This window comes from Pseudopodoces humilis, chromosome 1 (assembly GCF_049639895.1).
Source record: "Pseudopodoces humilis isolate 2021_Gansu_Grassland_sample_001 chromosome 1, ASM4963989v1, whole genome shotgun sequence".
Taxonomy (NCBI): domain Eukaryota; kingdom Metazoa; phylum Chordata; class Aves; order Passeriformes; family Paridae; genus Pseudopodoces; species Pseudopodoces humilis.
The window spans coordinates 134,309,544-134,453,722 of NC_142200.1; the positions used below are offsets into that span (position 1 = coordinate 134,309,544).

Below are 144,179 nucleotides of genomic sequence, written 5' to 3' on the forward strand. Positions count from 1 at the left end.
CCACAGTATAAAGCTATTAGAGAGTATTCAAAGGAGAGCCATGGTGAAGGGTCTGTAGGGGAAGCTTTATGAGGAATGGCTGAGATCCCTTGGTCTGTTCAGCCTGGAGATGAGGAGACTGAGGGGAGACCTCATTGTGGTCTTCAGCTTCCTCACAAGGAGAAGAGGAGGGCCAGACACTCATCTCTTCACTCTTGTGACCAGTGACAAAATGTGAGGGAGTGGCCTGAAGCTGAGTCAGGGGAGGCTTAGGTTGGACATCAGGAAACGTTCTTCACCCAGAGGGTGGCTGAGCACTGGAACAGCTCCCCAGGAAGTGGTCACACCACCAGCCTGACAGAGTTGCAGAAGTCTTTGGACGTTGCTCTCAGGCCCATGGTGTGATAGTTAGAGTGCCCTGTGCAGGGCCAGAAGTTGGACTCAATAATCCTAATAGCTCTCTTCCAACGCAGCATATTCTATGATTCTGTGATTCTATGTTCTCATCCCTCACATCCCTGCAATATCTTAATCTTTTTGTAAAGCCTTGTCATTTCAACAAGGTCTACTTCCATGAGTATACCCCTCATTGCTTTTTGCTGCAACATGCATATCAAAGCCGGACAGCTAACAGAACACTGTACTTGCTTTTAGCCTTCCTCCTATACACACAATTGCATGGAGAGAAACAATCATCTAAGGTGTCTACTTCTATAGAAGCCTGTACAGCCAGCTAGTACACAGAAAGCTTTAAGCTATGTTAATGTCTCTGACAGTCTTCAGGACATGGTTATTACAATGGAAAATCAAAATATACTAAATTAGTACCAGAGTGAAATACTGTTTTTTGTCCATGGTCTGATAATATTTTATTTCACTAAAAAAAAAAAATAAAATAAAATAACAAAACCACACCAAAGATTAAGCCAAATTCACCCAGTAGCTCAGTGGATCTCAACTTCAAACTTACAATCACTGGTGTTCTACTGAGGTAGCATATGGCCCATAGCTTTAATCTTGTTTGGTATTAGCAGTTAGCTAATACAATTCTCCATATGAAAATATTTTGCTTACATTAATACAAATATGTTAAGTAAAGAGAAAGACAAATGGTGATGCAAGTAAGTTAGCAGAATTTGGTAAAAATATTAAGCAGAACATTTGTTCCTCAGATTTGGACAGTGATAACTTACCACATTTATGAATAACTCTTTACATTTTTTATCACTTTCTGCCCCAGCAGCTAAATTAGTTTTACAACTATTAATTGAATTGTCTAACTTCACTATGCACTGGGTGATAGAAAGGATTATTAGCTCTACTTTACAGATAAGGAAACTGAGACAGGGAGAGGAAACAATTAACTGGAGATCACACAGGGAATCAGTCAGATAAATCCCAGATCTCTCCATCCAATGCATTAAGCACCGAACATTGCTACTTCTCTGCACAAACAGCCATCAGAAATGAGACACATTTCAAAGAGAAACAATTAAAGCAACATTTCATCAAAGATAAAAGCTTCTGAGATTCATCCTATGCTGGTGATCCCAAATGTTGTTCTCTTTTGTCTCCGTCACATTGTTATAAGTGCAGCTAATCCCCTCCTTCCTAGCTTCCTGCACCATCAGGCCAGGATGTGCAGCACATGCACTCCCATCTCTCCCGTAGCCCCCCTGCAAATATCTGCCCTACCTACATACTGCACACTGCTGTGTATGCACATAAACACTATTTCTGCTGTACAAAAGCTGTTTCCAAGTACAAAAGCTGATCATTCCTTAGCACTCTGGTACATTAAACACGTCCACCTCTCCAAAAAGACAGTCTCTATACAGACAGGACATTTTTTTTATTAAGATATTAACGGGCAAGTTTAAAGGCAAGTTGTGCCAGTTTAAATTCTCGGAGAGGCTGAGGAGTGAGGGGTAACAAACAAACAAGCAAATAAATAACAATATACCTTATATGTCAGAGATTTGCTTGGCCTGACCTCACTCACACTCTGGGTGTCCAGGAGGGCTCTGGCATTGTGCAGCACTTGACAATTTCAGCTATCACTACTCTGAATAAGGTACTTGATTAAATTAATTAAAGTGGTGTTTATTAGCTGACAGACATTAATAAGCAAGCTGGTTAAACACTTGCCACAATGTATCAATCAACAGATTAGAATTTTCTTTGTTTACTGTAAGACTACATGTCTTTGTTATAATTACCTTAGTACTTAGGTCTAATCATGAAATTCCATAAATCAACAGATATGTTGCCATTAATTTACACAGGAAAAACACCTGGACCTCTATAAAAACTATTTATAAAGCACTGTATGTAAGCAAATCAGGTGTCTATATGGTTATGCTTTTGAAGAACTTTAGTTTCTGGCTTTAGCATTTCTATGCATACTCTTCTCCCAAATTAATACTTGTACAAAAATTCTTTGCTCCATTTCCAACAGAGTGAATGCGGTATAATGACTTTCTTTTAATGGGTCAGGTCTACACCACTAAAGAAGAAAACAGAATTATTACATAGCAAACATTAGGGCAGGTATGTAGATTTATATCAAATAAAACAAAATACTTCAAGAGATAGAATTAAGTATTCAAAAAATCTTGTTTGAGCTACAGCATTTTTGAAAACCATACTTAAGTTATGTTGTGCAAGGTTGTAAAATAAAGCTTCCAAATAGCAGCACTGATCAAAAATCATTGTGTTTTTAAAAGAGTTCTTAATGACTGCTAATTTAGTGTGGAAATAGCCTTCTAAAATGTTCAAAATTAAATAAAAGTATGTTTGTCTGGATTGGTTTCAGTGGGATCACTGGGAATATGATCTGATGAACAACTTTCTTAGTACTTGAATATTAAGCTTCAAAAAACTATCTGGAAATAAATAAAGAAAATGCAATTAGATAAAATTAGAATGACTTACTAATCCTTACTGACACTACAGCAGTTGTCTTTGCCTGTCGCTTCCCATAATTATAAATAGTTTTCTACTGGATTGTTCTAATGTCTCATACAAGGCCCAGAACATGAACACATTCTTATTTACCTATGACATTACTTAGCTAAAAAGTATAATGCATTGCATTTCAATATTTGGTCTAGATACATTAAAAAGTCTTTATTTTGCTTGTGAGGTGAGTATTACACTTATTGACTCATAATTATTCGTGGAACTGGTCATATTTTGTTGGAACAAACTATATGATGTGTAAAGAATGTGAGATGAATACTTAAAGCCAAAGTGAGTGTGGTTTATAATAAGACTTTTTCAGTCTATCTAAGAAAAAGAATTTGTACTTAAAGACTTTAAAGACCTTTGTCTTCTTCATAACAGCTATAATAGTCCTTATACTCAAAGCCACCTGTTTAGATTTCAGCTGTAGGCCATTACACACCTGTGACCTTCTCCCACCAGGAGGCACTGACGCTGTTCTTTCAGGGTAGAAGGGGCTCAGAAACCCAGGAAGTTCTTCTACTTCCAGTTACTGTACAGAGGGAAAAATTCATGGTGTATGATCTCATTAAATGCCTAGGACATTTAGTGTCAAGGCACTGGCTTGTCACGTCTGGACACAGATTAATTTTCAAACCCATCTTCAGAAATCCTTCTCATCCTTGCCTCCCAAGTCCCAGTACAGAGGCTTTGTCTGCTTCAGTTCCATTTTAGATGCCAAGAAGAATTGATTGTTCTGCCACAAAATCCAGGCTACAACTGCATCTCTTTTACTGCTGTGTTTTGAGGCATTTCAATTACTGCACACTGGTGCAGTTGACAGAACAGTGTTTACACTACCTCGGTTTCCTTTCTGGGATGTCTAACCTGATGGTGGTGCCCCATATGGCCACCAGTTTCACTTCAGCCCTGATGGGGACACTTGTAACAGTTCTTGCTGCTCCAGAGCACGATGACATTGCAGTGAGTCAGTTCCATCACAAGTGTGTGTTTGAAGCAGATCTGGCTGCCCCACTCTTTGACTGCACTACAGAGGAGTCTCAGAGAGACTAAATTGGATTCCTTGTAGGTGAAACTAAACTAGAGCATGTACCTCAGTTTCACCTAGGGCACTGTAGCTATTAATGGGCATTCAGTGTATAAGATCAGATGAGATCGAATTTGAAATACACTCTCTGAAACACATAGACTGTGGTCCTCAGCACCAGCTACCTCCCTCTGCAGGCCTACTCTTCCTGCAGCACACAATCTGCTAACCTAAACACAGCCTCAGAGTTTCAAATCATCATGTGTGGTCATGATGACTGTGGGGGTTTGGCAGTCCAACTTAAACTGCTGCACAGTAAAACCCCTGGTCTGCACATCATGTAGATGTACAGGCCTCAGAACTGTTCAACTCTTCTTTTTATTGCACCAAATTATTCGATGTGGACATCATAGAGAGCTCTTTGCCATTAGGCAGTAGCCTCTGTCATGCCAACCAGAGGACAGGTATTTTAGACCTGTGAAAAAAATATATGCAGTTTTATTACAATTTTTACAACTGAAAACTTACGCTTATCTCTCTGTTGCTTTAACTGTATGGCACTACTGACAGTAAGGCTGCAAGTAGGGAGAGGTGGGAGACCTGCCATCATAGAGACCTGAAACGGGTTGACTAGACTGGTTTTCATATCTCTGCTTAGTTAAGACTAAAATTCCATCATGCAGCTTTTACTGATGGTTTATTTAAATCCTGCAAATGTAGTTTTATTTTATTAATGTACTGTATATCAGATTAAATTTTGCATTTTTTTTTTTTTTACTTTGTATAAAAAAGAATTAAGTATTTAAGAATTAAAAGTAGGAATCATTGAAATATAAATAAATACATAAGTGAAGTCAAATCCACCATAATTCTGCTGGTCTGATTCTGACTTTATGCTAGCATTAATCAGAACTAAAACAACTGAAAAAAAATTCAGAGTGGTGTACTTCCAGAGCTGGTACTAGTGCACAGAATCACAGAATCAGAAGGTTGTCATCTAGCAACACAGCAACTTCTGCTGTTGCAGATTGCAAATACTAAACTAAGAAGGAAATCATGATGAAGCCTAAAATTAATCTGATGCAAAGCTCAAGAGAGATGCTCCATGATATTTGTCAAAAGGGAACATGAAAGATTCAACCAAGTATTATTGGTCAGTATTTAAAAAGTGGAAATGAAGGTTTCCACATACCTCTGACTTCTGCCCTGTGATTTCAGTCTGCAATAGAAACAATTTACAATAGAAAATAAATTCTGACAGAACTACAGACAAAGACCAAGGCTGCTTTTGATTAAGTTACATCAGGGACCTGCACCATCTGTTTTGTATTGAAAAAGAATAATATTTTAAGGCACATTTATTTCAACATACTGAGCATCTTAAGAGTTCACATAGTCCTTTAAAATATATATTGAAAATGAAGTCCAACAGTGGAAACTGAATGTCCTCAGCACCTTTCAAGAGACATTCAACAATATCAGAATAGCACTGTAAATGGAAAACAAGCCTAATATATATGATTATTTCCTGAATCCTTTAAAAATAAACACCATTAGGTATACTGTGCTACTTATATATTTTACATTCATATCCTGTAAGTTACAAAGAATAATCTCCAGTCATAATATTTACAGATAAAGTTGTTATACCACTATATGGAGAACTTTATAAAACAAAATGGACCTACTGAATTTTCATACACTAAACTTCAGATAAACTGGATTTAAAATACATAGGGATTTTTATTTTTTCACTGGATATGAAATTCACTGTTTTTGGTTTGTATAACTTTTCTCTTATTATTCCGATTTCACAATGTCCCTGCATTGTATGCCTTGGTGAATTCCCTAACTTCAGATTTTGTTAGCAAAAAAAAATAATTTATGAACCACCACATATTATCCTTGAGCACTGCAGTTACAGATTCCTTTATACAATTTAGGCAACTCACCCATGCTAGGACAACTCTCTGCTGTCTTTTCAAATGAGTTATCCAACATCATGATAGATATCAAAAGGCCCTAATGAGATCTGGGGTTTTTTTAATGATTCTCAGAAACTGGAGTTGCAAAGACCACTTCCCTGAAGCTTCCCTGTTTCCAGGCTCTGGCTGTCAGTGCAGCAGCAGTGCTGATGCTGTAGGGGCTGCATGAGCAGCAGCACGGCCACCTGGCTCACAGAATGGAGTGGGTCCCTCTGTTTGACATTCATGTCCAGTTTTGGCAACCGCAGTACAAGAACAGCACAAGCATACTGGACCAAGTCCTGCAGACAGACACCACGATGTTTAAGGGACCAGAAACACAACATGCAAGAAGATGCTGAGGTATCTGCATTTTTTTCAGTCTTGAGGAGAGATGACTAAGTGGGAATCCTGTTTCTGCTTTCAACTACCTAACTGGGTTTACAGGAAAGATGAAACCAGACTCTTCTCAGAGCTGAACAAGGAAAAGGCGACAGTCAGGTTGCAATAAAGGGAATTATCAGTTTATACAGAAAAAAATTCCTCTGGTAGAGTACTAAAGGACAGGAACAGGTTGCACAGAAAGAGCAGGAGTCCATCCTTGAAGATACCCAGACTTCAGCAGGACTATCCACTGCAACTTGAAAGCTGATTCTTCTTTGAGCAAGGGGCTGTATGTGGTGACCTCCAGTAGTCCTCTCCAACTAAATTCTAAGCCTATGTGCATGGTTTGCTACTCCTACCACAGTAATACATCTCATATCTAGCTTCTATATCTGCATCTATACACTAAATCTGTCATCTAGATCCTCATAATCCTGCATCCTGATTAATTCAAAACTGCTGCTTTCAGGCCATCTGTTATACATATTCCTTCCTTCTCCCCCTCCATTGAGTATAGACAAGATACAGTGGTTATGATATTCCCTAACCACAACTCTGACATTACTGCATTTTTGTGTCTTATCACAGCACTGCTTATCTCCCCCCACAGCACAGGAGATTTTCTTGCCCATTTGTCAGATTCTGCCACTGGGTTCTGCCTGTGCTGGCAAATCTACATGGCAAATCGTAGGCTGTGACCAGTCCACTGAACTGGTGCATGAATGCCTTCCAGCCTTCCACATTCTTCTGCACAGAGTTCAATTACTGTGATTTTTTGGAGAAGCTGCCAGATGATGCGTAACTAGAAGGGTTGCAGTGTTTGCCAGTATCTTTCTTTAAAATGATGTGATACAGATCAGAAGATTAGGGAATATGCAGAATGTGCTATGTTAGAAATTAAATTCAATTAAATAATTACATGGGTCTAGATAACAATATAAATAATCACAGCAGTTTTTCAAAATATATGAGTTCCCACAGATATGGGTCCTGTTTGGCAAGAGTCTAGGTAACAACAATAAAAATACTGCAAAGGCTCTTAATTAATCTAACTTAATTTTCAGTCCAGTATTATTTAGACATTTTGATGGCTGTGTTTTTGGAGAAGACTGTAGGATGTTGTGCTCTATATAAATACATAATTCTGCAAAATAAAGTCCATCACAAAGGTCTGATCCACATACTTGTACATAGGCTCCTGGTGATCTCTGAGATGTCTTAGTTTCTTGCAAACCCACCATAGCCTCTGTCTGGGTACTATAGAGAGAGAACTAATCATACACTACATTTGGCAGCTACCTGAGGATTCCTGAGATCCTCTGGGATGTCTGAAAAGATATGGAGTACCTTCAAGTAAAGGTAACTAAATTGGAGGCCCTAGTCCCCAGTTTGTATGCAACTTGTAAAATAATAGAATAACAAAGGAAACAATTCTACAAAATACACTGAAATGATTAAAAAAAAATTGTAAGAACTCCAAAGGAAAAAAAAAAAATCACCATCAGGTATTCAGTTTCAAATGTTGGGTGTATCAGCACTTGGCATGCTGGAATGGAAAGTACTTCCAGTGCTGGTGAGTCTGGTCCCTGCCGTCATTGACACAACCCATAATCCTCTCCAGACCTACAAGTTTTGTCCTTGAGCACATATCACCTGCTCTGCCAACTAACAGCCAAAGCTGGTAATCAGTTATAAACCCTAGATATATGTGATACAAATAAGGGTTATATTTTCCTGGAAAGATCTACAATTTGATTGTTTCTCACACTCTTTCCTTTCTTTTGGAGTGTGTTTAGACCATGATTTTAAAGAACTGCCAAGATGGTTATCAAGCTGCAAGTTACGGAATACTTGTCTCCAACTATCTGGCTACAATGTTCTTAGAGAAAGTGGAAGTACTTGCTAGAAAACAGCCCAGCATTTTTCATGTCTTTAGGATAAAAACTACAAATAATGGTATCTCCTTTTGTACTGCCTTTGTCCATTTTGGACAGACAATCAGCTGTCTAAAAACTGATGTTTGGTTTATATTATTCCATATAAAAAGAGAAGAAATAAATTCAGGACAGATCAACACAGAAAAACAAAATCCTCATTTTCAAAATGGTCTGACAAACAAGCTTCAGTAAGGAAAGATTAATAATGCAACTAATAAATTAGGATTTTACCAAACTCTCTGCCTAATGGGAAGTTAGAAACGTTTGTGGCTGTACTTCAAACTACACAGTCAACAGAGCTCAAACCGGACTGGACAGTCCAGACTGAAGAGAGCACTGACTGGAACTGAGATGTGGATTTGATACTCTTCACAAAGGAAGGGAGCACTGATAACTTCCCATATTTTTGGTCATGTTTTTGCTTGAAACTCTTCACTGGAAAGTTCAAAATAATGTAGAGGAGGAGGATTACAAACAGCATTTCAAAAAATTAAAGGTAGTGTTCATCAAAACTATAGAAAGCCTTGTCCACTATGAGGTCCTAGACCATAAATAACTGCATGACTATGTGAATATAACTATGGGAAAAATCTTTAATAGTACTGTCTACACTGGTCAAAATATTTGCATAATAAATTCACCAAAATACTCCTGAATGCATCCACATAATCATTATTCAGCACAATATATTAATTACAGATTGAACTTTACAGCTATGACCAGTAACATAAAAGCATTCTGACATGAAGTGTAACCCCTCATTTTACTTATAGTAAAGGATTCTTTTCTGGATATAGGTAACTTGTTATAACAGTCTCTATCTTTTTTGGGGATATTATTAACATATTCTCTCCTTCCTTAGCAGAGAAATTGAAAATATCTGATGGTGTTAATTTTCTTGCTGTATGTTTCTTCTGGTATAATAAGCACAATGTGGCTACAGCCTTCTATCTCTTTTATCTAAAAGATGTGAGTGAATGTACAAGATGCTAGACTGTGGTAATCACTTCCATTACATAACTGAACTTAGACTTCAGACCTGCCAAGTATTTCACACTGCTTGCAGGGCTCCTGCAGTTGGCTCCTGCCTGGCCTTCTCTTGCAGCTGGGGATCCAACACACACGTGTATTCAGCACTTACACAGATCCTTTGATTGGCTACATGAGATCATGGAGCAAGAATGAAGCTGTCGCAAGCCCATGCCATCTTAATGGAGACCTTCTACTCACAGAGGTCCTGCTAGGGGATGTGCTCTCTGGGTGCATCCCACTTTTCCAGCTGCATGTTAGCCCATCACTCAGTGCTCCCTCTGTTCCCTGGCCTCACACAGCATTCTCACAGGTACTGAAATAAGTAGGACCGAAAGCACCGATATCTGATACCATGCAGTGCACAGAACATGCAGTTTATTATGAAGCAGACAGTGCAATAAATTCCTCTGTATTATACTTAGTAATGGTGTAATTTGTGTCATTCAGGAAAGTGATCTGGATAGTTTTGTAAAACCCCATGGCTTTGAATAAATCACTTCCTGAGTGAAGTATTTGACTGATGAGACACTAACTGTCCTACAGTGAGAGAATTATTCAGGCTGGGAAGATGACAGGTTCAGAGCCTGAAAAACAATAAGCCATAGAGAGGCTGGAAAGAACAACATGTACAAAAGACCAAAGGGCAATTGTCACTATCCCTGAGTAATGACCATAACAACAGGTGCTAAAACATACAATACAACTATGTAGTACTAGCCAATTTCTAAACTGGCAGAAAGCTCAATACCCAAGTGAAACCCTTTTATAAGCAAGAGAGTCTCATTAGCACAATGAAAAGGACAAATAAAAATTACTAGGTTTTGTCTGCAATATGCATTACAGTTGCCTGCAACGTGAAAGAGCTTACTGTTTTCTGCTTATATTTGATCTCCCTAAGCTATAGCTAATATAATGGTTGCCAAATGGAAAATAAGTAGAATTTGTTGTTAAAATTGTCTATGACCTTAAAATGGTTATATTTTTCCCCCATCTTTCTTTCCAATGAGATCCCTGTCTTACCAAATACAATATATAACTATTCCAATTTTCCTTCTCGAAGATGTTTATTCTTTCTTATCTAGCCTGCCTGTCATATCTTATTATAATTTACAGAAATCTGAAATACACTGTTCTGATAAACCTGTCAGAAAAATAATGGGAACACATATAGTTAATCATTGTGATAGGTTCTCCATATTATTCTGGGAAAGATAGAACTGAATATTATGAATAATGCTAAATGTAATTTATATGAATATATAAACTCTTACCAGTGGTTTCAATTTTCTAATAAGCTTGAAATTTATCAGATACTAAGTGCTAATAAGCATGGTTCATTATGATTTACTATCACAGATTTACTATTTGTGACAGTGAAGTAAGACAATAGACATAGACACAGAGTATTCTTGAAAACTTAAAAAAAGTTGTAGCTATCTATAAGTCTGCCTCATATAAAATACTTGTTCCAAAGGATGTCAGTATGTCTGTGTTGGTCGTCAGTAAATATGTTACTCTCAGCCTTTTTTTTTAATATAGCATGCAACCGGGCTGAGGTAGCTAGAGATAAGGATTGGCATCAAGCTGTCATTTGGGGAAATATTGCATCTAGATTCTTCAGGTCCAGTCAGGGAGACCTGAAGGGAGATTTATCTTCTCCCGTAAATTGCTAATGACTTCAACATTGAATTCACGAGTTCTGGGAACAGAAAATATAAACCCCAGAGAATGACTTTTTTTGTTTGAAAGGCACATTAGCTGTAATCCTAAGCATATGACCCTGCCCCCTGCACAAATACAGGAAAATCCAACAGAACAAGCAAAACCATCCTTTGATTTATTTCTCTGACTGCTCATGCTCTAGCTTTGTCATCAAGCAATCCATTTCAGCCTCCTCTGTGCACCTCACATCTCTTCTCATTTTGCTGTTTTTCACTACAGCTCTTCTTGCTGTTACTCCCTCCTAAGTCACACACAAATAGATTTAGTCATGAACATTTAATGGCAAAGGCCTTTGAAAATGATAGAACTAAATTCTTTTTGTCTAGTTGATAGCTTGCAGCACCAAACGAAACAGAATCATTAAACGGTTCAATGGACTAAGATCAAAGGGAAACACCTGTAAGCAAAATCCTCCATTATCCTTTCACTGTCAAAAGTAATTGTTGCTAATTGAACAAGTTTGTTTAATTGTAATATAGCTCAAGAGACCATATCCTGAGCTGCTGGAAACAGATCTGGTTCTGCTGAAGTCAGCTCTGCTAATCTATAGCAACAGAGGAACTGTCACAAGGAAACAGTTAACCCATTGCTTAACTGCATGGGCTGCATTTGCAACCAAAAATGTCTCAAAAGTTGGGCTGAACAAGAAAAAAAATGATTACATTAATCTTTGCCTAATTTGATGTGAGAAGCTATTTAATACACACTGGTATCAGTAGAATAAAAAATATCCAATAGAATTTTATGCAGGCCAAATTTTAGATATGCCAGCAGGTCTGCAAGCAGACATCAGCCATCATTTGGTAAATGCTTTTAAAATCTGATTTCTCTTTGCAAGCAAGCAAGCTTCTCTCCTACCTGCTCAGTTTAACACACTGCCACAATAAACCTGGAAGCAATGAAAAGTAGTGCTAGTGTACAGATTTAGAAGTTAAGAAAGCAAATAATCGTAAATCCAGCACATCTTCAAATCAGTCGTCTTTATAAAAAGAGCTCAAAAAACTTAAAAAAGGGGAATGCTTCTGAGTACCCTGGTTTGAGCGTGCTCAGCTTCATGTGTCTTGTGTCAGGAACTAAAACCCATGAACTCTCTGACTTGCATCCTTCCCCTTCTCACTCCTGCTTTAATTCTGCAAGACAGTTTCTGAATGTGAATGGTGTAAAGAACAAGATTCTGGGGTACCACAAAGACAGACCTTGTTCCATTGGGGTACACTAATCATAAGGAAGGCAACAAAACACAATTATATATCCAAAAGCCTTTTCCAATACCATTACTCTCTGCATTGGAAACCATATCTTCAAGACTGAACTTCCCAAGCTCTTCAGATAGTTTCTGCTCTGCTCTATAAATGAGCCATGTAAGGCAACTAACTTTGAATTATTGCTGTTCTGGACAACAGTGATTTTGCAAAACCACACAGCATTTAGCCCTAGTCCGATTTATGCACAGGAAAAGGTGCATTAATATGTATTTACTCAGAAATTAGGAATGGGCGAGTACAAAAACTGTAATTCTTCTTGAGTCAAAGGGAGTGCAAGACCCAATGACACCTAAATGAACACAGGAAAAGCAGAAGACAAAGGAGGGCTGTGTTACACGAAATGTTACTTAGTATATTATTCAATATCCTAAACTAAATGCAGCACTGAAACAATTCTGTGCAGAAATCCTACCAAAACTCCTAAATGCACCCTAACAAACACCTAAAATGACTGGGCTGACGACCAGTTCTTTAACATCCAGAAATATGGAGCATTTTGGTAGTCTGACAATATGCCAAGGTAATTTTCAACACAAATAATGCCAAACCAAGAACTGGATAGTAACCGACATGGGAAATGTGTGAAATTCAAATTAATTTTAAGTAGAAATAAGTCTCATTTATTTCCATGCAGTTCAAGGTCTCTGACTAAAGCACGGTTTATTTTGGTTTTTGTGCTCCACTTAGTCTAGCATTTTTAGGAGCAAAAATATAAGAAGATTGTGGCTGATAGATCTAAATGTATAACTAGATCCAACTGAAAATGTGAATAACACTATTCTGACAGTAAGGCCTGGCACTGCAACCAGGCCTCAGAGACAGCAGTGCTGGCTCCTTCCAAGTTACCATGGGTTTGTTAAGCAGTTGGCCAGCGAGATGCTGGATTCTCACGTCTGGTGTGAGTCTGGCAAAAGCAATCCAAAACAAGCATTTGTAGGGTGTGGGAACAAATAGGTGTGCTGAATCTTATGAAAGTTCCTCTAACAGACTGTGATGAGAAAAGGGAAGAAACAAGCTTGAAGATATTAAGATATTTCTAAATACATGTATCTGACTTTTTGCAATAGTAACAGGCTATTGATGTACTCTCACAATTTAACATCAGAAAGGACAACAGAGAGACATATCCTAGGTAAAAGTAAAGAATGTAATAAATAATAATTAAAAGTAATATATACACTGACAACTTAAAATATTTTAAATAATATTGGGTTCATTTCTGAACCCATTTTCTAGACATAAAGGGAATTTCCAGTTAAAAAAACCAAAACAACACAACGGGACTTTCATCCAAACTAGCGTCTTTCTCAGGAAAATTTATTTTTATGACTGATGTGCATAACCTCAAGCTTTAAAATGTTTGTTTCTTTTCTGTTTTCCAAACTAAAAAAAGCAAACCCTATACATGGAATTTTCTTCCTCTCAGCTGCAGCAATATTTTGCCTTAAGATTTTAAAAGTTGCACAGTAAGAAAAAGTGAAGTGCAGCTGTAATTGTGTACTTTGTGCTGTTTTTTGAGTTTGAGAGAGTTATGTAAATTACAGAGTAGATTAATAAGAGGAACTGAAGAAAAGTTAAAAAATTGCTCAATTTCCCCTATGAATCTGAAAGAAACAGGGAGAAAAAGAAAAGAGCCAAACCCTGAAATTCTGATATTCTATATCAATAATTATAAGAGCAAAGACTTTGATAAAAAATAATTTTTATTTTGAATGTTGCAGTATTGAATCAACTTAAAAATATTCATTAAACTATGTTCTATATTTTGTGACTCTAGCCTTCAAATGAAAGATAAGAACAGAGTTATCATTCCTTGCTGAAACATAGCCTTTGGCAAGGCTTCAGAGGATTGGTGCTGCTACAATAATGGAAACAATGCAGCACAATTTGTCCTGAGGACACCACAGAATATTTCTTCTTTGAAGAATGAAGCTGTACATTGAAATTTGAGCAAGAAAAGTCTTGGGTTTTTTAAACACAATCTGTATATTTCTTCATTGGCACAGGAGATTGTGGTCTCTGAGAACAGCTGATATCAAACAATCTGTCCATGATGACACCTAACAGTATCCCTGAGAAATGATTCAGTTTAGCCTTTAAAAGGATCTATGTCTTGGGAAAACAAGTTTAAAATATATTTGCTAAGAGATGTGAAAATATTTAGGCAGAATTATCTGATCTATGTTAGATATGAGGTCAAAATTTTCTTCAGTTTCTTCCCTTCCTTCAGTCATTCCTTGCAGTCATCCTGCAACATCTCTGATAATATCTACAGTTTTCAAATACCTCTTTAGATAAAAAACCATACTTATATATGTTCATTTATTTTAGTTGACAGTGGTCTCTGCTGACCTACATTTTTTTTAAAAACAAAAAATGTGACAGTTACGGTGATATAAAACACAATCTCATTTTCTTGGGATACATATGCCCAAAGAAACAAGTGTGCCACATATTGATTTCCCAGGTACTACTCAAGCATCCCCTTTCTGATTTTGTAATGTTTACATGCTGCAGCAACAATTTTTGAGGACCTTAATGAATTTAATCTCAAAACACTGTGTATGATGAGAACTTGAGAAGTCCCCAGTCTCATAGGCAGAAATTCACCCATAGAAATACAAAAGTATTTGGTAATTTCTGTTAAATAACTAAATTGGTTAGATTTTCTGCAGTTTATTCAGGATTACACAGAATGTGTCTGTATTGAGACTGCGGTCTCAACTCCTGCAGTGAAGTGAAAGCTTAAAGCTTTCACTGCTGAACCACCTGTCCCCTTCTGAGAGTCTCAAGCTATTAAGTACACACATACACAGGCACTGACATGATATACCATGACCAGCACTAGGTACAAGCTGTGGCTGCAGGTCATCAGTTTCTAAATGATAGTGCTACTATCCTTAGCTGGTTGCTAAAAGTGATAATTCATGAATTGCATTTTATTGTTTTATTGAAAAGAATACAACTACATTGGGGGAACATTTTTCAATACTCCTGTACCACACACTTGTTCTGGCAGAGTGCCTATGAAAATTGAAGACTTACAAATCTCACTTGCAAATCAAAAGAAGGAAAGGCTTGTTCTCCATTGTGATTTTTTTTCCCTCTAGAGAAAGAGGTCCATTTACATTGAGTATTTTAATGTGTGAAATAATACAGAAAACTGAAATGCCAAGATGATGTGTTGTAAATTCATCACTCCTTAAGCCAGCTGCTTCTTGTCAGAAAAGAAAAGTTCCTTTTAAGTGTCTTTTGAGACCGATATAAAACAAGTTATATGACAACACTGTCTGTACTGTATGTCATCAGGTATTTCTTAAAGCATAAATTATGAATTATATTTTTTTAAAAAAGAATTATTTCATACAAGAAATCCAGCAAATAGTAATTCTGCTTCTGATGTTTCAGGAAATAAGAAATTACTCCCCCAGTGGCACTTCCAGTAAAAGCAGAAAGATAATTTCCAACACTTCAACATGCAAATTTCCAACACTTAAATTCAACAAGTGCTTTGATTTGGCAGTAGCTTATTCATTTAAATCCCTTTTGAAATTAAGTATTTAAAATGTTTTAAAATGTTGTTCCCCAAAATTCTTTCAAATATGTTTCTAATTCCTACTTGATTTTTTTTTAAAAAAGCTTTAAATTAATAAAACTGATTGGTCTCTTCATAGGACAGCATACAAATTCTACAGTGGCTTTATCAACAGTTTAGTCACAAAATTTCATTAAAAGGTGTAGTTAATTAGTTCTTGTAGTTATAAGTCCTTTTTCACTTTATTAGGTACTGAGTCTCTAGGAAGTTATTTTATTTCATAATCTCCTATCCTTAATACAATATGTATTATTTTGGTTTGTATATTTTTTAGTGTTAGAATAAAATATATTTCAATTAAACATTGAGTTCAAGAAGTGTTTGGACAATGCTCTTAGGCCCATGTTGTTTTTCTTGGGGCTGTCTTGTGCAGGGCCAAGAGTTGAACTTAATGATCCTTGTGAATCCCTTCCAACTCAGAATATTCCGTTATTCTGTGGATTCTGTCATTTCTGACCATTTGTCTGTTGTGAATTTTCATGACATTTTGTAGCTGTTCTCATTTGTTCTCTCCCTTTGCTTCCTTATTAGTAAGCTGACACTGACACATTCAGAATATTTTCACAAAATTAAATTTAAAAATATTTTTCTTGATATATTTGTATAATTTTGCCGAAATACAGGTTAAAACGCTGCAATTCTGTGTCTGTATTTGATTGCCAGTTCTTATGGCAAATACAGATGAAAGTAAAGAGTCTTCATTCTGTCTCTGCAGGCTCGACTTTCTCCTGGTCATCTGCTGTAGTCCATCTTTCTTTCTGTTTCACAAAACAGACTCACACTCTCCACAAAATTTGTGAAAAGTCCTGGCTACAAGTCTGAGACTACCTATGTGTTTCCTACCTGTAGAAGACACTTTAGTCTTCAAGGACAACCGGGCCCATTGTTCCATATGAGTGTATTGAAATACAGGGTGAACACGTCCCTCTTCTTTCACATGGACTCTGCATCATTGTGTATCTTTTATGTGATCATTCATATGAAATAAGGAAAATATCTAACCAACCAGCAGTTGGCCAGAATTATGTTTGAAATAGCAGTAAGAACTACCATTGTTGATGACAAGAAAAAGACAAGCTTTCCCAGTAATGGATATTTTTGTGTTTGGGATAAGGAGATTCCAAGCAGCAACTAAATGGGGTGCTTGATCACCATATCTCCACACCCTCAGCAGGATGCAGGACAGAATTAGAAAAAGAGAAGTGAGAAAACAACAAATGGCTCAAGATAAAGACTGCTTAATAATAAAGAAAAAGTTTTAAAAAAACCCAATGATCTGCAAAGACTTAGCACCTCCCACCAGCAGGTAAGTGCCCAGCCAGTTCCAAGCAACAACTACTTTGAGACCACCCTCCAGCTTTATTGCTGAGCCTAATGTGATCAGGCGTAAAATCACCCTTCGGTCAGTCGGGGTCAGCTCTCCCAGCTGTGTTCCTGTCCCAAACTCCTGCCCACCCTCTGCCTACCCCTAGCAGGGCAGCGTGAGAAACAGAGGTAGCCTTGACAAGCGCTGCCTAGCAAGAGTGTTATTAACACAGTTCTGGTTACAAACCTACAACATGGCAACATACAAGCTGCAATGAAGAAAAGTATCTGCAGCCCAGACACACCCAGCACAGAGTTAAACCCAGATTTTTGCCTTTATATTTACATTAATCTCTTAAATTTATAGTACCTACCCATCACTGTGGTGTCTGACTGTTTAAAGTCCATGAAGAAGTTAGGGAAACTGGTGACTTTTTACCAAAAACTTTACCAAAAACTTTACCAAAAGTTTTGTCCTTCCTTTCCTGCCAAGGTGAGACTCTACTAACCATTGTAAACTTGAGAAATCCACTGGTCAGGCTTTATGGAAAGTCAGTCAGTCAGTCAGTCACAAAGTTTGTGAAAACAAACTGTGATTTCTTCTGTCTCCAGAGGTACCAATCAATATAAACTGTTCTTGACCTGTCATCGCAGTTGCTTTCCAGGGAAGATGATTAAAAATCTCCATGAATTTTCTATAGGAGTTATGATGTTAAAAATGGAGGGAGATGCCTTCACATGTGTCTTACCTGTGGCTGAAAATGACGCACTGGCTCTTCTGTTATGATGGTGTTCATTCGTTATAGTGTGAGGCCAGGACATGTTTCTGTCATGATCTCAACAGAATAATATGACTTATAAAAATAGAATTAAATTCATACTTGCAATGTAACATTGTGAGAAATCTGAGGAGATAGCAATGATATTTGTGATTAAAAGGAATCACAGGAGAGAGAAGATAGAAGCTGTTATTTCTTTACCTATTACCGCCTGACGTTGAGGCCCCAAAATGATTATATTTGCCTGTTTTCTGTTACTCCTGCATCTACTGATAGCAATTATGCTGCATTTCAAGTAGAAAATGTTATTTGATTTCAGAATTCAGTCTAGGGTTCCTTCCAAAACAGCCCTGGCTGGCAAAAGAGAACATTGGAATGAATTATTATTCAGATGCTAATACAATTCTCCACATGGCACCTCTTCCTCCATCACCAGCCCAGAGCTGAGAAGAGAGGAGGTCGCTCCTCGGGCCCTGGTGTGCCTCTGTGCTGATGTTCTGTGCACAGGGCTCTGACAGAGGTTTGCCTGCGCTGTGGAGAGGCATAGGAGAGGTTGTATCCATTTTACCCATTTCTCCTGAAAACTGTTGGCTTCCACTTTTTCGTTGTTGTTTTGTTTGGGTTTTTTGTTTTGTTGGGTTGTTTTTGTTTGTTTTTTTCCCCATTAATGCTCTGAAAATAGTGAAACAGGATTGAGAAAAATCACAAAAGGAAGGTGTGAACATTGCAAGTTGCAATTTTCAGACGGACTGTACGCTTTTGTTAATTTTCAGAAATTGTGTCTTTGGGTGAGGAAGTAGCTTTTTCCTTTAGTCTGCAGAGGTAACTGATTCCTTTTCCCGTCATTATTACCCAGGGCCCATCAACATTAACCACTTGAAGTTTCCCTCAAAGCAGCGTCACCAGCACTTCTGGAGTCGGGATGCACTGTGAAGAAATGGATTATACGCATGTGTCACGGCGAAACGCTTCCCCGAAGACTTCTGGGAATTCACATGAAACGCTCGAAGCCGTTGCCCAGGGACAACTGGGAGAGGGGAGGGAAGGAGGCGCGGGGGCGGCGGGCGCGGCCTCCCTCAGGCGCGGCCTCCCTCAGGCGCGGCCGCCCCCGCCCCCCGGCAACGGCGAAGCAGCGGCGCGGGCGGCGCTGCGCGATCGCCCCCGGGCGGCGCGGGGGCTGCGCTCCGCCTGCTGCGCGGCAAGGGCGGGGGCGACGGCGGATCTGAGGGAAACTGGGCCCGGGGCAGTGAGCACAAATCGCCGGGTACGGCCCCCGGGTCGCGGCGGTGCCGGGGCGGCATCGGCGGTATCGGGCGGGTGGTGCGTTAGCGGCCGGAGCCCTCAGGCCGTGCCCCGGCTCCCGGTGGGTCTGGCTCCTCGGCGCTTGTCAGCGAACTGAGGGCCACGTGTCTGTAGACTTTCAAAGTAAGTTAAGGTTTTAAAAGAATGTTTTTTTTAGCTGTATCGTCCTTCCACATGCCAGAAGAGAACTTACAGAAAGCATGGAGCAAGACTATTTACGATAGCATGTAGTGACAGGAGCAGGGGGAATGGGTTTCAATTGAAAGAGAGTAGGTTTAGATTAGATATTGGGGAAAAAAAAATTTTACTGTGAGGGTGGTGAGGCACTAGCACAAGTTGCCCAGGGAAGTTGTGGATGCCCCATCCCTGGAGGTGTTCAAGGCCAGTTTGGATGGAGCTCTGAGAAATCTCGTCTAGTTGAAAGTATGGTCTGCCCACGGCAGCGGGGTTGGAGCTAGATGATCTTCAAGATCACCTTCCAACCATCATTCTAAGGTTCTATATTTTTAAAGGCATACCTTGAAGATTCCTCCAACCACAACCAAAAAGCCCACTAAAAACCTACTGTCTGTGTGGTATGGGTAGCTACCCCTTTAAGAAGAGCAGTGACAATCGCAAGATTTATATTAAAATTGTGTGTTTAGTAACAGCTGAAGTGTATCACTGTGAACTTAAATAAAATTTAAACCCAGACAGAGAATATCCTGCACTGAAGGGCTCCTCACACTATTTCATACTATAAACTGAGAGTTTAGGAATTGGTGTCAGCAATGGGTGAACATATTCAGCAGATAACTGTACCAGTATTTTTAGATGTAAACTGGGAAACAAGAAACTGCAGTAAGGAAAGAACTGCCATAAGGAAACTTAGATGGTAGAGAAAAAAGAATTTTATTTAAAAATCTAGATAGATAATATGGAAAAAGAAAAAAAAAGTTCACTTTGTTGAGATGTGGAATTTTTGTGTGACAGTAACATGAAAGGTATGAAATCTAAAATTCTATGGATTGGAGATAAGAATAAGAAGAAATCCAACTGGGCACAGAAGTTTTTTTCTGAAAGAACATTAACTAGTGATTAGGCTTTTAGGGGGAAAACCTTACCTTATTTATTAATATTTCATGGGTTTTGGGACTTTTGTAGACAGGAATTTCAAAGCAAAGTATAGATCAGCTGGTAGAGAAGCACTGTCTGTAGTACAGAACTCTTAAAATCTTTTTGGTTATCTGAAATTTTCATCTATAAGAGATAGTCTGATACTTATGCAAAGTAAAGCCTTCTGCTTGCTATTGTTCATTGACAGTGAGCAAGATCACTTTCACATTTATTGATGGAAGCAACATTTCTTTTTTTTAACTTCCTTTTACTTCTGTGATTTTTATCATGTTGCCATTTTCTGATTGTCTGATATTCCTCTAACACAATGAATGCCAACCTGGGCTTATTTGTCCACTGGTGTCCTTACGTTTGCAAATCTGCTACCTGCATATTTGTCTTAAACAGCAACAAATGTATTTTTTTTTTTTTTTCTGTTAGCATAATAAAACCTGGTAAATGAGTAGTTAAAATTAAACAATAGGCTACCCTTGCAGACATAATCATCAAAATCATGAATGTGATAGTAACACATCTGAGATATTTCCCGTGTTGAAAAAAGAAGAATGAATATAACTTTGTACAATACAGGAGAGGCTTCATCTGGGATGTTCAGCAGAGGTCATCCATGTTTTCAAAAGGATTTAAAAAACGCTTATGAGGATAATCTTTCTGAGGCAAAAATTCAGAAAAGGAAACAGCCAATATATTTCTTTGAAGAGAAAATTATTAATAGAAGCAGTTTTCATATTCTTATATTCTTACGGGGTCTTGGAAAAGTTAGGGCTAAACTTAGAGTTTATCTCATTTCCTGGGGTTCTACTTATGTTGTGGTGTTCTTTACTCATAATTCATGTGTGTGTGTTTTGTGGTTGCTGTCTTTTTTTGAAATTGAGTCCCCTTTACAGCCTGCAGAAACTCTTTTGTTGCCTTTGCTATGTTGCATCACAGCTGTTTTTCAGAACCTATTTATACTGTTCAAAATAACTTCATTTCTGAAAAATACGTCATACTTTTCAACTATACTTTAGTTAGCCAGACGGTGACATATGGCCATGTCTTCTTGCTCTTTTGCTAGTATATGCATAAACTACATATTTACAGTGGTAAACTTTTTTACCAAGAAAGGAAAGAACAAAGGATTTCAGTATGTGCAGTGTGAGAAATTCTTTGATTGAGGTCGCAGTTTTGCATCCTTACAATAGACAGAGACTATTATATATGTAATATAAATATATATGAAAAACATATTATTACAGATAATATATTATATATATATATCATGAATTGAAATAGATATGAGGCTAAACATTCATTTTGTGTTCCATTTAGGATTTTTATTTGTTAAAAGCCTGACTATTCTATAAAATTTTACTATAAGATATAATAATTATAATGTTTTACAATTTTTATTGAAACATTGTTCAATGAATAACATGTTTCTTTCTAAAGCAATCTGAACACTTCAGTCAACAGCATGTGTCTTCAGAAAGTTTGCAAGTCCCCTTTTTTGAACATCTTTTTATGTAGATAAGTCTTTAAACATTCTGGTTGCATTTAGATACATATTTCTGTAGTTATTTAAATTAAAAGAGGCCCTGCAGAAAGATTGTGACTACTTAGAGGACTGGGTAATTAGCAGACATGTGAAATTTAACAAGGTCAAGTGTCAGGGATGGGACAACCCTGGATGTATGCACAGGAAGGGACCTGGGGGTCCTGCTCCATGGCAAGTTGCACATGAGCCAGCAGTGCCCTGGCAGCCAGGAGGGCCAGCCCTGTCCTGGGGGGAGTACCAGGCACAGCATGGCCAGCCAGGCAAGGGAGGGGATTGTCCTGCTCTGCTCTGAGCTGGGACGGCCTTACCTCGAGTGCTGGGAGCCGTTCTGGGTGCTACAATATAAAAAAGACATTAAACTGTTAATGTCCAAAGGAGGGCCCTGAGGATGGTGAAGGGTCTGGAGTGGAAGCCATGTGAGAAGCAGCTGAGGTCACTGCTCTAGTTCAGCCTGAAGGAGACCAAGAGAAATACCACCCCAACCACCCCCGCCACGGAGAAGTGGAGGGTCAGACACTGATCTCTTCTCTGTGCTGACCAGTGACAGGACCTGAGGAAATGGTATCAAGGCATGTCAAGGAAGACTTAGACTGGATATTAGGAAAAGTTTTGTCACCCAGAGGGTGGTCGGGCACTGGAACAGCTCCCCAGGGAAGTGGTCACAGCACCAAGCCTGATAGAGTTCAAGAAGCACTTGGACAACACTCTCAGGCACAGGATGCAACTTTTGGGGATGGTCCTGTGCAGGGCCAAGAGTTGGACTGAATGATCCTGATGGGTCCCTTCCAACTCAGAATATTCTGTGAGTCTATGTGGGAAATAAGGAATCATTTTCTGGAGGAAAGTAGAATTCTTTAGGCTGACAAATTGAAAACTGAGAGGGATATGTTTGTTTACCTTCAGATAGAGGAAGGGCATGATCAGAGGGCTGGAACACCTGTCCTATGCAATTAGGCTGAGAGAGTTGGTGGTTTTCAGCCTGGAGAAGAGAAGACTCTGGGGAGACCATAGGGCACTTTCCTGTACTTAAAATGGGCCCACAAGAGAGCTGGAGAGGGACTTTTTATGAGGGCATGTAGGGATAGGGCATGGGGGGAATGGCTTTAAACTAGAAAAGGATTTATGTTAGACAGTCACTCAGAGAGTGGTGAGGCATTGGAAGAAGTTGTGGATCCATCACTGGAAGTGTTCAAGGCCTGGTTGGATGGGGGTTTGAGCAGCTTTGTCTAGTGGAAGGTGTCCTTGCCCCTGGCAGTGGGGTTGGAATTAGATGATCTTTAAGGGCCCTTCCAACCAAACCATTCTAGGATTCTAAACGTACTCTGATTCTATATATGTAAATATATGTGGAATTTATGTACTATACAGCATGTATAAAATATAGTAAATATATGTTGTATAGTATAAATATGTGCTATAAAGAGTGTTTTCATACATGCCAGCAAAGAAAGTAATTTAACTAATTGAAAAACTTTTTTTTAAACAACTTTTTAATGAGAGAGGTGAGAAAAAATATCTGTGGTTTTTAAGATATATGCGATAGGTGGGATTAACATGATGCAGTGGCTGTGATGGGGAGGGGGATAAATCCCCTTGTTCAGAATGTCCCTTTCCCTCTATGTACCTGTGAAACTGACAGGAGGAAGCATTCATTTTAATTCATGTAGATTTTCACAGCTGGCTACAATCTTAGGACTGTCTTTAATTTTTTACTAGTACTTCTTCCTAAGTCAGACCATCTCTGCCTTCTGAATGGGAAGTGTCCTGCTATTATAGCTCAGATAATGGTTGTGTAATTACTATCTCTCATTTGGTTTAGATTAAGTCAATTTTTCTTTAGTCTGTTTGTCATGGGAGAAGGGATTTCACTATGCATTTCAGACATTTAGAATCATACATGAAAACCTCCTCGATTCAGCTTGTCACAGTTTGGATTCTCCAAGGATAGATCTGGTCTCCAAGGTCTGATGTTATTTAATATGTTCATTATAATTTAGAAATTAGCAATAACGTATAGAAATAAAATATTCTGGTGAGATTAAAATAATTTTGTTACAACCAAAGAAAACTTGTAGAAATTTCTGAGAGCTCTTCTGGAGTTGGGTGAACAGGTAACACCATGACAAGTAAAATTCATTGTTGATGAAAGCAGTATAATTTATACTGTCAGGAATACTTGGAACATTATACTCCTCAGTAGTAAATCTAAATTAATTGTGATAGACTGAGAAAATGAACTGTTTACCATGTGTGGATAACTTAGCGAAAATCTTCACTGAGGAAACTGGGTAAAAATGAATACCCTGAAAGTTACAATGTCACTCGAGTAAGTCAGTAGTCTTCTAGAATTGATTACGGTATTTCTCATTAGGTACGTCATATTTGAGATGGGTTTAACAGTCACAGAGGGACTCTGAGACAGGAAACATACATGTCTGGAAAAGCTATATGGAAAAAGATAATTAAGATGGCTTAGAAAGGAGGTAAATCAGAATGTACAGTCACTTATAAAAGAAGGTGAAAAAGATCATGTCAAGGCATCTGTTAACTAAAGTTGTAATATGAGAAAGAAGGATTATTGCATTGAATTGAATAACATATTTAAACTATTCACATATTTTTAAATCTAAGGAGTAGTTCTTTATATAGTACACTTGACAATTGGACCTGTGCTGTAGCAGCCTGACTACAAATGAAGAGTAAAAGGATTAGGCGTTTACATGGACAGTAAAAATAGCTACTATTGTTAGGAAGAACATAAAAACTTTAGGAGATCTAAACCTTGGTACTTTAGGGAAATAGGGACCCTGTAACAGATGGAAGAAATCTGACTTTTGGGATGAGTTTCATGCATTTATCAGAAACATTTGTCTGTTGTCATTCTGGAGGCTGGATACTGATCAGCCACGTGGAAGACTGTTCTTATTCACAGAATCACAGAGTGGGACAGGTTGGAAGAGACCACAGTGGTCATCTGGTCCAACCTCCCTGCTCAAGCAGTGCCATCCCAGAGCACATGGTACAGGATTGCATCCAGATGGTTCTTGAATGTCTCCAATGAGGAAGTCTCCACACCCTCTCTGGACAATCTGTCCCAGTACTTGATCAGCTGCAGAGTAAAGAAGTTATTCAGGTGGAACTTCCTCATCATTTTTTTGACAAATATACACATGCACACAGATAAAACAGTGAGCAAATTCAAAGGCCTTGACTTAATTGGTCTCTCATATAATATATTATTTTCATATGGCACATTTATCTGTATCTGTAGGAACTGAGTATTAAATTGGACCTGCTATCTCCTTTTAACTCTCTTATTGTATGAAGCCAAGTTTTTTAATAGTGTAGTAAATAGTCACTGTCATAACAACACAGGGAAAGAGGAGTCTGTTGATCCATATTTAAGGAGTTGAGCTGAAAAAAAGATGAAAGAATAATTTAGGAGAATGAAAGGAGTTTCAAGGCTCTTCCACATTGTTCTCTTAATTAAGATGAAGCTATCTGAGAATGATGAGGATATTTAAGCTGGTATACAGAGGACATATTGGTTTATGGACTCAAGAAAGGAGTGAGATTGTATGCTGATGATATGATTATCTTTTGATTCCATTGGAAGGCAGCAGTACTAGAATGTCCATACAAAAATCAATTGAAATAATCAATGATAATGACTGATTTATAGGCAATTTTCACTGTTACCACATGAAAAAAATAGTTTCTCTGAGACAAAAATAAACAGCTAGACTTCACTTAAACTTGCTCAACTAAATTGACATATGTAATTATCACCTGTAAGGCAAAAAGAATCTCACTTGTGCATCATTTTCAGTAAGAACCTGAAAATCATGGCTAGGTTTAGTAACACGGATTGAGACTGTCTTAAAGCATTGGACTGTTAATTTGAAAAGTGGATCATGTAATAAAAAACTGGTTAGAAGCTATTTCTAAATCCTTCTCTTTGCACTGCTTTTCTACAGGGGTAATTGCTCTCAGAAGAGACCTTTGATTCCTTGACTAAGAGGTAAGTTCCACAGCTGGCTGTGCCTTTGACTTAGTCCTGTTCTTCAGCGAGTCTCAGCTCTCGCAGTATGTGCAGGGTCCTAGCTTATTGCATCTTTTGTTTAAGGATTTAGAAAACAGAAGATGCAAATGGAACAGGTAGTGTTTTCTAAATGCATTGTCTGATTTAAACCCAGGAAATACTATATTTTTTAAATGTATGCAATAGAACTCTAATAGGTTAAATGAAGTATTTATAAGACATCAGTATTTCAAATAGAAGAACAATCAGAAAGCTTTCCTCATATTTCAAAGGACGATTTATAGATTGTTTCTTTGTTAAAGCTCACTTGCTAGCCATCATCTCATTTTTTTTAAAAAAAGTGTAGTGACTAGAAATAAGTGGCTATCTCAGATTTGCAATCTAAGAAACTATTCACACTGAGAAAAGCAACTATTCACATTAAAGCATGACAGTAAAAATAAATAAGTACAGGGATCAGGGCCATCATTATCTTATGATCTAGTACTTAGAGTCTGCTCCTCTGAGCAGGCGTCTGCATCAACTCTTTCAAAAACTAAGTAAATTTCCCGTATTTTATTTGACTTGGCAGAGATGGCAGTTCCTGATAAAATAGTTAAGAAGTTTGAGGCTTCCACTTTGAACCAAAAAATCCGCATTTGTGACCTTGTGCAAAATAGTTTTCCACTCACAGGCAGAATGTTCTGGTCATAGAGATACTTATTACTGGAGATGTGCCTGTTCCTGCAACCATTGCAAAAAAGACAAGGTGGATGTGTTTTTTGTATGCCTGGTTCTCCTAGTTCAGTCTGCTATGATAGTGTCTGTCAGACCTAGCCTGGCACATGGATTCATGTAGAGAATTGGGGTAATAAACTTAGCTCACAAAATTTGATATCAATGTAAATACATGAGCTATCAAATCCAGACTCTGGTCTTGGTCCAAGGAAAAAGTAGTTATTTTTAAGGTGCTCTTCTGTCTAAAATACCTCCTTTAGGATGAATCTGCCTTAAGAGCTATTGAATATGCTGACTAGATCTCCATCAATTATCAAGCAGAGTGATTAACTTTAGTGCTGATACTTACTTTAGTTTAATGGACACTACTCACAGATTCCGGATGTGGGTTTAATTTAGGATGCTCACACTAGAGTGGTTCTGGTCCTGTGGGAAAGCTGGAGGTCCTAATGAATTTCAGAGTGAAACAGGGAAGTGCCTACTGAGCTAAGGCACTAAGAATAACCAGAACAGAGGGAGAGCTTTGAGGACTGTGGTTTTGGAATGAGGATTTAGTTAGACATAATGACTGTCCTGCTGCTTGAGAGACAACACCTGATTGCACCACTGCACTAAAACTGGGTTGGAGGAAAGTAAAGCAGGCTAGTTTGTCTACCACTGAGGCAATAAATTCCAGATGAAGGACAGGAAGTAGCAAAGAATGATAACTTCATGGACTGCTTGGCTATGTATTGACTACATCTGTTAAGTCAAAGTACTTTATTACCTCTACATGATTTAAAACAATCAACCCTTTAATCTCAAAAAAACATATGTAGGAAAGGCATGCTCCTATGATTCTAGAAATGTGCAGGACTTGAAGTAGAGGGTATTACTCAAATGAGAATATTATTTTGTCTTTAAGATTTAGAAACATAGAAGCATTTAGTTTGGAAAAGACCTTTAAGATCAACAAGTCCAACTGTTAACCTAACACTGCCCAGCCCACTACTAAGCCATGTCTCTAAGCACCAAATGTCTTAAATATCTCCAGGACTAGTGGCTTAAGCAGTTCCCTGGGCAGCCTATTCCAATGCTTGACAACCCTTTTGATGAAGAAATATTTCCTAATATCCGATCTAAACCTCCCCTGGCACAACTTGAGGCCATTTCCTCTTGCTGTATTGCTTGTTATGTGGAAGAAGAGACCAGACTCCACCTCGGTACACCCTCCTTTCAGGCAGTTGCAGAGAGCAGCAAGGTCTCCCTGAGTCTCCTCCAGTCAAAGTGTTAACCCATCCAAGTCATGAGCAGCCAGTTTGTCCAGGAATTAATTAATCTAATTATGTGTAATTACTGGTGAATAATTTTCATTTTTAATATAAGTTTTTCAGTTTGATATTAAGCCAGTATTTGATAGATACAAAAATCTAAGCTCTGCTACAATTGTTTTCCAAATTCTAAATATTTAGATTGGTGAACTAAGAATCAGAAATGGGCATACTGTAAGCCTACTGAGAAAAAGACAGCATGCAGTTATCTGGGAGAGAAAGGGATTTGAATAAAGAAGCTCTTTTATGGGTCAGCAGCTTTTCAATACCTGTACACATTGATTATCTGTGATAATTACAGTTCAATGCAGAAGACACATTTTTAATTATCTGTAAGCCAAAGAATTCCGTGTTCATCATTCCCTCAAGTCAGAGAATGACCACTGAATACAGAGAGCTTTATGGAAACAAAGGTTACACCAACATTTGATGGCAAAATGTTTTGAAATCTAGATTAGTAACTGCAACAAAGAAATAGACTGAGGGGCATAACCCACTGTAAAGTAATTGACCTGATCTCTCTGCTTGTTGCTACAAGTCACGCTGCTTTTTTAATGAAATTTTTTAAGGAACCAAATATTTCTGAACAATTAGAAATATGTAAAAGTTTCTTAAAAATATGCTCAGAAGTTGGATGTATTTGTACCAAGTGAAGAAATATTTGCCATTAAAAAAAAGCCTTAGTTATTCTTGGTGATGAAATATATATAATTTGAATCTGAGAACATTAATTATATAACATTATAAATAATTTTACATTAATTAACTTTTAAAATTAGTTGGTTTTAACCTAATTAAACTCACTCAGAATTAAAATTACCTTTTATGACTGCAGCTTAATTTATATCTGAAATGAATTGAGCTGAACTGAATGATTCTGAGTAAGTGTCTGTATCTCTGTACCAGGATTTAGCACAATTTAAATAATCCAGATTTCCTGAATGTCCATCTAAATCTGATTCTTGCATGTGTGCATGATTCTTACTTTGTACAATGACTGCATAAATCAGAAGGTAGTATGTCCATCACACTTGTTGAATATACTGTCAGTAATTTGTCCTTATGCTTTTTCTTATATAAATTAATTTGTCTCTGGCCAAAGCTGTGCTTTCTGAGACACTGAATTTGTGTGTGTGAGATTCATATCTGTGTGTGTACAGATGCACAAGGGTAAAGCAGGTTGGAGCTGAAAAATCTTTGGCTGTATGGATCTTCCTCTCAAAACTGTAATTAGTGACCTGCCTATGAAGTTTTAAATTTCAAATCTGTTTTTGGGATGTGCTTATCAACTACTTTCATTAGTGCTGTGTTACAATTTATTTGTAGAGATTGGTAGAGGAGCAGTACCTAGAAAATTCAAGAAAAGCTCCAAATTTTTGTGGAACACAACAAGCAATAGCCTTGACTTTTGTAACCAGCCAGGCTACAGCCCATGTTGCACTAGAAAATAATCTCTTATACCAGAGGTAGGCTCTCAGTAAACTCTGGTTGAGGGTGAATGTGTGGTCTCCTTTGAGAACTAACCAAGGAATTAACAAGAGGTCCTAACAGTGCACATTTCAGTTTTACACAGTGTTAAAACAAACATAAGCTTGGCATAACTTGGGTTATGTTCTGTGCATAGCTAGTGCTAGTGGCTCATGTTGCCCTTTACTTTTGCCTGTACCTTAACTGGAAGACTCTGCTGAAGTTTTGCAAGCCACATGAAATTAGGTCCACTTGAGGTACTATATCCATATGCTCTTAGATGCAGCTGAAGAGGTCTTCTTGATTATGTGCACGTGTGCTAATACAAAAAAGAAAAAGTAGTAAGACATGCTGGACTTTGTGTAAATGAATGTAACTTTTTTAAATCAATGGAATTTATACTGTGCAGAACTATTTCTTAATACTTGCAGACCTGAATTTGTCTCCTGTGAAATATGAACAGAGAATTCAAATTGTATTTGAACAGTGTTTTCAAGGTAGAACTCATTTGTACATTCTGCAATTGTATGGAATGTTTGCCAACATAGAACGTATAGACAAACATGGGGAAATACCCTAAAAGGACTTTCAAGTTCATATATGATTTATAGATGCAGATAAAACTAATTTACAGAAAGATATGTATTTGTACCGCATTACAATCTGAGCCTGTGATGTCTCAGACCATTTTAGCTGTGTATGTTGTTGACATATGTATTTTACCAAATGTGTACAAATGTTAGAAAGAGGGACTACTTTCTGTGTAGAATTCACATGTCAAAAGAAATTTTTAGACTGATTAGGTGGGTCAAATGAATAAGAAACTCTGCCTTATAAGCTTTGCTAAATCACTAGTAAACTGGTTCCTAAAAGAGAAGGAAGTTTGTTTGCCTGCTTTTATTTTTTGTTTGTTTGTTTTTAGAATGGGTAAAAAAGTAAAGAAGGAAGCAGAGCCTCCACCCAAGGATGTGGTAAGTTTATAAACTTCTATGTGCTATAAAATAAACATTACACAATTGCAGGCCCAGCTCTACCGTCCTTACATAGTTCCTCATTCTCCTGGTTTACCCACATTATTCTAAAAATGGCTTTTAAAGATGACTCTGTTTCTGCTTTTCTTGGACAGCATACAAACCAGAGTGACTGGGCATGTTTAGTTCTTTGTGGAGATTGTTGTCTTTGGCAAGCATTGCAACCATTTATGTATGAAACAATCCAGGCTTCTTTTTATTTGAAGAACAGTGTTAGCTTTCTCTTCGTAAAAATCAAAGGAGAAAGGAGAAGAACAACCTGAAATCTGCCTGTCTTTTCAACTGTGAAGACATTCTCTTTCCTTAAGGATGAAGAGTCAAAAGCTTAGATGGATCTGCAGTTTTTTACTGAATACAAAATTTGAAAATATTTTGAATAGTACTACATACTCTGTCTCTTTTGCAAATATATACAGTCTTAAGAGGCAGTTTTGGCTTTTCTGTTTTCATTTGGAACTACAGTGAAAAGTACAAGAGCTGAAGCCAAATATAGAATAATGGTGATAGTGAGATTTTTTTTTTCAAAAGTTGGAGGCTAAAGGTCTGACCCTAGCACACTTTTGAAGAGTTTCTATAAATTCTCAAGGTATGAAGAGGCCCCCAAAAAGATAATTGTTCAAAACTTCTTTAAAGTTTGTTTTCTTCAGAAAGAAGTAGAGGAAATACAGGAACATTGAAAAGAGTACAGTATAAATTCTGCGTCAAATAATAACCACGTTAATGAAAATGAAGACCTCAATGAGTCCCACAGAGGAACTCCCACTCCCTCAATGAGTCCCACTAAATTCAAAGTTCAGTAAACTGTTTTAAAATAAAACCAATGGAATTGTGTGTAAAGAGTTGCAGTACTGCAAGAGCTTTTTCAAAGGTCACAGAAAAGTTAATAAGCAAAAACTACATTGCAATTTCAATATTAAATAAGCATAAATAGTTTTGATTAAGACAGTAATATCCAATAGCCATGATGTCACTGAGACATAGCCGTTGACATCAGTTTTACCCAACTGTTCTGTGGAAAGATGAATATTACAAATATAATTCATAACCTTCAATCAATAATAAATTCTTATGAAAGGAAATTACAGAAACCCTCATCTTCTATCTGTATTAAATAACCTAGAAAACCAGGAGTCACAAAGAAGGTGTATGTGGATAAACCTAATTAAAACGGGCCTGAAGAATTAAAAGTAAGTGTATTTGCAGCCTAAGGAAAAGTTTGAAAGGCATGACATCACATTTTAGTCATACAGATGAGCTTGAAGTAATAAAAGTTGACTTCTTCAGTAACTAGCTAGACAATCAGTTGATGCAGTGCCACAATTTCAATATCCAAAATATACAGTTAAACTTTCTAGAGAAAATGGTGGTACAGCGTACTAGGTACTACAGTAACCTGTGAATACACAGAAAATGTTAGTAAAACTATCAAAAAGAAAGAATTGGAAAGAGTGAATTCCAGATGGCATCTACAGCTTTTGGCTTAGTTTTTACCCTTATTGTACTTCAGGCTAGAATTTCTATTCTGACAGTCATAGCAGGAGAAATGTTACATATCAAGACAGTATTAAACATGAAAATAGATCATTGTAACTATTAATGAAGAAAATCTTACCATAATGAGAATTTTGTTAATAATGATTGTGTAAAGTCAAATCTGAAAACTTCACATTTCACCTGGGTATTTCAGATGGCAGGAAATGAGATGCAGACAAAATAAAAGATATATTAGCTATTATCTTGTGATTGATAATCTGTTTATGAAAATGTCAAGTCCAAGAAAAGAAGCCTTGAGATAATGTAGGCAGGGGTCATAAAAGAAGGCCTTTGTGCGTGTGGAATGCTCTGAGAATATATGGTACTGCAGATGACCACTAATTTTTTATAGATTTCTAGGAACAGGTGGGAAACACATCTCTTAGCCTAGCAACTGCTTATGTTTCAGAAAGTATTCCTGAGGACTCTGTTTTCACTGCCTTTCATAATTTGTCTTTTACTATTCTCTGTTCGGAGAACTAGTCTCCAAGAGGAAAAACATTGCTTTGAGCTTCTATCTCAATATGAATGATCTAAGACAGTAATTCAGGCAGATAAAATATGGTAGCTTTGACATAGATTGATAGGAACTTTTCACATGATATCTACATTAAGTTTGGTCTAGACAATATTAGTATTTGATTATCAGCTAGGTCATGGACATTGAAAGGGGAGCCTAAGATTATCCCTAGAGAAAATACTGAAGTGTTATCACTTAAAGAAAGCTGTGGATACCTCAGTATTTTTGAAAATGGCTTCATTCACAAGTCTGATGTTAAAAAAAAAGTGTCATGTATGAATCGACACTGTCAGCTCCTGAAATCGTCTCCACATAAATACCTTCTTTTGATTAATGCCTATATATTAGTTTGACTTGACTTTAGTGAGGCTTTTAATACTGCCTCTTGGAACACCCTCATAGGTAAACTGGTTAAGTACAGACAAGATAAACAGACAATGTAAATGAACCAAAAGGTAGCTGAACTGACAGGCTGAGAGGGTTGTGATCAGCAGCATGAGATCCTGTTAGAGGTCAGACACTGGTGTTGTGTGTGCTCCAGGGGTTGATCCTGGAGCAGATACTGTTCAACCTCTTCCTCAGTGACCTGAATGATGGGACAGACTGAACCCCCAGCTAGTTTCCAGAAGATATGAAATTAAGAGGAGTGAATGACAGTCCAGATGGTTGTGCAGCCATTCAGGGGGATCTCAACAATTTCCTTGAGAAATAGGAAATTGGGAATTTAATTAAGTTCAATGAAGGGAAATGGCAAAGTCCTGCACCTGGGGGAAGAATATCCGGTACAGACTGGGTGATGGCCAGCTGGGAAGCAGCTTTACAGGAAAGAACCTGGTGATTCTGGTGGATATGTACCAGCAATGTGAACTTGGGACACAGAAAGCTAACAAAATCCTGGGCATTAGGCAGAGTGTTGCCAGCAACTTGAGAGGAGGGACTCTTGCCTTTCACACAGTGTTGGTGAGTGAGACCACACCTGGAGTGCAGTGTTCTGTTCTGCGTTCTCTGGTGCAAGAGAGACAAGGCCTTACTGGAACAAAGTCTTGGAGCATTTGTCATAGGAGGAGAGACTGACAGTTGAGACTGCTCAGTCTTGAGAGAAGGCTTGGAGGGGTCTTATCAGTGCAAAAATTGATGATGGGAAGAAGTGAAGAAATCAGGCCAGGCTCTTCTCAGTGGTACTCCATGAAAAAATGAGAGGCAGTGGGCACAAATGGAAATGCAGGAGATTTCCATTTAAGCATAAGAAAAAGAAATCCTCTTTTACTGTAACAATGATGGAGCATGGCATAGGTTGTCCAGGGAGCTTGTGGAGTCTCCATCCTTGGGGATACTCAAAATCAGACTGTGCAGTAGCCCTGAGCTCTAGATCACTCTGCTCTGAACAGAGAAATTGGACCAGATTGTCTTTGGAGGTGCCTTCTAGTATCAACTATTTGTGATTCAGTGGAATATCTTGGGTTTTATTGTTAATAGAGGAGATCAGACGCTCACAGAACTGAAATAATTAGCATTTCCAGTTATCTACTAAATCTATTTTTCTAGCTAAAGTAAAAGGGATTAAGAATAGAAAAGATTAGGAAAAGCAAAGATATCTGTAGTCCTTCTGAAGATTCTATGAGAGATGAAAGATTAAAACTGACCTTAAATAAAATTTAAAGGATTAAAAAAACCCAGCATGATTAAACAATGGAATAATAGCAGATAAATGCATCCTTCAAAATGTGGGATTTTCATCCAAACGGGGAAAAAAAAATGGTTCCACTCCTAAATGAGACGTAAAAGCACCATGCCACCCTGCATCAAAATATTTTGGGAGAGAACTAGCAAAAACAAAAAAACTAGCAGTAAAGCTTTTTCAAATTGACTAGGTGCAAGAAGCTTCTTAGGGGGGACACTATTACGTGATTGCAGGCATGAAAGAAAAATGAAATTACTTATTTTTATGTCAAAAGACAAAGCAATGTGATAATCACTAAAATAAATGTGATAAAATTGCCCAAGTAGGAATAATGTTTGCCCAGGTCTTGTGCTAAATGAAAAATAGCTAACATCTGAAAATGTGGTACTGGAAGAATAGATAGCAGAAAATTTCATTTTTGAAAGGAAATACAGCAATAATTACATGAAGTTTATCTTCTGTGCTGTGTTAATTGATAGAAATTGTTCTTGAAAAAAACTGAATCAATCCCGTGGATAAATATGATAGTAGTGGGGAAGAATCAATAGTGCCTGTATAGAGAGAAGTTTCGGCTATGAAACCTACTTAAGTTCTTTGGAGGAGTCAGTGAGCAAGTAGGTAGTGGTGTTCTGATTGATACAGTTACTTAGCTTTTTCAAGTTTTCAGAACAGGCTTTTCACTCACGTAAACATGAACAGGCAAAAAGAAATTCCTCTCCTAGCAATAATGTCTGATTATAAAATAGGAAGCAAAGGTGAGAAAACAAGTTAGTGTTCAGATTTCATAATGGAGAGAAGTTGCCAGTCATGGGGTTCTTTTTCTGCATACAGTGTATCAGAATTATTCATCCAGTGTATCAGAATTAATGTGGATATTTTAATAAAAATGGCATCCGGTTCCTAAGCAGGAGAAAGTGAATAAGTGAAAAATTTCAAATTCCAAAAATAAAAGACAAAACATCATGTTACTAGCAAACACTTATGCATATGAATGCCATTAACAGTTCTGGTGTTTCCATCTCAAAAAGGTACAACTGAGCTATAGAAAGACAACAGAATGAATGAAGAATGAACTAAGAAAGACAGGAAGAACAGACAGGATGGCCTCTATTTTAGGAAAGATCAAAGGGAATAGATTCTTCATTCCCAGAAGGAATCACTGTGAAGAGGAATAGCATAGAAACTTACAAAATTATGAATATACAGGGAAGGCAAATGAGTGTAATTTATTTCACTTTTTCTTATAGTGGATGAACTGTGGAGGATAAATAAAATTATCAGGTGGTGTTCTTACAACAAAGAAAAAGCACAGTTATTTTATGATTCTTTAACAGTGAGACTTGTGTCTCAGATTGTTAAGGGTGTTAAAATACAGATGGCTTCAAAAATTATGTAGCAAATTTTTCTTGGACTTTCTGAACACAGATAAAATCACTAGGCTCTCCAGTTCTCTAGGTTGCAGAGCTGATATCTGAGAGCATAAGTAAAATTTTATGGGGTAAATACAATTACTTGCAAACATGAGAAATGCTGAAAATGGAGCAATGCAATTGTGACTTTGGTATTACAACAATGTATAAATAACTGAGATTTAAAACTCTTATTTTGTCTTTCATTTCTTATTGAACTTCATCTGAGATCAATATTGGTGTTTATTTTTCTCTGAAGAACTACCAGCCTTTTCTAAACTTGGAGATTTATCCCATCACCAAGTGGATCAAACTCAGGAGCTATGTCTGTGTTTAAATAATAGCACTTACCTGAGGATCATGTTCTGTCCATGCAAAGACCCAAATGTGCAGAAGTAGAGAATTGCGAAAAAGCTGAAGGGACTTTCAGTCACCTCTAAATTCTCCCATAGGTAGAAAGAGCTGCAATGAGCTGAATTGTTTTGCCTCATTACAATCCAAAAAGAAAATACCCATAAATAATTCCATAATTTTAGGCCCATCCTTAAGATGTAACTTGCACCTCTATGTTATTATTTGACTTAATTCTTGTTGCGGAGTCATTATTAGGCAAAATGACTTATGGTACAGTAAGGTGATTGTATTTTTTCAGAAAGGGGCTTTGTTCCATAACTTGGCCCATGCTTCTGGTTTGTCACAGCAAGCATGAAATTGGACAGTTTCTTCAGATTTTAGACTTGATAGAAGCTAGGTACACCAGTTAAGCACATTAAGCTGGCTACTTCTTAAGGGAACTTGTATGTTGAACTTGCTGCCTGCTAAATTGTGTGATCTCTCTCATGGAAGGTCACTTAGATTTAAAAACCTATAAAAAACATGAGTTTAAAAGTGTTATTACTAGTATCATATTTAGCCTTATTTTTGAGCAAGTCAGAGAAGGGAGAAGAAAAAAATCCTTCTCTGTGTTCATTTTTCTTCTAGCACACTCATAATGTTTTTTAAGATTTGCTCCCCATAATTTTTTTGCTTGACAACTGATTTGTATGTATCTTCATACCTCGATTGTTACATGTGCCTGTGATATAGCTATTAGAAGTTTCTTCAATGAAGTAAAACAAATAATTGACATTTGTAATTATATATGTATATACATTGTAATAATTTTTCAATTAATTTGTATTGCTATCTTATAATTTGCTATATTTTAAAGATTAATATGTTGTTTTTGAGAAACTGCGTAACTCCGGTATGCAGTAGTTTCTGTAACACAGATACTGTATAGGCCTGAAGTGTGAGGTTTGGAGACAGTTTTTCCATACTAACCAATTGCTTTAAATCCAAGGAAGCTTAAACCTTTTTAATGAGTAGAATTTTCAGAATACCTTGAGTCTTCTTAAGAAACAAAAGGCTATTTTATAATATTCCCATGCTCAAGTGATGTTAGTCCTAAGGAGCCTATTAAGAGGGTGAAAACTGTCTGATTTGTTGGAAGATTTCTTTCTGCATGAAAGAGCTCAGAAATGGAAATGAAACCTTTGTATCATTTCTAGCTGGGTGAGCAGGAATTATATCTTGGAAATACTTCATCCAGTACAGGATCATGGTGAGCTGGTGACCTGAGTTGACAAAGACACAGAAAATGTTCTTTTATTTTTAAAGCAGCCACAAAGTGATATTACCACAGAATAACCAAATCCTCTTCCTTGTGCACCCCCTGAGTCCATGGATTCTGTGTGCAACTGCTCAAAAGAAACTTCTCATGTCTGGTTCTGAAGTCTCAGAATGCTCTTACATGTATAACAACTACATAGTTTGTTACCTTCAAAAGTTTCTAGATTTGCAGGGAAGCATGAAGATTTTCCCAAAATCTTCGTATGTGATGAAATCATGGTTATATTTATTTGGAAGTCAATTATTCTTTCTAATTTTTAAACAAAGTCTCTAATTATTATTAAAAAAATGGACTTTTACAAGGAAACAGCAATTCATTAATATTTCTAATTCAGTGTAGATATCAAACAAGATTTTATTTTATTTTTAATGAAATGTGGGAGTCTACTGTAGCTCACAGGAAGAGTCAGTATAAGTTAAACTTTTCTTTCCCTTTTTTTTTTTTTTTTGTTTTGTTTTGTTTTTAGTTTGATCCTTTATTGATTGAAAGCAAAACACCAGCAACAGTTGTGCTAATGCTTAGTTCTCCTGAAAATGAAGTTTTGGCCAAAGCATGTGATGCCCTATATAAATTTGCATCAAAAGGTTAGTCCTTCTGCAATGTTATATATAATATATATAATGTTTTGCATTGCTTGGATTTTGATGGTAGTCCACAATTCTTTAGTTTCCAAGCATTGAAATTTTATTGTCTCCTCAAAGGTGTCTATTGAAGTTTTGGGGGATTTTCTGAAATATCTGTCTAACCTGTACATGTAGTAATAAAGAAGTCTTGTAATTTGCATGAAGGAAACTTCTTAATTTTGTTGGAGAATTTTATATTCACTGTTTAATAGAGCTTGTTTTAATATAACATAGATAGGGTTTTTTATGAGCAACAGATCTACCATTGGGAAAGAATTCTTTTTTATGTCACAGTTTGAAACTTCTGTACCAGTGTAGTTACTTAAAGCTTCAGTTTTCGATGAAAAGAACTTCTTAGCTTTTTTCTGTTATTTTTATACAAAGTAGTTGTGTCGGTATTTCTGTGCAGGTGATTCATTGGAGACTGCTCAGCCTCCTTTATCAAGCTTATTTCTGTATGAGTTGGGAGTCTAACAAGTCTCCAAGATTCCAAATCTTCCAAAATTCTCTATGTAATCTATAGCTAAACATCATGTTCAAGGTACTCAGGAAACAAGCAACTGTGTAACAAAGGCTTGAATTTATGTAGCACATAATTTCCTAAGTTGTCTCCTACTTACTCCATGTTATTTGATATTAGTCACTCAAATTGGTATACACTCGTAGTATACTTGCTCTGATTAATCTAGCTTAATTTTAATTTCTATTTAATTTATGTTTTCTTTAAAAATGATGCATTTATATGCTGATTATTTTGCTGATGTAAATTGCCACACTGCTGAAGTTGTGAGAGAAGAGCTGAAGTCTTTGATGGTTGGCTAGGGGTCACTAGGTTCTGAAAGATGTTTAGGTTCTGCTTAATATGGCAAGCTTGGCTGAGGGCATGAGATCAAACTCTGAATATGTGAAGAGAGACTGTGGCCTGTTGGGAGACAGCTATGAACCATAAACTCTTGCTGGCTCTTTCCCTCATGTCCACAGTAAAATAAAATAGAAAAATCCTCCACACTGCAGGGAGATAGATGTTTATGTCTTTTATGTTTATACTTAAAGAATAATCTTTTAAATTATTGCAGGTAGGTATTCCTGTAATCTTCCAGAAGACTAGACTGTAACTTTGCAGTATGGCATAAGAGGAGTTGTTTTCAGTTAATTAATTGCAGTTAATCTATTTTTTTGAAGTGTTGCTAGTAAATTAAGTCCCATCCCTCAATAAAAAATATTTCCTCCATTTTAATAATGTCTTGGCCTGAAAATTAGCATAGATCTCCAGTTTCCTCTCACATAACTCATTTTTAGCTGGGACGGGCAGGCATGGTTCATTAGAAAATGAATTATAAAGCTGTTGTGGGAACTGAGAATGGGAGTAGGACTGGGATTTTGTTGCTTGGGGTTTGTGTGTGTTTTGTGTGGGCAGGAACAGAAGGCTGTAGTCACACTAAACTCCTCTGTTCTTTGCATGCCCAGCACCTATTCAGGAATCTCAGGTAGGAATTAATGATACAAATCCTGGTAGTTGCTTCCCTTGAGGGATAGTAAAGATCCACAGAATTAGTGGACTGTTATTTTGAGGAAAATCAAATTGGGAGGCAAAAAAAGAGGAAAATAAAATCATTCACCTGATACTGTTCACCTATAATTTGCTAAGGAGAAAGCATTCCTTTTTACCTCCACTGCAGTCTCCAACAAATGAGTGGAGTGTCCAACAGACATATGTGTCCTTTGCTTTAAAAATGTGAATTAATCTGAGATACTATTAATCCTTGAAACTATTTGACACATATTTATTCAGGGTGTAAATTAGATGATCTCCTAAGGACCTGTCAGGCATCTGCTCTTTGATTCTACTGTCCAATGAAAGATTGGTAGTGGTTTTACCTTGATTCATTAGAACTGTGATGTTGCTGGCCTTTTTCTTGGGCTTTTAACCAAGTTCCTTTCCAGGTGATGAAAACAAAGTGACACTTCTCGGTCTTGGAGCACTGGAACAGCTGTATAAACTCCTCTCACACGAAGATCCACTTGTACGCAGAAATGCTGTCATGGTATTTGGCATCATGGCTTCTAATCGTAAGAGTCTCAAGGTTTTAGTATTTTTCAGTGTGTGGTCATCAAAACAAGAGGTTGATCATGTGAAAAAATCCTATATTAATGGCCCAGAATACAGAGTAAGTGATGTAAGGTTGAGTTTCAGTGGCTGTTATTTTATAGTGCTTTATAGACCTATATCTGATTAATGTAATTAAACTGGCCTTAATTTGGTGAATGCTTTACCCAGTTGTCTTCCATGAGGATATCCAGACCACACTCTAAGTCTTTTCATTAACTCCTACCTTCTTGTCATGCTGCACTGGACCTTACCCTCTTAGATTACTTTTAATTTGGCATTAGCATATCATCAGTGGTGCTGAACAAACATGGATTTGAATGAACAAATATCTCCCATTTATATTCATATTTAATTGGGTTTTTATTTAAAAGTAAATTAAACTCATACCTTTTTTTTCTTGCATTTCAACATGTTGAATATGTTGATAATAACAATGCAGCCCTGTAGGATTGCGTGAAGTCTGCCCCAAAGAATATTACTTGATTTTTCTATCCAAGGGTTGAGGTTTAGCTGGTTTGCCATTGACAACATTAAAAATGCAATCTGAATGTCTTTACTGTGATTTTAGTAAGACCTGTGTAATTCATTTTTTCCATTTGCTGTGTGGGCTGGCATTAGCATAAAATTGCAAAGTGATGGCTTGAAAACTAAATAACAGAAGGATTGCTTCTAATTTGATAATTTTAAACACAAATACTTTTAACTATTGGGGTATGACTTCTTTGGCAACTAAAATAGTGCAATATTTAATCAGAACCTCCTAGATGCAAGTATTTTTAATAAAGTTTCAATGAAATATAGAGGAAGTTCATATGTATCAAATGTCAAAGTCATCTGCTACTTGAAAATCTCTGCTTTTTTTCTGGGCCCATTACGATCTTGGTCTAACTTTAGTTGTGTGTCCTTCCCAGTCATCTTTTTATCACTCAGGGAGTAACCATAAGTACATTTTGCTTGGAGCAGATTCTGTTTCTGTACCAAATCAATATTGCCCAACGAAATACTTCATATTTGTGTTTACTTCATTGTAGATGATGTCAAGAAATTACTGAGGGAGCTGGATGTCACAAATTCACTTATATCACATCTAGTGCCAGAAGGTACCTTACAGTATTCATTCCTTGTGCAAAAGTACAGTCAGAACTAATTTATAATTGCCATTTTATCAGACAATTTAATAAAATCTACCCTGTAACGTGTGATTTTTCCTTGTGCATGTTAAATAGGTAAATGATTTTATAGGAAGCTCTGTAGCTCATTGAGTAGTGTTTTATGTTATACAGATGGAACAAGATGTTTATGGGCACATCCAGTATGGTTAACAGCTATTTTTTATTGACTTCAAATAATGCTTTAAACTACTGGGTTAGTGAAAATATTCTGTGCTGAATAAAACTTATTCAAAATGTTTCTTTTTTTTCCCCACAGAAGATGTAGTTATCCATGAGTTTGCTACTCTTTGTCTAGCATATATGGCTGTTGAATATACTACTAAAGTAAAAATATTTGAACAAGGTGGGTTAGAGCCACTTATCAGACTGCTAGGTAGCCTTGATCCTGATGTTAAGAAGAATTCACTTGAGTGTATCTACCTTTTGGTACAGGTAAAGTTTACTCTTGTTTGCTGTCTTAAATTACATAGGCAGATAAGCATTTGCACCTCCACCCCTGACATTTTGTGTGGGGTTAGTAATTTTCAAATATTTGTTTCATTTACTCCACAGTGTTCATCAATGTTCTAGAAACATTGAGTCCTTATATCTGAGTCCCTGAATGTTAAATTAGTTATGAATGTAGCTGTTTTTTAATTCTGTTGAACTTAATGCAGTGGTTTGTGCTGTACTGCAGTAAAAGTAAAATCAGTATGAGCTTCAGATTTCCAAAACTAAATAGTAATTTGCCTTCTTAGTTGAAAAATCTTAATCTTAGTAATGAGAGTTGTAATCTGTCTATCCAAAAGGTTGGAATTATCCTGTAAATTAAAGAACTAGCAATTGCATTGTTTCTTGTTTTGACCAGCAAGTCCATAGCACAATTTTGAACATCTTTTTAATGATAGGTGAATGCTGTCAACAGCTACTTTCCATGCTGGGAGGAATAGATTCGTTGTTGGCTACTCTCACTAATGTCATCCATATGCTGCTTAGCAAAAGAATGGTGCATTTGTATGGCAGTTCTCTCCCATGGCTTAAGCGAATCAATTCAGTAATGAATTTAGTTTATAACTCTATCTCTTTTGGGGCATCAGAGCATGTCTATTCAGAATCACATTTTACTCTTTCTCCTTTTTTACTATCTCGCTGTCTTTGTTGCAGGGTATATCTGGATAACTGCACCTGGTGCTTGCTTATATTGATAAGGATAATTGCATGCTGCACATGTGCAATAGGCTATTTAAAAGCAAATTGTAATTTATTTATTTATTTTCTTTTTTAATATAATCAACTACTGTCTTTTTATTAAGCTTCACATTCACTGTTTAAAGTTGAAATTTTAAATTGTCATTTAATAATTACTAAAACAAAAGAAGATATAACCAGGCAACCAGAGCAGAGTGCAAAAAACTGTTTTCCTCCCACTGATATAAATAAAAATGGTGAAACTAAATTTAAAAAACTTTCTCAAAGAAACACGTTGAGGCAAACATGGTAAAATCAAGAGTGAATAGGCTTCTTTATACAGATTTTGTAGTGTGTACTTCAGTCATGCAAAAAATCCCTAGAATTTAAGGTTCCTGGGGCTTGATTATATTCAGTTAAATCCTTAGTTTAAAAGAAAGAAATCTGCAGAACTGGAAGCTCCGGAGTATTGACTAATTTTTTAATGTCTGAAATCTGATTTTTGATGTTCTTTCACTGAAGTGAGAAATTGATATATTGTTATATTTTCTACCACTAACATCTTTCTTCGAATATTTTACTGCAGGATTTTCAAAACCGTGCTGCAGTTTGTGAACTGAATATAATTCCACCCTTGCTGGGACTACTGGAATCTGAATATCCGGTCATTCAGTTGTTGGCCCTTCAAACCTTAGAAGTAATTAGCAAAGAGAGAGAAACCAGGATATTACTGGGAGAAAATAAGGGTTTAGATTGCCTTCTGAAGATACTGGAAAACAATGTACGGTTTACTTGCCTTAAATTTTTTTTTGTTCTTTGTGCTGATGTTTGTATGACTAATAAAAAATATTACTTATTTTATGGAAGAGACATGTAAGAACAAAGAGTTACTTGGAGGGAACTATGATAGAAATAGGATAAGCTAGGATATCTAGCTTACTAAGAAAAGAAGCAAAGACATTTCCCAAAGTGTTTATTATTCAATTTTTGAATTGAGTTTACTTTATATAATGGCTTTAGACACAATTTCCTATCATTGTTTATGTTACTATGAGACTCAGTTTAGTGCTTCTTGAGTTCAAGTATCACAATGAGAAGTAGAATGCATAGAGATATCAGTGAAGTTTTTAAGTTTTAAGATCACAGGCCCTTTCTGAGTACCTGACTAACCCGCTTTGATGTAAATGAAAGACTTCTGGGGGTTTTACTATTTTTAATAAATTTTGTTGAATCTTAAGCCATCATCAAATAAATTATATGGAAATGTGAATTTGTAAATATGTACTTTGCAGTACAAATAAACTGTCCAAAAGAAAGTTACAACAATTATCCTACACACATAAAAGCCTAAGATATATTAGTCCTGATTTCAAGATTGTTTGGGTTTTTTTGGCTTTTTTATTTTTAATTTTTATTAGGAACTCAGTGATCTACACGTTGAAACTCTTGCTGTGTTGGGAAATTGCCTCGAAGATGTGCATATTCTGCAACAGATTCAGCTGACAGGAGGCCTTAAAAAACTACTTTCATTTTTAGAAGTCTCTACTGTTCCTGATATTCAGAAGAATGCAGCAAAGGCAATTACCAAGGCAGCTTATGACTGTATGTGACTTTTCAATAATCCATGGCCATGTGTGGTGGTTTTACCATGAAATTGTTTATGAAGTAAATTTTTATCCAGAATGAGGTCATCTTCTCTGGTTGATGGTAGTACTTGTGCTGAGGAAAGCACTGGCAAGAATTAATTACAGTGATGAGTCTTGCCAATCAGAGCAGCAATTGGAGATTATATCTATATATTTGAAAATGTTGCAGTTTTGCTTCAGTTTATTTTTAATTTATTTTTATTGTTTGAATATATTCTTGAAAAATGCTGTCCACAAAGGAAAATGGAGCTTTGAAAATATTATCCTTGTCTTTTGTTTAGTGATGCCAGCTGACTGCCATCTTAAGCCACCTTTGCTGGCACTGTTTCTGCCTCTATCTGTTAAGACTTCATTGCAAGCTGACTTCCTTTTGCATTCAACTGCTTGTCTAAATGTCAGGCAATTTCAAATACAAATTCCTTTAACAGAAGCATGAAAGGAAACCTTTCAAATGGCTTGCAGATTAATATTCCCAGGGGAGTTAAATAGTTTCATTGTAATCTTTTTATAATTATTCATCCTATAGTTCTTTTTTATATACTTTTTTTTTAATTCACCGAGGAATTCTAAATTAGGCAGAACATGCTCATCATTTATGCCCACAAGGATCCTCTTCTAATCAAACTACATTTGAAATTCCTTCCATACATTGGCTACTGAGTTGCAACATGTGCCAAGTAGTGTTGTGTAGCAAAATGCAATGTAACTAATAATGTACTTCTGACTATATATTTTTGTTCTGTCAAGGGATTTTTATGACAGTAGAATTTAAATATTTCATTCATAGTTCTGGCACCTTGTGGTTGAATTATGTGGTTGTGGCTTTATGTGTATTTTAAAAATATGTCATTTAATTTAATCCATGGGTAAAATAATCTCTCCTTTCTGTCATATTTCAGACATCCTTTCATCTCTCCCTGTGCTATCTTTCTGATTCTTTTCTCACCTAGTTTGATATTCTGAATATTTGTAATTATTTGGATTGAAAATGATACACAGTGTCCGAGTATTCTGTGGGTTTCTCTGTGCTTTTGTCATTATCTGTTGGAAGCTTGGCAAGTCACTGAAAATTGTTTTCATTAATGTTCAGGTATCAAAGATAGGAAGGGACCTTCTTATGTCAGTATTTTCTTTCTGTATTTTCCTGTGTTGTTATTTTATTATGCTACTTAGGACTGTCAGTATCATTTTTATAGTCCTGTGACAGGCTTGTAAGTTGTATGCTAAGCAGATTTATATTTGCTCCTACTGCTTTCTACCGCATCTTACTCCTTTATCATATTTATTTCCAAATAAGCATAGCCTTCTTTTCCTCTTTCACACTTTTTTTTCAGTTTTTGTGGCCTAATATTTTAGCAGCTGTTAGTAGAAGCATGTCTGATCACATTTTTAAAGCACGGTTGCAAGAACCGCACATAATATATTACAGTACTGCTATGATCTTATATCATGGGATGTTACCGTCAGTGAAGATGCATCTTCTTGTCATGCTTCTTTACAAATGGAGTCAATGAGGTTTCATTATAAAGGTTTGCTCTCTTCTTCAGTCTATGACAGTTAGTATGGATGCAGCAAGCTGGGAAAATACATCAAAAGAAGATTTAAAATATTTGCTTTCAAGCTGTAGAATTTTGGTGACACCCAGTTAGACAAAAGGAAACTTGTCCTGGTGCAGTGGAGAACACAGTCCAGTAAACTTGCTGCTCAATGTACCCCCAAAAGTACTGAATTTTTCAGCTACATAGAGATACTGGAATAAAGTCAGCCTTGCAGTGTAAAGAAAAGGCCATTATAAGAAATAGCCCAAGTGCAAAAATAAAACAAATATTTTCAGTTTTTGTTTGTTTGATTAGATTTTGGTTGTAAGCATACTAAACAGCCTATCCAAAATGCAACTAATGTACACTATACTAGTACTTGCCTTTATGTGAATCCAGTATAATACAACGCAGCTCTTAGTTCTGTAGTGGCTTTTTCATTAAATTTGCAATAGCTAATTCTTCAGGTTTGATAATCATGGTTGCAATTTACCAACATTTCCTGTATACTTGGGGAAAAAAAATACTGCTTTTCATTGGAATGGAAAACCTACTTCTGCTATGACAGAGCATATATCTAGCTGTTTTTTTAATCCTGGAAGCTGAGTATACAGCAGTATCTGGTTTTGAAATTATTATTTTTGACAGATGGAATTTGGTTTTGGATTTTTTTTTTTTCCTGATAGATGTGATCATAGCAAGCAGTTTTGTTTTATGTCCCTTTCAACCCTTTGGAAAGGGACTCCTGTAACTTGGTGTTGTTGTTACAAGATATATTTATCCCTTAAGAGTTATTCTCAGTATCAGAATAAATTACATGGTATAAACATGATATTCAACTTTAAATAGCATCTCTAGGATGCTGCTCTGCTTAAGTGCATTAAAATGGATCATATTTCTATACATTATCATTATGCCTTTGTCCCTGAATTTATGTTTTTTTTGTTCTGTAACATAATTTTAAATTTAATATATTAATTTATTGATGATTTTGTTTTGTATGCTCAGAATTGCAGTGGTGAATTATACTGTGATTCCTGCCTTGTCCACCCAATAATGCAGTCATTTCAGAATGCTAAATATAATCTAATGCTATAAATTATTGAATGTCTATGAGTGGATTATCTGGACTGTTGATTAAGGAGAGCCTGATTTTCCCCTGACAATGCCAGAAATAGCAGCAACAAGAAAATGCTGTGGGGTTTATGTGGAGAAAGTGATGATCACACTTGCTCTGCCAAACTTCTGTTTTGAAGCTCTCCACATTCTTTCTGTGTATCCCAATGCATCTCATGCTCAAAGGAAAGCACACTAAACATGCTCTATAGCCTGATTAACAAATGCACTTAGTAATACAGGTCTTTGTTTATCTGCATTATCTCAAGATCAGTGGGAGATCGTGATACTATTTAACATTAACTTTTTTCATTTGAAATTGGTATAAATAATTCCATAAGGTGCTGGTAGTGCAAATAGTAATCAGTAGAATTCAGATTATGATTTTGGGCTAAGAAGGGGAAATAAGAAAATACATTGAAAAATAAAGGTTGTCTCACCATGAGGTCAATGCATGAAAATCTGGACAGAATGGTTGATACTCCAAGCTCTTTTAGTCATGTGTGCTTGATTTTCCTTCATGTTAAATCAATGTATTCAAATTACTTAGGGGTCAAGAAATTAATCACTGTAAAAATGGTGTTGGCACTGACATATGAAGTACTTCAGTATAAATTATGCTTTTCAGTTGTGCAGTCTTTCTAGTCTGTAGTAAAGCACATAAAGGAAACAACTCATGCACATTAGAGAGAGGATCAGCAGAACATGTTCATCCCTTAAATACAACTGGCACCTGGATATTGAAATATGAATAATTTTCATTGATCTGGCTACCTAAATATACATGCATACTCTTTATCATAAGTTCAAATTCAAGATTTTTTCCATATTATTATAAAAATATTTTTCTGTTTAAAGTATTTTTAATTACTATTTTCAGTCATTTAAATTATTTATTTATATTATTATTTCATAGAGGCATACATTATCTTTAAAATAAGTGATTGCCCATCATCATAGCTGCTTTTAAAAGCAAAAATAATTTTTTAAGAACATCTGTAAACAAATAACTTGCTGTACAATAAGTTACTGAGGCATGAAGAACCTCTAGAGGTCATTATTAGGGATTATGGGCTACCTTGACAAGCAACAGGCCAGCAAAATACTTGATAGCTTGTCAAAATAGTCTCTCATTCCATTTGAGGCCTTCTCTTGAGAGCTGGCTGATTGCATCAAGCTTGTGGCCAAAGTTCTGCTGATACTTAAAATCTTCTCTGTTTTATTTATTGCATCTTTGTTTTGTGATTTTGTTTGCATATCTGAGGATTCTAAAAGAGTTTAAAACTGAGCTGAAGAGGAGAAATTGACTGCACTTGTCTCACCTACGTGCTTTGAGTCATTTCTGCTTTTTTACATTTTTGATCAAACGTGCTTTTCATTGACTTTGCAGACTTGTATTTTTTTACTTTCATTCACTATGGATTCAGATTTATCTAAAAGAATACTTAAAATATTTTTTCCCTTTAATTTTTTTTATTTTATTTGAGGGACAACAATCCAAACAAGGGAATGATCCCTTAGAACAGTAGCAAACACTGGTAAAATTTCTAAATATTTTGAACTCCTACTGACTCCTCAGTTCCTAAAATTCTTTAATACATTTCAAAATTCTACTATGTAGATATAATTTCCAGCATTTAATTAATCTGGTTTAAATTATGCATATGGTTAAATGTTTATTGACTCTCATCATTGTAGAGTTTCTGTGCTGTCCATGCTGCTCATGCCTTTCTGCATGAGAAAGTTTCTTTCAGAGATCTTTGTAAGAAACCCCTGCATTTCTGATCTCACCAGTTTCGGGCTGAGGGAGTTTGTCAGTTTATTGGTATCTACAAACAGATGTCTGTAGATACTTTGTGGGTGCTGTGTGTTACCTGTGCAGAGGAAGGAGCATCTCTGTCCTTCCACAGCTGCTGCCAGTGCAGTGTAGGCCAGCAATGAACACTGTGCTAGACAACAGAATTCAAATTCCCTGCAAAGTGGGCGTTAATGAAGAACTGCAAGCTGTGCAGAATTTAAAACTTTATTTGTAATGCTCCTTGACTTTTTTTGGCTATTTTAATACATTGGGTGATATTTCACCAAGTTCAATTGTACATTTACTTAAATTTTATGCATTTGGACTTTGTTAGCATAAACTTAAGTTCAGCATGATCCTCAGTAAGTATGATCTGTTCCATTAGAAAAGCTGTTTCCATCAAGCCTATAAGCATTCTGTGATTTTAAAGTCTTGCAGAGAACAAACTTTGCATTCTGTTGGGCTATGTATGTTTATACTGTGTTTAATAGTAGTTATTTGGGCTTGGTTCGGAGTTCAATGAAGCCTAATCCAGGAGTTGGATTTGGATGATCTTTGTGGGTCCCTTCCAACTCAGGATGTTCTATAATGGGATTTGGCTCAGGTCCTTTGTGCACATTTCTTAATGGCTGGTGCCTGTTACCAAAATATTTCCAACAACTAAATGAAATCAAATTCATGTCCTTTCACTGATCTGGAAAACAAATGCAGATTAATGCTATTGTTATTTCTCATTTAAAGCTGAAATACGAAAAATCTTACATTGGGAAGAGGTTGAGAAATTTCTCCTAAGCCTTTTGGATACTAACAATGATGAAGTTAAAGTTGCTGCTTCCCAAGCCATTTCTGCCATGTGTGATAATATAGACAGTAAATGTGTCCTTGGATTCCAGGGTAAGTAAGATGGGAAAGGATGAAATGTGAATTTGTGTTTTTTTCTGTTTATAGGGAGAATGTTACAATTTTGCAGACTGCCGTGGTTTATTTAAATGTTCATATATACAATTATTTCTTTCAAAGGGATTCCCCAGCTAGTACAGTTGCTAAGCAGTGATAATGAAGAGGTAAAAGAAGCTGCAGTGACAGCATTAACTAATTTGACAACAGCCAGTCCTAGAAATGCAAGGTGAGTCTGCAATAATGAAATTATTATTTAAATTCTAATCTGAAGTGATAATATTTTGATTTTTAAAGAATGCCTCATCTTTTCCTTATCCTACAAGTGAGGTCTGTTTCAATTTGACTATAAGGCACTTTTTGGTGCTTATGAGTCACCTGGAATAGCTTAGTTCTCATCAGTGTTACAAGAGTTGTGCTGTCTCTAGTAACGTTAGCTTCATCAAGGAAAGCTATGAAGCAGATGTAATGAAAGCAGAGGTATAAATCATGTTTTGAAGAGAACATATGAACAAAATATGCCTTATAAGCTAAAGCATTTGATGGGGAATTCTTTTTTTAAATCCAAAATCATTGATATATTTTAAAACTTGATGGTTCATAAAACCTTTTTGACTGATCTAAATTCATTCTTTGAAGGAGATTGATCTCCTGAATATTGGCATTTTTTTGCTCTTCCTTTTTTTTCTGTTATTTCCCAAGCAATAGAGAATGCTTACAGTGCATTCTCTGAAAGAAGTGTACCTTCAGAATCCAAAATTTTTAACAAAGGTAACAATGATTAGCTCGTTATATGTTCCAGAAGAATTGTATTAACTAAATTCTACTGTCAGCTGCAGCATTCTTTTATGTCGACTCTATTAGATGGTCCTGTTCAGGGACAAATAACAGAGCATGTGACGTATACAAGCAATCACATGTAACTTACAAACAAACAAATAAAAAAATCCTTAAAAGTTTCCTGGAATATACTTAAAGAAGTTGTAATCAAGTCACAGGCATTCTTTGAAGTGAAAAAGTAAAATAGTTCACAAAATAAATTGTTTCAATTTCTTGATTCAGCTCTAATAGTCACTAGTATTCATTTAATGTTACCAGATGGAGCAATAATTTGACACAAGAGAATAATACTCTGTTCATAGATTCACATAGTACATTTTTTTTTTGTCTGATATTCTGCTCTCCTCATGTGCTGGACTCTTCAGTTAGTGTCAGTGGGATTCACACACACATAAAACGAGCACAGTGCTGGAGTCCAGAGGTCAAACTTTCAGCTCCACTACAGCTGGTTTTCGTAGTGCAAGCCCTTTGAGGTTTCACATTGTGAATAGGAGATCTCTGGAGAGTTTTGAGTTGGTATAGCAGCTTATGCCAACTCGTTCCATTTCTTTTGCTAAGGAGATAGTCAGGACATTGTTTAACTCAACTGCTGGAACAATTCTCTGAGACCTCAGGCAGGGAAATAGCTGTCTCTGTTCCTCTGCGTTATAATGAAGTCTGTATTTGTTTCTTGCTGGGTAGAGTCAGGAAATTGTAAAGGTGGCTTACATACACTTCTCTCTCCTCACAATCCAGCTTCAAGTACAATGTGGGAGCACCAGATAATCTAATCAGAGGTCTTCTGTGAAAATCAGGAAGCAATAATTTACATTAAATATGTATATTGGATGAATTCCATGTGACTATATAATTACTTCAAAGCTTCATTTCTAAATCAAAACCATTAATAAGTCATAGAAGGGTCTGAGTGTGACTAGGATCTATAAATGAATATATAGTGTTGAACCCTTAGCTGATACAAATTGGTATAGTTCCAGCTCGCTGACTGACTATCAGGCCCATATTTATTTTGTATTCACATAATAGGAAAAAAAATAGTTTGGAGAAAATTCATTCCAGATTGAGTTACCATAATCATATTTCATACTAGAATGTTTCATTTGTATGTCCTGTAGACTACTAAAAATAAGTGTATAAATAATGAAGATGCTGATGCACTTTTATAATAATGTAACTTGGCCGTGTGATTATGTTGACAATTTTCTGATCTCAAATGAAACTGATTAGACTAGTGCCTTTTTATCAGTTATGTATTAGGTTATTGTTAAAAACCCTCCAGGAATATAAAATCAGAAAGGTAGTGGCAGCAGGTGGACCTTATGTGGCAATAACAAAATGGGTCCAGTGAAGGGGAAGACTATTTGCTCAAAGTGCTTTCACTTTTTACTGGCCAGTCAAATATTCAACTTTGTTGTACTCATATGCATGTGTTCTGCTGTCTTTCATTTCATGAGCATTCTTCTATGTTATATTGATTGAAGGATGTGTACCTTGCCCTTTTATTTGGTACAGTATATATTTGAGGATATAAAATGAATACAAGCCATTCCTATTTTTTCTGGAGATTTGTTGTTCTTGTTAGGAATATCAAAGTGCTGCCAGCTTTTCATATAATACAGAAAAAAATACAATTTAAAGCAATTGTGTAATTAAAACTCCCACCATAGGTAGCTCAGAAAGATAAAGTCTTCCATTGATTAATAGCACAAGAACAGCATAGGCAATGGGCAATACTACCCCCCACTAATGTATATTAACCTTGACCTTTAGGTGCTTCCCCACAGCAATGAAAGGCTAGTTCTATACCCCTACCCAATCAATCCTTTGTTTCTCAACTGAGACAGCTAATAAAGGTGTCAAATATGGTGGAGGTTTGGTAATTAGAACACCTGTTCACGATAAACAGGACAGAGACCAGCTTGTCACAAGTCCTTAAGCAACCATGATTTGGCAAAAATAAATAAATTAATGAATGACTCTGCTTCCCACAGTATTTTAACCAAAAATCTAGAGCAGAAGAGGACTGTGTATAAGTGGTTTGAGTTTTCAGGTTTACTGCAGAACATGGATTTTCAATAGGATCTCTACCAGAACACAGAACAAATAATATAAATAACTTCTAAAATATTTCAATATTTAAGTTTTTGCTGCAGAGCTGATGTTGTGTCCTACTTCATTAGCACATAGGGAAAAATACAGTGGTCAAATACCTCATTAGTTTAAAGACTGACACCTTCACCCTGCTTTTATAAGAATTTTGCCATAAGGACAGAGTTTTAATGCTGATCAATATGAATGAAAAATCCTTGTAAACTTGTTAATAATTAGACTCAGTAAAAATAAAATTACAAAGTACACTGTAGTTTAAAATCCTATGTGCTTTTTCTAACATGTTATGTTACTATGTGTGCATAGCTCCAAGGTCATCCTTGATGTATATGTCAGAATTTGTTTCTGTGGTCTGCTTCTGGAAAAAAAAGAAAATTTTGTTCAGCTGGGTATTTGCATCCATCTTTTCTATCACACTTTTTTTAAATCCAGAGCAATAACTTGCTTTATTGGAAACTGTATATAGTTATTTGGACAGTAGAATGCCATTTAAAGGATCTCTGAAGCTCTCTGGTTTTACTGTGTCCAGGCATCAGGCAGTGTGGGCGCAGTCACCTCAGTAATGGATGTGAGGCACAAATGGAACAATTGCACACGAACAAAGAATCAGCAGCGTCATCTGTTGGGCAGGAAAATAAGTAATTCTGTGCCACGCATCTAATCCTGGAACAAATGACTTACCTCAGCCTCTGCCTATTTTTTCTCATTTAAAGTGTAATCAATTATTTTCACTTTTCATGTATTTAGGATGAGGTAATCATGTTAAATATAAGTGCAATATTAGAAGTAGCACATAGAAATAAGCTCTCATGTATACCAGTTAGTCAGACATTAATTTGACCAGGTCTTTTCTTCAGTATTGTCGTAGCACAAATGCCATTTCTAATAGCTGCCTTCATAAATCTGGCAGTGTCTGAATTCTGGGCATCTAATGGATTCGCCACTAAAGGAAAACATATGCTCTGGAATTTACAACTTTGGACTTGACATGAAAACTAATTAATAGCCTCGATAATATTTGTCCTAAATTGTTTATTTTAAGTGCAAAATTTATAGCATTCAGTTAGAATTTGGTCTGGGGGAAGAAGGAAAAGGATGTTTTTTCTTTCTCTATACCAAGGGCTGCAGGAAGTTGTGGTATGTGACAGACTTATGACAGAATATTTCTCCTGGGGTTTATAATGAGTATCATGTGACAGAATTCTGTTTTATATCTGGATTCAAGATACTAAAGTATCATCCCAAAATTTACAAAGTCAGCAAGATTTCTATTATTTTATTTTCTAATTCTTAAATCCTTCACAGGAACAGAGAACCTATCTGAATTTGCAAATTATGGTTATATCCATATAGGCAGTTCTAGGCATTAGTGCAGAATCTGAACGTATGGTTTCTCTATTGTATCATGATTGTCAAGATTTGAGATTAGTTTGGGATAGGAGGAGAGGCTGGGAACTCATTGGTTATGGACAGTGCCCAGTGAGGAGAAAGTGAGTTGTTCCCTTGACTTTAGTGGGTGTTATAGCTATTATTCCAAACTGAAATTCATACACTGATCAAATGACTCAAAATACATCTTCAGTCTGTTTCACCTGTAGTGAGAGTGTCTTACCTTTTTAAACTGAAATTTTCAGTACAAAACAGATTTTTTATTTTTTTAAAATTGTTTATAAAACAAGTATGGCAGTCAGGGAATAAATTTGAAGAATATCCAGTTTTTCTTACATTCCAAATATTGTTATTATTAGGTAGTGATTACTACCATTAGGTATTAAAATCACTAGGTAGTAATCTTCTCTGTTAGAAAATGGGAAACTTAGTAATAGGTTTTTCTCCTTCAAGACTGTAGACAGAACCTAATTCACATAAATATTAAAGTGCCAATATTATGTATGGTAATACATTTGTGTGAATATATGTGTTAATTTATGGGAGCAGGAGCACAAATTTCTAGAACAAGAACTACATTTAATAGCACAAAAATGTGATGATCCACTGTAGGTTCTGTCTTTTTTTGTGGTTTAATATTTATTTATGACATAAGTTTGTTTTTCTGAAGGAGGAAATCAACAATAGAATGCTGGTTATATTGTGTAGATGTAATATGTTTTAATACTGACCCCTAGTGACAGAATTATGTTTTTGAGCTAATGTGCTGCAAGGTAAAGGGATGTTTTTTGAGTTTTGTGGGTCATGCTGTTACTTTTTTACATTAACATCTACATGTTTACACCCTGTAAAATACAGTTATCTCATGCCACTAACAGGTTCTTCTTTTTCCTTTCTCTTACTGTATATCCATATTGTGGGAGGTACTGTATTATAAAAAAAGGAAAAAAACCCAAAAACAACGAAGTCATTACCCACTACCTAAGAGCTCACAAGCTTTTCCTTGCAAGTTACATCTTGACTTCCATTGGAAACTGAAAAATGTTTAATGACAAATTTCTCCCTTGGCAGAAAAGCTGAGATAAGTTCTGTGTCTGGGATGTCACTCAGAAATGGGCTCCCACTAAGACTTTAACATCACATCAGAGGACTGATACACAACCAACGGACACGTGCCCTGCTGGCGGTCAAAAATATTTCATACAGCCAGCTGTTGTATTTTTCTCTTAGATTGAGAAGGTGTGGCTATATGGGAAAGTCCTTCTGTAACTGTTTTCTTCCCAGTACAGTTCTTCTTTCAAAAAAAAAAGTTATGCATTCTCGTGCATTTTTTTTATTTTTGTTTTTTAACTTTGGTGTTATATTCAAGACAAAGACAAATACAAAGCATTTATCTCTATGTAACACAGATCTCATGTCACCACATCTTAAAGTACATGGAAACCTAAGTAGGTCCAAAATATAGTTTCAGACAGAGCACTTCTGATCTGGGATGATGATAACTGCGTAGAAATTTTACTCCTTGTAGATACAGCAGAATCTTTTGGCCTGTTTGCACACCCCTACTTTCAAAGCCTTGCAGTATGATCACTGTTTATCTTAGCTGTGGATGGCTGGAATTTCACTCAAGAGCATGTTTGTTGTCACCTGTAACTTCCCATGATAGATTTCTGTGGGATCAGGTGAAAACTTTTTCTTCCTGGATGGAGACTCCTAAGCCTGGAAAAGAAAACTTTCTTTTGTGTAGTAGCACAAGTACCATGATTACTCTTGAGTGTGTATCCTTGCGATGTCATTCAGTGATATGCACTGAGATAAATTATGCTTTTTATGAATTAAAAGTGCCAAGGGTTATTTTACATATGAGTAATATTTCAGACAAATTATCAGTGCTTTTGCATGCACATTTTCTTTGTAGTAGATTTCTAACCTAAATTATTTATGTTTTAACTTAATTGAGTATAGTGTGAAGTTGTTTCTTTTAAGTGTCTTTAAGGAAATTTCAGTATTATGACTGACCATGCAAACTTAATTCTGCCCTGCTGTGAATTTAACCTGTGCACTGACTATGGCACATTGTCCACTTTGACTGTCATCTGGTAAAAATAAGCTTTCACAAGTAACCTTAACATTTGGACATACGATGTTAGTAATTTTATCATAACATAGTAGTATGTGTGTATTTTCTCAGAGATGTAATTTAAAGAAAGAAAGCTAAAAGCATCATTTTCTGTACTGTAAACCATTGTAAGAGCTTGAGCTTGTAGCAAGGCAAAACAGACTGCTGACATTTGAGATATGTGCACAGTTGTCCAGAAAAGAGTTATCCAGAAGTGAAAGCTCAAGTTCACAATCCAAAGTACTGTGTGTAGAGACTGACTTGGCACAGCTCTTTTATCCTTCCTCAGCTGCTGCTTCCAAAGATGAAGAACAACCATGGTCTCTCTCCTCCCTGTGTTCAGAGGAATTGTGAGGACCCTGATTCTTTCCTTCCACCTTCATGAAGGCTTCTCTGACAGCATATGCATGTTCCCTCTTACTTTGCTTTTGTAACAGTGTGGATTCCAGACTCTGAATATTCGTGCCTAGTTGCTGATTTGCACATGCACTACTTCTTGGGTCAGAAAAAAGAGAGGGAGATTGTATTGTTTTCATGAGCTCATCCTGGCTGGAGGTATGTGGAATCTTTTAGGAGCAAAAAAGAGTTTCTGTTGTTGAATTTCAAGCCTTCCACATAATATTGGAAATATCAGAAATTCTTTACAAAAGGTTGGAAATAGTAATATAACTGAAAGTCTCAGGCATCATGAACAGATAATTCATTAGCAATGCTCCTTTAATATTTTAAATTAGGTATACTTTAGTTTTAGAACTGAGATCTCTAACTTTGTCAGATAAGTTCAATGATAGACTTTAGATCTCTGTGAATTGCTGAATGAAGGTCAGGTATTACAGTCTCTGCTAACCCAGACAGTTTAAGGTTTTATTACGTCAAGACTGTGGGGTTTATTGAGTTTTGGTTTTGTTGCAGTTTTAACAAGATACTCGTCATTAGAAAATAGGAATAGGGGGTTCAGTTCCTGAAATGAAAAATTAATATGGTTTGTTGATATCAATATTTTTATTGAAGCACAAAGGGCTCCCAGATTGTTGATCAGAGTCTCTTGTGCTAGATTCCCTTACTCAGAATAAACATACTGACATTAATTTCCCTTGTATAGTGAAGAAAACAGAAGTAATATTAGTCTTTAAATGAAATACAAGTGATTATTTACAACAGGCAATTGCTTTTGAAAATAATTAAATCACAAAGTGAAATTTTTGGTAAGTGCAGAAGACATTTATTGGATATGATTATTCTGATGGCATAACAAGGCTAATGAAGAATACTAATACATTTAAGGAATTAAAAAGAGGATATATCTTGAGGCTTTCTCAAACTTCTGGTTATGATATTTTTTCTCAGACAGAAATTGCGTAAGAGAGCTGGATCAAAAATGCCTTGTGTGAAAAAGAAGACATGCGATTTAACACAGATAGAGTTGATTTTAAAAAATGTGTGTAATTAGATGCATAATTCTTATGCATAATTTACATGTAATTATGTATGAAAATGAGCTATGCACAGGCATAAATGGCTAGCTAAGCACCTCACACACAATCACAGTAATTTTGCACAGAAATTAAACATGCAGTTGCAAACACATTTGAAGAAAATGCAGTCCAGTGAGGAGGAAAAATTTGAATTTTTTCTGAGCAGAAATTGTGTTAAATCCTCAGTCAGGAGCGGGGGAGTAAACAGCATAGAAGTGAATAAAAATATAATTGAATATAAGCCAGTTTATGTTCAGTCATGGTAGAAGAAACAAAACCAAACATACTTTACCATTTTTATGAAGTGTCAGTCTCACTAGTGTAAATTTAGTACTATCCTGAGTAAACAGTGGTGTCAAGCTGTGCCACTGCTCTTCTCCTCTATCTCCCCTCCCCCGGAGGTTGTTTAGGTTGGGGGTTTGAGGAGCAATCTCAGTGTTTTCTGGCAGCTCTTTGAACATTCTTAGTTGCTTTCTCCCTTAGGCTAGACTTTCTCTTCAGGAGGAAAAGATAGCTGGACCATTCATGATGCTCTAAGTAAATAATCCAATATTTTTCTTGCTGTGGCTAGAAGGTTTGGTCACAGACCAGAGCTTTTATGCTCCTGTGATGCCAACAAAGAGGCGGTTCTTGCTGCAGAGTGCTTATAGTACTAAAAATAAAATAAAGTATAGAACCCCCACAGGATTTTTATCAGATTTTTACTACTGATTGTTTTCACAACACACTCCCAATATCTGAGCTTTCCTGTTGCACCCCAGACAACTAAAGCAACAAAATATTCACTTCAATGACATTCATACACATTTCCAAAATGTCTGTTAAAAAAAAGTTTGTATTGTGAAGTTTTTGGTAATGATTTTATTGTCAGCTTTTAATTTATTTTTGCAGTAAAAGCAGTAAAGAAAATGTTTGTTTTTCCCCAGTCTCTCAGCATTATTCTTTGAGTCTTGAATTATCTTTTAGAGAATTTTCAAGAAAATGTCTTAACATTACAATGTATATTTAAAATTAATAAATTAAATATTTATTATATGACTTTTTAATACTTGTCTTCTTAATGATAGTTGAAAAAATATTTTAGCTATTCTTGAATACAGTAATTTGAATCCAATTGTAATCAGAATTTTACTGTTTCACTAAAGAGCATGCTTGGGGTCCTTATTGTACCTGAATTGTGTGTACCTTAATTAAGGTAAATGGCTAACCTGTTAGGTTAGCCATTCTAAGGATCATGATATATGCTTATAATTCATAACATTTTAATTATTTAACTTTAATTTAAGCTCTGCAATTGCTACACCTGTCTTGTCTCTTTTTTTTTCTTCCTGTTTGTAGTTCAGATAGGCAGCTTCCACTTTTGAGGAAAAAATGGTGACATGGCAAATGCAAGATCCTTTTTTTCTTCTTCTCTTGTTGTTTTCTTTCCCTTTCCCTACCTTTTTTCTTCTTGTTTAGGAAAGTATGTATTTTGAATATATACAAAACATAGAGGAAAAAAACTGTGAATTTATTTAATTTATTCCTTTTCTACATGTTTTCAGCTAAACCAAGGCTCACTTCTTCCTTGAGGATATAGTTCTGTAGTGGAAGCACTGATAAATTGCACAGTCTCAGTAGGATATGTCTGAAGGAGAGTGTTCTGGAGGCAGGGAGAGTCTAGTGCTCCTCTGCATTAAGCAAACACAGAGCTGGTAAAAGCATTCTCTGACTTTCGTTGCCTCATAATGAAAAAAAATTACACAGTGCATGTCTCTGCCCAAGAAAAAAGGGAGCAAGGTCCTCCATAGTTAGTGTTGGTAGTATTTCAGCACCTTAAACTTAACCATATTCATTCTCTCAGCTCCCTTCTGAGGTCAGGTTGTGTGGCCCAGGGTGACAGTGCTATTTCTGTGTTCTCAGAGGCTTGTGGAGTAGGATTGATGTGAACTATGGATTCCCCATTCCTCCTTCCATGTGCATCTCTGTAACCAGGACACAGAACAGGCCTCAGGTGTTCATACCCTCTTAAAAACTTATTCTCAAAGGTATTGGTTACCTTCAACTCCTGTTACCAGCAATTGTCACTTCGAACAAATTCTTTTTGCCTTGTGCTCAGTTGTGCTACTTGATTAAACTATATGCATAAAACTGGGATTCAAAATGAGTCTGCGCAGAAGTAGAACACTGGATAGAAATAAATATGTATGATCTTCTAAATCAGTGGTTCTCAACCCTTTTGAAGTTGAGTGGCACTTGAGAAAATTGGCTGTGCTCTGTACCTTGCTGAGGTCAGCTCTGAACACATGAGGAGCCGTCACCTTGCTCTTTTGTTAAGTGCTTGTGTACTTGCTGGTTTTATGGAAATTATAGTAAATCTGCTTATGATGTGATTGGCTACGTCATTCAGTGCTGTGTATCATTCTGTAGCCAATCTGTTAGGGACTATATGTTTACTAGGAGCTCCTGTGGGACAACATGTGTATTCTTGGGTGTAGTGTAGGAATAGTAAGTCCTGTACTTAGTGCAGAAATATTGGATATACTACACCTGTAAGATGCAGTGATGCATTTTATGAGTACTGAATCCGTCCCATAAATCCTGGAATTTCTGTGTGTCCATTGCGAAGGAGAAACTGCTTGATTTTGGTTTTGGTTTTTTTCCTTCCTGGGTAAAGTGTGTGTGTATGCACTGCATGATGCAGTAAATCTGATAGCTCATGGACACACCTCACTGTGTGCAGGCTGTGTGTGTATGGTGAGTCTCACCTCAGCTGTGCCAGCAGGTACCTCATGACATTGTTACACGTGTTGTTAATGTGATGTTTTCAGGCAAGTTTGTGATACATGTGGTGTACAGCTCATTCTTACATGTGCAATCAGCATGTCCAGAATTTCTTCACATACAGCATCCTGGATAGTTACAACAGTCCTGAAGCTGAAAATTTGGATACAATTTTCATGAGCAAGATAAGACAATATTAACCAAAGAAGTATACTGGCTTTACCTAATTAAAAAACCCAAAAAACCACAAGAAAAAAAACCACCCAAAAAATAAAATATTTTCAGCTCTTCTTCATCTGGTCAAGGAGGAAAAGGAAAGGAGGACACACAAAGGGAAATCCAGCTACTTGAAGGAAGACAGAGGAGTGCAGTGTGGGACATGTGAAAATGTGGGATTTACTTTCTGAATAGAGACCAAAGTGTTTGCACTAAAGCTACTGGTCTCCAGGAGGGATAATTAGGCAATACCAAACTGACCCTGTATCTTAATGCTGCACCTTCAGTCCCTGGATTGCTGCTTTTTCCCTAGTTTTCCAAACAAGTAACTGTGGTCTGCCTGCCAGATACTGTTAGATCCATGCTCCAGCACTGCTTGTGAGCAGCCACTGCCTTGCACCTGAGGTAGAGATGAGAGTAACAAACACTATTACGCTCTGCTCATTCATTCCAGCTATGTTCAGGAGTTTCTATATCCCCCTCTCTGACCGTGCAGAGATACTTGCACTAAGATGAATTCACAGTAAGACCTATATCATGTTGCCCATGTATTGGGATTATTTTAATGATTTTTTTTATTATTGGTTGGCATATATTCTACTTTTTGTTCTCTTTGTATAAAGGTGTGACTGTCAGTGTTCATCATGGTTTTTTTGTTTGTTATCAATGCCAACAGTCTTTGGTAGTATAGTGATTTATATGTGATACTTCTTAGCTTGGTTTATTTTGTAACTGTGAAAGTTATCCAAATATTAGTAAAATTTTGGTAAGGTACTGTTAAATGTTTGTAAAAAATTTTCACATAAAGATCTCTTTTATTACTGTTTTCAGAGAAACTTAGCAAAACTTATAAAAAATATTAAACTCTTTTTTTGAAGAGTTTTTTTATGGTTTTGATCTAGACAACATATTAATAGAGGGTATAAAAAGCAGTTGCAATGAGAATTCAACTTGCCATATGTGCATTCCCATTGCTAACGATATTGCCAACTTTTATTTAACAAACAGATGAGCCTTAAGTAAAATTATATATCCTCTAGTGGTGCAGCTCCTTACACCTTTTGCTGTCCTGTGCTCAAAGTTTCATTAATAATGCTTCCTCAGCTGTTTTTTTTTCCCTTGACTGTTCTCCAACATAAATCTATGAGATTCTCCTTAGAAAAAAATCCCAACCATCTTCCAATGTTATTTGAAATAACATTAATATATATTGAAATAACAACAAAATAAGATTATTTTCTATGTCTATCTTAGGACTTGGTCACACAACCATTTGTTCCAGCACTGCTGAGGGGCAGCACCCTTCAGCCATGGATGCAATGTCGTCTGGTAACAGAAGGAATATGTAAACTGGATCTGCTGTTCATAGACTAGTTGATCTGGATAGTCTGTTCACTATAATCCTCATTAGAAGTGCTAGAATGTTTATGGGGAGAGGTGGTAATAGGCTGCAGAAGCATTTGCCTGGAACTAAAGATACAGAAATTCTGCATCTTTGAAAATATGAAGGATTTAATTGACTTGATCAGTACCTCAGAGAGAATCCATGTCTTTTTAAATTAAAGAATCCAGAAGTTTGTGACTTGGTTTGTCTGCTGAGGTTGTGCCTCTTGAACTTCTCACTGTGAGTCACATAGAAATCACACATGCACACATTTATATGTACAGGTACCTGCGTTTGTATAAATGTAAACCTTGAATTGTAATACTAGTTTAGTTGGTAAAAACAGCATACTGAGAAGAAAAAATGGTCCTAAAATAACAATTTTTTCCCTTTTTTCATCTTGCTAGTATTGTTGCCGAGGCTGAAGGAATTGAGCCATTAATGAACACCTTGAACGCCCAGAGAGATGGAGCCATTTCCAATGCCATTGCAGTGCTAACAAATCTGTCCCTGCAAGAGCCATCCCGCATCAATATCCAGAGCCAGGGTATCATGAATGCCCTTGTAGGGCCTCTGCGCTCAACCAACAGCCAAGTGCAGAGCAAAGCAGCGTTTGCTGTGGCTGCCTTTGGTTGTGATGCTGATGCACGAACTGAGGTAAAACTACTCTTTGAGGCTGTGCTTATTGATAATGTTTCTAGATCTGAGGTGGGGGTTGTATTAACTAGGAATCTGTTGTGTCTGACCTAGAAGTCCTGAGCTTTCTAGGTAGTTACTTATTTTTGTGATACTTGTTCTGCTGAATTTAGCTCAGTATTTTAGGAGACTTTGGAAAGGGTTTTCTTTAACTTGAATTTTCACTTCTGTGTTTGCTTGCACTAAATTAATGCTTTGGAGCTTTTCAGTGACTTCAATGAGCTTTAACCAGAGCTATATCTTGGTCTGTATATTTAGGTGCATTAAACATCAAGGTTTCTTCCAGCTGCAGCTGTCAGCTGAACTTTGAAGATGAGAAGTTCAGTCCTCTTTACTCTCCCTCAGTGTTCTGTTACCCATTTTCAAGGCCTGAACGGCAATGTCTGACCTTGATTGATGAGATACTGGATGTGCATGGAGTAAATATATTTCAGACAAAACTCAAAATATAATTAATCCTTTGATCAGTGACATCCAGCAAGTTGAACTCTTTGCTGTTTATGAATTGGTCATAGTATTTTCTTCTCATAAATAAGAATGATGCTATGTGCATTCATATATCATAAGCTGGGGTTTTCTCATGGGTCAAGGCTATTAATTAGGACATGAATAAGGGGCATAGATAATTAATCTACCTCTTTCAGTGTCCTTAAAATGTCTTTCTCTTCAAAAATCCAAATGAGCAATATTTCCTCCAGCATGTATAGGAAAGATACTGTAACACACAAGAGAATAGGATGTTAATAAGATTGTCATACATACAATACCAATTCAAATGTATTGTGATGTAAATTAGTTGCTAGGAGGCACCAGAACACAGAAAAAACTGTATAACTCTCTGTGGCAGTCTTGGGTTGCATAGTCTCTTTGGGTTCCACACCGCAGCCTAATAACTGAAAAGCAGGGCAGAGCCAGAAGGGATGTCTGCCTCATACCACTCTAAAGCTCCAGCCTATGCAGAGTTCACAGAAACACAGAATCCCCATAAATGACCTTTTTTTCAGCCCTGTGTATCTTTTCTACAAAGCCTGGATGTTTTGGGAGAATTTCACAGGCTGTTCTTGCTGGGATAGATGAAATATGTAAGTGGCAATGTTTTCACTTTTTTTGACAGTTAAGAAATGCAGGCGGGCTGGGACCACTCGTTGAATTGCTGCATTCTAAGGATGAAGAAGTCAGAAGAAATGCCTGTTGGGCTGTTATGGTCTGTGGAAGTGATGAACTAACTGCTGTTGAACTATGCAGGCTAGGGTGAGTAGAAGTAGTATCAAAAGACAAAAGAAATTTTTTGATGACAGAAGTCAATTTAAGTCAATCTTTACATATTTATAGCAGAATTATAAAGCTTTCTGATACTACTTTCTTAAACTACTTTTGCACCACAGATGTTACAGATGAAATGGTATTGATTTTAAGGAACAGGATCTTCTGACAAAATGTAAGCCTGTTGAGAGTACTGTCTAGAATTATAAAATATTTATTGTTTCTGTGACTGAATTAGGCTTTATATTGAAGATAACTTACATCAGTCAATATTAGGGACTACAGTGCCCCATACATTTGAAACCGAAGTAAAGTTTCAGACTAAGTTTAATATACAGTAAATTGTACTTGCTACATACAGACTAGATTAGATTTACATGCTCTGGTTAAATGCAGGTATGCTGAAGTGTCACAGAAAAGTGTCTCTGTTTTATTCTTTCTTAGGAACTCAAGTTCCATGTACTAATAGCTGAATTACAAAAGCTGGTTTAGGTTATAAGAATTATGACACGGGACTCCTCAGACAAGGCAACTCGTTTAGCTACTGTTAAATTAAAATAAATGTAATTGCCCTGCTCCCTCTGCTGGGCACTTCTCTGGTGACTGTGCAGATACTTTAAATCCATCTATGAGGGAGTTTCTGAGATTCTCCGAAATTCAGATCAGGAGGAGACCTCAAGGTGATATTATTCATCTATCCTAGCATATGACTGAATAAGGTACACTGACACATTTTTGCTTGGGAAATTACTGATCCTGAGAGAGTTTCACAACTTTCTGAGGTAACCTGTTCCAGTGCTGGAATATCCTTACTCTTAGAAGGGGTTTCTCAGTTTTAAATAGCCCTTAAAAGAAATCATGTTGTCCTGCATTCAGTGCAATTGAATAACCACTTTTTATAGAAATTTGAGTTTAACTCACTGAATTTTCTCATTTTTCATGTCCCTCTCTGTTTCTTTTTCATGACAAAGTAAAAATGTTAGACAAGTTTTGTTTGTATCATGTCATCACACATCTCTGAATTTCTCTAATTTTTTATGCCATTTTGAAGTACCATCTCCCAGCCTGGATTAAGTACTTCAGGTGAGGTCATAGCACCATCAAATAAAGCTCAGTAATTATTTTCTCTGTCTTGCATATGGCACTGTTCTAATCTAATCCTTTTTTGTGACATTATCAAAGCAGGACTCTAATTTATGTGTGCTTCAAGTTTGACAGCATATTATTGATAATAATACATTAAGCACAGTTTTTCAAGTAGTCAGGCACTACTTCATGTTATTTTCATGGAGATCATATTTTCCTGACTTGCTTATAAGTGTCCAAGTAGGAACAAACGAAAAGACTTACAAAAGTCAAAATGTATCTCAAATTCAGCTCATATCTCACATCTACTTCTTCTGCCTATATGTTAAGTCAATTAGCCTATTGCAGCAAGGACTAGACTGACTTTTCATGATTGATTCTTGACAAATACATAATGGCTATTTCTCATCTCTTGTTGCTTGCCAACTGATGGTTTAATAATTTGATAGGGTGTTCTTCAGACACTGAAATTTGGCTGAATGATCTCTATTATAATTTCCTTGTTCATAGTTTTTCAAAACTAGATAGTATCTTTGCCCTTCTCCACTCTTCAGCCATCTAGCCTAGAATTTTCCAATACAATTATAAATAGTTCCAAATGTTGCTTTTGCGAATTCATAGAGTGTATGAGTTAAGTGTCCTTAGGGACTGCTAACCTTGTCTCCTCAAACTTATCCTAGACATTTTAAGGCTGCAGTTTCTACTTCCTTGTTAATATTATTGCCAGGCATCTCCTTGAAACCTTTCTATGAAAACTGAAGCAAAAAAAGGCACCAGAAACTTCAGCCTTTTCTGTGCCATCTGTTGTGAGTTTTCCTTCCACACTGAGTAAGAGACCTACATTTTCCTCTCCGACTTGTAGCATATGAAACATTTCTTTTTGTTTCGGTCCCTGATTAGTTGTGTCTTACTTGGCCTGTCATTTTTCAGGTTTGTCCCTTACTTTTTCTATTCTGTTGGAAGTGTCAGTGTTTCCAATTCTGTTTGATTCCTGGCTTTTTTTTTTGTTTTCATCTCTTCATGGGATTTTTGGTGCAGCTGTTTTATTTGTCTGGTTTTGGCTTATTTTTCTTCCATATGAGGGTAATGTGCCATTGTGCCTGTAATGTCATTTGATTTAGACCCTGCTATACACATTAGCCTTTATTCATTTTCCCCTTTCAAATTGTTTCCTGTGTTACTTGCTGCTTATCTGCAATATGCTGTAGACACACAGCCTGAACTGCTCTTCCTGAACTATCTTCTCCCACTGCTCTCTTCCGTAAGAAATGGATGTCATTTGCCTTGCCTGAAAAGCTTGTTCTCTGGAATTCATCTGAATTCATCTATTCAGAAGTCTACATTGTAGATGTCCAGAGCTTAGGTTCTCTGCGTAGTTCACAGAAATATATATATATATATCTTGTGTATATATAAAATTGATTCCTTGGGATGTGAAGAATATCTGCATGTGTGCATAGTCACACATACACAGATAGGAATTTGAATATGTACTCTTACACACGCAGTATACGATATTCTCCTGATTCAGTTTCCTGTATTTTCTTAGTGAGGTTTTCCTAAGTTTTTCAGGTCAAAAGTTGTCAATTTGTGGGTTTCAGCACCAGAAAAAGCTTAGGGAAATTAATGCCTGTCCTCCCATGTCCCCGCATTACTATTTGTTTCTATCACCATGCTGCAAAAATCCTGCTATTCTGGTGGTGTTGATACAAGTCCTTGTTTCTCCACGCTTGTTCACGTTTAGCAAATATCTGCCAGCTGTGCTCCCCTGAACACAGTAACAGTCCTAGACCAGAAGGATTCACACATTGCATAATGCACAACTGGATCTGCAAATTGCCTTGCAGCTGAAAAGAGAGAGAAAAAGAAGGAGAGAGGTTGCCTGGACTGTATCATATGGTCTGCTCTGATCATTATTCCTTTTACATCTTTTTTTCTCCAAAGTTCTCTATGGTGCATAACATCCTTCTAGATAAAGGTTGTGGCATCCTGTCTGCATTTCTTTAGGTAGCATTTAACTACCTAAAGGAATTGCTTTTGCTTTTGAGCACTGAATGATATTTTCCTTCCCTAGAGAAGGAATTCTGTGCAGCACAGCCACTCCTTGCTGGCCCAGAGGGCACAGGATCAGCACTTGGAAGTTAATCTGTCTTGGCCTTGGTAATGCTGAAAACTAACTCTGAGATGTATAATAACATTTAATTAGTATTTAATGATGAATTAGCTTTTGTATTTTATTTATCAGGGCTTTAGACATCCTAGAAGAAATTAATCGGTCAACAAAGCGTAAAAATAAGTTTAGTGAAGCTGCTTTGGAAAAGCTACTTGATAACAATCTTTCCCAAAAGTACAGCCGGATGGGATATTTATCATCAAGTAATATCATTACTAATGGATTCTATGATTGTGGTCAGGTAAGCTATTCTAAACAAATTACTCTATTAAGAAAGAGTAAAATTTTCCTCTTAATTTAGAAGGAGTACTGTAGCAACAGCCAAAATCTAGCTACAGCAAATACTTTGTTTTCTTGTCCTGAAATTTCACAGCTGTTATACAGATTTCTTTTGATTGTCTTTCTTAATGGATGAAATCATCGTAATAATATTCCCTAGTTGTGATCTTCCCAATCCTATCTGAACTTCAGACCTTTCCAGATTCTTTATCAAACTTTAGTTTTTCTGGTCTCTTTCCCTGCACTATATTTAATGCTAACTTGACATTGTATGACCTATGGACGTTTTGTTTGTTTATTTTTACATAAGGAAGCAAAGAGTTCATATTTTCACCCTGGTCATTACCCTTTCTCTCACAAAAGAAGTGTTTGTATATAAGGACTGACTCCAGTATCACTTATTAGTGCTGTGGTCAATTTAAATATAAGGAGGACTTTTCAAAATACCCAGATGAATTAGAAATACCAGTCTTACTGACAATCAGTGAAATACCTGCTCTTAAAGCACTTGGTTGCTTTTGAAAATTCCATCCTGTGTTGTAAAGCCTTCAGAGGCAGGAACATTTCCTTATTCTAGAACTGTTTGGAATGCTTCAAACCAATAACTACAAGCTAAAATATTTATAAACAATCTTTTCTAAGAAAAATTGATGAAGAAAATGTAAACTAGTAAGAAAATAATTTCAGATATTTTGACTGGCTTTATAAGCTGTTACACAGTCTTTGGTTTAAGATTAGGAATTTTAAATTACTGTTTAGGTACCTTTTAAATATATTTTTTTCTCTGCATCTTTAACTGAACAGAACACCTTACATTTTATGCTAATTTTCTTGCAGATAAAACATGGAGAGAAATTTTTATCTTTGGAAGAACTAAGCAAGCAAGAGCTTACTGACCGTCGGGCAATAATCTTCATTAATGCTAAACCCCAAGAAAGGTGAGTCATGTTAGATCTACCAGCATTTGTTGTAATAGCTCATCTTTTTAATGGTTTTCACTGTTTCCAGTACAAACTTCATTCTATTTATCTATCTCTCTGTCTGACTGTCTGTCTATCCACACACACATATATGAAAACAGAGACATCTATTTTCTTCCCAGCACAGAGCTTTTATGCCCTAGGAAGCAAAACATTTGTATTTTATAAAATAATAATTTGGAAAATAGCTTATTCAATTGAGTTGCTTTATTTATTTTAGCCTTGAAGATTCATTCAACACTCTGATTCATGATGATGGGACAATCAATGTTTTATTAGTTATAACAAAGCTTGTCAACTGCTGTAATAATTATGTCATCTGAGCTGAACGTTAACATTTGACCAAAAAAACCTATGATTTGATGGTCCTCTTATACAGCCAAATGCACGGAGTTGTAAGCACATCATTCCAAGGGGTGGGACAAAGCCAAGCATTAAGCTCTTAGGCTTGATAAAGAACCTGTGTCCATTTCTTCTCTGTTTAAGTTGAAGCCAGCCTAACAAATCTTCTTAGATTTGAACGCAGGAAGTTGGTATTTGGCTTGTTTAACTGGGAGCCATTTCCTGTAAACAGTCTCACAGATCAAAGATCGTTTTACCAATACTTTGCAAGTCCAAAAATTTCTTCTCTGCCAACACATCACATATTTGGGTTACAGTATCATTAGCTTCCCTTTTAAGCTTGTATATGATACCATAAAGATGTCTGGGAATATCTATGACAAATAGACTTCCATGCTCTTTGTTGATCCCTAGAGCTGTCCTTTACTATCAGGTCTTCATTCTTTGACTTTCATACAGATTCTTGCTTTTGCACATTGGCAGCAGCCTTACTCCCCAGTTACTTTTGCATTCACCATTGGGCATTCACTGATCTCAGAAGGAAAAAAGTTGTGGCACAGGAACTGGCAGGGCTCATTGGCAGAGCTTTAAACCAGCCTGGAAGGGGAAAAGGGACAAAGCCAGGCTGACCAGTGACGAGTGATGGGATGGGTTGTCAAAACCTGAGGAAAGGAGCACTAATGGGATCCCTCAATCTGCCTCAGGAGGTGCTGGCTACAGTGTACCACACCTGAAATGTTTCTACACTAATGCAACCTCATGAGGGACAAACAATGGGAATCCAGGCTTTGGCCCAGTCCCAGAGATTTGACATTGCTGGCATAAGTGAAACCTGGTGGGATGGATCCTGTGACTGGAGTGCCCTGTGGGATGGTTACAGGCTCTTCAGGAGAGACAGGCAGGGCAGGAGAGGTGGAGGGGTGGCACTCTATGGAACAGAAGGGGTAGAATGTATGGAGCTCACAGCTGGCAATGGCACAGTTGAGAGCCTCTGGGTAAGAATCAAGGGACAAACAAATAATGCAGATGCCATCATAGGAGTCCCCTATAGACCTCCTGGCCAGGACAATGATTAAAGGAAAGAAAAAATAATTCTTTGAGGAACTAAGGGACTCTTCCAAGTCAGCTGCCCTTGTCCTTATGGGAGACTTCAACTTGTCAGAAATTAACTGGGAGCATCACACACCTAGTAGAACCTGGGCCAGAATATTCCTAAAAACCTGAATGACAACTTTATGGAATAGGCTTGGAAAAATGCCCACCTTGATCTACTCCTTGTCAACAGGGTGGATTTTGTGAGCAAGTGGAGATTGGTGGCCATCTTGGCCACAGTGAAGCAATCAAGTTTAAAATCTCTGTTAACAGAAGGAAAAACCTCAACTCTGGACCTGAGGAAAACAGACCTCAGACTCCTCAAGGAATAGTGAGTAAGATCCTCTGGGAACATGTTTTTGCAGGTGCTGGCATTGGTCAGTGTTGGTCACTCTTTAAACATCACCTCCTAAGGGCACAGGAGCAGGCAGTTCCCAAATATCAGAAGTCAAGCAGGTGAGGCAGAAGGCCACCTTGGCAGAACAGGAATCTTCTCTTAGAAATAAGGCTAAAAAGGAAAGTGTATGCCCAGTGGAAGCAAGGTCAGGTGAAATGGGAAAAACACAGAGCCACTGCTGGCCACTATAGGGAGAAAATTTGTGTGGCCAAAGCTCAGCTGGAGTTGAAGCCAGCCAGAGCTGTGCGGAACAATATAAAGAGTTTTTTCAAATATACCAATGGCAACTGGCAATGTAAAAACAGCATTGTCCCATCACAGGATGAAGATGGTCTCCTCACAAACAGGGACAGAGACAAGGCAGAGGTGTTTAACACATGCTTTGCCTCTGTCTTCAACATGAGGATGGGCCAAGGGTACCCTGAGCTGGAGGACCATGACTGTGAGAATGATCAACTCCCAATCAAACTTGAAATTGTGCAGGATCTTCTGCTTCAGCTGGATCCTTACAAATCTATAGAGCTTGTTGGGATTCATTCAGGAATCTCAAAGAGCTGGATGATGTTATTGCACAACCTCTCTAGATGATATTTAAGCAGTCTTGGGAATACAGAGAAGTCCCAGCTGAGTGGAAGCTGGTGAATGTCCTGATTTTCAAGCAGTGCATGAAGGAGGATCTCAGAAACTACAGGCCTGTTAATTTCACTTCACCAGCACCTAGTAAACTTAAGGAGGAGGTTATTGTAGGAGGTATTGAAAAACATCTGAAAGACATTGCAGTCATTGGTCACAGCCAGCATGGCTTCATGAGAGGAAAGTCCTGCTCATCAAACCTGATTTCCTTTTGTAACAAAGTAACCCATGGGGTTTATCAAGGGGAGTCAGCTGATACAATGAGATTTTTGTGTTTCAGTAAAGCTTTCAATGCTGTCTCTCATGGTGTCCTTCTGCACAAGATGTCCAGCTCACAGCTGGATAAACACCTCATGTGATGGGTGAGCAGCTGGCTCACGGGTCAGGTACAAAGGGTGACAGTGAATGGGGTGACCTCAGACTGGGGACCTGTCAGTAGTGGGGTTCCACAGGGCTCCATCCTTGGCCCTTCAACATCTTCATAAATGACTTGGACCCCCTTGGAAGGGACACTCAGCAGTTTTGCAGATGATATAAAACTGGCAGGAGCTGTTCACTCCCTCAAAAGCAGAAAGGCCCTGCGGAGACACCTCAACAAGTCAGAGGGCTGGGCAATCACTAACTGCATGAAACTCAATAAGGGAAAGTGTCAGATTCTGCACCTGGGATGGGGCAACCCTGGATGTACAGACAGACTGGAGAATAAGAGGCTGTAGAGCAGTGCCATGGAAAGGGACCTGGTCAGTGGCAAGTTGCACATGAGCCAGCGGTGCCCTGGCAGCCAAGAGAGCCAAGCCTGTCCTGGGGGGCATCAGGCACAGCATGGCCAGCTGGGCAAGGGAGGGAGTGGTTCTGCTCTGCTGTGGATCAGCCTCACCTTGAGTGCTGGGGGTGGTTCTGGGTACCACAATGTAAGAAAATATTAAACTATTAGACAGCATTTAACGGGGGCCATGAGGATAGTGAAGGGCCTTTAGGGGAAGCCGTGTGAGGAGTGGCTGAGGTCAGTTCATCTGTTCAGCCTGAAAAAAACAGACTGAGGGGAGACCTCATGGCAATCTACAACTTCCTCATGAGAGGAATAAGAGGGTCAGACACTGATCTCTTCACTCTTGTGACCAGTGACGGGACTCGAGGGAATGGCCTGAGGTTGTGTCAGAGGAGGTTTAGGTTGGATATTTGGAAAAGATTCTTCCCCCTGAGGGTGGCTGAGCACTGGAACAGCTTCTCAGGGAAGTGCTCACAGCACCAAGCGTGACAGAGTTCAAGAAGGATTTGGACAATGCTCTCAGGCATATGACATGACTCTTGGGGATGGTGCTGTGCAAAGCCAGGATCTGGATATGATCATCTTATGGGTCTCTTTCAACTCAGCATATTCTGTTATTCTGTGATTCCATACTTCATTTTTGATCCCTGAATTAATGTTTGGCTTATTAGTAGTTATGTTATTCTTTTCAATTAAATACCACATATGAGTATATTTATTGTCTTTTAAAATCCAGATTCCATTTTCATAGCTTCACATGCACTACTAACTCTGCAAATAACATGCAAAAATATCTTATTTTATTTCAGTGCTGTAGTAGAGAATGTACAAGATGAATCATCGTCTGCTTCAGGAGCAAGCAGCAAAGAAAAAGCAAGGTATGGTTCCCATATTTATTAGTTGTCAATGTTCTGTTATTGCTCTAACACTAGAAATAGAAGTCTGACTGAAAATAGCGACAGTTTCTGAATGGAGTACAAATACCTAAACAGAATGTTAAATATATTTTTGGAATCTTTCTTTCACCTCCTATTTGCAGTAATATTCCTTTGTCTTTCTTAGTAATCATTTGTCCTCTCTTCTCATGCTCTATTTGAACAGCTCACACTTATTTGCTCTTTTTTTCCTTCATTATCCCTTGGAAGCTGTGAAATACTGTTATTTTACAACTTGACAACCAAGACACAGGAAAATTACAGTAGAAATTCTTTCTCAGTTTAGAACCTAAACCCATGAAATGTTCCTACACTGCCTACATGCCTCCTTATTTCTGATTAAATGTCTTCCAGTGCAGTTGACAGATAACTAAAAGCTGAGAAGGGTGTGCTCAGAGCTGTCCTGATTTTTAGACAACTAGCCTAAAAATGCTTCACTCTTACAGTACATGTCCTGATCCATATGATACACTAGCTACAGTGCTGCAGTCTGCCTCTTCATACCAAACAGATCCTCTACTCTTGTAGTGGAAAATTAATTTCCTTCTTTTACAGAAAGAGGATTTGAGTCTGTCCCTGACACCTGCAGATAGCTGATCACAAGATATTTGGGGGTTAGCAGTCTCTTTGTAGTTTGTTGTAGCTGATTACTAACAATGGGGTGTAATGAACAAGGCTTTTTACTTGAGCTGTTAATTCTCCTTACTCTTGCCAAGACCAGGCTTCTAGTCTTTGTCTAAAATAAAATACTTAACCTGTCATTTGTTCCTGTGGAAGGAAACTGAGCCATGGTCTCCCAACTGTCCTTCCTGTAAAACAGCAGACTAATCATGACCACAGCAGTGCCTTCTGGAGAAGGCAGGTGTACATGCCTGATTCCAGGGGAATCCAAAAGCAGTTCAAATAGAGTCTCCTTGCCACCAATGGAATGGTCTCTAAACCTTGATAATAACAACCTGCAACCCTCCTTGGCTTTTCTCTTAGCCAGCTTAGTGAGCTGACCATTTATCATACTGGTTTCTGTGGGTCCCAGTCCTGGGTCTCTAATTTTCCTTCTTTTATGGTAAAAGAAGCTTTGGCAATGGCTAAGGGCTGTGAGATCTAGTCAGTGACAGACATTACAAAATGCAGGCTTGGGAAAAAAAGAGGAATGGTATGTCTGTTGTAGGAGCTGATGTACTGTGTTTCCAATTTTTATGTTGGAGCTCAGTCATGAACTGTGATGCCCTACTGTCTGTACAGGTGTTTTATTGACAGACATAATGGCTGATTTCTGACACTGCTTGTATATTTCTGTGTATGTTTTTTATCTACACTTGAGAAATGAAATGTGCAGTAAGAAAATCAAGACAAAAATGAAACCTGCTTTTGATCTCAATAGTTCAGTGATATCTCCAATAGAGGAAAAACAGAAGTTACCTGGACAATGGTGTTCACTTAGCAAAAGCAACACTAGGGAAAAAGGCTTGAAGTATTATACTTTGAGTTATATTTGAATATGTTTGAATTATATTAACTTATTTAGGACAGACATGCAAATTATTGACAGATAATAGCTACTGACTGTGAATGTTTGAGGTTTTGACTTAAATCAGGACCCTGAAACTGTCAGACTATTCTATCCAAAAGTTATTGACTTACAAGGCAGACATTCCCATTTGACTAATTATTTGGACTGCAAGCACTTCTGAAATTCAGTTTAAATTATTTTATAGTAGATAACTGAAATGGATAGTATGAATTGCATTGTGGAAGGTTCCTGTTTCAGGATGCACCAGAGTAGATACAGCAGCCTGAGTGCCTTAGGAGGCCTGTCCCAGCTTCTGCTCCCTTGCAGGTCCTCCTGCTGCCCTGCATGTCCTGCTCATGACCCACTGTGTCCATGCCAGTTTACTCAAAGAGAGCAGAGGCAAGGGAGATACTAAGCCCCAGTTATGTTTTCTCTGCACCAGTGGAGAGTTCCTTCACCTTGGAAGATGCCCTAGAGTCATAGGCCATTTTGTATAGTCTCAGGAGCTGGGAGACCTGTTCTTACCAGATAATATATTTGTTTATTACAGTGTGTGATGAGGATACACTTGGATAGTTGCATTTTAATGTAATTTATGTCAATTACAGTGTAAATAACTGCTCTGTTTGCAATAACTCTTTTGAAAAGCAAAAAAATTTTCTTTAGGAAAAAACAAATACCTGCCTCAATTTCCTATAGTAAACCTTGCAGGGGTACAAGGACTCCTTTCTTCAAGTGTGAAATAATTGCTTTTGAATGTCATGATCAAGTTGTATGATTTATAACCCCATTGTCATTCATTTTGAATCCATAATTCATACATCATTATTATTATTAATTTGTGAGATATATGGGAGTTACTTGAAGGTCAGTAGCTGACTCCAAATCTCAAACATGCTTAGACTTTTTCCTACATATTTTTTTCCTTTGATCATATGTTTCTGTTCATCATTATTTTGCAAAGTACTACTGAACACTGTTTAAAGCCATTGTTTTGAAAAAGTGATACTACTTTGTATAAACCATAGTTGAAAGGCAAGAGAAAGGGCAGCTGTAATTGTCTGCTGGAAATGTTTGAATTAGATGTGAGGCCTGGTTGATAGTTTGACGTATATTTTCATTGACAGCAACATTTTTAATCAGGCAGTTTCATATCTGATATACACATTGACAAGGCTAAAATATTGTATTCAATGTAGACTAATAAATATGTAATTATTCCATCCCATGTTTCAGTACTGCATTTAAGGAAATACTTCCCAATGCTCGGTAGTTCCTTTTTAAAAGAGAACCAGGGCATTTAAGCTATGCAAAATGGGAAAGAAAACAGGCATCATGGCTGCTTTTTGATGGTAGAATATTGTATTGGCTGCCTTCTTCCTCTGGCTGATGCTCTGGTGACCTGTTGGACTCTTATACTAAAGTTGCAAAGAATCAGAAACAGCTTGGAGACTATTAAAGTGCCATGAGCTCTCCTTTGCAATATTCTTCTGCTTTCACAGCAAGCAGTCTCACTACTCGAAGACAGCTTTGAGAAATGAGAGTGATTTTTTTTCTGATGTCACAATTCCCGCTGGCAAGAAAATGGGATTAAAAAAAGAGGGCAGGAAAAAAGACAGTAGAAGTCTCCAGTAGTGGTTACCGGTTATTTTATAGCACTGAGCTGTAAGACAGCAGCTCTACAGTTCCTTATGAGATAAGGATTGGACAGATATGATGAAGACTTGAGGAGTAAGGTAGAGACAAAAGACAACCTTAAATCAGCTATTCCACCAAGGAACAGAACATAGTCATACCAGAGAGAAATAAGCAGCAGCAAAAAACCCAAACAAATCACGGTTCAAACCCATCTCTCTCAGGTGTTTTGTTCCTGAAAATTGGAAAGGAGGATAGTAAGTGTGATTCTAGAGTAATTTGAATAGATAGGAATGGGAAACAAATTCTCCTATAGCACTGTAATTTAATGGTGCACTTCTCATGGAAAAAAGAAAGTACTGAGAGTACAGAAAGGAAGAAGGGGAAAAAGGGCAAATGGTGAAGAAACAAGAATTATAGCATTTATAGATGTTGTTCTTTTGAAAACCTAAACTGGACACCAGAGAGTTAGGAATAATTCAGGATATTTTTAAACATGGTATTTTTAACCATAATGTATAAATGGATAAATGGATGAGTAGATAGCTATTTAATCTAGCATTATAAGGTTCTCTGGCTATAGTTAGATAAGTCAAACTAGATAAAGAAAACTGTTTGTCTGCTTTTTTTCCAAATGTAAGTGTAATTAATAACCAGAACAGTTTATTTAAGAGGTTGGTGAATTTTCTATAATTTTAAGATTAAATCTTAATTGGTTATCCTTCTAAAATAATGTGCTTTGTGACACCTATGAAAAGGGCTTTTTGTGAATATGGTAAATCTCAATAGGTTAAAGAAAAGTTTGCAAAGTATTCTGAAGACAAATTGCTTGAATTGAACGACTGATAATGGTGTATGCCCTTTTGCTTTGTTCAGTGCCTTCCATCTTAAGAGTGCTATTCATAGTATAAATTTTAAGAATAATTTGAAGAGCATGCAATAACGATAGTGTGTCCTGGAGCCGTGTACTCTAGTGGTCCTTTATTTCTTTTTTTCTTTTTCCTTCCAAGATCATCAGAAGTATTACAGATTTTAAAAAATAAGCCAGAACTGTTAAATGAAGGAAAGAAGTTTTGTTGTATTTCACAGTAAAAATTTTCAGGATCTATGCTGAAAAAAAGCCATAATGCTTACAAAACACCAGTTTCATGTGTTCCCACAAATGAAAGGTCCTAAATTGTCTGATTGTATAGCCCTTAATAATACTTCTGGTAAGATACTGATTTTATAGTTGCTGCATAACTTGGAAATGCACAGTATTTAATTTGAGCAGAGCAGTCATTTAATTTATACTTCTGCTGGCTGCTTAAGATGCCTGTTTAGGATCATAGTAATTTTTCAGATCCTGAGCATTAGTAAAATATGAAGCATGTGCAATGAAAAAGAGTCAGAAAAAACACGGACTTGTTGCAAAATCTTTCTCTGACAAGCCATGCTGTAGTTTGCATAATGCTTGAAGTACCTGAACTTGCAAGTGCAGAGGCTGTCTTTTGGAATGTCCTGCCAAGATTTCAGCTGTGCTTTTGATACCATTTTTCCCTTTATTTGAAGACCAGGTTTTAATCAAGTAAAAACTCACTGAAGTTCGTGAGTTTTAGTTCATATCCATACAGAACTAAACCATAACTAAAAATATGTCCTTTATGTATATAGTAGGTAAGTAAGTAAGTGTCTTCTTGTCTATATAATCCATACGTGGGAAAGGTATATCAGAGCCATAAACTGAAAATAAAATGAGAATTGACAACAATGTTAATATGGAGCTAGTGGCATTTGTTCCTTACCACCTCCTGAGGACATGTTCCACAAGTGTTCTCTACAGCTTTGTAGATTTTGGATATTTGCTATCAAGAGAAAAGATGTCTTCTACCTTCCACCTCTCCCTAGTCAATTTGTCAAATGTCCTGTTGGAGAACTAATGTATTTGAATTTGAACTTTAGAGATTACAGTATTCTAGATAAGTGTATAATTTTTTTTTTCTGTGTAAGGAAAGGGAAGGGGAAAAAAGAGGAGGAAAAACCAAAAGAAGTTACTGAAGTTGCAGTTACACATACAGTCCAGGAGGAAATAAATCCAGAAAATTCCCATTGGCTACCGCCACCTGACTTCATTTTAATGGATTACATTAATGATGCTTCCAAAACAATTCTACCACTAACTTCTACTCGGGAACAGGTTGTGGCTCTTGCACAGTGAGTACCAAATCTTATTTCCATAAGCTGAATTGTTAAAATAACTGTTTTCTTACCCAAGGTCAACTATTTCAAAATAGTTATTTTCCCATGTTTAACTGGAATCCAAATCAGCTTTGACCCAGAATGTTGACATATTTAGATTTTAAGCTTATTGTTTCTAATTTTGTTGCAATTAATTTAATGTATTTTAAAATAAAGTATCACTTGCAACAAAGGAGTATCAATTTCTCATTTAAAAAATATTCTTATAGACAATTTCAGGTTCTTTTTCACATTTATACATCTGTACTGATTCTTTCCAGTGAACACATCAGCTGCATATAGCATCTACGTCATGAAGGAGCCCCAGAGACCCAGGTTTTGCAAAGCCTAAAAGCATCATTAGAACCCAAATCTAATAGTCTAGATGGCTGCAAGATGTATCATGTCTGTTCTTTCTCCTACCATCTTTCCTGCCTACTTGGTTTTGGAACCCCTTGGGACAGAATCTCTGTGTTTTGTATTCTATAGAGCTAAAAGCGTAAGACAAGTCTTCTAACATAGCTTTTAAGTGCTCTTGCAATTAATATCCTGATGATTTAATAGTGCTAGAATATTTTAATAGTGCATGTACAGACTGTTGGTATCAACGTGTGATTCATTAGTTACACTGACTACTCAGCCTGGGCACCAATCAAGCAGTGTGTCTGTTTTCATCTTCTCCATAGTTTAACCTTTGTATCTTAGCAGTTTCCAGGCTGCATCATGAATCTGAAGAGTCTGGTGTCATATCCCACTTACTCTCACAAAAAATTTGTTACTTTTACTAACTCTCATTTTTAATGAAGTCATCTAATGTGATGTGAGGAATGAATTTTTCATTGATTGAAGAATTTGACAGGACAGATATTCAACCTTAACTATCCAACTGTGTATAAATCATGATGCCTTCCTCAAGGTGGAATCCATAAAATTCTCTTTTAAACCCGCTCTTCTAACACACCAGTGAAATAATTGCAGACACACAACCCAGTGAAATCATGGGAAATTTAAGTAGAACGTTTTCTGTGGGGATTTTTCTGTCTGTGTTCCATTTTAGGCAGCTGCCTGAATAGCATGTGTTGAATAGGGACTGGGGGAGAAGGCAGCTGCAGCATCCCTCAGCAGCTTGGCAGCCTGGCTGGAGTTCCTCTTGTGCTCATTGGGGTGGGGGTCAGGCTGGATGAGGGGACATCAGTAATGCTGGATGTCTCCTTTGGAACAAACACAGCACCTTTGTGTGGTGGTGAGCAAGCTGACTGAGACAGCACTGCTCTCTTTAATGAGGGCTGGCCATGGGCACACACAGCACAAGGGATTGCCTTAAGCCCCACACTTTGTCATTATCAGCTTCAAGATACCCTGTCTGACAGACTTGGTGATAGCTCCCTGTGCCTATGCCCATGCTATTGCAACCTCAACTTTAAATTTTGAAAAATGGGGCCTCAGAGGTTGCCTTGCTTATGCTGGGCAGAGGAACATATTCACTGCTTCTGCAGAGGAGGGGATGCAGGTTTTAGCTCCCTGTCTGAAGCAATGCCTTGTGATTTTCCTGTCAGCTCTGCAACATCTTGTCCAGAGTGAGAGAGCTCAATAACATTTGCGCTTGTGGCTGACACACTAAGGGGAACAAAGGTCTTTGCATAGAGTGACCCTGCACAGGAGAGATGAAGGGGGGTGTGTGTGTGTGTATTGGGAGACTTACAAACCACAGCTTGGTCCTATGTGTATGCACAGTCCCCCAGAAGAAATGCTTTTTGCAGAGCTTACACTGACAGCTAATTCTGATCTGTTGCTGTTTCTGAGCCATGTGTTCTAATGGATAAATACAGCTCACCTCCAAAATACTGGCTTCAGTATAAGAAAGCACATGTAGAAGATAAGTACCTTCAATGAATTCAGCTACTTTACTATGTTGGGATCATTACCTATGGCTTTATTTTTGTCATACATCTTCTCATGCCTTTATTACTATTTCAAACAAATGATAGATCTGGGGACTATAATATGTAACTCGCCTAATCTGTCACCTGTAAGCATGAACATCAGCTTCTGTAATTACTTCCTCAGTAATTACACTGCTATTGATGACTTTTTCTGAGGACTTTGTGCCTACACTACACCTCTCCAGAATCTTTGCTTTTGCACCTTGGTTTAGGTTTATGACAAATATGAATGACCTGAGTTAAGGTTATCTGCATTTATCAGTAAGCATATTTAAAATACCAGTTACTGAATTAAAAAAAATAATTAGGCAGACATAGAAAAAGTATTGCAGTCTTAAAGGTCATTCACTTCTTGCTTCTATACATTTCATTGTGCTGCATTTTTGCAATAAATACAGGAGGAATTATAGATGTAATTGATCCTGGTATGTATTTGGAACAGGTTTGTTGCAGACAAGATGGGTGGCTCTGTTGGAAGAGAGCAACTACATAACTTCTTCTGGGAACTCGACATGAGTAAAATAGAATTTGAACTGAAAAGCAATGTTGTGCCTATCGGGAAAATCAAAAGAGGGACGTTCTATCACAGAGCCTTACTTTTCAAGGTACATTATAATTTATTTTGCAACATAACATATTGTTCTTAAATGGATAATAGAAAGTATATTTGCATCAGTATAATACAGTATTTATATCCATGTAAAATTTCTTGTATACAGTTTCATAATTTTTCAACAGCAAAGTTGATTTCCCAGTGAATGAAAGCCAGCATCGCTTCCTTCTGTAAACATTCTTGTTGTCATTAAATTGTCTTAAGTGATATCAGCAGAATATTTGATAAATGGCAAAAAGCCAAACTATTTGATTTGGAGTCAAAACATTTTACATTTTCTGTAAACTGTAAAATATTGAATTATGCAGCTTCCTTATTTTTCCATGCTGCAAATGTAAACTTGTTGGGACAATTTTTATTTGGTATCTATCCAGTATTCTGTCATAGTATATAACAGCTTCTATGTTCTAACTTCTTAGAAATAAACTGGGTTTCTTTCTGTTCTAAAAGAAACTCTGAAGTTTTATTTCTTCCTTCTACATATGAAGATACATGGTGCATCCTGTCCTATCCTTTTTCCTTGGCTGGATTTTTTTTCTTTCTTGAATGGAAAGAAATGGAGAAACAAGGGCCTAGCACATTAAGCAGGAAGAACCTAGGAAAGAGTACACAGCAGAAAGAGTATGACCCAAAATTTATGGTATCCATAGGGAGAGAAAGTTTCCAACTTATTTTATGACATTCTGAGAGCATGAATTAATTATGCTCCACTGTCCTAAGAAACTTTTGTAGGGACAGGTCACCTCTCTTAAAGCCACTCTAAGCAATGGATATCCATGTCCATTTGTAACAAGTTAAAAATCTTCCAGGATTTTATTCCTTCGCAGCAGATGTGTGTTGAAAAAGCAGTTTGGTAGCTGGAAACCATTATAGGTCTGTCTGTGATAGTGCAGCCCAGAGGAGAGGCAGGTGTTTCATCTAGCAGACACTTGCCTCGCATTTCATTGCTTCCCACATTTCCAGGGCTGAAAAGCAAGGAGTGTGCTTTGGAGTGAAGCAACAGTTCTAAACTTACACTGATAAAAATGTTACATTTTTACACTTAATATTTCATACTAGCTACATGTGTGCAGTGTGCCTACACCTCGTTGCTTGAATAGACTTCAAAATATTATTCAGAAGTTAAGTCTTCCAAGTAGGAAAAAACCCATTTCTGAGTACTGTGGGTGTTGCACTTAGAGATCTGAAAGACTGGCTGATAAACAAATCTATCAGTATTTGAAAAGAGTTTAAATGAATGTTTTTCATGCTGTGAATAGAATATGCAAGAAATAATGTTTTAAAGCCTATACTTTCTATGCAAAACCAACAACAAATGTTTGAAGTTTGGAACACTTGAGAAATTTATGAAGTCTGCTTCAAGAAAGCTCTAGGCCTTGTAGGTTTTTGTTTTGTTTTTAAGCATCACTGGGCCTTGCTGTATATTACAGAAGCTGCATGAATGAACTGTGATTAACTTTTTTCTTTCTTTTTTAGGTGATAGCAGACAGAATTGGCATTGGCTGTAGTTTAGTTCGTGGCAAGTATAACAGAGCTTGGAATGAAGTTAAATTGGTTGAACACTCTCCTAAAGGGCTTCTGCTTCCTCCTCAAGAGTATATTGTAGATCTAATGTTTGAACCAGGCTGTTTGCTAAAACAAGGAAGTGCAAAGGCTGATCAATACAAACGTATTTAATCATCTTGATGACTTTCACCAAAATAAATATTTTCAATATGTTTGCAGTGCTGTATTTATGAAACATGGTGGGGTTCATATCCAACTATCAAAAAGAAGTGTATCTGGTTTGTTGTCTTAAAAGTTTAATTAAATGTGGTTTTGGTATCTAGCTTCGGTGCTTAGAAACTTTGTTAATTTTTTTGTACTATTTTAAGACTAAATTGCAAAACTACAGATTAAAATTTGGTAATCAATAATATCTGGTGTGTGCTAACATTACAGTGGTTATTAAATAGGTTAAATTCCAATACAACATATTCTTTTTTTTATATATAATTTTCCTTCAAATCCCATGCACATTTATAGGGATTCGATGTCCATAAAGCAAGAAAATGTGACATCTGATGAAATGACACCTAAAAGCAACTGGACAATTTTTGTGTGAAATAACCCAAGAACTGAGAACTAGAACTACAAAAACAGTATACTTTCAGCCTCTGTAGAAAAAAAATCCCATTTATATTTCTTAGAACTTGGCAGAGTTAATATTTACATATATTAGGATACTCTGGATTAAAGTAAATACTGTTTGTCCAGGCACAGGAAAGACAGATGATTGAGAAGTTAGTGCTTGTGATCTATTTAAGTTCTTTATTTTTGACTTGAAGATAAAATGGACTCAGAGAAGGCAGTGGATTTAGACAGGGAATTTGTATTTCTTGCAGCCTTGGGTAACGTGGTGTTGCTGAAGAGTGGCAGTGCTTTTAAGAGAGGTAAAATACTCGCTAGAACACTCTGGTAAACACTTCCTGGTGAAACTGTCAGGAATGTACTGGAGTATTTCAAAGAGCACCACTATCAATTGAGTTTACTGTGGAAAACTGAGAGAATGTACTGTGCAGCAGTTAGGCCAGTGCAGGCAATGTTGTACAGAACTGAATTTCAGAAGACCAGAACACCTACAACACAGCATTTACTTCCTGCCTACCAAAAATGTGATTAAAAAATTTGGAGTCTGTGTTCTTTTAGTTTTAATGTTTGTATAAGCACAGTCACTTGCCTTGACTGCTTTGGGTTGAAGAAGAGGTTTGAATCTGTTGTATTCATTACTGCTCATGAGCATGATCCCACCACTCCCTCTTTCCTCCTCTGACATGCAGCATGATTTCCTGGTAGCCCTTAGGGGAACATTTTATCTTTGTGTTGTAAATTCACTTATATGGCTTCATGTTCATATTTTTTTTTTTTTGCCTTATGTTCAACAGTCCTCTAGACATCAGAATGAAAAAGAAATCTGGAAACAAAATGCAGGATGTGCTGGCAGAACTGAGAGAAGGGTGAGGATGTGTTTCTTATCATTGCTGTGTAGCAGGTAGGAGACTGATGGAAAGTCATATGCTCTCACTGACAGGTATGATTTGGTATAGAAACCCACAACTTTGAAAGTCCAGAAAATTGAAGTAAAATAGGAATTAATTTCCTGCTAGCTATCATTTTGTATAGTTTTATTACATTGGAATTTCATTATTTTGTATTGGAACCATAATGTTAAAGTATGACTTACTGTGTTTGAGGAGGTCTTGAAAAGAAAGCAATTTCTGTTGTTTCTATATGAATCTATAAATCTATATGAAAAAAATAGACAAAATGCAGTTTTTCAAAATAAAAACTGGGAAATTTGTAGACATAAAAGTTTACTTTACATAAACCTATCCAAAATTATCTGAACAAATAAAACCAAATACTATACCCTGCATTGTAGAATTCAGAATTTTCTGATCCAGAAATGTAGGATCCAAAAATGTTTTATGTCTTTCACAGTTTTGAACTTTTTACTCTCTCGAGTTCTGTCATTTCAAAATTGTAATGCACTTTGATGTCAGAATTAAGATCTAGGTAGAATATAAACACTTCAATCTAAAATTATTACTTTGAAAACTACACTTTATTTGTCAACTAAGTCAAGAGATGCCACACTTTTTTATTTGATGTTAATCGGGGACCTGTAGTTGTGTCCATGGCCAGGTGAAGAATTCCCCCACCCTTGATAAGAGCAGCTCAGCTCACGCTCATTCCAGAACTGAATCAGAAAACAAAATGTTTAAACATTTCTACAGGGCTCAGCTGGGTGAATATTCCCAGGATGTGCCCAGCACACACCATTTGGCTTGGGCTGTGCCTGAGGGAATTGATCGCCTACCATCATTTAAGGAGCAGATGGGGAAGGGCTCATATTTCCTTTTACATAATAGTTCACTGGGCAGATCAGTCACACAGAAGGAGTCAGGCTTGATGCCTTCCTAGGCACGAACAAAACAGTCTGCAGCTACCTCATTTCAGGATCTGTTCTGGCCACTAAGCAATCTGCATCCCTTTTTGAAGATCTGCTGTCATGTAGAAAAGAATGCAGGATTAATAGACTACAGAAACAGAAAAGTCGAGCAACCTCTTCAGCTTAATATTTGGGAGTAGCAATCAGGCTTTTCCTTTGGGAAAAAGTAGTGTGGGTCTCCAGTACCTACTTCCATAAACGTTCTTATATTTTACTGCCTAGACATGTAAACTTCTATTGTAAAATGTAGAAACTGTGCCCTACGTAGGACAAGATCCTCATAATTAGGTGTTCTCCTGCAAGGTGAAAAGCTGTCTTAAGCAAAGGTAAGAACTGAGACAAGGTTCATTCCTCCACAGCTGTAATCACCAGGTAATGACACAAAAATGGGCCTCGTGGCCAGCAGCTCTGCAGAATGAAAACCAAATGAGAAGTGCTCAGCTTCTTGAAAGAGAAGGTATGTAGATGGTTATCCCAGGACAGTGATGGGGACTGAAGATCCTGATTTGAATGAGGCACCTCCAAGTCATCCTCACTGTGGTGTCTGTGCTTCTGAGAGAAGCTGGCGTGAAGACTCTTTCCTCCTATTAATGGGAACTGCCCAACTTAGACTCTGCAGAAATGATTAAGTGCCCTGCTCAGCTTCCTGTATGGTCTCTTCCAAGGAATCTGCAAGTGAGACACCACACATGCACACCCTGCTGCCCCCACTACTCATTGAAAAGAATTTTGGTTTTGATTTGGCATTGAAAAGCACAATGCTTACTACATAGCATATATTAATATATATAATATTAAAAATATTATATAGAACAATATATAATATAACATAATAATATATAATATATATTGATGCTATATAATATATATTATATATCATCAATATATAATATATATATTATAACATTATGTTATAATATAACATAATATAATACATTTGTATTCATTGATCGTATTGTGAAATACAAATCTGAACTGTGTTGATAAAAGGTCAGGTATGTTTCCTACCTGTCTGATGAATGTGAGTCAGTAAAGCAGCAGATCAAACTGATGGTGGTATCAGTAGGATTTCAAGTTCCAGTGGAGGTTTTGGTATGAGAGAGTCTAATGCTTTGGCCCTGCAAACCTCTGCTTTTGCTTGTTCTGTGTATCTGGGACCATTATGACTAAGGAAATAATTCCAGGCTCTGCAGATGAGTTTTTGGCTGACACTTGTTTCTGAGGGCTGCTTCTGGTAAACACCTTGCTGCAGAAGTGGACTCTCTTCCCCCAGCAGGTGCAGAGGCAGTACAGATTGCAGGCAGCAACAGCAACTTCTCTTCTATTGCCCTTGATCCCTGAGCAGTAGGAGCACTGAGGTTAACTTACACTTGTTTTATCTTAATGCTAGCAGGGAACAACTACAGTGTAATTTATAGATTTGGGACATTCCAAATAGTTCCTTCTAAACTAGAGCATTGGCAGGACAGCACTCCCTCAAACCATGCACTCATATGCACATGAAATTGAAATGAACTTTTCCTTCAGGAAATTTCTATTGCTGATTAACTCTGGATCCTGAGAAGAATCCAGAGCCCTAGGAACAAATACTTATTTATGTTCAGATCCAAGTGGAACTTTTTTCTGTTACTTTTCTCACTAAACTTGTCTCCAGGGAAAAACAAGTCTTTTATTAGTAAACATGGGCTTTGAATGATTACATATTATTTCATCTACAGCTTCTTTGCATGGATCTGCACCTCTTCTACTACATGATTCATTTCTCTGTAAATCCAGCTCATTATCAACACAGAATGTCAGAATGGAAACTGCAGAAGCAGTAGATGTTTGCTGGCCAGCGTGTCAACTTAGTTGATAGAAAAGTACACTAAAACATTTTTCATATTCTTAGCCCCCTTGCTGGTTTATGCAAGGGTCTTCCAACAGTTCTTTAGCACTACCCATTTTCCTTCAGAAGACTGAAAAAGAAGAAGAAAAAAAATTCCCCGTATAATTAAAAGCCCAAACACATTGCAACAAAGTAGAAGAAAGCATAAGAATGGACAGACAGGCTCAAGCCAGTCTATACAAGAAATTTACTCTGACAATGGTCAGTATAGAAAATGTAAAGAGCATGGCTCAAATACATTTTTGCATTTCCAGAGTACTCTGCTAGGTTCAGCACTTCACAGCTGAGGGGATTTCTGTGTGTCTAGGGATTTAATAACACATTTACACAGAGATGAAAACACATAGCACAGATATGCCTGTACAACCACCCACTGGCACATCCAATACACAAACCCTCTAACTCTAGAGCTGTGTCACTGTTCCTCCTCTCCACCCAGACATCTGTACCTCTTCCCAAGTGGCACAGGGGGTAACAACCAAAGGACTGTGCTCTAGCATTGGCTGTGGCCTTTGCAATATAACTGTGTATATGGGACATGATATTTCAGTTCACCAGAGCTGCTACCACAGCAGATCTTTGTAGATGAATTAACAGATTTTTAGCCCTCTCAATAAGCTTATTATTTTTCTGTTATACAAACACTGTCTCTGACACTGAAAGATATCAGAAATAGTGGAATAACTTTTTCTGGCCCTCCTTGTCCACTGTCACCCAGGCAGAATTTAGAATTCATGTACAGGTAGAGTATGCACAGGAATGAGCAAAACACAGCGGGGGAGAGACATACACATATATGCACACATAAATGCCTTTGACCTATAAAAATATTATTTGTACGACATGGAAGAAATTGGAGTATTGGAGACACAAGGAGCTAGTAAAAGCTTTTCTTTCATGAAGAGTGAACTTACTTGCATGGTAATGAACTAGCTAGTTCTTCCAGCTCATTGATGTTTCACTGATATGCTAAGATGCATCTATGGAAACCTTGTACAAAGCATAATTGAAGCCAGTTCCTACTTGAAGTTGGATAGATGTTGGGGGAAATAACAGCAAGATGAGAAGAACAATCATATCAAAGTAAGCAGCAGATCCTGTTTCTCATGCAGCCCTTTGCCCAGGCTATACCCACCTACTCAAATGAAGTCCACATCCAGCTCTCCTTGTACTGATCCTATTTGCAAGTGAGCACAGCAGACCAAATGCTCAGGGTCCACAGGGTCTCTTGGTTTATTTCAGAATAGGAGACAAAAAAAGCTCTTCAGCAAGAGCTGTTCACTGCTGGTTTTCACTCCCTCACCCATCCTGCATGAAAGTAACAAAACCTTCCCTGGGCTCCATAGTGTGTAATATCTTTCCTTTTTGTGGTGCCAGTGTTGTGCAAGTTTGCTGTAAAACACGGTGCCAAGTCCTTGTGAAGCAGAAACTGCTCCAAAGTTACTTCGTTCTTTTGTTGCAGGAGAGGTTGAGCTAACCACCCAACCAGAGACCTCAGTGCCTGCTGTCACAGCTTACAGTCTTGCTGTTCCCCATTTCTTTGTTGCTTTCTCTTGCTGTTTCCAGGAGACACCCCTAGATTGTCTTACTGTGTCTGATACTCATCTCTTGTGTTTTCTCATCTACATCCTGTTGTGGTTTAACATCAGCCATCAGCCCCACACAGCCTCTCATGCACTCCTCCTCCCATAAGTGGGGTGAGACAATCAGAAAATTCAGTTTAATAGGTAAAACAAAAGCTGTACATGCAAGCAAAGCAATGCTAGGAATTCATTCACCACTTCCCATGGCCAGGCAGGTATTCAGCCATCCCCAGGAGAACAGGGCTCTATCACATGTTAACAGTGACTCGGTAAGACAAACAGAATCACAGAACCAATTGGGTTAGAAAATACCTCTGAGATCACTGGTCCACTTTGACCAGACACTGCCAAGTCAGTTAGATCATGGTTCTAAGTACCATGTCTGGTCTTTTCTAAATACCTACAGGGGATGGATCTCCACCGACACCATAAAGGACATCATTCTGAATAATGTCTTCCCCAGATTTTATATATGGAGCACGATGCTATATGCTCTGGAATATCCCTCTGGTCACTTGGGGTCAGTGTCCTGAACCCTCACAGGTTCTTGTGCAACCCCAGCCCGCTCACAGGTGGAGTAAGGAGCTGAAAAGGCCTTAATGCTGTGTAAGAGCTCCTCAGCAATAACAAACACATCCCTGTGTTATCAACAATGTTTCCAGCACAAAATCAAAACACAGCCCCATACCAGCTACTGTGAAGTAAATTAACTATCTCATTCAAAATCAGCACACCTTTTTCTATAGATCAGCAGTGCTTCCTAGTTATAAGAAGGATTTGAACAAAAACCCCCACACCATAGCATGTTTTTAATTCCTTTTTAGTATGATCTTCTCTGAATAAGGTGCTTTTAGTGACACGGTCTGAAAGAAGATTCCTTAAAGGCCAGATGTCAAAAAGATATTAAAGAGTCAAAAGGCTTTTCAAAATGTCAAGTCATTAGTTTTAATTGGCATTAGGGAACATATTATGAAAGACTGGAGGTCTGCTCAGTGTCCTAAGATATAACAGATGTTGGTAATGATATCTAATTTCCAAAGTTGGAGAATTCTCTGACAAATGGGCACTCATAAGACACAGTTTATCTGTGGTAGATCATACAGAAGAATCATGTGCTGTGAGTGCCAGTTTCTTTTCATTACACTATGTTTTCTGCAGACTTCTAATGTAAGTGAATTTAATCCTAGACCCACCTGCTATTAATGGGTGCTGCATTACCAAAGAGAGAACTAGGTGACTAAATGCCGGCTCCTAGGTATAAATATGTGCAAAAAAGTCAGGGACTGTAAGCCCAAATATTGGGCTATTCAGGTACTAAATTTCTTCAGGAACTCCCAATGACAAGACAATATCAGGGGCTTGGACTTTGCAGCACTGGGCCAAATTTAATGCTGGGTCTAAGTAACTCACTGTAGTTTCCACAAGTCAAGAGCTGTATGGCATGTGGTACACGTCTAAAACACAACATGAAATGCAGGGTGAGCTCAGGATGTCTTCCGTGTGCCGAGGATCACGCTGGTCCAATGCTCAGGGTGCCTTCTTCAGAGCAAAACCTCTGGTCAGAAATCTGGAGTTATTTACACAGATATTAGTCTAGCATTTGTTACCATGGGATAGAGGAGGGATGGGAGCCACAGAATCACAGACTGGTTTGAGTTGGGAGGGGTCCTAAAGATCATCTCATTCCAACCCCCACAGTGGGCAAGGACGCCTTCCAGTAGACCAAGTTGTCCCAAGCCCCATCCAGCCTGACCTTGAACACTTCTAGGCATGGGACATCCACAGCTTCTCAGAGGAGCCTGTTCCAGTGCCGCATCTAGGAACTGCTACTGATTCAGTGCATTGTTGCCACTTGCTGTGTATTTGTTGACCACAGAAATTCAGTAGTAAAGAGTAGCACAGTTTTCATACTGAAACACTGCTGAACATTAGGTATGGTGGGAAGGTATCTTTGCTTGGCACTCAGAAATTAAAGCAATTCACTAACAAATGGGCTAGCAATACCTGGCCTACCAGTATTTTTTCTTGCCAGATGAATGGCAGTAAGGTGTAGAAATAAGAGGTCCATGTGAAACCTAGAGCCTGCTCTGATCCTTTCTACCCTCATCCTGCATAGTAAATAGGGACAAAAACATTTACCACAGCAGCACTGACTCAGTATGCTCTGCCTTTTAAAAAGCTCCTCACCTAAGATTCCTACATAATTAGGTTATCCCTGTAAATCTGGAGAAGTTTTTGCTCGTCTCAGGGTTGCTCAGATAGATCCTGGAAAAGAAACCAATGTTCCAATGGGAGCAAGGTGTGCTGGGCCAGACTGCCACCAAGCACTTCATTTTCATGAAATGGAAAACCAGCTCATGCCTTGAGAACAGAATGCTAGTTTTTCTAACAAAAGTAAATCTTTGGTGGCTCACCTAAGAGAGAAGGAAAGATGATTCATATCTTCACTTACATGAATCGTAAATTTAAAAACACATCTAAGATGAATGAGTGGGAATAAAACTTGTTCTAGTGAGCCCTATTCCTCAGTAATTCCCATTTGCTAGGAAAAAGGCAAACTCTTATCAGGGGAGTCACTCTACGGAAGAGAGCCATTTTCCCAATCAGAGTGTGAAGCATGCCCTACTCAAATCATTTATATTTTACCTTTTTACAATGCGATAATGAATTACCTTTTTCTGTATTTGTAATGAGAGAATAGAACAGATGGTCAGGGTTAGTTCAGGGTGATAAATCCATTAAGATAACCTACAGAAAGTCGTTGGTATGGCAGTTGCTGCCAAATAAGTGTTCATTCAATTTTCTGTTCAGGCTTTGGGTACTGTGTGGAAGAACCATCAAAGTTCTTCACTACTTTGGGATAAAAGGGATAAGAAATCACACACAAATTTGTGGAATGTATTGTTACTGTCTGTATCACTCAAGGAACTTGGATGTTATGTTATGGGGGATTCATAGGGCAATGCAGGGAAATAACCTGGATTTGTTGCTTCCCAATAGGTGCCCCTGAAGATACACATACTCCATATCAGACTGCATGTCTACTTTTAGCTGAACCAATGGCTCAGTTGCAGAGTTGAGTTTTCTATCAAGGAGTGACTGCAAACTATCTATTTAACTTAGAATTCATGCCTTCACTTGTTATGCAAGAAAATTCTCAAAGCATTTAGAATTTTAGAATAATTTATACTGGACAGGACCTGTGGAGGGCATTTTGTCTAATCCAGCTCAAAGCATTTGTCACAGTGGACCAAACCTGTAGGTCTCTTCCAACTGGAGCTATCCTATTCAGTCCTGTTCTGTTCATATTCCACCCTTAGAATCCAAGAGAAGGCTCCCACTTAAGCTAGTCCCCAAATAAGACCTATTACTTTCCAAAAACAAAGGTTAGAATAATCAGGTATCCTATAGCTAATGATTAGCAAAAAGAGATATTAAACCCTAAAGCAAACACAGCCAGAAGTAGTGTGTTTGTTATTTCTAATGATGTCTGACCTGAATCACATCAGGCTGCTCCATAAATGAATCTAAACGGAACCCATAGATCAGCTTCAGGGAGATCTGCATTCAGTCTGTGCATCTCTGGAAACCAGCAGTACCCTTTTCCCAGGTATTTTGACAGTTCTGCTTCTAATAAGGTTTGCCAAAATCGCTTTCTGTCTCTGGAATTCAGCATCAGAGCACTACCACATATCTTTAGATAGTGCTTCCATTCCATTTCCACTTTCCAGTGGAAACAGTACCTCCATATAACAAGAGCTCATTGTTTCATCATACCTGAGTGTCTAGAGGCTGGCTGTGGAGCTGTTTCAAGTCTATTAAAGAAGAGAGAAGACTCTGCTGAGGAAGGATGTGAGGTTCCTGCAGTGTCTCCTACAAAAGTATTGAGGGTTTCCATGGAAAAAACAGAGCCCCCCACGGATACAATCCACCACTGAAGGGCTTATGCCAAACCCCTGTTCTTCACTCCCCAGGCACCTGAGAACACAGCACCCCTAGATACAGCAGGTCCAAGACAAATTGTTGCATGGTGAGCTCCCACATGTTTCAGTGGAACCTCCCCGTAGGAGGGGACATACCTTAGGTCTGACAAATTGGGCAGAAGAAAACCAATTACATGCAAATGCTTACAAAATAAAACCACCACCATTTCAGTGTTTTCTGCCATACATGATAATGTCAAGGGGCTTTATTAATAGAAGCTGCGTAAGCAGAGGTTTGAATTTGAACAGGGTTTTTTTCACTTCTGCACCTCATAGCTTCCTGGCTGACTGCTCAGTATATGCCAGCATAGGCATTACGGGATGCTCTGCTTGTCTCCACAGCCATCAGTCAAGACAGAGCCTGAGCTGGAGCCCAAAGAAATACCAGCAGGATAGTCTGGACTGTGACTGCTTCCCTCTTCCCTCCTGCTCTCGCCTACACACGTGGTGCTGCTGCTGCCTCGGCACAGAGCCACACTATGGGAGGAGCTGAGGAGCCTCTCCCCATCTACTCGTGTCTAAGGGGATACTGTGCCTTGGATGAGTGACCCTTCCCTGGGTGCAGCTTGTGTACATGCTGGAGACAGGTGACGTTTTTAACAATAAATCTGCTGAATTACAAGTCAGAGAGAATTTACTTGAAAATTTACATAATGTAGCTAGGGGAGATTTTTAAATGCTTCCCCTTGTGCATAAGGGAGGAAAAAAAAATAGGAGGAAAATTAAGTAACAGCTTAATTGGCTTTCAGAACAGTCTATGGGGAGAAAGGCAGGCCGGATGTCTGCCTAGCTACATGGCTTGGTGTGTGCTGTAACCATGGGAGGCAACATTACAGGCATGACAGGACAATGATTTGGTTTTTCAGCACTGAAGATCTGAAAAATGAATTACCTCCAGCTGGGGGGGTTGTTTTCCACTTGAGGAAGACCTGTCATGCTGGTTTGGATGACTGCAGGTCAGGCTTCTGTTGCAGGGGAAAATGGAGGATTTTCTGCTGCTCTGCCATGCAGCACCTGAAATGTGCATCACAGCTGTTGGGATGAATGGGATCTGCCTCTTCCACCACCTCCCTCATTTAAATCAAGGAGTGGCTTGTAGTGAGCTGGGTAACTGAGAGGATGATAAGGCTTGGGCTGATGAGCCTGATATCTTGTGCTCCTTCTGCTCCCACTGCCCCCCAGGCACCCATTTCCCTTCTTCAGAACCTGAGGAAAGCGGTGCGGCAGCAGACCTGTATTGGTTGAGTTCCCACTGCCTCAAGACTGCTGTATTTTGGGATGGTACCAGTAACAGAGACCTGCAAGAAAGATACTGACAGTTCATTTTTATTTAATTTTGTCTTTTAAAAAAGCACCAGTTAAATCAATGTCAATCACAAGAAAACATGCAAGTTTCAGGACTAACCACTTTCTCTCACCCTCCTTCATTTCTCAGATAATTCAGGGAGAACTCTATTGATTACCTGTCCTCCTCAGGAGCAAACACCATCTGAACAAGGTTAAGACCAAGAATGTAAGAGAAATGCCTCTTTTCTACAGCTGAACTGGTGACAGAAGCCAGGAGTGACACCATCACCTGCTATCACTTTCTAGTCTTAAGCCACTTGCCAGAACTGGGGAAGTGTCACATTGGGTCTCTCTTCACCAAAGACTCCCTAACATGTTCCAGCTCCCTCCTAAACCATGACTGTTATAAGATGCCATAGGGGTAAGCTAGAAAGTGTTAGGAAACATCACAGGATCATCACTTTCCAAAATGGCTGAACATGGAAAAATGTTGAACCTCTGCCTATAGCATGGATGCTGCCTTCTGCCAGCACCAAAGTGGGGTGGCAAAGTCCTCTCCTCCCTGCCAGCAGTACTGCTCTCCTGACGAGTCACAGTCCTGAGGATTCACAGGCATCACACCTCAGGATTTTTATCCAGGTAGTCTGGCTTCACTCCACTGAGTCTTATTACACAGGACAAAGCCATAAATCAGCTGTGTGCCCTGCTTCCCCTGCCACTGCAGACAGTGTTTGAACCACACAGGAGCCTTGCTGATATCCATCCTTTGGTGCAATACTCTGTGGATCTGAGCAGAGGCAGTGATTACAGCCATGGTACTGATCAGATGCTGTGTTGGATGTCTTCAGCTACCATGGAGCTCACTGTCTTAGGCATAAGGATGGTTCAATACAAATGTATATATACAGGGCTGATCACACAAGACTATTTTTTAGTTTAATTTTAGAACCGGGCTAGAAGAATTAGATTAAAAGAAAGTAAATTTGAATTAAACATCATTATTAGCTTTGTTATCCAATGTAATCAAAAAATTTCCTTCCACATCCTTCTGAAATGATGAGCTAATTCCAAATCAGAATTGGAAGAAAAACAAACAGTAGCATTAATGCTTACCCTGGGAAAGTAACTCGTGTTTAGGTCTACCTTTTAAGGGTGCGCTGCCAAACTAACACACATGTCCTATTACAGGTATATTTATAGGCCAAGCCAAGGCAGCTGTGACTGCACATCACCCCACGAAAACAGGAAACCCTCAGATGGCACGGCCCCTTCTCCATTCCTCGATCAACAGCGCTGAGAGCAATGCCTGGAATGCGCATCTAGGACAGCAAGAGCGCTTTTGCATGCAAGTACCAGACCCGTTCTCCTTAAAAACAGCCCGGAATGGCTGCAAGCAAATATCTCAACAGGACTTTGTTATATTTACGGCTGCAGTGAGTGCTCATTTTTAAGCTGGTCTCTTTGCCTCTCGATAAGAAGTGATTGAAACCTTTACCTGCAAATGCTGCATCGGCATTTAAGCGGGTGCTTTACTCATTGCCTTTATGAGGTCTGATTCTTTAGGTGGAACGCAGGGATTACACAGGGCAGGCATCTTTCTCGGGCCCGCCCCGCCGCTATGGCGGCTCGTCCGCTCGGGAGGATGCTCGGGAGCTGCCGCCTGCTCCTCCTGCTCCGCTCCCCGCTGCCGAGCGCCGGCTGCCCCCGCGCTGCGCACAGAGGCACAGGTACCTGCCGCAGGGGGAGAGGGCATCCCCGTGCTCGCCGTCTTCTGGCCAGTTAGGAAGGGCTGCATTAGCATGCTGTAGGTTTTTGTCTTAAACTGGCAGGTTAAGCTCTAGGTATTTTTGGTCAAACTATAATTTTCAAATTAATTTCCCCCTGCTCCTCCCGCACCCCCCGCCCAGTCTCATTTCTACCTTGCAAGAGATTAATGCAGGCAAACATTCATTCCTCAGGAGCTGATTGTTTTTCAAGGATCCTGTGCTGATAGGAGACAGACTAGGAGGTAGCTCCCCATCTCAGACTTTTTGATTGGGAACACACTAAACTATTTTACTTGCTATTTTTCAGCCGGTCTATTAATTCTTTGCCAATCCCATACCACCATAAGTGGTTTTGGTGTGTACAGACTCAGGATATGTTGCTGGAGGTTTGTTGGTTGCACCCCAATGGGCGACTTCTGCTCTGCTCTTGTGTGTCCTTTACTTAACTATATCCCCATTTCTCTTGGGTTGTAGGTGTTGCTTTCTTCCAGTCCTCCTTCATAACATCACTTGTCACTGGGGCCTGTGGAAGTTGCCAATATTCTGCAGCCCACAGATGAACATTACTTCTAGTTTCTGAGGGTTTGCAAGAGGTTTACTAACCCTTTTAGTGATCCCCAGGGAAGAAGGAGCCCTGGCAGACCAGCAGTTATCCTGTGCCAAGGCAGAGGTCTGCGCTGGGAGAGTGGGTGGTACCTTGGGTCATAGGTGCCCAGCTCCTTTACAAGCCTTCCCAAGTGGTTTGCTGGAGCTGCTCTCTGGATGTAGCACATCAAATGGAAAGCAGATGCAAAGTCCTGCGCTTGCCCCTGCTCATGTTCCTGAACTGCCCTCTGTGCTTTGTCTGTACCCATAGAAACTTTGGGAGGACCGAGATCATGATGGAAAGCATCAATGGAATCTAACCTATCTTACTAAATTATCTTTCTATATCTAATTGAAGACACAGGCCCCCTCACTAAACAAGCTGAAGCAGCTGCTGCTACAGACTGGAAAAAAAAATTGACTCCGGAGCAATTCTATGTTACACGAGAAAAAGGAACTGAACCGGTGAGCGAATGTGCTAATGCTATGCAAGGTTGAGCCATCTCCTCTGACTGCTGGGCACAGGAAAAAGCTGCCTTGGGGAGCTGTCACCACTCAGTTTCTTCACAGGATTTCCCCTGCCTTCCTGTGGATGAAAGTTAGACTCAGCATACAGAACAGGATGGATTTTGTTCTGACCCAGACTGTTTCGCAGATGAAAAAACATTCTGCATTCTTTTCATATTTTATTGGGTTTTTTCCTGGGATACATTGCTGCCAGATCAACTGTTTGTGTGGTGGGAGTAGAGGCCCCTCCAGAGGACAGGGAGATCATATTTTTATCCTTTTTATGACCATATATAGATTATCCATGTAAATCTTGAACATAGCAGTTCCTTCAGGAGATGGGCTCTCCCTCAGGTACCAGATCACCCACCCACATATCCCCATGTTTCCTCCTTCTGTGAAGGAAGCCAGGTAGCATTGTGGGTGGAGTGTTGGTTGTCCCTAGCCCAGAGCCAGGACTTCTGCACATGGAGAGCACGTACCATGTGAACTGTGCCCAAATTCATGTCAGTAAAATAAGGATCCCATACCAGACCATGCAGGAAGGAGGAGAGCCTCTTTGTAAAGCCATTTTAAAGTTGTGGCAGTCTATAGCAGAGCCCTAGCCTTTGGGATCCTGCACGTTTCACCAGTTTCTTGGAGGTCACGACTCCATTCCTGATACCTGGATGATTTATGCATCTGACTGGTCTTAAAGTCTGTGGGAGTAGGGGGTAGCCTTCACTACTAATCCAAAGGCAAACTCCCCTTCATTTCTTCGGGCTGCTAATGTTTGTTCTTCAAAGCCCCCCTGCAAAGCCTCCTTTTTATGGTTTTTCTCCTGTTTTGAATCTGATTCCTACATGCTTCTTCCAGATGGTGAGCTTTTAAAGACCTGCATTATTAACTTCTCTTTTTTCCTTCCTATTTTAAAAGCCTTTCAGTGGGATCTATCTGAATAACACAGAATCAGGAATATACTGCTGCGTGTGCTGCAATGCCCCCCTCTTCAGGTAACATCCTCTGGATTTCACAGCATCTTTAATATGTACTGATTGTGGCAGGAAGGGCAATGTCTTTTCATGAATGGTGTGGAAAATGTTGGTCAGAAGAACCATCCCCTGGTGCCCAGGTGCTGTGTGTAAGTCTTCCAGGGTGCCTGTGGTGACACAGATACATGGTATGCCTTTTTCTTGAGCTGATGAGGATTGCCAGTGGCCAGCACACAGCTGTTACACTGCAGTCTGCCTGTTTCTCCTGAGACTTCTTTCTGGTTGATAATAATTCTCTGTTTAAAAGGTCCTTAAGCCACAATCTGCTGCAAAATACATGTATTTATGCATGAGTATCATTGTTTTTGCTCTGTTCTTGTGCTCTTCCATACTTGTCTTCTGCCACTCATGCTGCTGGGCTGGAGAGACCTTGGTCTGCCTTTGTCTACAGTTGTGATGTTTTTATTGCTGGGTCCCTCACACTACAGCTGAGACCTTCTCTTCACCCCCACCCCTTCCTTGTTCCCTAAATTAAATTCCACTATTCTTGCCTTTTTGGCTACATCTACTTTTTAAAGCTTGGCTGCAAATGATTGCACAGTTAACTTCTGTGCTCTTTACAATACTATATATTTTGCAACTTCATTAACGTCTAAGTAAAAGGAAATAGAGTGCCTTGGAGTAGGATGTGCAGAGGGTGTTCTGTTCTCTGTAACTGAACCAGGAAGGACAGTTTCTCATATTTTTGGTCTAGAAAATAGCCCTTATTTATTCCCAACTGAGAATGAAATGTAGCTGATTTAAAGGATGAATCACAGATCAGAACTTCACATGGGACGCTACAGATCAAGAGATCTGGATAGTAAGAAAGGAGGGAAATGCAATGGATGTATTGAAAATAAACCTAAACTAAGCAATTAAATTATAATTGTGTAAATTACAATTAATTTTAATTTGGTCAAGTGCAGAAAACTACTGTTATGCAAACATGGATTTGCTTAGATGTATAATTTCTGTAGAGGTTTGCTATGAACAGTTCTAAATAAATTCATTTGTGATGTTAGTTCAGCACTACAAAATACCCTGAAGATAAATATAAAACCTAAAAACACCTCTGGAAAATTCAGGTAAATTAGAGAAATTGTAAATTAATAAACTGTGGAAGAGTTCCTTCCATTCCTTCAGATTTTCCTTCAATTTCAGCATCATTGATATTGACAGGCCAACATGAAGAGACAAACACTAGAGGGAATTGCTTCTGTTGTTAAACTAGTAACAAAATAGCAATATAACCAGTCAGGCTGCCCTTTGCACTATTCAGCTCCCAGAGAACATAAGCACTTTTCTTTGCAGCACAAGATAATGCTAAGCTTCACAGGCCAAAAAAGCCAAGCTTTCAGTAAAAAGAAAATAAATAAAAGCCTTGTAAGAAAATTGCGAACTATTAAATGTGAGAAATAATCTGAAAATATATTTTCCATGCAGGTATTATGCTGTTGAGAACACAAGCAATGAGGGGAGAAATGGTATTGGGTGAGAGGAGAGATTCATCCATCATATTTATTTCCTAGTGCATTAATTTTTATTTTTTTTTTTCAAATGCATTAGCTCATTAGCTACAGGTAAACATGAGCTATTTCTTCCCTTCTTTGAAACATATGTGTATACATTTATACCAGAATTTATTACCTTCTGCTACCAAATATACATTTGAAAGAGTTGGAAATACATGGAACAAACCCCTAACCTTTATAGATAGCAAATTGTAGTGCTTCAATGAAATCTCAAACCTTCATCAAACCATAAACCTACAGCTGAGATTCATACAGCAAAAAGCACTTTTTAGAATTATCTGGATTCCATCCAGGATGACTGAAATAAGGATCAAAGTAAATGGCATGTGCTGGAGGAATGGTGTGTTGAGGTCTAATCTAATGCATATGTTTAGGGAAAGTCCATTTATCCATAAATTAAGTGGTGAAATACTTCAAAGGACAAATATGAACTTGAACAGCAATATTTTTGGGTACTAAAATGTTTCTATTAGAGAATCTAAGTGACATTACTGTTAATAAAACCACACAGAGACCATTTCTGTTGAGAGCTAGTTTAACAGCTCAAAAGACTGTTCCTTTAGCAGTGGAAAACATCTAAAATAAGTATTGTGAGCAGTATGGAAGAGACAATCTTTCAGGGTCAGATTCAAAACCACCACAGTGTTAAAGACCTTCCTTGACTCTATGGGTTTTCAAAGAGTATATTTGTATCTATGTGTGAATAAACATAACGATTCCTGTATAAAAAAATTTTTAAAAAAATAGAGTTTTGATAGAAAAGAAACAGAACAGATGTATGTCAGGGAAGCTCAGGACTCAGGTATGACCCCTCCCCCAGGTCATTCTTGGGGACTCTGTGGCTGATAGGGACAGTGTTCATGTGGTTTTGTGGCAGGGAAAACAGGGAGCCTTCGGCTGGAAAGAAACAGGAACCCTAAGTACCTTGATATACAAACACAGAGTCTGCAAACTGCATTTGCTTCAGAGCAGGCTACTCCTCTGCTGTGTCCTATTTTTCTCCAGCTTTATGGAGAGGAGGGGAAGGAGAGCATTTCTCATGGCTATTTGTGCATTGATGTAAATGACTAAGCAACAGCCCACACGAAAACTAGCCTTTGGTCATTATGTGCTAGCAAATCCTCTTTTACTTCCACTGCTGTGTTACTCAACGACAGCCCCATACAGATGATTATAAAAATGCTGACTTATGCACTGTTCTTTGGGTTGGATTTTTTAACCTTTTTGTCCAGTTTATCTTTCCAAACAGCACTGCAATTAAGATTTTCAGATTTTTCTTCACCGTGTGAATAACCCACCAATATATACGTGATATGTATTACATACTTTGTTTTAAATTCTGTCCTAACTAACGCTTCAATTTGTATGAAGATCAAGAGCTGCTAGTGGTGCTGATGTCTCCATCCACCACTAGATGCCAGTAAGAGCATTGGGTTTGTGAAACTGTGAAAAAAACATGAGAAATTGTGAGGAAATGGTTGTGGTGAGTCTCCAGACCACTTATCTGAGAAGTATGTGAACCTATAAATCATATAATTTCTTGTTCTAACTCATGCTAGGTTCCTCTTTTATAAGAGAAGGTTCATACTGTTGTCAAAGCTTGCACAATTTTAAACAGGAGGGATTATCTCATTTCTGTACCAAATCCCTAAAACATCTTTTGATCATATTTACCAGTACACTCCAGGTTTTAATACGTAACTGAACAGTGTTGGTCACCCTGGATGTTAACAGGAGGCACCCACAAGCTGACATTATGTTGTGCTGTTTCTTATGGCTGCAATTTTCTCTCGGGAAAGGTAGATCTTTGTGCTGTGAGGATTTGTCATTGGTTGATTGATGGTTTGAGCAAGGCTCTGTTTGATTTTCCAAACCAGCTTGATGGCTGACTGTGAGACAAAGCCTCTATCATCATCAGGCACGAGCCTGGTCTGGTGGGCCAGCCCAGCCTTTGTCCATTCTTTATTTCTTCTTGTAAACTCTTTTCAGTGAGATTGCTGGATTGGGCCAGGCTTCAAACTGCAGCTCTGTAGGTGTAATTCAGCTAAACACTATAGTATAATGTTAGTATAACATAATTGTCAGAAAAATACCCCAAACTTTTCTAAGCTTTATAAAACACTAAACTGTCATTGAAATAGAAACAGTGAAGCAAATTTTCCTGTTATGAGCTGATTGAGAATTCCCTTTGGAAAAGAGTTTCCAGCAGTTTGATGCCAATGAGAAAACTTCTACTGTTCCAAATATTTTTAATATTGGTACAACACAGGACTGAGGCAATTGAGCCAATATTCTTAACAGAAGGAGACTCTTTTGTAACATCTCTGTTATTAATTAACAAGAAGATCTGGTTTCCACTATAGCTCAGAGAAGAAGTACAATTCTGGGACTGGATGGCCATCTTTTTCTGAGGCTTATGGTACTTGTGGCGGAGATGAAAGTAATACCAGTATCCTGAGACGACCAGATAACTCACTGGGGTCAACTAGAACTGAAGTCGTCTGCAAACAGGTATGTTTATTTTGTAGATGATACACAAAGACACAAAGCAGGTAAGTTCTCTTTGTGCTCATGAATGAATCTGCCTAAATGCAGCAGTAAGAATTACAGTATTACTGGAACCATTCTTTCTCAATCTGGATGAAGAAAAGTATGTGACTGGGGAAAGCAATGTGTATGTATAGCCAAAGCCTGATTTTCAGACAGAAAATTTACTCAAGGTATGCTGCAAGGTGTGACAAGAGATGGTAGAAGAAACTCTGGAATAGGGTCCATACATTTGGCCCATCACAGGGACAGTTCTTCCTCATTCAGTCTTGCTAAATATTTGCTGTAGATGTTAAAATATGCAGAGGTTGAGACACCAGCCATTAAAGCCATTTGCAGCCATTACTATTTGCCCTGCTGGGTGGTGGCTGTGCCCTGCATCTCCACAGCTATTTTCTGTGGATTCCTTTGGCTTCACAGAAGCCACTCTTCTATTTTTTCTTGCTATTTTGACTCCCTCGGTCATCTCTTCTAGACTAGAAACGTCCAGTTCCTTTTTATGCAGTGCTTTTTAGTGTGCTCGTCATTCTGTTGCTTTGTTTTGCATTCTTCTCAGTTGACCCTTTTCCTTCTTGAAGTAGACTGCAAGGTTGGACATAGCACTGCAGCTGGCTTAGCCTACAGCAGGGGTTAGAGGTTGTTCAGGTGTGTTAAAAATGGTGTTCCTGTTCTTACAACTTTATTTTTACACAGACCATATTACACAGACACACATTTATTTACTTGCTGTAATACCCAGGTTCTTTTTCTAAAGAACTGCCACCCTTAACCATTTCTTCCCAACTCTGTTTCTTACTTTTGTTAAGGTATAAAAGTATGTGATTGAGTTTAATGAATTGTATCTTGGATTTGGGTTTTTTAATGTATGTGTGTGTCTGTTTTTGTAAACTGTTAAGATTGTTAATGCTGTCCTTCAGTGTGCTTGCAACAGGCTTAGGCACATCTGCAAACGTAACAAGAATTTGCTGCATTACCTTGGAAGAGTTCACATTTGCAGCCATATGCAGCAAGCACCTTCAAGAACCCCAGCTGAAGACCTTCCAATTTTATAATATCACTGATAGCTATACTGTGTCTAATTTTTTCACCTTAGTAATTTGAGAGGGGAATACTCAGTTGATCTGTGAGAATGATCTACAGTGACTTATTAATTATTTTGAAATTTTCATGATATATTGAGGTCTCTAATACTCTCATTTATTTCCTATAGTTGCTGGCACCTTTGTAGTTTCCCTTCTGGGGTCTACTTCTGGGATCTGCTTGTTTGGGGGCAGATACTTGCCCACTGACAAGATCTGATTCCTTGTCACTCCCAAGGACACTCACTCACACAACTCAAGAGTGATTTAATCATGAAAGTTTCTTAATTCAAGATAACACAGTAGGTACCAGCATAATGTTGGTCCATAATCTCAGTGGTAATAATGCAATGACAATGGTTTCTGGTCACCAGCAGTGCTCCCCAGGGCTCAGGGCTGGCACCAGTTCTTTCAATATCTTCATCAATGATCCACATGAGGGGATCCAGGGCCCCCTCAGTCAGTCTGCAGACACACTGAGTTGGGTGGGAGTGTTGATCTGCTGGAAGGCAGGAAGGCTCTGCAGGGGATCTGGACAGGCTGCATTGATGGGCAGAGGCCAGAGGTCTGAGGTTCAACAAGGCCAAGTCCCCGTGCCTGGTCCTGCCCTTGGCTCACAACAACCCCTGCAGTGCTACAGGCTGGGGCAGAGTGGCTGCAAAGATGCAAGTTGGAAAAGGACTTGGGGGTGCTGCTCAACAGCAGCTGAACATCAGCCAGCAGTGCCCAGGTGGCCAAGAGGCCAATGGCATCCTGGCCTGGATCAGCAACAGTGTGGCCAGCAGGACCAGGGCAGTGACCATCCCCCTGTACTCGGCACTGGTGAGGCCACACCTCGAGTTCTGTGTTCAGTTCTGGGCCCCTCAATTCCAAAAGGACATTGAGGTACTGGAGAGAGTCCAGAGAAGGGCAGTGGAGGTGGTGAAGGGTCTGGAGCACAAGTCTGAGGAGGAGCAGCTGAGGGAGATGGGGATGTTTAGCCTGGAGAAAAGGAGGCTCAGGGGTGACCTTATCACTCTCTATAACTGCCTGACAGGAGGGTGCAGCCAGCTGGGGGTTGTCCTCCCAGGCAGCTGGAGACCGGACGAGAGGACAGGACAGGACGAGAGGACAGGACATGAGGCTGTACCAGGGATGTTCATCAGCAGGAACTTCTATATGAAAAGGGTTGTTAAGCATTGGAATGGACTGCTGAGGGAGGTGGTGAAGTCACCTTCCCTGGAAGTGTCCAAGAAACAAATGGACATGGCAGTTAGTGCCATGGTGGTGGTCAGTCAAAGATGGGCTCTATGAATGAGAGGTCTTTTGCAGCCTAAATGATTGTTATACTGTAGCAGTACAATAATAAAATTTTAATAATTTCTGTTGCAGTGTGATGCCCATCTAGGCCATGTGTTTGATGATGGACCCAAACCTTCTGGGCAGAGGTTCTGTATCAACAGCATTTCATTAAACTTGAAATCAGGCTCTGGGCAGTGAGAAGTGGCTCTCTCTGGCTTGCAGAACATTCTTTCTCTGCTCATACAGCATGCTTGTGAAAAACTCAAATTTTAGTAATTATGCTGTAGTAGCTTTGTTTTCCAGCTGTTATCATTGTTGATAAAATACATATTTTTGTTGTAACTCTTTGGCTGTCTGTCTTTTCATGGTTACTGTGGCATGTTGATCTGCTTATTGTATTTTTTAATTAAAAAAAATAAATCTGTGCGATAGTTCACATTCATAGGTATCATCATTAACTGTAGGAGGCTGCTGAAATGAGGTGCTCTCCTGAACCTGACTGCCTATTCTGAGCAGTAGTTATGGCACTCAGGAACACAGATGTACATGGCTGATCATGGCAAAGCTTATACTTCTGTAAAATCATCATATCCTCCTAAAGAGAAGCAAAAATAACATGAATCTTCAAATAAGGTCTGAGGGTTTTTTTTCCCCCTGATGTGAGAGACCTTTAGCTGAGCCAAGTGACTTTTCTGTGAACCCATAAAAGCAAAGTCCTGAAGGAGGACCTAATTAAAACTATTTCAGGCAATGGAACCAGTGGAGACATGGAGTCTTTCTTCTTTTAAATCAATTATTTTGATTCTGTGTCCAATAGCAGAGTTGAAATAGGGTTTGCTCCAGAAACGTCTCTTACAGCAATTATATGATAATAATGTAATGATTTGTGTAATATTTTCAGACTTCTGTTATCACTTGTGTATTTCAGAATCAAAAAATAAAAATGACTATGGAAATTCCTGTATGTAGAGGAAATAAATCAGCATCAAAAACCAGGCTTGGTAAAGTGTTGCTTTTGATGCCTTTTCTGTTCTTCCTTGTACAAGTTTGTAAATACTTCTGCATTCACTCAAGAGCTGTCATTATGGTTTGCCCTAACAGCAAAATATATCCTATGTCTGTTAAATTGAGCTTTCCTTCCTTCAGAATTTTTTCCAGAGAAAATAATCTCTGACTCAGAACATCAGCCTTACTAAACTGGCTGGGTTTAAATGCTTCCCTGCTGAGAGTTACTAGGCAACATCTCATTTGGCTTTACCTATAACAGCCTGTTTCCACTCTCCCCACTTCAGTTGCCTCAGTGATAAAAAGGGTGTGTTCATTTACTAGTGTAGTCTTAAAGCTGTTTAATGTCTTCAGAAAATGGACCTCTACTGCACTGAATTTACTTCTGTTCCTTCTGTCTTGGAGCTCTGTGGTTTTTCATTCTCTTCTGCTTTCTACAGGGGAACTCTACAATTCCCTGACATCGTAACTCTACAAGTCCGAAAACATCATAGAAACAATGATCGCTACAGCCAACCTAAACCAGAATGGCACAAAACCCACCAAAGGTGTGAAGCAGCACAAGTGAAGCCAACACCTGGTGCTTCTGTTTTTATGTAGTGTCACAGCAGGTGACAGTCCCATTGCCATCAGAGGTGTCTGTTAACAGCACTAACAGGCTGCATGTGCTGCATCATGCTCTGCCTCTCAGGGTTACCCTTGCAACCTGTATCACCTGCTGTATTTTCTGTCTGCTCTGACCAGGCTGTGCATGCCCAACCTAGGTCTCTGCTGGCAAGTCTTCACAGGTTGTACAGAAATCACTGCCTTTGCAGTATCTGAATTCATGTGCCCCCTTATCCTGATATACTTTCATCCATTGTTTGTTTGTATGTCTTAAAATCTATTGCACAGCTACTGAAAAGGTTATTTGACCTTTAAAGGCATTCTTTAATCAGGCAGCCTTCTCTCCTTGTGTTTCCTAACAGGAGAGGATTCTCTCAGAAAGGGGGAAGGTGTTCCTGTGAGGACTCTTGTCCTAGTTTAGGGCAAATTTAGGAGGAAAACTCCAAATAGGGGTTTCCCCAGGGAAATGACCCCCCCACCCCAACTGGTCCAGGAAAGGAAAAAAAATTCCTTGGAGAGAAGTGGAAAAAGCTGTTTATTTAACAGAAATTGAATAATATTAAATAATAAAACCTCTCTCTGTTCGATGGGACGGCAAATCTAGTAGGAAGAAAAGTCCTTTTCATGTGGTGTAGCTCGGCTCGCTCAGGTTCTTATCAGTCCCTCCGGCGCTGGAAAGTGCCAAGGCCCAGGCCCCGGTGGGCCACAGGCGTGAGCTCCCGGGGTTTGGCTGGGTGTTCAGTCCAGAGCAGGTTTGCACAGATTCAGGAAAAAGGGAAAAAAAACAAAGGTCCAGGGAACTCCTCTGCCTCAGCTAGCTAAAGCTAACTAAAATCCAGAGAGAAGCTCTGTCCCGCTGTCTGTCCGTGCTGCAGACACCACAGTCCAGGAGTGGGATGTGGGGGAGTGATGTTTTTCCTTAACACAAACTGTGGCTTCTTCTTCCCCCCACTCTCGCTCTCAGAGCCAGTCCTAAAGGTGCAGAACTTAATATATAACATAAACCAGACAATTGGGGATACCAGTATCATAAAGTCACCCCAGGACAACTCTGGAATTCAGCCAAGTGCTGGTGAGAGAAGCCAGCACCTGCCTTAAGAAGAGTGACTTTTGGCTGGGATACCAATGGAAGTGCTCCTCACTTCTGCAAGTTGCCTAAAGTAGAGCAAAACTGGCTGTTTTATTTGAAAATACCTGGTTTTTTTCTGTCCCCAGAGATTCCAGGTCTCACTGACACCTTTTATGAATGAAAGTGCCATACAAACAAAACAGACCATGAGGCTGACAAAACAAGTATCCACACAGACCTCTGTGCAAAGCACACTCAGTTTAGTAGCTTGGATGGACATGGTTGGTGGAGATCCGGCCTTAGTAAACTGGCAAGTTAGTCCCTACTACTGACAGAAGGAGCTTGCCAGAGCAGAGAGCACGTTTATTTCACACCTCCAAAGATCATTGTATGTAACTGGATGCTTGGGGTAAGCAGCAGATTGTGCCTCCTCACTCATAGAGCAGGATGACCTGAGGAAAGAGTCCTGGAAGGCCCAGTTCAGCTTGTGCAGTGTTACTGATACATAATCACGTGAGCAGATCCATAGCGCCAAGAACAGCACCCGACCTGCGCTACACTGGTATGTCACCAAGCAAACACTGAGGAGGGAACCAGACACTGACATAAGCAGCCTTGTTTGCTTTGTATGAAACGGGGGGAAAGGGGAAAATTTGACCACGTGTGTAAAATCATAGTGGCACATCACCTTTCATTGTGATGTAAACTGTTGGACATTTGGGATCTCTGACCAAAAGCCCTTTAGGGCAGTGCACTTCATTATCTTCTGTGTCTGTAGTACCAACCACACCAGGACAGATCCCAGCTAAAGGCCCAAAGTATTATCATGAAAAATAAAGATCAATAATAATGGAAGGCAGTATCCAGGAGTATCAAAGGCTACAAGAATTTCCTCATATATCTGCAATTACTTTGTTCCACCATAGTGAATAAAGAGAAGTTGCTTTTCTGAGTGGAATATACTCTGCCAGGCGACTGCAGATTTATGTTCCATTCTTCATATCTGAGGAGTTTCTACCATGATTATTTAATTAACTAGTTTCAATGGTGCTACTTTTTATCCCATTGTTTTTAAATAGCCTTTTTATAAATCCTAATTGAGGTTTCTACATAATTCTTAAGAGATTTTTTTCATCTTGAATAAACGATTTAATGACTTTCTTAGTCTTTACAGCATCTCTTCAAGGCAAGTAACTATTCCCGCTTCTGCTAAGGGAAGATTTGATGAGAAAAATTTAACTGGCTTGCTCAAGACTTCAAACTAAATTTGCAGCCAAGCCAAAATTTGACTGCATGACTCATGATATCATCCATTATCTTCAGACCCTACTTTTTCAAAACTTGTCTTGGTTATTGATTGTTTATGGGGGAGAGGGTATAAATTGCCAAAAAAAGGAGGTAAACTTAGCATATGTTTTCCAGCTATGGTATTAAGACCAAATCTAAGCCAACACAGGCAACTTGGCTCATAAAGAGCAATACTCGACCTCTTTCTCAGAGCAAATGTGGTAATGGTTTGGTTAGAAATTATAGAAAAGGAAAGAGACAAAATAGGAAAGAAGGAGCAGGTTACTCTTATATTACTAGAAACCTCACTCAGAAGAAAATCAGGATGGGCAGAAATGGGCAGAAATCATAATGCTCATTTTTTTAACCATGTATCCACAGAATTGTAGTGATGCTCTTTTCTGTTGCACCATGCTGCAAATCACTTGGACTCTTTTTTATGCTTGTGGACAGCCTAGTCTGAGTTTGGTCAGAACAGGAAAAGAAGAGAGACTATTGTCTGTGAAAACACAAGATTTTTGCCACCCCTAAACACCTCCAGCATGAGGTGGCTCAAGAGATGGCCTGCTTGAGAAGGAACTGGAAAAGTCTCAGCTTGAGTTTTTCTTCTTTTCTGAGCATTTAGCTAGTACTCCTAAGCATGTTCGTGTTTTCTGGTCGTAAACCTTGGCCCAAATGTATAGAAGAAATAAGTCCTGTCACCACATGACTCTACTGCCTCCTCTTTCACTTCATGATGTCTTGCACTGGGCAGTGAAGTGTTTTAAACTATACTAGGGTGCCTGCCCCACCTCCTGCCATACCCGAGTGATGAGCTGATGGTAGCACTACGCTCACAGCATGTCATGTACTGCTCAGCACCCGTCACCCTCATGGATTTCACAGCTCTTCACACACAAATGATGCCTCGCCCCAGCCCTTTGAGGTAGTGGTGAGCCACACTCACAGAGCTGGAAGCTGAGGGACAGCTGTGGGAAGTGACTCGCCCACAGTCCCCTGGGGCAGGGCAGGGAAATCTGATTACAGAAAGGGTTCTCAAAAGCTCTGCAAGTGTGAGCTGCTGCCAAAATTCACAAAGGCAAAGCAGTTTAAAAGCAAAGCGCTTTATTGAAGAAGTGCCCAGATTTTTTCAAGACTGAAAGAATTTGTCTCAAGGCAGGTGTGTCCATGGGTACTGGTTTTAGTAGCACTGAGGAATTTGTGTGGAAGAGATTGGCAGCTTGCCACAGGGCAGAAGAAAGAGAAATGCATGCCCATTATTGTGCTCCCTTTTACTCTCTTCTCTTTTGTTGTGGTGGGTTTTTTTTGGGGGGTTTTTTTGTTGTTTTTTTTTTTTGTTACTGCTCTGTGGTATCCTTCCTCGCTCCTCCTCCCTGGGCTTTGGCTTTGACTATTCTCACCCTTACCTTGTGCCCGAACCCTCCTAGCTCCATACTCAGTTCTCTCCTCTTGGTGCCCGAGAGAAGTGCAAGCACACGGTTCTGCAGCCACCTCCGAGTCAGAGCTCCCTGCCTGTGCCGGGGGAGACTGCGGGATCCGGCCGGCAGCTCCGGGGCTGGATCCCCTGCGGGCTCCGGGGCTGGATCCCCTGCGGGCTCCGGGGCTGGATCCCCTGCGGGCTCCGGGGCTGGATCCCCTGCAGGCTCCGGGGCTGGATCCCCTGCCAGAGCAAACGTCATCTGTGCTCATTCTGCTCGCCTGCTTTGCATACACAGTTTGACAGCACTTACGAAGCGACTTCCAGAAAAACTCCCCAGGGGAAGAGGAGTTGCCACAGAAATCAGGAAAAAGATGGTAAAAAAGTCGTAAGGAATTCTTGCACAACCTGCTTAACTCAGGAAACAAAGGCTGTGCTGCCCTGTTGTACTACTGATGCATGAGATGTAGCAATGTGGACCACAGCCAGATCACCTTTGTTCAGGTGTCATTTGTGGAAGATCAAAAGATGGATCCAGACATCTTGCAATAGCAGGAAAAGGAACTGGCAAGAACAGCAACTGTTGCCCAACTTCTAAAAGGCAAAGGCAACACAGAGGAAAGGTGCTGGAATCAGGGACAAGAATTCATGTTTTCCTTTTCAGAGGAGTCAGCACTGAAGGATGATGACAGAGCTGGTGGATATCAGCTGAATAACTGTTTGTGAGCTCTCAGAAATGGGAAGGCTGACATGAATCCTCCCTGGTGTGAAATTCTCTTGGGGATAGTTCTGCCAGAGACAGCAATAAAATTCAACAACAGAATGTCAACAGACATGGGATGCCTATGTATTTTCTGGAATTACTGAAAGAGAAAGCCTTGTGAAAGGCCAGGATATAAGCAGTGCTAGAAGCAGGTGTTCATGCTTGGGAAGTTCAGGAGACTGACCTCACTGTTAATCAGAATACCAGGTGCAAAATGAACCCGCATACGTTCACTGCCCCAAGAATGACCTCATCTCAATCCAGAAAATGTTCCCTCCCTATTTCAGGCTTTACATTTTACCTCTTAGTCCTGGGCCTCTCCTGAATGCTTGGATATTCACGCTTGGATCCATTATGAACAAAGATTGTTAAACCTTGTCATGTACAATATGTCTAGCTGGAGTTTCCTTAGGCCCCCAGAGAAGGAAAAAAGGGGCCTCCATGACACTTCTCCTTGGCAATAGCTCAAATAGCCTCTGCCTCTGGGCTTAGTCTGTAAGAAGGGCATTTTCCAAAACTGGATCACATGTAACTTTCTATGACCTTGTAGCCCTCACTTAAGTTTTATGAATGAATCTCTATTAAAAGCGGGGGGTAAATGTTTTTTCTTTGTCTCTCTTACAGTTTACAAATTTGTCTTCTCCTATAGCCAGCTGTTAAAAGATTGGTTCTGCCCCTGCTTTCACCTTTCCTGTTTTATCAGCTGAGACGTCAAACTGAGGGCCTGACCACTTGGTGGTTAAAGATCCATGGCTTTTTTTTTGTAAGGCAGTGGCCTGGCCAACTCTAAATGCTTCCTTGTCTTGCATTTAAGTTACCCTCTCATACCCTAAATCATGAGGCATCGTTGCCTTGAGCAGTGAGCAGCTTCTCTCTCCTAATTCAGGGATGACAGCAGTTAAGCAATAGGTGAAAGAAATTGTGTATTTCTAGCGTGTAAGCACTGCTGAGAGGCTTGATTCTTTTAGGTCTTGGAAATTGTTTGACATGCACAGATGAGAAGGGCTGTAGAAATACTAATGGTGGCTTAGTATTTTGATCCTGTTGCTATTTTTACTTCAATTACCCTTGTTCCAATTTATCTTTTCTGCAAAATTTCACCTTCTTGCTCTACACCTGTCTCGAGAATAGCCAGAAATTGCCAATTGATAAACGTTGCCTAAGTGGAGGAAGCAGATGAACTTCTCCAGAGGCAGTAAAACTTCTCCACTCCACCCATACCATAGTATGTAACAAAGTCCCTTAAGCACCTCTCCACAGATAACTACAGATGATCAGAAGTGCACAGCTGTGCTCTTCTGTGGCAGCTTCCCAGCCTGTGTCAACCACTGCAAAGACCTGTCCCTGTCTGCTATCAGAACCACTCTTCTGGATGGAGAAACGCAAACAAAGCTATTTGATGGAACCATGGCAGGGTGAGGGGGGCAGCCTGTGTGTGCTGTGGAGATGTGGCACAGACAGGATGATGAGATTGGGATGATGAGATTGGATGATGAGATCCTTCCACAGCAGGAAGACCTCACGGGGTGAGGTGTGGTAGAGGGAGTAGGTGGGAATATGAGGTGGAGAGTGTAGTATGAGGGAGGTGACATTCTGCCTGAGAAAGGTAACAGATTAGAGTTTTGGGATCCTGCTCTGTGGAAGTATGGCTTATCCTTGGGTGGTTTTGGAGAGAGATGGACAATGACTACTCAGAGTCAGCTCAAATAAATCTAATATTCCAAAGTGTTTTGCCGATTTTCCCTAGAAACACATTGCGACTCAAATGACTGCTCTGCAGTGACCTCTAGGGTACATTGGCTTTCAAACCTGCTGCAACATTCAATCACCTCGAAAAAACAGCTTCCCCCAAATATATTCTATGGACCTACTTTCTCTTCTAAGAGCGGCTTGTGCCACTGCCAGGCTCAAAGTCCTTCTTCACAAAAAGCCCTACACAGGGCATGTAGAGAAGAGAGGCTTGTTATCTCCAGTTTGCTGGTGCATCAAAGGAAGTTGCAGATGGTCTGCATGAATCTGATCCAATACTCTTTGAAGTCAATGAAACCCCTTCCCTCGACCTCTCATTCAGTTCTCTCTCAGCTCCTTATGCAAATCATAGTCTATTTTGTGTGTCTCTCCAACAAAACCAACGTGTTCCTCCCAAGCATATCCCTTTGTGGAACCTGATAGCAAACCTTTCAAAATTCTTGGTGTTCTCTTTTTCTGATGAAGCGTGACTTGAAAGTAGATTGGTGCTAGCCAAAGCAGGGGGGAAGAAGTAAGCCCCAACCCTACAGATCTGCTTAAGTACTGCTTACTGACAGCTATTATCACTGACTGCAGCAGGACTGCTCACCTGGGTAACAGCCAGGAGGAATAGGCTTCAGAGAGGAACCTGATGAAAATCAGACACAATGCCAATGAATGCAGGCCACTTGATGAAGAAGGTTGTCAGGAAGCCAATATAGAAAGTGCTGTCCAAGCCTAAAATGAAACTGTCTGCATTTGCTACAAACAAACAAAAAACCAAACTGATGGATGGAAGGAAGGAGTGCATAAGTCCTAGAAAACTCGGGAGGAAAACGTTGAAAAATTAGGCCAAGATTCACAGTGGAGGCTAAAACCAAAAAATCATGCAGCCCTAATTATGATGCCTGAGATACAATCCTAATGCTTTGTGCCTTACAAGATAGTCCTCATGTATTCATGTGCCAACTGCCCCCACCCCCCCTTAACAATTAAAAATCCGGGATACGGATTAAAGCGATAGCAGGTGGCAATCTAATTACTATCAATCTTACATCTGAATCTCTCATTTGTCATATAAGCCCAGCAACAGCTGGCTCTCAACCCTAGTTATCCTCGTGGCTGTTACAACAGGTTCAAAGAAGGTACGGAGGGATGGTCCCTCATCTGCACGCTGCCGCGGAGCAAGGGGAGCAGGGGGTGTCCAGGTGCTGTGACGAGACGGAGGGAGCACCAGTAAAGCCCTTTTCTCTTCACTGGAGTGGCTGGCAGCCCCACTGAATGTGAGTGCGGGCCTCTGAATGTGAGAGCATCGCCGAGCCGGGCTGCGGCCGCAGGCGGGCAGCTCACGGGGCAGCGGCACAGCAAATGAAAGGCCATTCTTAGCGAGAGCTGGGGAGAAAGCAAACTGGTGTTTTTCAGGGTTGTTTCAGTCGTATCGCGGTGCTCCAGGCGGTGGAGCCATCCCAGCGCCGCTCCCGGCCGGCTCCGAGCGGCGTCACGAGGTGGCGGCAGAGCCCCGAGGCTCCCGCTCCCGGCCGGCTTTTCCCCTGGGGAATCTGGAGAGCTGCCTGGAAAAAAGTGGAATAAACTATTGCGTTGTGAGTTTTGGGGATGTCTATGTTCACACTTAGCGGAAGCTTGGTCTGTTTTTGCAGTCAGGTACATCATAGTTTCCTTCTGAACAGGTCACACTTCCATCCCGGAGCGCAGTCCAGGCACAAACTTATTTATAGTCTTGGGAACTCTGTGTGGCATTTGCCTCTGGAATTAAAAAGCAGAGGCTGGTAGTGCCATCAGCATTGGCATTTCTGCTGGCATTTGGTGAGAGACAGTAACATTTTAAATGTAGAGGGGCAAATCTTGGGTAGGGAAAGTGAAGAAGGAGCAAAAGATGGTGACTCTAGGCACAGGGCAGGGGAGAAAGGGAATGAGGTACCCACTGAAGTGATGTGGCATGGACAGGGGTTTCAGCAGGTAGCTGGAATGAGTGAAGGAAGAGACTGGGGTTGTATAATTGTAGAATGGTTTAGGTTGGAAAGGACCTAAAGGATCCAACCTTCCTGTCATGGGCAGGAACACCTTTTACTATGCCAGGTAGCTCTGAGCTCCATTCAGCCTTGTACACATCAAGAGATGGGGCATCCACAACTTCTCTGGGAAACCTTTTCCAGTGACTTATTATCTTTACAGTAAATAATTTCTTCATAAAGTCTAAACTAAACCTACTATCAACTTAAAGCCATTCTCTCTTGTCCTAACACTACATGCCATTGTAAATAGTCTCTCTCCATTTTTCTTGTAGTCTCCTTCAGGTACTGGAAGGTCACAATAAAGTCAACCTTCTCTTTTCCAGCCTGAACAGTCCAAATTTTCTTAGCCTTTCCTCATAAGAGAAGTGTTCCATCCCTCTAAAAAACTTCATGGCCTCCTCTGGACTTGCTCCAACAGGTCCATGTCCTACCTGTGCTGGGGACTCCAGAACTGGATGCAGCACTGCAGGTGGAGTCTCACAGAGTGGGATAGAGGGCCAGAAACCCTTCACTTGACCAGCTGCCCACTCTGCTTTTGATACAGCCCAGGGCATATTTGGCTTTCTGGGCTGTGAGTGCACATGGCTTGGTCATGTCCAGCCTCTCATCCAGCAGCACCCCCAAGCCCATTTGGGCAGGGCTGCTCTCGCTCTGTCCATCCCCAGCCTGTGTTGACACTGTGTATAACAGCATCTCTGAGGATTCCTTAGATTGTGTAACCTGGATGTGTCTTGTAGCTCAAGCTATTGTTACTAACGCAACCCTTCAAAGAAATCACCAGGTAAACTCCATTTGCATCTGATAACAGTAAAGAACTGGCAATGTTATAATCAAAAGTACACCTTAAAATGTGTTATTGTCTCTTGGCTGCTTTTCCTAAACAATTGCAGTCCCCAGGGATCCAAAATAAAGAGAGGCAGCATCTCTGCCCTCTAAAGAGAGGACAATCTGGTGTGTGAAACACCAGGCAGAAGCCCTGGGAATACAGCTGAGCCGTGAAGACCTATGGAGGATTTGCAACGAATTCTGGCATGGCAGAAAGAGGGCACTGAATTCACACGCATTGCCCTAAGCCTTTGTGTGCCAGTGCTCAGGGCCAGCTCTCACTGCCCAGTCCCACAGCCATAATTAAGGGATTCCCACTCGCCATGAACAGGTGCAGCCCCACCCAAACAACGAGGCCGCAGACAAAAGACTACAAATAAGGCCTAAATCCCTCTACTGTACATTGCAGTGGTGAGGGGGGACAGGTGGCCTAGGGTAATTCAGGTTCAGTCCCCATGCTGTGGTGGGAAATTGCAGCAGCTCATTTGGATCTGATAAGTCCTTGCTGGCTCTGTTTATTGGGAAGCCGATGCAGGCATGGATTAAATCAAACAGCCTGTAAGATACTGGCAGTGGAACTTTTCCTACAGGTTTCTGACAGCTTGCAAATAAAGGCACAGATGATGGAGAAGCTGCTTTCTCAAGCTATGCTTTTCTCACACATATTCCATGTAATTTATTCATTCATTCATTCATTCATTCATTCATTCATTCATTCATTAAGCTATAATTGATCATAAAGACTTTGTATATCAGATGAGCCTGACTGTATGCATGCAGGGCATTTGCAGTGCTCACACAACTTTGGGACTAGCTATGTCCAGAAGAGGTCTTGAGAGTTTTGGTAACAAAAAAACTTTAAAAAAAAATAAATTTGTCCTGTGATGTGATACTGTTTTCCAAATTTATTGCATATGTGGATTGCATATTGTTATGTTAGGCATGTCTTGCCACCTCTGTCTTGTCTGTAGATTTGGAAGGAGGTGTTACCCCAGCTCATGCAAATTTCCAGCTTCACAGTCTGTACTACTGAATGCATCTGCCTTGGGTGCATGTGGCTCTGTTACCACAGATCAAAGTGCCCTGCAAGCTTTCCTCTGGTTATCCTCACCTGATAGTGAGTGAAAGGCTGTTTTCTGCATTTAATAGGTAGGGCTGAGCTACAAAACCCTGGATTCCTCCAAATCAACAAAAACACCCAAGCTAAAGTTTAAACAGTGCAGGTTCTCTTCATAGTTGTTAGAGACCTATAAGCATGTAAAGATGGTCTAGAAGTAATTTGAAGTAATTAGCTTCCTACATGGTGTATCTTCAGTAGTGCTGTAAAATCAGCCAGACTAAGTATGAACCAGACTGAATGAGAGGTGCTTGAGTGCTTCAAAAGTCTTGCTAGGCTTTTGAATCATTTAAATGGCAGCATGCCTTAAGAAAACTGTAGCTACCTAAATATTAGTCCTTTAACTTGCAAGTAAATTGTTTCAGTTCCTTCTGTTGCCAGTGAACATCTGTTGCAAGTGGCATCTTCAATGGCCACCAGACTCCACCTTCCCTCCTGAGGGTGGTTTGTTGCATCCATTTTTCCCCTTGACTATTAATGAACACCTTATACTTAGGAGGAAAGTAACTTGAACATAGATGCAGATGTCCTATCCCGTTCTGAATGTTCTGGGGTATCCCACATTCATAGCCTGCATGAAAGTTCCAGCTGAGCCCCCAGAAAGGTACAGGTCTCCTGTTCATTCTGTGTCATATCTGCAAGCCCCAAGTTTTGGACACTATGTAGTACTTAACACAGTACTAGCCCGTGTATGTCATTGCTCTGTGTGAGGGACTGAATCCCTCTCCTAATTAGTGTCCATCTCTTGACTGGATGAAGTTAATGAGGACTCACACCCTAAGTGACTTGCTTGAGCACATTGATGCCCGAGGCATGTGTTTACAAGCCTAAAAAAGAGCAAAGAGGGTCCTGGGAAGTATAAATCCATCAGTGTAACCACGATAATGAGAGTCAATTATTAATCAATTTGTAAGCACATAAGTGATAAGAAGGCAGTAAAACATATCGGCATGGATTAATCAACATATCATTTCAAATTAATTTACTGTCCTTATTTGAAGAACTAATTAGCCCAGTGTGTAAAACATAGATGTAATGTATGTCAACTTTTTTAGTGTCCAAAGCCTTTACTCTTCTTATAAACAAAATAATTTAATGAGATGTAAATAAAATAGGGATTGGAATGAGCTTATAATATTTAAATCATTCAAAAGTGCTCATCCACAGTTCACTGTCGAAGCTGGATGTGCCAAATGGAGTGCTGCAGGTGTCTGTTGCAGCTCCAATGTTTTCAACAATAAATAGGCTACAGGGAAAGAGAGTGCTGAGAGCACTGGCTGAGAGAGGTTGATTTGGAGAACAGGATTGGGATTCACATTGATCTTCACAGATTGGAGAGCTTGCCTGAAATCAATAAACTGCACTGTAATAAGACAAGTACAAAATGCAATCTTGGGAGAAAAGATGGATCAAATGCATGATTCGTGAAATGAAGAATAATTGCAAAACCAGCACCAACTGATAAGGCAGCAGAGGTGCAGGAATGGATCAGCTGGCTGTTGTGAACTATGCACTAGGCAAAATGCAGAAGCAGAAAAACAAATGTCATTTTGAGGGTACAGTAACAGCAGTGTTTTGGGTAAAACACTGAGGTAATTATTCTGCTCTACTTGGCACTGGTGAGGCTTAGTCTAAGTACAGTGTCTACTGGACACTACACTTGAAGAACTGCTACAGGGAAATTAGCAGCAAACACCATAAAAATATTAATATGTTTAAAAAGTGCACACTTGAAGGGATATGGATTTGCTTAGTCTCAGGAAAAGATAATTCACAGGAGACATGAAAACAAAACAATCCTTGCTGTGAGAAAGTTTTTCACAGACTGGAATGAACAATGTTCTTCCATGCCTCCTGGAAGCGAGCACAGGAGAAGAGCTACCAGGCTAAGTAAAACAGTACTTTCAATGTGTGGACAACTTCCAAAGGAAATGCATCTCCTTGTGTAGATGTTTTTCATGTCCCTGACTTGGTTAATAATTTGCCACAAAGATAAAAGCCTCAGGGCTAATGGATGCAGAGATGTGGTTTTGCAATGCCTAAATTGTAGGTGCTGGGCACGCAGCCCCAAGGCTCCTGGTCTAGTGAGAGGCAGGTGATCAACAAACAACAAAGAATGTAGGAGAGGACCAGTAGGCCCAGTAGGGAGCCAAAAAATATCTAACTCTGGGCTGGACAAAACCATAACTGCATTTAGAAGTGGAGGTTGAGGGATCTGCAGCAGAAATCGTTTCCTGCAGCTGAACAACTATGACAGGCCAGACATTCTTGTCAAAAGTCATCAAGGTAGTTTTAACATCATATTACAGCCAAGACTACTCAACAAAACATCAACCATGTAGAGTATTTCCTTGTGAAGTACTTGTGAGGCTAGATGGTAGCTGATGGGAGATTCCTGAGGAATGTGGACTCTTGAGGTGCTTTTAAGCCTTTGGTTTTGCCTGCATCTCTAAGCCTTATCTCTTTCCAAGACAGGGATCATCAATTTGAAACTCAGCTCTACTAAATAGTACCTAATACTTCTAATAAAATTATTTTAGTTTTAAAAGCCATTAGACAAGTTCATGGAAGGGAGAGAGAGGGAAATGCATCAAGAGCTCTTAGACACATGGATCTATGCCATGACCCAGGATAGTAATCTCATTGCTCTTATGAACAAAGCATAAAATTTTTCAGGAAGAAATGTAGAACAAAAGAAGGACTGAAAACAGTATTTGTTAGTCATGGAGCAGGAAAGGCATCACAGCATGGAAGGGGCTTGAAAAATCATCATCAGAAGCCTAGGACAGTGAGTATCAAAGAGACAAAGAAGGAAAGAAATCCAGTGTTAAGAGGTCACACTTTAGGGACCTGTGTTAAGAACATGTGCTATAGCTGTGTCTTGATAGTCCTTGCCAGGAAGAGGAGGAAAAAGACCTTGGGTCACTAGTTAATGACAAAGTGGTCATGAGCTGCTGAAGGAACATGGCCATGAAAAAGGTAAATACAACCCTTGCAGTACAAAGTGAGGGATTTTGGCAGAAAGGCAAATGCTGACATCAGTCTCCAAGGAGCTGTGAGAATTCTCCTGGACAGCTGTATACCATTACAGTTCTGGTTATTCCAGATCAATTTATATGGAGAAAAGGGCAGGGAAAAGTGATAAAGAAAGGGGGAGCTCAATCCTGAGCTTGCTTTTCTTGCACTGGCAAAGTGAGAGCTGAAAAGGAATGTGTGTATATAGACCTACGGGAAAGCCCCATGGAGATTTAGATCTTTGATGGGAACCAACACTCACACCAGAACAGATGGGCACCAGGGAGGAAGAATTCAAGTGAGGAAGATAGAAAATTAATGGAGTCTCTAACCAACAAAAAGGATCAATGACCAGAAAGCTTCGTTTCTGTTTAATCTAGAGATGGTTTTATTTATGGAAGAGATGATGTAACACAGGTGCTTAACAGAATGAAGAAATGCCCTGTTATCCATTGGGATAGGACTCTTAGTTGTTGGAAATTGTCAGGAATAAAAAATCGAAGCCAAGCCACAGCGCCTCCTGCCAGCTGGTGCTGGGGAGCCTTACTGCCCTTGTTACACCGCGAAGCAAATCGTTAGCGTTCGTTCCATCAGCTGTGGAACGGTGTTCTCTGTGTTTCAGCGAGCCCTTTCGCACTTGTGGGGACACTCTTGGGTAGTGTTTTAAATCAGCGATCCTGCGTCAGAGCGCTGCTGTCAGGACCGGGTCTCAAGGAACCATTTCCTCTTCTCTTGAGTGGTTTTGTGTCTCGGAAGATAAGAGACTCCTTATCAAATGTGCGTTTTACATACTGCTTTCCTCCAGTGGACCTGTTTACATATTCCCTGCGGGGAACGGGAGGGACCCCACACACCCGCACGGCAGGGCACAGGCGGAGGGCACCGGGGACTGTTCTCTGGGCAGCCCGGGGAGCCAGCCCCTGCTCCCAGTCTGCCCACGCCTTCTGAGGCGGTCACGGCCCCTGAGGGGAGCCCGTTCCCTGCGGGGACGGGTTGGGTTTGTTGCGGTCTCATTCCGCTGCGCTGCACTGAAGGAGTCACTGCGTCCCCGTCCTGCGAAACCATCACCCGCCCGACATCCCCCACCCTGCACCGTGGCTGCCTTTTCCTCCGGCTTCCCGGTGCCTGGCAGGGCAGCCCCGGCTGGCCCCGCAGGCTGGGCACGGCCGCCCCGCTCGCACCTGAGCAGCTCCCGCAGGAAGCGCCGGGCAGCAGCCGCGGCCCTGCCGCCTCCTCGAGCCCGGCCATCTCTGTTTATGCAAATGATATTAACTTTTAGCCCTTCTATTGACCGGTCAATTTAGAAGCTGATGAAACAGTAAATTGTTGGGGGAAACGCAGGCAGCTTTGTGCTTTGCCAAGCAGGTGCCTGGCGGTTTTAGTCAAGGATTGGTAAATTTACAAGAGCGCAATGAACGTGCCCTTCCCGGGCTATTGTGAAATTCAGGGGCGAACAAAGGAGAACGTGAATATTCACACAGCCTCCTTTCAGCGTGTGGCATTGCTTCGCAATTTTAAAGCGCCGCGCTTTTTTGTTGTTGTTGTTTTGTCTAAGAAAAAAACTACCAACACTCCTCCCCCCCGAATCAGAAAGTACCTGTTTGCGTTTTAAAGAACATGGAAATCATCCGTGAGCAACCATATAATTTGATTTGCTAAGCAATCTGCGAGGCGATTGCACATCATTTATAATGTTCATTGAGCATTTTGCTTAATTGTGTCTCTTTTTGTAAAGGAAGCACAGCCCCCTCCCGGCTGCGGCCGGCACAAGTGGCCAGATTCCCATGGACCCGCAGACAACCGCCGGCCCCGCGCGGGGCTTTTCCCAAGAGGAGCCGTCCCCCTACGCACGTCTGGGGGGCGAGAAAGGGGCTCAGGTACGAGCTCGCTGTCTGAAACCCCTCTGCTCACAGCCCGCGGCTCCGGCAGGTGCTGCCCGTCCAGGCTGGCGGGTGCCAGCTCGCTTCTGTCCGGGGCGGTGCGTCCCGCGGGCGGCGAGCCCCGGGATCCACAGGTGCGGGACGGGCCCGGCGGCAGCGGTGCCGGGAAGGGCTGATTCCCCTTGCCAGAGAGACCTGAAACCGGCACCAGAAGGGAAGGGAAGGGAAGACCTTTCATGCACGACCTCGCTGCGGTCCGCCCCATCCCGTTCCCCTGCGTGCTTTGCCCCAGTCGGTTGTGCCTCCGCACGCCGGGGAACCTGCGCGCAGGCCGGCAGCGCGGCCAGAGGCCGTCGGTCCCCTCGGGGCAGGGAGGTACCGACCGGGGAACGGCGTTCAGCGGGACTGGGACGAGCCCCTCGCAGCCGGCGAACCCCCGCCTTTCAGGCCCCTGCAGGGAGCGGCAGGAGAAGCCGAGCAGGTCTCGGTGGGAGCGCGGCTGGGGCTGGCAGCCCCTCTGCTCTCCGGCGGAGGGAAGCCGGCAGCGGCCCCGCCGCTCGCCCGCACCTTTTGCCTGCCGCGGCCGCCCAGCCGCACCATATAATTTGATTTTCCCCCGTGCCCGCAGATCGATTGCAGCTCATTTGATACATTCAGCGGTTCCTCGGGACGTGGAGGGGGGAGAAGGGCGGGCCGGGGGAGCCGGCGGCACAAGTGTTGGGATTCCCATGGGCTGTGCCTGCTCTCCAGCTTGCCGCACTGGCACCCCGGCCCGAGCGGCCGAAGGAGGGGGGTTTGCAGACACGGTGACCTCCGCGATCTCGGTTTGAAAGAGCCTGAAAGGCGGCCCGCTATGGTGCATTACGAGCCCAGCGCCCAGGTAGCGGCCCGGAGGGGAGGGCGCGCAGCCGGGCCGACCCCGGCTGCAGGTGCCGCCTCCTCCACCGGGCGGGCGAGGGCCCGGGGCCGCCCCGCCGCCTTTGTGGGGCCGCCGTCCCGCCGCGCCGCGCTCGCCCCGGTAGCGCCGCTGAGGGGGGAGAGCTTTTCCTCGCCTTATTTATGGGCTTCACGTGGTGGAGGGGGAAGGGGTGGGCTCTCCGCGGCCTGCTCTGTTTCCTCCGCACCCCCCGGGCCAGTCTCCGCTCCGGGAAAGCCGCCCGGATCCCGGGCACCTGCCTCCGGGGATGCTTGGGCTACAAAGCCCGGCGATGCTGTGGGGTGGCGAGGTTCTGCTGACCCGCGGGAAGCAAATGAGCTCCCGCAGACGCCTCTGCAAAGTGGTTTTGGGTCTCCATCACCTGGCAGCTCAGACCTGCCTGGTGCCTGCTGGCGTGCGGGGCTCCGAGCCTCATCTTCAGACCAGGAAAGTTGTGAAAAGGTTTATTGCCATGAAAAACACAATGCCCCAAGGTGGAACTGTCCTGACTGGTCTTCCCATGCCTGTGGTATGAACCCCTTGAAGGGTATTGGATCAACAACAGAAGTCAGGGAAATTGTGCGGGTAATATAGGAATAAGAGTTGGACGGGAAAGCAAACACACCTGGGCACTTCTGGGGATCTGGGGGTTTTGCCTCAGTTTTAGCAAACAGGATTCGTTATTCTGGAGTATCACATGAGCTTGGAGCTACTTCACACGACCCTGGACAAAAAGGCGGTGCGGATCTCGCCCCTCACCTGTCTCTCCCCTTCACCTCGGACTGCTGCCCCTTTAAGGCCACCTGTTATCCATTTTCCATTTCCCAGTTGTTGGGTGAAACGTGGCAGAAAGTGGAAGTGGGCAACTTGTGGGTTGTCTCCCGAAGGCAGCGGGGGTCCGGCAGCTTCTTCCCCCACGGCCCGCGGGGGTTCCGGCTGCGCGGAAAGGACGAGCGCTGCCGCTTCTTGCCTTGCGGCTCGTCCCGCGGCGGAGGGGCTGAGGAACAACGCGCGGTGCCGTGTTCCTGCGTGGAACAGGAGCCAGGGGAGACCCTACCGCCGCTGAGACGGCCAGGATACGGGTGTGCCAAGGTGTTCGTGGCGATCGGGGCAGAGCCCTGGGAGGTGCAAAGCCTGCCAGGACCCTAACCCTCGGGCTCGGCCCGACGTGCTGGAGCACTCAGTGAGCCGGGACTGGCATCCTGTCACGCAAAGTGCAGAGCATAGCAGGAGGCCGTGCGCTTTGCAGCCCCTCCGGGGCCAGCTACTGTCCCCGCTTCCCGTCCCAGTTCCGGGTCCAGGACACCTTGAGGGAAAACCTCGCTACCAGCGGGAAGTGATTGGTGGCGGCGGACCAGGCGCACTTCTTGCCGTAGAGAAGAGCCTCTGTGGACTCTCAGTGGTGCTGGGGGCCCCGCCCACGGACGAGATCTGTGCCGTCTTCTCGAGCCAGGGTCGGGCCCCATCTCTTGATAAGGGCTTGCTTTGCGGGGCCGGGGCGTGCACAGGGCCAGGCAGAGCCAGGGCAGAGTGCGCTCCGGGTCCCTTCAGCGTAAGGTTCGCGCCCTCTCCTTATTGTCCCCGCGGCTTTGCGTGGTCCCGCGGAGGGTCGGGAGTGAGTTCTGGTGGGTCAGACTCCTCAGGCAGTCCTGCATGGCCCCACGTCCTGCCTTATCACTGTACCTTTGGCGAGTCCTGGTTCCCGTAAAGGTGGCTGCCAGCTAGGCTTCTCGTGTGGTCATTGACTCTGAGGGCAAGGCGACGCGCCTTTTGGCGTGTGGTTCGCTGCCACCCACCCCCTTCCCCCTCCCCTTAACACTTGTTACTACCCTCGGTGAATAGAAGTGACGAAGTGTCAAGCGCTGTTCATACATTTTCATTGCTGGAGAGTGGTGCAAGGTGTCCTTCCCGAGAGCAGAACGGGGCCAGGTGAGACATCCGTGCTGGACAAATATGGAAGGAAGGCAGTTTGCGACACAGGCGGCAGTGGCCCAAGTGCGGTGCCACGGACCAGGCTCCGTTTGTACATGTTTCTGGTTTTTGCACATTTCCCTCTGTAATATCTTAAGCAACCCGAGAGGAACCTTTCCGCACCTCAGGCGGTTCTTTCGGGGGCGGTACCCATCTCCCAAAGGCAAATGTACAAAATTGGAATTACTCAACTTTAAAGCCATCGCTTCCGTAGGGGCGAGGGCTGTGTTCGGCATAGCGAGGAAATCGCTTCTGTCGGGAAATCTTCTTCATCGAGCACTGAGGAGCCGGGGAGGGATGTGCCATTGCCTGTGCACCCCAGAGCACAGGTAGAGCGCTAGTCTTGCCTGTCGTGGGGTTCTTCTTGTATCCCTTTCCTCCCTGGGGCACTGCTCCCAAATTTTCCAACCATCTGCTAGGTCTGACCGGTTTCACGGCAAGTTCTGAGCCCCCAACAGTTTGAAAACAGTGAGTTCTCAAAATATTCCCTTTGCAACATGCTCCCTTCGCCATCTGTCCTGATGGAGCTGCCTCTCAAGGACAGACAGACCGCACAGACTGACTTCCCAAACTACCTGCCTGAGATTTGTGGCCCGGTGGTGTCGTGCCACCTTCTATAGTGTGACAATCACATCCGAATGCTGCAGGGCTCGCCCCGGCTGCGCGGTACTACCGTGCGCCAGAGCTGAACCGGCACCGGCGGCCCTGGGAAAGGGGGAAAGACTGGCATGGTAAATGAACTGGGCTATCCAGAACTGGGAACATCTTGCGCTTGGGTCAGCAGGAGAGATCCTCTTCTCCTCTTTCTTACCCCTTAAGACTTCAATTAAGGCTGTCAGGAAGATGCTTTGCCACTGTATTAACGAGAGGTACCCTGGCGCCTTGTCACGCTCTCGAGGATAGGGACACACCGTGGCCAAAATGCTGCTCTGGGAGAAGGCTGGTGGCAGAGGTTTTGGGGAAAACAGCCTATTTGGGGATGTTACTCCCCTTCAGGATTTGGAGGCACTTAGCCTGCCTGACCTAGGGAAACATTGCAAGGTGGGCTATGAATGTGTGCGTGTGGGTCTGCGTGTCTCGAGTGGGAGCAGTGGTGTCACGGGCTGCTCGACATGGTTTGCTCATCGGCTTTCAAGTGTCCGACTCCAGCCAGAATGTGGCAGGAGCAAAGACTCACCACGCCATGGGTGATGACTCCTTGGGCATGCAAGAGAGGGAACAGATCCAGCTCTGTGGCCAGGAAATTCCCCCGAAATCACCTCAGTGTTGCTAGGAGTTTGCTTTCTTCATTTTCCGTGTGTTTTGCGGTGTGACATGGATTTGAGAGGGATGCACGGTATATGTTAGATTTATACTTGTGCTTCTGGCTACGGTGCTCCACCCGTAGCAATCGTTCCCTAGCTGCACTCAAGTCCATTTGCTTTTGAAAAAGGAGATTCTTCTGCGTTGCAGGGGGCCAAAGTGGGGAAAGACCAGGCTCTCATTCAGGTGTGTCCCAGTTGAACAAGAGGGACCGCGAGCTGAGCCCCTGTTCCCCGGGTCTGCACAGGCCTGGAGCCCGGGCTGCTGGACGTGACACGAAACAGGGGCGCGGGGACCGCCCCTCAGCAGAGCAGTGCAGCTGTGGGACCGGCTGTGGATGAGCTGGCGGCTCCTGGGGGGCCGTGGGGCAGTCGGGGTGGCCGTGGGCTCTCCCGGACTCTCCAGCCCCCACAGCAGCCTCAAGGGCTGAGCACGACAGGTCCCTGCCCTCCCACCAGCGCCTCACACCCAGCTGCCGTGGGGTGCCCAAGCATTTAACCCAGCCAGTGCTGAGGAGGGCAAGGGAGGGACAGGGATGCCCGCAGTGAAAGGGGGCAGCGCGACCCCCGGGGAGCCCCGGGGCGGGGAAGGGAAAACATCTCTGTTCGTGCGGTGCCGAATCTGTGCTTGTTCTCCCAGGTGGGTCTTTCGGCTCAACGGGACAGCTTTGCTCGGGAAGAATGATCCGAGGGCGATCGAAGCCTCTGCCAAGCTGCGGCTGGGAATGCCGAGGGGCCTCCCGGCCGCCGTGCTCAGTGCCCCTCGGAGCGGTCCGCACCAGGCGCCGGTGGGCAGCTAGCTGGGCAGAAGCCAGCCGTGTGCCCTGGGCACAAGGAATGCTAGCAGCAGCTCTGAGCGGTATGAACACCATCACAGCCCAGGGAACCGAGGGAAGGGATTATTGCCCGCACTGTACGCTCGTGAGACAGCGGCTTGAGGGAAGTTTTGGGACAGCCGGTGCAGAAAGCAATCGCGAGGGGCGAAGGGCTGACGAGGCAGAGGAAGCTGGAGCAGCTGCCTGGGGCAGGAACGCTTCCCCGGAGAGGGGCTGTCTCAGCCTGGGGTACAGGCAGTGTCGGGGACAGCCCGCAGCTCTGCGGAGATTGGCATCCAGAAGCCTGGCTCTTGACAGTGGTGCGTGGTGAGAGATTGAGGGATGGCGGGCGTGAATGGAAACAGGAGTCCGGACGCACTCATCCCAGTCTCCTCCGAGGTCCCCGGTTCCGCATCGCGGGTGGACGTGAGCAGGGAACCGCATTGCCATTATATCGCCCCTCTAACGGGACACTCCCTTAGCTTCCCCTTTCCGGGACGGTGGGAGCAGTCCCACGGCCACGCGTGGACGCGTTCCTGACCTCGCTCAGAGGTCTCTGCCCTCCCTTCTCGTTTTTTTCGCGTGGTCCGTCTGCAGGCGGGACTTTCCAAGAAGTGGTTCTTGCAAAGCTCTTTGTTCCCTTCCGTGACTCACGCGTTTCCCTGCCGTTATCACGGCGATGTCAGCGGCTTTGAAGTCGAGTCATTTATTACCTTCCCGGAGCTGGCCCTGTCTTGCTCTGCTGATAGACCCGGGTACGTTTCCACGTGGAGTTTGATCTCTGCCAGCGCTGGTGGCACGCTGGAAAGTCACTTTCGATAAACCTCGACAGACTCTGCCGGACTAACTATTGCAGCGCTAATGACAGAGATAATCCTCTCCTAATCTGGCGGGTAATCCATTTCACTCCAGTGAGAATTTTTAAGGCTTTAATCAGTGAGATCCTGTTAGGGAATTATTAACAGAGCCTCCGCCGAGCGAGATCGTCCAGAGAGGGGCAATGGGAGTGGGAAAAAGGAGAACGCAACGGGGCCCGATGAGGTCAAAATCGATGCACGGCCGAGCGCAAGAGCTGACGTGATGTATTTTGATGTTGCGATAGAATTGTCCTCAGTTCGAACGCCAAGAAAAAACCCGCGCCATCGATTCCTCCTATGCCCGCTCTGACAGCGGCTCTGTTGGCGGCGGGGACTGGCCGTCCCGGGAGAACGGCAAAAACGCTGGGGGTAAGATGCGCAGGGGTGACTCTTCCCGGTGCCGAGAGGGACGTTACGTGAAAACCAAGAGGCGCGTTTCGGTAGCGGTTCGCGGGGAGAGGTGCCGAGACGGTCCGGGGCCCCTCGCCCGACGTGCGGGCCCCGTCGGTGCGAGCGGCTGCGGCGGTGCCGGGCGGTGCGGGGCGGTGCCGGGCTGTGCCGGGCTGTGCCGGGCGGTGCCGAGGGGTGCCGGGCTGTGCCGGGCTGTGCCGGGCTGTGCCGGGCCGTGCCGCGGGGGCTCCGTCGGGTCCGTGCCGCTCCCCCCGCCCCGGTGCGGGGCGCCGCCCCCGGCCGCGCGCGGTGTTCCCCGGCGGGCGGCCCGGCCCCCCCGGTGCGCCCTGATTGGCTGGCGGCGGCGGGCGGCGGCGCGCGCCCCGGGGTGTCGGGATAAGACCCCTCGCGTGCCGGCCCGCGGCGCCAGCGGCTCCGGCCCCCCCCGGGGGAGCGGCGGCGCGGCCCGGCCTCCCGCCACACAGCGGCGGGCAGGGCAGGGCAGGGCAGGGCGGGGGAGGCGGCCCCGCCACCGCCGGGGCGGCTCGGCCAGCGGGCCGGCGACAGCGGCTGCGGGCGCGTCCCGGCGGGGCTGCCCCCCTGCCCCGTCCCGTCCGCGCCGGGACCGGGGGCAGCATGGAGACTGTGTTGCTGGAGCACTTCCCCGGGGGGCTGGACTCCTTCTCCTCGCCCCCCTACTTCGACGAGGAGGACTTTTTCTCCGAGCCGCCCCCGCGGGACGTGCTGGCCGCGGACGGGCTGCTGGAGCCGGACGTGGATTTCCTCAGCCGGCAGCTGCAGGAGTACTACCGCGACGGCGGCGACCCCGAGGGCGGCTACCGCTGCCCGGCGCCGGCCGCCGCCTTCCCGCCGTCTCCCGCCTCGCCCGGCTTCGCCTACGAATGCTGCGGGGCGGCGGGCGCGGCGCTGCTGTCCCCCGGGGGGCGGCTCCAGGCGCTGGGCTCGGCCAAGCGGCGGCGGCGGGTGCGCTCCGAGGCGGAGCTGCAGCAGCTCCGGCAGGCCGCCAACGTGCGGGAGCGGCGGCGGATGCAGTCCATCAACGACGCCTTCGAGGGGCTGCGCTCGCACATTCCCACTCTGCCCTACGAGAAGCGCCTCTCCAAGGTGGACACGCTGCGCCTGGCCATCGGCTACATCAACTTCCTCAGCGAACTGGTGCAGTCCGACCTGCCGCTGCGCAGCTCCAGCAGCGAGAGCCCCAGCCAGCCCAAGAAAATCATCATCTGCCACCGCGGCACAAGTAAGTGGCGGGCCGGCACGGCACGGTACGTCCAGGCGCGGCCCGGCACCGCGCTCCGCAGGAATGCCGGCCCCTGCAATAACCCCCTGCCTTCCTTTTCCCTCCTGCCCTCCAGGATCTCCCTCCCCGAGCGACCCCGACTACGGACTCCCCCCTCTGGCCGGTCACTCGCTGTCGTGGACTGATGAAAAGCAGCTCAAGGAACAAAACATCATCCGGACAGCCAAAGTGTGGACCCCCGAGGACCCGCGGAAGGTGAACAACAAACCCTCCGTCAACGACATAGAGAACGAGCCCCCCTTCGACTACGTGGCGTGAGGCGCCGCGCGGGTGGTCCCCGCCCCCTCCCGCTCTGTACATGCTGTATGTAGAGACCTATATTGTAAATGTAATTTAAGATTCAGACTCTAAGGGCAATCAACTTTATTTATGTATTTATTACGAAGTAGTGATAATGAGGTAGAATCGTCTGTTTTGAATATATAATTTATATAATTTATCTTGATTTTTTTTTAAGATATGCAATAGGTTTTTTCCACCAGCACCTTTTTTTTTTTTTTTTTTTTTAATGGGGGAAATATGCCAGAACTCGTGAAAATAATTTATTGCCGCACGTGGACTCTCCTTGTGTTTTGTTAATAATAAACCCGAATTGTACGTTGTGGAGCAGTATATTTGTTGGTAGCGGTTTCCGAGAGCCCCACCATATCCCGAGGAAGCCTTGCAATGAACGCCTGGACCAGGCGGGGTGAGCCCCGAGACCCAGTGGCACCCTAGGCCCAGACTCTGGCCCCACTGCCCCATCGCCGGCTCGGGCTGCTCTTATAGCGCCGGGGGGACGGGGACGGGCGGGGACACACTTTCGCCTTCTCTCCACCCCTTTTGACGTCCTCTCCTGAAGTGCTTCCAACTGATGTCTTTGTCTATCTCTAGAAGGTCCCCTCCTTTCAATGTCCCAGCGCTGCTTGTGGTTTCCAGCTGGAAGATCCGAGCCCCCAAACACAAACCTTGAGAGGGTGGGCGTGTGTCCCCCGCCTTGTGCCCCTGACCCCGCCGCCATGGGAATGGGCGCGCTATCCGGAGCTGTACAAAGCTGTTCTGAAAGTTGCCGGGGAGGGAAGGATGAGGCTGGGGACCGGGCAGGCTTGGGGCTCTGCCGGCTGCCCCTGGTCTTCCGCGGTTCTTCCCCCGGCCGCGCCTGGGAAACAGACCCCACGCTCCTCCTGGGGTTGCCGCTGGGGCGGGGGGGATAGGGGGATGGCAACGCCATCGTGCAACTGGTGGTAGAACCGCTCTGGTAGCTCCAGCTCAGCGTGCCTGGCTGCGGAAGGGACGGCTGGGCTGCACCTGCCCGGGGCCGAGGGGTGGGGGCGACAGGGGCCGGTCGGGCCGGGGGCTGCAAATGCTCCCTGCGGGAGCGGGGGGGAGGCCCGGGGCTTGGGCGGGGGGCTCGGCCGGACGCCGCAGGTGCTGATTTTCCCGTGGCACCCGCGGCTCAGCCCCGACGGCTCAGCCCCCGGCAGAGTCCCAGATGCCCAGCCCGGCCCGCGGCCGGAGCAGAGCTGTTCCCGCGCGGTGCCCAGGCGGATGGGAACGGTCCGGGTGAGCCAAGTGATAATTACAACTTATCATTTACTGTACGTCGCTTCCCCTTCCCCCCCCCCCCAAAAAAAAAAAATAAACTACCGCGAAGTGGGAGCAATATGTTGCATACATGCTAATTGCATTAACCTAGTTAAACACATTTAGTTCCCTAGCGCGGATGGCATGGATCTATTCCAATAGCAATTAGAGGAGCTACTTACACACACAAACACGCCGAGGCTGGGCTGGGGCGGGGGTTGGGTGTGGGGGGTTATTGCTTATTTATTTGGTCAGTTTTCGTGAGATTCCGGGCTGCGGCGGGGCTGACCGGCTGCAAGCCTCGCCCAGTCCGTCGGCAGGCGGGCGGCACCGGTGTCATTGAACTTAAACGGAGCTCTTTGAGAGAAAAAGAGCAGACCTATAATTCGATCTTGTCCTGTATTAGGACCTCATTAAACACAGAAAGTCGCTTTTTCACAAATGCTTCCATCAGGCATGTAATCTCATTACACTCATTAGAAAGTCAAATGTTAGTCGGACTTCAGTTTAATTATAAGTTATGGAAGTGTTGTACCGTTTCCTTCTCTGTATAGCCTCGTTCGTCTCAATTGGCTTTGGTGATGCGATCCCCCACAATTAAAACACTACAATCATTGTTATGTGGCACCTTTTCTTTGGCGTGCCACTTTTTTGTGATTCAATGCTTCAACACATCCTTTAGTATGGTGCAGATGAAGCGGAAGAGCCGGCCTTCGCATGTAAAGCACCAGGGTCTCTATCTTGTCACTCTCCCGTCTTGACTTGGCAAGTCCCTTTAAACGCAATCTTCAAAGAGACTGACAGCTCCTTTTGACTGACTCATCATCCATTCACCCCAGCGCCGAGCTCCTGCGACAAAATCCGCCGCACAGGGCAGGAGGGAACCGCCTGTGCAGGTCCCCCGGCCCGGCGGGACCCGGCGGCTCCCGCAACGCCGGCTCGCAGCTTTTGCGGCAGCTTTGGGGGGTTTGCTGGTGGGGAACACGGCTCGCAGCGGTACGGAGCAGCGTGGGGAAGGCGTGACTGACAGCCACGCAAACCCGGTTCTCAACCGCCTGTCCCCTCCTCCCCGCGGCCGGGAGCTGCACCCTCTAGCGCTGCCCCCCGAGGCCCCGGGGGCGGCGGCTCCCCGCCTCCCTGCCCCGCTCCCAGAGCCCCCGCTCTGCTCCTGAAGCCCCGCGCCGGCTCCCGTGGGGCCACCCCTCTGCGCCGGCACTGCCCCGACGGCGGCCCGGGGGGGCGGGGGAGGCCCGCCCGGGAGCCGGGACTGTCCCGCCTCCCTCGGCCGCTGCCCGCAGCCCCGCGGGAGCTGGAAAGCAGGGGAGAAGAGAACAAAAGCGGGGGTGAAACCCTCAGCCCTCTTGGGGTAGGAGGGAGTGTTGAAGGCACTCGCAGGCAGTTCGCTTCCCGCAGTCTCACAGGAGGGAGGTGCGGGTTCTAGGTGTGCGGAGTGACGCTGTGCTTCCGGAACCAGCATCACTCATGATGCCCCAGGTGTAAAGACGACTTAGTTACCGAAACCGACAATCCTCTGTAAAAAACAAAACAAAACAAAAACCCTAAACCCCAACAACAAAAAAAACCCCAACCTGAAAAACCAAAACAACAAACAAAACCCAAAAAACAACAAGCCCCCCACCCAAAGGAAGGGGAGCATCAGACCGCTCCTCTGCACAACCAGCGAAGGGATGGGAAGGTGTGCGTGACTTCTCGGCAGAGCTGTGCGCAGGCAGGGGCTGCCGTGGGCACTGTGAACCTGTCCCGCCGCGGTTCCCAGGGCCTCTCATCTGCCGGCAGTCGGGTGAGCGCCCTGCGAGGCGCGGGGCGTGAAGCCTCCCGAGCCCGGGATCTCATCCCTTTTTCATTCACGCATCTCTCGCTGGCACCGAGTACCAGCTGCGAGGTCGAACAAACACCAGTTGAGTGTCCCCTGGTAAACCTCCCGCTTTCCAAAGCATCCCGCAGCCGGTGGGAATGGTCCTAAATAACTCCACAACAAACCGCGCTGCCGAGACCTGGAAGCGTGGGCGGGAGGCGATTCCCACGACGGGGCCGGGGTCTGGCCAACAGGTGCTCGGGTTTGGCGGAGGGCGCCGGGGGAGCCCGGGGAGGCAGAGGCTCCGCTGCCAGAAAGCAGCCTGCTCCGGCGCCTCCGGCTTTACATGGCGTGGAAGCCGCAAACAATCGCAATGATATCTTTATTGCTAGGTTCATGTCCTGGGCTATAACATATCAATCCCTGTCGTGGTTCTCTCGGATGCACCTGGTATTTCAAACTTGTTCTTTTTGTGCTTCTGGGTCCTGGACTGCAGCTGCCTAAAGCGAGCAAAGAGAGAGGCCCTTACAATGTGTCCAAGACGTGTTGGCATGGTTTGCTTGTCTTTAATGTACCATTAACTATTGTCTTTACACAATATGGGAACTGTAAAGCATGACATGTGTTATAATAAAACACATTTTCAACGATACACTTGGACTCGGCGCTGGGATGCAAGCAAACAAACAGGCCCAAATCTTGTTTTGTCTCCCTCGCTAAGCCTACTGGCAATTAAACTTAAGACCACTGCTTTCCCCTGATCAGCCAATTAAATTTTATGTCTCCTAATTTTTCACATAGAAAAAAAGTCTCGGTGCCGGCCCCTAAAGACATTGATTTTCTTGCTATCACCTGGCGCTCAGACCTTAGTTCCATTTATCAAGAAGGGAAACGTCAGGCGTTGCATAAAGTGACTCTGTTACCATAAGGCTCTCACCATCCTGCCCTATTGTTTTCCCTTGTTAATAACTCATTACCAGGATTTAACAAATCAACCATTACATATGTTTTGTGTCTCCATATTTTGATCCGTACGATTAAGCAGATGTTACGATTGAAAATTGAAAAGTCCAAGGCTACTCTCGTCTGAAAGAAAGAGGGCAGCCTCAAACAACGAGCTAACAATGAGATTCAGAAGATCTTCAGAAAAACATTTACGACCAATAAACAGACTCCAACCTGCTCCATTTCAACCATTGTGCGCCTTAGGGGAATAATTAAGTTGAATAGGAAGAGGTCCGCGGGGTTTTCAATGCCAAGCCCACAGGTGCGGGGTGGCACGATGAATGATCCGCCTGATTTTTGCCAGGCTCAAGAGCCCTTCTCCTGGCCTGGCGAGCAGATACGAAATATTGTCATTTCTTTTAATTCACAGCGTTACTCTCAGGGCGAACAAAGGGGCGGGGAATGAATGGCTCCGGCTGCAGGCAAGGCGCGCCCGGCCGCCGCTGGCCTCTCCGGAGACCGCCCGGCGGGGACGAGCGCGCCGCCGCCGCCGCGCCCGGGGCCCGTCCCGGCGGGCTCGGGGGGGTGTCCGTGCCCCCCCCGCCGCCGCGCGCGCCCCGCGCCGCTCCCCTGGCGCGGCCGCCCCGCCCCCGCGCCGCCCCCGCGGCCCCGCGCCGCCGCGCGCCGCGCCGCGGGCCGGCCCCCGCGCGGGCGCCCGTGCGCCCCGCCGCCCCCCGCCCCGCCGCCGCGGCGGGGAGGGGGCGGGCGGGGCGGCCCCCGGCCGGGGGCGGCTCCCAGCCGCAGACCCCGGCGAGTGCCCGCCGCCGTCGGGGCTCCGGCGAGCGGCAGCGGGCGGCGGCAGCGGGGCTCTCCCGCCCGCCGGCCGGCGGTGCGCATGGAGGTCTCCAAGAGGGGGCCCGTCTGCCGGGCGCCCCCGCGGGCGAGGGCGGCGCCGCCCCTGTGAGGTGGCCGCGCCGGGGGCGGCCCCGGGGGGGGCCCCCCGGGGGCGCCGCCGCGCCGCGCCCCGGGGCCACCTCTGGCGGCGGCCACGCCGGAAGGAGCGGGGCCCCCCCCGGGCGGCCCCGGGGGCGGCGGCGCCGGCTCTGGAGGCAGCGCTCCACTCTGCGTCTGCGGGCGCAATACCCGACCGGGCGGCCGGGAGCCGGCACCCGGGGGACCCACGGGAGCGCCCGCCCCCTGCCCGTCCCGGTCCCCGCGTCCCCAGCCTCCGCCTGCCGCCCCGGGTGGGCGCGGACCCCCGCTTTCCCCGTGCACCTGCTCTGCGCAACCTGGAACGCCGAGCGGCTTGGAGAAGGCAGGGGAGGCCCGGTCCCGCCGCGTCAGCTCCGCTATGGCGTCCCGCAGGACAGCACCGGGGTGCCAAGAGGCTCTTCCCGGCCCTGCCCGGCCCCACCCGGACGGACCACGGCCGCCGCGGCCCCCCTGATCCTCGCCACCCCGGGATTTCCAGTTGGAACGGCGCGGACCGAGTGTCCGGCCCCGCCTGGCGGAGGCTGTCCGCTCCCCGAGGACTGGCAATGCGGCGGGGTCTCAAGGTCGGGAGCATCCGCCGCCAGCGGCCCGCGCCCCGACGGGGCAGCGAGCCCTCTGCCGTCCCGGGGGGCGGTGAGAGGACCGGGAGGAGGGGACTCCTCGGCGGAGGAGCTCCGCATTCCTCGGGTGGATGAAGGCGGCTTCCCGTTCTGGGAGATAACCTCCGCCGAGCGCCCCGACGGCTGCACAGGCCTCCGAGTTCACCGGGGCCCGGGACCCATTCAGAGCGGCCGCTCACCGCCCCCGCCTCCCACGCTCCGGCCCTGGGCAGAAAGACGCTCCGGGCAAGAGCCACGGCTCGGACCCGGGAGGACGGCTCCCCGGAGGATGGTGGGCGGGGACGCCCCCGGGCGAGGTGGGCACCCGCGACGGCGCCGACCCCCACTCGGGCGGTGTAACTTTTCTCTAAAAAAGCTACCACGAGGAGCTGTCCCTTGCCGCTGAAGCGAGAAGCGGCTCGAGGCGCTTTGTGGCGAGTGGGGAGAGCCCCTGTAGTCTCAAGGCGGCTCGGAGAGCCTTTCTCGTGCCTGACGGCCGCCGGTGGACTCGGAATAACAGTTTTGGGAAATGGGGGAAAACGCGGTGCCTTCGGGACGTGTCTGGACCGATCGTGCCCGCCAGCGTGGGGAGCACGGGGTCGGGGATGCGCGGAACACTGTGGCCCCCCCCTCGGCGGAGCGCAGCCCCCGACACTGACCTTCCCGCGGGGGGGACCGGGACGCGCCTTTCAGGGAATTAGCCTCACAGACATCTCGCTATAACTTTCGTTCCCCGCCACCTCCCGGACACACCGCACCCGCTCCGCAGTCAGCCCGTCCCGTCCCGTCCCCGACGGCTCTCCCCGTGCCCTGCCCCTGACAATGCGTGAAATGCATCACTGTCACCGGGCGCGGGTGACAGATGAGGCGAAGGCGCGGACCCTTCGCCAAGGTCAAGTTGAAGATGCCGGTGGCAGTGCGGTCGCCGCCGGCTGAAGCTGAACAAGGCCCTGGCGGGGGCCCTTTCCGGCGTTATATTTCTACCTCCCCCGCTTCTCCTTTGCCAACCCTTTCTTCGGGGACCTGCGGGGCTGAGGCGCGGTCCCAGGGACTGGGGTGCTGCTCGGTGCTGAGCGAGGGGGGCTGGTGGTGGCGCGGAACGCCGGAGCTCCGAGCTTTGGGGGTCCGGGGCGAGCCCGGCCGGGCCGTGCTGGGCCGGGGCGCGGAGCTCCGGTTGCGGTCACAAGCGCGGTCACCGCCTTGAAATAAACAGCAAAACGCTTCGGGGTGAGTTTTACCCCGCGTTCAGCGAAAGTTTTCCAAACGGAGTCTGGTTAAACAAACACTTCGCCCTGCTCCCGGCTCTCTCTCTCCCTAGCCCTGTGATGATTGATATTTTTTATTCAGCCAACTTTTATTTACCTTGCAAAAATGTTGGGGACAAATGTGATAAATTACAGATATGCAAATTTCTTTGAATGGCGTTGTAAGTGTGTCTCGCTGGAGCTGAATAAGTCCTTGCAAGTCGGTCTGCGCGCACTCAGGACCCCAGGGAGCTGATCAAAGCACCCTTTCTCTTTCATCCCCAGTATTCTCCTCCAAACTATTTCGATACAATATGTTTCCATGATGCACTTAATGTGCTAGGGACACAGAACTCATTACAACCTAGCTAGTTCTGCCGACCCCTTTGTTCAGAGGCATAAAGTTAAAAAAAAAGGAGGGGTGGAGGGGAGCGGGGGGAGCGCTGCTAGTTGCCAGCTTTCTGAAATGTTAAAGCATGCGTCATTTTTCACCAGGTCTCGTCTTGATATCCTCAAAAGACAAACTATGAAACCGGCCTCAGCCCTTTCTGGCATTAATTACGCTGCTGTCCAGCTGATCTGTTTTTCCTATTATATGCATTTCTCAGCAGGGATTTTTTTTTTTTTTTTTTTTTTAATTTGCAAGACTAATGCAGCTGCAAGTCGAAGTATGAATACGTTGTATCGGTATAGAAAAAAAAAAAAAAAAAGAAGTCGAAAGGCCGAAAAAGATGTCAAAGTCAGTGCTGATGTTTTTCTTGCTTGCCCCACGTTTGAGACAGTGGCTTTGTAAAAGAGTTCCGAACCGCCCTGTTATGTTAACTGGTTTATCCTCGAATTATAAACTTCTTAGAAGGGAAAAATTTCAGCTGGAGGCTGCTGAAAGCAGGTTACTCGTTTTACCGATGTGCCCAACAAATCCTTTTTTCTCCGGAGAAACGCTTCAAAGTATTTGGGGAAATAACTGAAAATTAGATGCCCCGAGTTCAGGGCGATCCATTTCAAACCCATGGCGAGGTGGCGGCTGTTTGGGGAAATGACTCCAGCGGGATGACAGTAAGAAATAAACTCTATTTCAGTGGATGGCGCGTTTGTTTACGGGGTTGATTGGTTGACGGAAATGGCTGGCAGCCAGTTCTGGGAAAGATTCCAGACCTGACTCCGATTAACCCTCTCTGGTGAAACTCTGCTGGAAACCAACTCACCAGCAATTGCCATTAATCTACTTACTAATTAAGCCAATTCATTTCTAAAGGAGAAAAATTCCTTTCTTTGGCCAAACTGATGGGAGGAAATTTGAAAGAAGCGCCAAACTGTGTAACTGTAATTCAGCCAAGGACTGCTAAAACAAGGTGTTGATATATAGCTGGAGATTTAAAACAAGTTTCTAGGGCAACAATCCTTTGGAGACGGTGGTATATAGTGCATAGTAGATGAAGCTCGAATAATGGTGGACTGCAGTGTGCAATTGTATGGACATTGGTTGGAACCAGGACTGCTTTTCCCAATTAAGCCGCTCAAGGCTTTTACTCCTAATAATTTATCTGTTCCGTTTTAATGTTACAGCCTTGGGTGACAGCTACAAAGAGCATCTGTGCCGGACCCAGTGAATGTGGTCATAGAATCATAGAAAATTCTGTATTGGAAGGGACCCACAAAGGTCACAGAAGTCTAAGTCCTGCCTCTGAACAGAGCAACACCAAAATTCACATCATGTGCCTGAGACCGTTGTCCAAACGCTTCTTGAACTCTCACAGGTTCGGTGGCGTGACCACTTCCTTGTCTGTGGGACTTGACATCCAACTTTTGAGTGGTGTCGGGGAGGACACTCCATCTCCCCTCGTCCCAGGGTCCGGATGAGCCCAAGAAGACACAGGGACACGCTCTGCCCTCGCAGTGCCCGCCAGGGCCTGCCAGGGGTTCTCACGGCACCCTGGAGTCCCGCGGTGCCGCTCCAAGGCTCTCAGCGGTACTGAGTTATCACCTTTTAGGGGTGCAACGTTTAGCTCGGTCTGGGCCAGGGAAGAGGGGCCCAGCGTGACCCGGGCAGTGGCCGAGGCAGCGGTGAGCTGGCCCGGAGGGCGGGGTGCTCTTTTCAGAGCAAGCCGCCACCCCCTGCACTGCTGGCAGCAGAGCACCCGCAAGGTGAGGTGAGGAGCAGAGGTCACGAGGGAGAGCTTCACCCTTCGACTCGGCTCCTGCAGGAGAAGGAGCAACTCCCGGCTCCCTGCCCTGTTTGTCAGCCCTGCAGGCAGCATCCCCTGCCCGCCCCCGCCCTCGGGCAGGCACAGTCAAGGGCACCCGCTGTCCCGGGCAGGCCCGGGGCCCCTTCACCCTTCGCTTTTGCCTCTGAAACATCCGTGTCCCCCGCCATTCTCTCCCCGGCACCTTTCTCTGTCCTGCACCGCTCGCAGAGCAGCCCCGCCACTGCCTCCCCTCTGGTCCCTTCTGTGCCCCCGGCGTCGGGGAGCGCCGACATTCCCGAGGCAGCGCTGGGCGTGTGGGGTCTATGACAGGCACGGAGCGGGGAAGGGAAGGTGCTCAGCCCCAGGCCACTGTGCTCCTCCAGATCCGCGCCCCCCGCGCCCCCAGCCACTGGGCTGGGCGCATTAAGGGCGCAGCCCCCGGGGAGTTCGGCCTGAGAGACGACACATTGAAGGAAGGATAGCTTTAAATTAGTGCAACCGACCCTTCGTTTTTCGTTACTGTTGTGTTTCGTTTGCTTTGGTTTTGTTTCTTTTCATGTGCGGGGAATTGCAAGAGGAACAAATTAAGCCTTCGGCGGCCGTCCCCGGACAAGGCGGCGGTGGTCAAAGCGCTCGGCGGGAGGTAGGAGGATGCTGAGCCCTGGACATGAACAAACCACCCTCCCAGAAAGCAGCAGCCTCGTGTCACTGCACGAAAATGACAAGATCTCATGAAATACACGGTACCACCAAGTGATGACAGCAGAACTATGGACTCGAGCTGGAGAGGAATGGGGAAACATTTCCTTCAGCAGCTGATGGCAAAACTTAGCAGGTGCTGTAGGTAGTGCGCTGTGCCTTTTTATCTCAAGCAAACACTCAACTTCTTCATTTAATTCTCTCTCTGAGATCATAAAAAATAGGATGCAATATCCTAAAAAGACTAATGACATTTCACAGGTAATGCAATTTAGAAAGAAACACTTCCATGTTTTCTTTTCCAACAATGTGCATTTTTGTAAACTGCTATAAATTGCAATTCAAAAGCCCTGATCTCGCCATCCCCAATCATTTTTTATACTGATCAAATGAATGCAGATACTCCCATTTGGGAGGGGCGACATGACATTTCACTTGGCAGTTCTAAACAGGTCACAGACCTTTCACAGACCCTAAGGCAGTGGGAGGGAGCTCTTTACGAAACCGTGTAACCAAATCAAACCAATGGTTACCCCTTTTCAATACCATTGGAATGGTTTGCACAATGCTATTCACATAGCAGCAGAGAAACTGAAAGGATGGTCATCCAATGGAAATTTCTTTTCTTTTGTTTAAACTTGTGGAGCTCCAAAAAAAAAAAAAAAAAAAAGGAAAACAATTACTTTTTGTATGACAAAAAAGCTAAACACTTCTACGTACAGCCATACGTGTACACCAGGGCCTTCAGTGCGCCTGGATGTTTATACAGATATAGTCACACATCTGTGTGTGGGGATGTACATTTATTGGAGATGTTGCTTTGTTTGAAGCCATAGGCACAAAGACACAACATGGCTGCCCTGGAGATGACCTATTGCTTTCAAGTTGCTTGAACACATCAGAATTTCTATTGTTGAGGTTGATTAATTGAAACTGATAAGTTACCATGAATAAAGATTGTTTTTCTGTTTAATGTGGTGGGCCTGATTTGGTAAATGCTTCATTCATGTAGCCTTGCAGTGCAGCATATGGGCAAGATTCATTCAGTATCGCAAACATATACAATTTATTATGCCTGTATGGTCACAACCAAAAGGCCTTTCTATTTTAATGACAAACTTTGAATGAAAAATTCCATTTAAAGAGTCACTAACATTAAGTGCGGCTTTGTAATTTATTCCTGTTGCCGGCTGCCGGGGAATCGAGCCCTTGGAAAAGTGAAGGCACAGCGGGCAGGGCCAGCTCCAGGGCCAAGCAGCCACCTCTCGAAGGCCTCAGCGCCCCATGCGACTGGAGGAGCTCCTTGTGTCTCACACCACTGATAAACTCATCTCTGTGGTGTCGTATGGAGGAGCTCCTCGTGTCTCACACCACTGATAAACTCATCTCTGTGGTGTCGTGTGGAGGAGCTCCTCGTGTCTCACACCACTGATAAACTCATCTCTGTGGTGTCGTGTGGAGGAGCTCCTCGTGTCTCACACCACTGATAAACTCATCGCTGTCATATCGCGGCACCGGCTCCGCCGCTGCCTCCCGCGCTGCACTGGATGGGGCAGATGGGGGACCCGCCACAGCCTCCAGCGCCTCCTCTCTGTCCAAAACTGCCCGTGGACCCATGAACGTCTCTGCCCGGAGCTCAGGTGTCCACCTGGGCCTGCCCACGCCACCGGAGGAGCCGCACACCGAGGGCCGTGGTGCCCTCCCTGCCCACGCTCGGGCATCTCGAACCACGGCACAGGTGGGCGGGCGGAGGCTCGGCGGGAGCTCCACATCCCCACAGAGCACACCCCAGCCCCAGGGCACCAGGGAGGGCAGTGGGATGTCTGTGGGTGCCCTTGTGTCCCGCTGGATGTCCTCCCTGGCTGTGGCTGCCACCGCGGGGGCCGTGACACGGAAAAGGCATGGGAGAAACAAAATGCTCCATCTGCAGTAGATGGGCTTGTCCAGGAGTTGAGTTGATACTCAAGAATGAAGTCAAGCCCCACCATAGCCGAGGGAATCTTTGCTTCAACACTTCACACCCTAACCTTTCTCCTTCCCCATCTCTTGCTGGCTAACCACTGGTCTAAAAGTTTTCAACACAGGCAATTCTCAGCCTTGACCTCACTTCTGCTTAAAAAGCCAGTGTCATTTTCTGCATGATCCATTCCCAAGTGAAACAGGTCAAAACAGAAACAAAGCCTCACCCAACAAGGGAAAAAAAAATCAAATTTGAAGATGTGACAAAGATGTGTGTCAGGAACTACTTTGTGGTGCAAATCACTACATTTCAGTCCACATGTAGGGGGTTTGGTCCTGTTCCTGTCTGTTTGAGGGGATTTGTAAAGCAACATTTCACAAAATCAGCATGTTTGTCAGACAAAGTAGAGGTTCTGCAATATCACAAATAAGCAATTAATTATGGGGATGAAATTTATGAAAAATCCCTTGAAAGAACCCTTTCAAGCATTTTTTCAAAAATATGACCTCTTAACCCCTTCCTTCTCGATTGACAGAGTAATTTGAAACAAAAACAATGTAATCTATCAAAATAAGTTGTGTTACTTCTGTAAATCAGATATTTATGTTTGAGCTTTCTCCTACTGACAAGCTGTAAAGGCCCACTGTTATCCCAAGGCTTTATCTCTGAGATTCTTGTCTTTTCTGCTCATTAAGGGTCTGTCTGTAGATTACAGAGTCAATAGATGCAAACACCAGACTGTGAGAAAACTCTCCCTGAGTACATAAAAATCAACAGCACTGGATGCTATACAATGAAAAGCATAGATGTTTGTAGGTGTTCAGTTTTATCATCTTTAAACAAGGAAGAGAGTAAATATTGTGGTGAAACTTCACCTTCCAATGTTGCACACTTCCTTCTGCCATTCCTAAAGGTGGATCTCCCTGCAGCATCATTTTAAAATGGCAGTGTAGGTTTAAATGATAGTTTACAACTGTTTTGAGTTTTCTACCCACAGGTACAGTGCTGGTTATGAAACCAGCTAGCAGGTAGTAGTCATGATGACTTTACACCTAGTTTTATGGATTATCCTGTAAAGGCATGTAGTGGAGCTCTTTCACATCACTAAAAGACTGAAGGATCTTGGGCCCTGAACAGACTCCTTCAGTTCTTGAGAAGTGCTTTGAGGGGCATATTTTCAGTATTTCCTGCACTATTGAGTCCAAGTTACTCTATGCACTTTTTTTTTAAAAATATTGCAATGTGTGCATTCTGGATATTCCTTTGTGCTAGCTGTTAAAATGGGACTAAAGTAAAAAATATCCACAGACCAAACTCTCAGCTTCAACCCAAACCACATGAAGGGGAAATTTTCTATGAGAAAGCTGAAGCACAGAGTCTGATGGATTTTGCCAAGCTATTAATAATCGAACATGACTGTCAATAACACTCTTAAAACATCCACCGGTGGTGTTTGGGGCCACCCTAAAAGCTGGGAAAACCCCAAGGTGATTTCCCAGGCTTGCTGTGAGTAGCAGCAGCTCTGCAGCGGGCACAGCTCGAGAGGAGCTGGCTGCCCACCCAGCGGTGCAGATCGTGGGGTGGTGGCTGCAAGCGGGGTTCAAGGCGGGTCGCAGCCCACGAGTGTCTTCTTCCCTCTGCTGCCAGTGGCTCCCATCATACCTTTACAACAGCTCAGTGATTCGTGTCGAAAGAGCAATTAAGTTCCAGACACTGCCCGTTTTGCCCAGCAGCAGGGTAGACCTGGCATCTCCCCTGACACGAGGTTAACTTTGGGACGGGAGGGAGGGAGGAAACTTTAAGACGTTTCGATGCTTTACGGTTGTCACTTCATTTATTTCTTCTGAATTAACTTTTCCTGCCTGTACTATTGTCACACCCCACCCATTCAGGTGTATTGTGCTTTTCCAGTTCACGTGTTACACTGAGCAGTAACTCCTCGGAAAGAGCCTCCTCCACAGCAGAACTCTACACCTGGGTATCGAGCAAGGCTGTGCTTACAGCTTATATTTGTAACTCCTTTGCAAAAGTGGCAAAAAATTGAGAAAGTTCTATTGGAAAAAAAGAAAAGTCTATAGATAAGGTGGGAGCAGGTGTACAAGCTGGAACCTGTTTAGGATGAAGGGGTTTAATATGTTTCCTAAGCATTTATAAAATATTTTGTTTTGCAGGATGTTAACCTAGCACATGATTTTCTCCTTTACCTTTAAAAGGTTTAAGGTTCTGCATACTACATTTTAAATGAAATCATATTTGTATGGAAATAAAGAAACTATATTGAAGCTGATTAAGTCACAATTATCTTTACTATAAATTCTATTGTATTATTAAGCTTGTATGTAGAGGTAGACAACTGGGGGAAGTGATGCACCATTTGAATCCTAAATTCAGGAACTTCAAGAATAGATGAAAGAAACAGTTCACTTCCTAAAATATACTTGATTTATATTATCATACACTCCTAAGCCTCTGTTTTTTCATGTCTTTGCTTAAGTAATTATTTATTTCAGTAAACATCAACAAACTTAAAGAAAAAAACCAAAAACCCTATGCATTAGAACATTGTTATTTAGTTGTTTTGAGAATAATTTCCCAAGCTGAAAACAATTCTAAGCAATTAAGATACCTTAATATTAATATTAAGATTTACTGCAATTAATTCTACCTTGGTATACAGAATTCTTTGGATTTATCCATGGGATTTATCTGGATACAATCAAGACATGATTTCACTGGTGCTTTGACATGGATCACTGAAAAATGTTCTCACTTCCACACTGTTTGTGTCACCAAAGGGATGCATTTCACCCTTTAAGAAAGGAAATTCACATCAATGTCACGAAGTGAAAAATTCTGAACTGATGCAAATAATACTTCCATAAGCTGACAGCTTGCAATAAAATCGATCAAGGACATTTTAAATAGGAATCATATAACTGAAGCATTCCTTTATGTTTGCATCAGTTATGAGGGCCTTGGTATCTTGAAAAGATATTCTAGCTTGTCATTCTTGGCATAAAACTGATAATTTTAAAATCAAGTACAGTTGTACCATTCCTTTCTGAAATGCAGCTAGCAGTGTTCTAATGTATTTCTTTGGAAAGCTGGACCATGTAATTTTAAATTTAGAACTTTTCAGTTTTCCTCCCTGAACACTTGATCAGATGATAGGAAGCAAATTCCTTCTATTTTTGGAAGAGTAAATCCTTGCCTGTTTTTGCACCACCTACTGTGCTTAGTAGTTTAAAAATCTTATTTAAATATTCCCTGCTTTCTATCTGTCTTATTTATTACTGCTGGTTTTTAAGGGTACATTGTCTCTCTGTTACTATAGGTACACAAACCCATGAATTTGAGGCTGGAAATGTTGAGAAGCCTTTTCCTCATCCTCAGCTGACATTTATCACAGACAGTTCCTGATAACTTGCTTCTTTTGGTGTGTGCTTATGTATACATTCATCTGGTGTGTGACTCCTAAAACTCTCCAGGGAAGGCTCCTGCAGTCAATATTGAAAAGTGCTCATGTGTCAAGACATCAGCATTGACTGAGGCAGAAAGAGAGATTTGGCAAAAAAACCCATGATTAGTGCTAGGTAGGCCAATACTTAAACTTGGGAAGAGGTGAGAAAGAGGGCTGTTTCTTCTTTAAAAATTGCAAATTTTCTTAGTATTTTTTGTTAATTCCACCATTCATGAAAAGAGAGTGTAGGGATGCCAAACAGAAAATCCGTATGTCCAAATAGATCGGATGCCTTCCAAAAATTTCCTTGCGTATGGAAGCAGGGATACGTTTGGTTACTACAGAATATTCAACACAGTTTACCAGCAGTCAAGAAGAGACTTTGCAGGGCAAAAGGGTAATTGAAAATATTAAGGATTCCTTCAGAATATCCCACATGCTCTTTGAGGGGAAACTGCCGGGCAGACACCAGCCAGTGGGACAGGTCTCTAACCAGAATGACATTACTTAGCACCGGTAATTAGATCAATTATTTCTGTATAGCTTCAATTATGCATGCAGACATTGTACTCTATAGCCTAATCAACTATTCATGAGAAGGTTATCAAGCCTTGTGCAGAAGCCAAAATACGACTATATGTTGGAGGAGTCTTGTTGAGTCACCCTTCAAATAGCTGAAATGATGAATTTGTTGTAACTATTTTTCAATAATATTAAAATATTAAGGTTAGGCTTGCTTTAAAGGAAATAAATAATGAATTTGTTCCTAAGAATTTTCTCTAGTTAATATTTTCCTTTCAGTTAAACTGTTAATGCAGTGAATATTCTTTTTGGGCTTATACTTTTTTTTTTCTTTCCAAAGTTCTGAAAACGAAACATATTACAACTGTGTTCCAGACAAGATGATTTTGCTGTGGAAGCAACTGCTGAAGTATTTCAGAAACAGGAATATTCCCACATTATTTTCCTTATGTTCCACATTGCCCCAGGGAAGGTAGCAACAATTCTTTCAAATCATCAGACAAATATGTCACCCTTGTTGCTGAAAGTGTAGTTTCTTTTTAACACAATCTAGCTGGTAGTCCTACAGTATCTAAAGAACACCAAAACAAAAAAAAATCCTCGAATACAAACATTTTTC

The 144,179-nt window shown here is 41.7% G+C and overlaps 3 protein-coding genes across 3 annotated transcripts; all 3 read left to right on the forward strand.

Annotated features, from left to right (window-relative positions):
• Positions 1–19,228: 19,228 nt before the first annotated feature.
• ARMC3 (armadillo repeat containing 3) lies at positions 19,229–81,892 on the forward strand. The gene is made up of 19 exons (XM_014248365.2): positions 19,229–19,378; positions 25,886–25,929; positions 30,367–30,415; positions 37,757–37,874; positions 39,858–39,983; positions 41,055–41,123; positions 41,452–41,627; positions 42,949–43,143; positions 43,781–43,964; positions 49,202–49,354; positions 49,481–49,586; positions 62,060–62,309; positions 63,463–63,599; positions 66,943–67,111; positions 67,987–68,087; positions 72,172–72,240; positions 77,432–77,635; positions 80,045–80,207; positions 81,692–81,892. Exons 3-19 carry the CDS (start codon positions 30,368–30,370, stop codon positions 81,890–81,892), a joined length of 2,469 nt encoding a protein of 822 aa, XP_014103840.2. The 5' UTR covers positions 19,229–19,378; positions 25,886–25,929; position 30,367.
• Positions 81,893–94,246: 12,354 nt separating this feature from the next.
• On the forward strand, positions 94,247–103,693 carry MSRB2 (methionine sulfoxide reductase B2). Its single transcript, XM_005519110.3, has 6 exons — positions 94,247–94,380; positions 94,511–94,674; positions 95,657–95,763; positions 96,721–96,797; positions 100,714–100,861; positions 103,348–103,693. The coding sequence occupies exons 1-6, from the start codon at positions 94,331–94,333 to the stop codon at positions 103,453–103,455; spliced, it is 654 nt and encodes a 217-aa protein (XP_005519167.3). The 5' UTR covers positions 94,247–94,330; the 3' UTR covers positions 103,456–103,693.
• A 23,195-nt stretch (positions 103,694–126,888) lies between these two features.
• Positions 126,889–128,170, forward strand: PTF1A (pancreas associated transcription factor 1a). Its single transcript, XM_088061189.1, has 2 exons — positions 126,889–127,513; positions 127,629–128,170. The coding sequence occupies exons 1-2, from the start codon at positions 126,889–126,891 to the stop codon at positions 127,829–127,831; spliced, it is 828 nt and encodes a 275-aa protein (XP_087917315.1). The 3' UTR covers positions 127,832–128,170.
• Positions 128,171–144,179: the final 16,009 nt, after the last annotated feature.

Excerpts from the sequence above, each read along its gene's own strand:
- MSRB2 (XM_005519110.3), top strand. The coding sequence starts at position 94,331 with ATGGCTGCAAGCAAATATCTCAACAGGACTTTGTTATATTTACGGCTG. Across the intron at positions 94,381-94,510 it reads TTGTTATATTTACGGCTGCA|GTGGAACGCAGGGATTACAC; the intron begins GTGAGTGCTCAT and ends CTGATTCTTTAG. Across the intron at positions 94,675-95,656 it reads CGCTGCGCACAGAGGCACAG|ACACAGGCCCCCTCACTAAA; the intron begins GTACCTGCCGCA and ends ATCTAATTGAAG.
- PTF1A (XM_088061189.1), top strand. The coding sequence starts at position 126,889 with ATGGAGACTGTGTTGCTGGAGCACTTCCCCGGGGGGCTGGACTCCTTC. Across the intron at positions 127,514-127,628 it reads CATCTGCCACCGCGGCACAA|GATCTCCCTCCCCGAGCGAC; the intron begins GTAAGTGGCGGG and ends CCTGCCCTCCAG.
- ARMC3 (XM_014248365.2), top strand. The coding sequence starts at position 30,368 with ATGGGTAAAAAAGTAAAGAAGGAAGCAGAGCCTCCACCCAAGGATGTG. Across the intron at positions 37,875-39,857 it reads ATATAAATTTGCATCAAAAG|GTGATGAAAACAAAGTGACA; the intron begins GTTAGTCCTTCT and ends GTTCCTTTCCAG. Across the intron at positions 43,144-43,780 it reads TGAAGATACTGGAAAACAAT|GAACTCAGTGATCTACACGT; the intron begins GTACGGTTTACT and ends AATTTTTATTAG.